The 142207-nt window shown below is 44.6% G+C and overlaps 5 protein-coding genes across 19 annotated transcripts in view; 3 read left to right on the top strand and 2 right to left on the bottom strand.

Moving 5' to 3' along the window:
• The window catches only part of AARS2 (alanyl-tRNA synthetase 2, mitochondrial), a 33749-nt gene extending 17761 nt beyond the window's left edge, over positions 1-15988 (top strand). For both annotated transcript variants that reach the window (XM_083604481.1, XM_083604482.1), the window contains 11 exons: positions 1907-2076; positions 2812-2925; positions 4304-4444; positions 5308-5445; positions 6672-6781; positions 7540-7648; positions 11281-11403; positions 12777-12887; positions 13720-13803; positions 14283-14393; positions 15040-15988. In XM_083604481.1, the coding sequence (XP_083460607.1) occupies positions 1907-2076; positions 2812-2925; positions 4304-4444; positions 5308-5445; positions 6672-6781; positions 7540-7648; positions 11281-11403; positions 12777-12887; positions 13720-13803; positions 14283-14393; positions 15040-15204 (1376 nt within the window). In that variant the 3' untranslated portion in view covers positions 15205-15988. The remainder of the gene's footprint in view (positions 1-1906; positions 2077-2811; positions 2926-4303; positions 4445-5307; positions 5446-6671; positions 6782-7539; positions 7649-11280; positions 11404-12776; positions 12888-13719; positions 13804-14282; positions 14394-15039) is intronic.
• On the bottom strand, positions 7666-38597 carry LOC310758337 (uncharacterized protein). 4 transcript variants are annotated; one of them, XM_083604461.1, is made up of 20 exons: positions 38459-38597; positions 34404-34480; positions 33059-33225; positions 31576-31802; positions 29017-29169; positions 28751-28868; positions 27953-28103; positions 26817-26980; positions 26061-26106; positions 24976-25115; positions 23266-23398; positions 22513-22664; positions 22133-22290; positions 21469-21637; positions 21173-21253; positions 19093-20032; positions 18179-18374; positions 17443-17615; positions 16254-16382; positions 7666-9639 (listed from the first exon to the last, which is right to left on the bottom strand). In XM_083604461.1, exons 1-19 carry the CDS (start codon positions 38499-38501, stop codon positions 16266-16268), a joined length of 3405 nt encoding a protein of 1134 aa, XP_083460587.1. In that variant the 5' UTR covers positions 38502-38597; the 3' UTR covers positions 7666-9639; positions 16254-16265. The 4 variants fall into 4 exon arrangements, with proteins under 4 accessions (XP_083460587.1, XP_083460586.1, XP_083460589.1 ...); XM_083604460.1 differs by lacking the exon at positions 7666-9639 and having other exon boundaries at positions 15980-16382; XM_083604463.1 differs by lacking the exon at positions 7666-9639 and having other exon boundaries at positions 15980-16382; positions 23266-23392.
• A 23199-nt stretch (positions 38598-61796) lies between these two features.
• On the top strand, positions 61797-76354 carry DRC5 (dynein regulatory complex subunit 5). Of its 8 annotated transcripts, none has more exons than XM_083605735.1 (6): positions 61801-61811; positions 68279-68564; positions 69404-69972; positions 71878-72327; positions 74007-74072; positions 76083-76354. In XM_083605735.1, exons 2-5 carry the CDS (start codon positions 68387-68389, stop codon positions 74055-74057), a joined length of 1248 nt encoding a protein of 415 aa, XP_083461861.1. In that variant the 5' UTR covers positions 61801-61811; positions 68279-68386; the 3' UTR covers positions 74058-74072; positions 76083-76354. The 8 variants fall into 8 exon arrangements, with proteins under 8 accessions (XP_083461857.1, XP_083461854.1, XP_083461861.1 ...); XM_083605734.1 differs by lacking the exon at positions 61801-61811 and adding an exon at positions 61818-61960 and having other exon boundaries at positions 76083-76204; XM_083605731.1 differs by lacking the exon at positions 74007-74072 and having other exon boundaries at positions 61797-61896.
• Positions 76355-78771: 2417 nt separating this feature from the next.
• On the bottom strand, positions 78772-106452 carry TMEM151B (transmembrane protein 151B). Of its 4 annotated transcripts, XR_014546312.1 has the most exons (3): positions 101926-102030; positions 88527-90657; positions 78772-84370 (listed from the first exon to the last, which is right to left on the bottom strand). XR_014546312.1 is itself a non-coding variant. In XM_083606326.1 (2 exons), exons 1-2 carry the CDS (start codon positions 106426-106428, stop codon positions 89221-89223), a joined length of 1440 nt encoding a protein of 479 aa, XP_083462452.1. In that variant the 5' UTR covers positions 106429-106452; the 3' UTR covers positions 82322-89220. The 4 variants fall into 4 exon arrangements, 3 of the variants coding, with proteins under 3 accessions (XP_083462452.1, XP_083462451.1, XP_083462453.1); XM_083606326.1 differs by lacking the exon at positions 101926-102030 and adding an exon at positions 106426-106452 and having other exon boundaries at positions 82322-90657; XM_083606325.1 differs by having other exon boundaries at positions 82322-90657.
• An 8183-nt stretch (positions 106453-114635) lies between these two features.
• NFKBIE (NFKB inhibitor epsilon) lies at positions 114636-140355 on the top strand. Its single transcript, XM_083604581.1, has 6 exons — positions 114636-115268; positions 134417-134519; positions 135737-135965; positions 136076-136164; positions 137122-137370; positions 138503-140355. Exons 1-6 carry the CDS (start codon positions 114871-114873, stop codon positions 138566-138568), a joined length of 1134 nt encoding a protein of 377 aa, XP_083460707.1. The 5' UTR covers positions 114636-114870; the 3' UTR covers positions 138569-140355.
• The last annotated feature ends 1852 nt before the right edge of the window (positions 140356-142207 follow it).

Genomic DNA, 142207 nt, shown 5'->3' with positions numbered 1-142207 from the left:
GTATCATACATATATGTGTTCTGTGCCATTTCCTGTCTGTTAGGGAAGCAGTTTACATGCTAGTAAGAAAATATGCAAAAATTACATTATCAAGGTAAGGATGGTGAAGATGCTGAAGTCTGTTCTTCCTGAGTATCAAAAAGTATGAACACAACATACTAAATCTATGACGGTTGGGTAAATGTTAGCCATTGTTTAAAGTGTTATAGTCCTCCAGTATCCCTTATTAGAAAGCAGAGCAAAGTGGCAACCAGTCTCTGAAAAAGCCGGTTTTCACATATTTTCCAGCAGGGAGATTTGTGGGCACTTTATTGAGTACATTTGCATCCCGCTGCCAAGGTTTCCCAGTGAGCTTCATGGCTGAATGGGGATTTGAACACCGGTGTCCCAGTTCGTGGTTCAACACTTTTGTCCAGGGGTAGCCAGCATAGTACCCTCCAGATGTTGTTGGACCCCAACTCCCATCAGCCCCAGACAGCAAGGCCTGTGAAAAGGAATGTTGGGAGTTGTAGTCTAACATCTGGAGAGCACCACATTGGTTGGCCACTCCTAGCTCACTTTAGGGGGAAAGTGCATAGTGTAATGTGGCGATAGGTGTGTATTAGGTTTAGTATATGCATGGAGTAGCAAACAGTGGCCATGACCATTAGGGTTAAAATATACACTCACGCTGCCATCCTGCTGCTTGGTTTGTGTCCATAGCAGCAAAAGCGGCACGTCAGGGAGTGCTATTAGATAATAGGTTGCTGTATCTGAGTGTTAAACTCCTGCCAAACTGAGCTAGATACAAATCTGTCGGACAATATAAAGCAGAGTGTTTCCATTGACGGACAGCAATTTAAGCAGGTTTCTTTCTGGCAGGGGGAAAAAACGGCTTTGGTTGATGCTAGCTGGGTGTTTGCCATTACTGCAGCAGACCTCAAGGTGTCACTGTTTCATACATAACGCAAAGTGGGTTTAGAAATCACTGTCACAGAAGAGTAAAGCCTGAATGGGTTTGCATAATCCATTTACGTTTGTCTCATCGCTGTTGCCTCTCATTGTTAAATAATTGCTTGGCTTAAGACAGAATGATCCTTAACAACTGATCTGTGGCAGTGGTTTCAAAACTCAGCTGAGGGCTGTTTGTGGAGAAAGACACTGAGAGTATTGCCTGTCAGGTTGACCACAGCTGCCGTTCTCAGTGCAGTTGTACAGTCCAATATATTTATTTAGGGGCTTTCTTGTTACAGATGATTGTAATAACGTTTTTGACTGTCCTATATAAGGGAAGTACCCGTTTTGAGGTTGCCAGGACTCTGTCCTCCCGCAATAGGAGACGGGTGAGGTTCTGGTTCTGGTGGGCACATTGAGTTTCAAAGTTGCTCAAATCTCATAGTGTGTCTCCCAAGCAGAACATGATGTAAATGAGCCTAAAGCTTTGGGGTGGAGGGCAAGGAAATAAGGTATAGTCTCTGCCATCATGCTGCACTTTGAAGGTGTCCCAGGTACAAAAGGACTGAGTAACAGGAGGTGTGAAAGGCCTTTGCCTCAGACCCTCGAGGGCCACTGCCAGTCATAGGAAGTCCTGAGGCAGATGAGCAAATATAACAAGTCGTACTAAGGCTGTGTTCTGAATTCCTGTGTAGCACAACATGGATGAGCTTCAATCACCCTGAATTCGGATTGGTGGAATAGCAGTTTGGGTTTCCAAGGAATATCTCCTGGGGGCTCTGTGTTCTTTTATCCTCCTACAGTGAAGTACCTGACTCTAAAATAACTGGGAGCTTTCCTGCATTTTCTGCAGTTGAATATATAAATACCTTAAGGGCAGTGCATTGGCTGGCTGTTTTGGGTTCCAGATGGCCCAAACGCATTGGCTACCTAGGAGAAGGATGGGGTGTGATTTTCTTTTACCTCTTTGCAGTTTTCCGTCCATGTCAAGCCACTGTCCTGATGCTGTACAGAGATGGGTCTTTCCAAAAGGAAGTTGGCAGAGGGCAACAGTGTGGGGTCCTTCTAGACAGAACCTGCTTCTATGCTGAGCAGGGCGGCCAGGCACCTGACCAAGGCTACATGCTGCATGCAGCACAGCAGGTAAGGCTCTTCACTGACCAGGACTGAAACAGGTGCCTCCTGCCTGTTCTGTTAGGTTGGGCATGACCTCCCTGAAGAGGACTCTGTGCCCTGGCTCCAGTCACTGAGCAGCATCTTGTCTTTGCCTAGGCTTTCTTCTCTGTGTCTCAGCCACTGTGTGAGCTATAGGAAAGGAAGAGGGTTAAGCTGTTGTTTGATAGCAGTGCTCTAAGGGAATTCCGATGCTCTTACTTTGTAGCTAGGTTAATGCACCGTCACCACTTCAATAGCAGAGTGAATTATTTCCTCTGTTCCCTAAGCCAGCTCTTTGTTGTAGATGATCCTGCTCTCGTGGAGGGTTGACTGGAATTCCCCTACACATTCATTGATATCATCCCTGAGTGAGCAGAGCAGATCACTCTTGAGCATGGGCCATTTGAGGTTGCTGCAAATCCTCACTGCTGGGAAAAATGCTAGAGAATTCATTGGTCATGTGAGCTCCTTGGGAGGTGGGGCGGGGCGAGGAACTTGAGACACACAGACTTTTGTTGTAGCATTAATGCTGAGCACAGGCAAGCCTGTCTCTTCTGCAGCCCTTTTTGTGTTTGTCCCGGAGGTTACTCTAAGAGACTGCTATATTTTTTACAAGCTTGCCAGAGTGACCTGAATTCCCTTTATTCCCCTTGAAAACCCATACTGGGAAGAGAATCGAGAATTTGTGCTAACTCTCCCATTTGTCTTGTTTCTCCTTTTGAGGACATGCTTTTCCCTGTGATATCTGTACAAGTATCTGGTGGCTATGTGGTACATGAAGTGATTGTCTCTGAAACCCTGAAGGTCGGGGACCAAGTGCAGCTCTTTGTGGATGAGGTAATTGTCGTTGCCAGGAGATGGCAGAGAGTTTCTGGTTCTGTGCTGCGCATCGTGACTGGCACATATGCCATGAAAGCAGATCATATTGGGTAGGAAAGTAGTAAAGAAAATACTGTTTTGTAATCACAAGAGAGGATTCTGAGGACCAAGATACAGAAGATACAGAATTTTACCTCTGACCACACTTTTTCTCTCTCTTATAATTCTTAGCAAACAGATGTTGCAGCTTAATTTGTATCTAAGAAATCCAGGAATCGAGATCCCCAAGAATTCTCCTTTGCACACCCCACTAAAATGGGTGATATGCAAAAATGGATTTCTCAGTGGAAGTGTTCCTTGTTCCCAGCACAATAGACACCAGAGTTCCAGCTGCAATCCTAGTCACATTTACTAGGGAGAATTGGATGGGCTTTACTTTGAAGCAAACATGCATGGGAACTGGACTATTAATTAATCCAGCAGTTCTGTTAAATGCTTCAAAGTGGGCTTGTATGCTGGATTGCTAGCTGGGGGGTGGGGGGGGAGTTTAATGTACTTTTAACTCAGTTCTTCCAAAACAATGAAATCCGTCTCATGAATCATTTACTTCTAATAGGTAAAGTGGTTTTGATCCTTGTTTCCTTTGAGGGAGGTTACTATTTATAGTCCCTTTTGAGGAATAAGCTCTGTAGCAGGAGTGAAATGTCATATCAGGGATTTCCCATATGTTAATGCAGAATCTTTTAGGCTGTTTTAAGCCAAGCTTGCTTTTATTATTTAGCTCAGGTGGTGGGGTGTTAAACCAGCGATGGCTGGTGTTTGGGCTATCAGAGGGTTTAATTAATTGCTGCTTATCTAGTGAATTTATTGGGAAACAAGTGTTGCGGATATAACAAGGACTCGGTTTTCTTTGGCTGTACTCTAGAAGACTGACTCTCTCCCTCCCCTACCTTTCCATAGCCAGCAAGGTAGTTCGTTCTCAGGTGCGACTTCACTGTAGGTGCAGGCACTGTCCCCTTGCATACAGTTGTGTCAAATCTTGGTGGTGGTGGAGATGGGCACACAGCTCATGGACAGACAAAAGGCTGTGCATTCAGGAGGTCTTGGGTTCAGTCTCTGCAGTCTCCAATTACAACCGATCTCAACTACTGGGACTGGGGAAAACCCCCGCCTAAGAGCCAGCCAGAATAGCCAAGGTCTGACTTAATATAAGGCACCATGATTTATGAATTCGTAAGTTCAGTCTGCTAGTGCTATGCATTCATTGTGTCCTCCTTTTCTCCCCTGTCCCCCAACCCTGGATCTTCATATTCTTCTTCCCCTGTCCAGGAAAACAAGGCAATGTCCACTAGTACTGCTTTCTCACCCCAAACATTGTGTTTTTGTTTGCTTTCAGGCCCAGAGGCTGGCCTGCATGACAAACCACACAGCCACCCACCTGCTAAATTTTGCGCTTCGCCAGGTCTTGGGAGATGGTACGGAGCAGCAGGGGTCCCATGTGACTGCTGAGTATCTGCGATTCTCCATCAGCACCAAGGTGACTACTGGGGTCTCCAAATTGCTCACATTAGAGCAGTGAGGGCAATGGGGTGTGTGGCTCATCTGGGAAGTTGGGCTGCAGGCATCAGCCCAGCACTTCCTCTCTTCTTCTGGCAACTCTGGAGTCCGGCCACTACTGCTTTAGGACTGGACTGATTGTTGCTCTGTGTTCTATGAGCCCCAGGCTAACTCGAGCCTGGCTATGGTAAAATTATCAGAATAGCTCCATGGTGAATAGGGTCCTTTAAAACTACTGACATCCTAGAATGTGCTTCCCTTGGTGGAGGAACATATAACTGCTGGTAATCCTGACCCATGTGTCCCTTTGTGGTAAATTAACAAACGGAGAAAGGGGCTTGCTACTGCATTAGCTTGCTTGACTGTTTCCATGTGAGTCCAAGTGGAAGAGACTGTTGTGTGAGCCACAGAGCTGGAGAGAGTGAGGAAGAGTGGTTCACAGGATCTAATTTTAGAGTCTGGAACTGCAGAATAGAGTCTCGGCCTGCAATGAACGCAATAATCCAATATCTGATAATCCACAGAGAAGTAGACTTCGCCCAACCTTAACTGCTCAGATGGAAGCTCTATGCTTTTACTAAAGCAAATAAAGGAACTGATTTAAGTTCCAGTATTTTTCTTAGACTAAGATGATTATGAATATTCAAAAAACTGTGGTTCAGGACACCAGCGTTGAGAACTCTATTTTGTAGATGGGAAAATTGAAACATAAAAGTATGACCCAAAATAGAACCCTGGAGACCAGACACCTATTCCTCTGGACTCTAGTCATCTTGCAGTACTTAATTCCTCATGTCGCATAATATTGCATCATTCTGATTAAAATAACACCTGCTTCACCAGGCTCCCATAACGATACAGCAGCTGCTAGACGTAGAAAGTGTGATCCAGGAGGTGATCAAAAGGAATGAGGTGGTCTATACCGGAGAAGCCCCCATCAAGCTGGCGAGTGCTGTGCAAGGACTCCGGAAACTAAATGAAGTAAGTCGGGGAGGACAGTGACCAGTGGCAACCACGCAGCTGGTGGGGTGACAATTGATGTCACTCAGGGAAACTGCCCAGCAGCAGGGGCCAGTTGTTAGCACTTCTTCACATAAGAGCACAATCTGGCATCAGTTTACAACCTTTATGCAGCTTTTGCGGTTCTGTATCCTAGCCTTGTAAATAACCCCACAAACTAGCCTGCAAAAATGATTTATTAGACTTCTGGAGGCTGGTGGAAGGGGCTGCTCCCACAATCCACTTGGTTTCTCTGCTTGACTCAGTGTGCTTCAGCTGTGAAAAGGGCAAATTCCACGCTAGGGGTCATTAGGAAAAGAACTGAAAATAAAACTGCCAATATCATAATGCTGTTACACAAATCTACGGGGCAGCCACGCTTAGGATACTGTGTACAATTCTGGTCACTTCTCCTCAAAAAGAATACTGCAGGGTTGGAAGAAGGTTCAGAAAAGCACAACCCCAAGTGATCAAGGGGGTGGAGAAATTCCCCTATGAAGGAAAGGTTGCAGCACTGCAACCATTTGAGTTTAGAGAAAAGGCGAGTAAGAGGCAACATGATAGAAGTTCGTGAAATGATGCATGCCATGGAGAAAGTGGGCAGAGAGGAGTTTTTCTCCCTCTGTCCTAACACTAGAACTTGTGGACAGCCAACGAAGTTAATGGTTGGAAGATTCAAGACGGGTGAAAGGAAGTCGTCATTCACTGTGGAACTTGCTCCCATAGGAGACAGTGATGGCCGTCAACTTGGATGGCTGTAAAAGAGGATTCGACAGCTGTCCTCTGCCGACCTGCAATTCCAAGCAAGTGGAGATAGAACATAGCCACTGTGACTACTAGCCGTACCTCCACATTAGTAGTCACAGTGGCTATGTTCTATCTCCACTTGCTTTGAATTGCAGGTTGGCAGAATATTCCAGTGCTTCTGGTTGTGAGCTTCCAACAGGCATCTGGTTGGCCTCTGTGAGAGCAAGATGCTGTGCTAGATGGGCCATTGGCCTGATTCTAGCAGACTTTTTTATGTTAGGAGAGGCAGCACACTCCATCCTTCCTCTTCCAGCCTGCGTGCTATACTCTGGCCACCTCTGTCTACCATACCAGGCTGCAGTATGTAGCTGCTTCTTTTGGTTTAGTTTGCCACAGCCTTATAACTCTGCAGATAATCCAGCCTTCCTTCCTTCCTTCTTGCCTGCACTCCCCTCTTTCAGGTGTACCCAGATCTGGTGCGAGTAGTATCCATAGGGGTTCCAGTGGAAAGAGTGCTGGCTGCGAAGTCTAAAGATGCCACGTCCACCTCCGTGGAGCTCTGCTGCGGAACGTAAGTGTCATCCTTCCTCTTCATTTCTCTCAGATAAGAGAAACATTTTCCAGCAACCCTTTACTGGGTGCCTCTGAACTGGCTCTCTTTCCCCTTCCTTAATCATAGCTGTCCTCAGGCCCAAGGGGAAGGCCAGCGTCTGCATCATTGCTTTGATACAGTTTTACATACGATTTTTGACCACCTTACAAGCAGCTAGTATTGTTTGTTGATTAAAAGAACCATACCTAGTAGTTACTAAATGCTTTCTTGTGGATCAACTACTTCCTATTTCTTTGTAGCTTCAGTAGTAACATGAAGGTGATTCATTCTTGCTATATTGGCAAAGGGGCTGATTTTTAAAAATGCTGTTGAAGTGCAGAATTATATTTTTTCTTGTTTTCACCTTGGCTGTTTATCATCTCCAGCAATTGAATTACTTGAGTATCAGAGAGCATAAAGTATGTACGTTTCTTGCAAGCACTTGAAATCCAAAGAGCATAATTGTGACATTGCATGTAGTAAACAGCTGGTGTGATATGCCAGGATATTCTCTCTCTTCAGCACACTATGGACTTCCTTGACTGACAGTGTCTCCTGAAGGTCTTTCCCACCTGTTACCAGGAATTATTTTTAACGGGAGAGATGGTAGGGGTTCACTCTGAAACCTTTATGTACACAACACTTGTACTCTTCCATTGAGTTATAACCCCTTTCCAAAATCAAAAAAGGGAATTTGATGGCAATGCTGACACCTGCCATTTGTTTCTCCTGTCTAGGCACCTTCTGCAGACAGGAGACGTACAAGACTTCACTATCGTTTCTGAGCGGCAGCTGGTTAAAGGAATCAGCCATATTGTTGCAGTGACCAGAGAGCAAGCCAAGCAAGTAAGGCTGGATTGCTTTTGTCTGATGTTGCAGATGTGCACAGGTTGTCTGCTGCTGTTTTGCTTTGCTTCACTGCATGATCTTTAGAGGGCTCCTAGAGTGCCTCACCCGCCTGCCTGCCGCAATCACAAACACTTGCAATTATTTTTCACCAGTTGCCTCTATTCTGCTGCTCACAAGCAGATGCACTGGTTGGCCTTCACCCCTGATCTCACGGCAGGAATGCCAGAACCTTGTGCCCTTGCTTCACCCTCGCCATCTCCAAATTCAGCAACTCAGAATCAATCAATCGAGCAAGTTCACCTCATTTGTGTTATCATTCATTGTGGCGGAGGCTGTGATTGTGAAAGGAAGTGGGGTCAATCTGTATGGGTGGCGAGTAGGGTAGGCCACAGAGAGAGTGTATAAGCAAACAAGGAGCTCTGCAGGCCATAGAAGCTTCTCTGCCTGATTAGTGGAAGCTTCATACAGGTCTCTCTCTGGCTCTGACCATTAAGGAGATGTCTTCCAGGACTGAGCAAGCACATTGTGAGTCACAAATGGAGCTCTTTCAACATCTTTTTCTACTGCTGCTTTTTGTACTACTCCACTTCCTTTTTGAAACAGGGTCATAGCATTCCACGTTAGCTAGCTTTTGAGTAATAGCTCCTTCTCCTTCTCTTACTTTGATTCCCTTGACCCCTCTTCTCTCTCTTTCCCCACCCCCTCAAACTTTGGTGGTCATTTCTTTTTTGCTCTGGCTCTTGCTGACCACTAACCGCATCTGGCGGCTTCAGAGCAAAAAGGCCCCGTGAACTTAGGTGCCTGCTAGGTGGGCAAGCTGCATTGTCTTCTGCCTTCCCCTTGGCTGTTGGTGGCAAAAGATTACATTATTCCCGAGAGTCGCATTTTGCTCTGGCACTTGTGCTGCTTGTCTAGTCATCTCCTCCACTGTTACATTTTTGACAAGGTTCAGCCTGCTATGGAGGAGAGAAAGCTCCAGGGCAGGCTGGCCCAGATTACTGAAAGCGCTGACCCGAGGCAGCTTTGTGTCAGTGGTTCATGTTCACCTGCAGCTCCCTTTTATGTTTATCTCTGAAGGGAGCTGTTCTCATTCAGGCTTGTGTTTGGTAAGCAGATGGAAGCAGCTACGGTGATAACTCAAAGCACATCTTACAGCGAGAAGCCAGAGTAGGCAATTCTGTGCTTGCTCTGCTCTTACAGCTACTGATTTCCTGCAACTGGAGCTTAATTCTTCTGTTGGTCCAAGCAGATTCGGACAACCGTTTTGATGTAGAATGCTAGTTGCATACTGTTCCTAGGTCAGGGGAGTGGAACTTCTTCTCCCCTTGCCCCCAAGTATTGCTGGATTACAACGACAATCTTCCCTGACATGAGCTGAGGCTCATGAGAAATGGAGTCTCTCCCCCCCGCCCTCGGCATCTTGAGGGCCACAAGTTCCCCATCCTTGTCCCAGATGTAGCACACAAATCATGCAGAAAACAGTACTGCATAACTGAGTGGTAAAGACCAAGCTGTTAGGGTGCTTCCTAAGTAAGGACATAAGAGTGCTGGATCAGGCCAATGGCCCATCTAATCCAGAATCCTGTCCTCACTGTGGCCAGCCGGATGCAAGCAGAACATGAGCACAAATGCACCCTCCCCTCCCGTGGTTTCCAGCAAGAAGCTGCTCCAGCAGCTACTAGGCCTGTTCACACAGTTGGTTATTCTGGACTCTTTTGATCTTCTGCTTTGAGTATACATAAAAAGTGTGGCAGAAATTTGTGACAGCCCAAGCTTTTTCTTTTCATTTTTTAAAAAGGATCTGGCTTTTTGCTGAGGAGCGTCAATGGGCATACTGTATAACCAGAAACCTCGTCTAGAAGTGGTTGACTTTCTCTTGTCCTCTGATTTTCTAATTTGGTGGCACCATCAAGGTCTTTGAAATACTAGCTTACTTCAGAGCTGGAGAAAGTGGATTGGCTCCCTTCCATCTTTCGGTCGCATGGAGCCTAGCAGGCGAGAAGGAATGAGATCAGCTTCTCATATTGATAGGAACCGATCAGATGAAGAGCAGATCAGTAAAACAAATAGACTCATCAGGGCTCCTCTCTCTTTTTTTAAACCATCCCGTGTGCCTTTTATCTTTGTGCAAAACCACAGTTTGTGGAATGAATGCCACAAATATTTATCTACTTGTTTAAAACAGTTGAGGAAACTCAGGCCTAGGGGCTTAATGCATCTCTCTGGCCCTTGGGACTCTTCCCAGACCAGACTCCTCACTGCCCTTGCTCTCTACCCCTTCCTTCAGTGCTTTTGCCTAGCTGGAATGTGTCCTTGAACTGAAGTCATCCCTCTTGCTTGCCTGGATAGGGAGGGATGTGTGTGTGTCTGTGTGTGTTATGGCTCCCTATAGCCGTGTCTTCCCTAAAACCATATCTTTCCTATAACCATTGTTCTCAGGGTGGCTCTCAGCAATGAAGGACCATAGCTCAGCAGCAGAGTATACACTTGCATGTAGAAGGTCCCAAGTTCAATCCCTGGTCCTTCCAGGTAGGGCTGGAGGAGATCCCTGTCTGAAACCCTGAAGAGCTGCTGCCAGTCAGGGTCAGTCAGTACTGAGCTAGATGGACCAGTAGACTGACTTCACAGAAGGCGCTTCTCTTTCTCTTGCCATAGGCTACAATTTCTGAGGGGATTGTGTGCTCCCTGTGTGATATATCAAATAATCCCAAAGGCAAATTGCTGTGGGGGGGAAATACCGTATTTTTCATCCCATAGGATGCTCCGTCCCATAGGACGCACCTAGCTTTTTGGGGGGGAAATAAAGGAAAAATTTTTTCCTTTATTTCCCCCCCAAAACCAGGTTGGGGAAACCAAACCAGGTCGGGGAACAGTGGTATGGCGGCGCTCCACCTCCCCGCTGTCCCCCAAGCTTGTGGGGCTGGCGCTGGGGAGAAGCGCGCTTCTCCCCAGTGCCAGCCTCCAAACCAGGTCGGGGAACAGCGGGATGGCGGCACTCCGCCTCCCCGCTGTGCCCCGAGCTTGTGGGGCTGCCCGATGTCTGCCCGAAGCGCAGGGCGCTCTGCTTCAGCGCGCCCTGCGCTCTGCGCAGCAGGCTGCTATCCGCAAGCCTAGGGAGCCTGACGGGAACTCCCGCGGGCTCCCCAGGCTTGCTGATAGCTTCCTGAAGCCTGGAGAGCGAGAGGGGTCGGTGTGCACCGACCCCTCTCGCTCTCCAAGCTTCAGCGAAAGCCTGTATTCGCCCCATAGGACGCACACAGATTTCCCCTTCATTTTTGGAGGGGGAAAAGTGCGTCGTATAGGGCGAAAAATACGGTAACTCTAATTTCACTCTTGTCACTGAGCACTTTCTGAAAAGGATCTGCCTCCCTATTTCTCGCTTGGTTTCTGAGCCAGCATGCATGTGACAAATATCCAGCATAATTTAAGATACTATCTCTATCTCAACAATTAGCAGTCACATAAACCTAATCTAGTAATTGCACAATGCCCAGGGCTCTAGCCCCTGAAATAAACTCCCAACAGGCTTGTGACTGAAAATGGTTATGCCCTTTGAATTGCAAACACAACCTCTTGCCCTTTGTATGGTTTCTGCCGAAAGGGGTCAGACATTTTTATCACTCTCTTAGGCTCGGGAAGCTGGCCAGGCTTTGGCTAAGGAAGTGGACTCCCTCACGGTGCGAGTGAAACTGGGAGGAACCGTGATCGATGAGGCCCAGAGACTCTCCAAAGAAGTTGGCCAGCTGACTATTGTGAGTACTTTCTCTCTCCCCCCAACAAGGGCCCAAGAAAGGTTTTCGAATGCTTCTTGAGGACGTGTTTCCCTGCTTGTTCCTTGTTCTAGGATTCCTGCTGAAGTTGAAATAATGGCTAACTTTCCCTGAAGAGACTTTTATTTCACCTTCTAGTGACCGTATCAGCCTGGTTGAAGTGCCCTGTGTTTCATGGCATAGAGGGTGAGGTCTCTGGGTGCTTTGATAATTTAACCTGTAATGAAGAATCTGCTGAGGTCTTATCAACCCCCCCAAGCCCATCTGCGTGGCCCTGCGCAATAGAAATAAAACACTGCCTATCCTCCACTTTGGGTTTTGGGTTGTTGTTTTAATTGGTATTTCTTTTTATTTAATCAAGAGCATATAATGCAGTGACATAATAAAAAATAAAGAAAAAACACACAATTGAATGAAAACTAAATACAGCACCACCATCACCCAAAAAATACACATTTGGATCATTTCATTCACAATCCCTGTGGGGAAAAACAATAGTTATTTATGCTAGAGGGTAGTAACATTCTTTTTCTTAAAAAAGATTTGCTTAAAAAAGTATATTAAAATACTGTCCTCAAGGTCTCACGAAATTCTCACTGAAGCTGAACACTTAGTAAGGATTCCAAATAGAATCGTATTTCACAGGAGTCATTATAACATTGTTATCATCATTTATATACAAAATAATTTTTGCCAAGTAGTTGCATATGAATCTTTGTTTATCCTCTAGTGCACTTTTATTTTTAGTCAATTTTTCAACAATTCTATGAGAATGATGGTATACAAATGTAGTTAAAAATAATAATCTTGTTTTGTTATATTTAATTTAATTTCTAGGAACACCATAGCTGTCACTGAATAATACTCCCACCACCAATGTGCCCTTATGTTTTTTATAGCACCAGCATTTTGGGGAGATATTGGGGTTAATATTTGATAAAATCAGAAGTATATAGTGCTACCTAAAATTCACATGCAACTTTCATGGTCTTTTCTTCTTCCTCCTCCTCGTCTCCTCTTCTTCCATCTAAATGACTTCTGCCATTGTCCTATCCTCCCTTCCCTTAATTTTTAAATAAAATAATGACCAGTAACAGGAGCACAGCTCCAGTATTGGAGAGCTCTCAGTTGACACCACTGCAATGCACTACATGGTTCATACTTTGCATACATGTCCATCACATCCAAAGGGCTAGTCATAATTGAGGCTCTTTTGCTAGGAGACAGGCTTCATTCTTCTGGTCATAGGAGTCAAAATTCCTCTCTTCAGCTGCATCCCTGGAGCATCTTTTCATCTCCCCCCCCCCCCGGCAATCACAAGCAAGTACAGGTAACAGAGCCAATTTGTTTTGCAGATTGTGGACAGCACCACAATACCTCAGTGGCAGAAAAGAGAGCTGCAGGCCACTCTTAAAACTCTGCAGCGAACAGCCAACACAGCAGTTAGAAAACTGGAAATCAGACTGGTAAGAATCCAGCAGCAGATCAGCCTTGTAATCTGCAGGCATGACAGAAGTATGGGAAGCTTGTCCTTTTCAAAGGAGTGAATTTATTACCAAACTTTTCTGTAAAGAAAAAGAACTCTAAGCAGCTCTGTTATCTAGTGTTCTAAATCAATTGCTTTTAAAGCATCCACTCTCTGATGAATGGCTCCCAAGCACAGTTCCCCTCGAGCTCTGAAGACCCAGGGCTCTGAAGAACCGAGTGTTCTTTCTGGCATACATGAAGGAAGGAAGCTCCCTAGAGCTGGTTGGCCTTCCCTTTGCCACAGTTGAGAGGCAGGGTGTGCGTGTCACTCTTTTGTATCAAAAAAGCCTAGCATTTGCCATGAGCCTGAAGCAGAAAGAGTAGAGTTGGTTCCTCTAACCCCTGGACACTGAAATTTCTTACATATACTGCCTGCATGTTTCAAATCTAACTTCCCAGCCAGAACAGTTAGATAGTACTCATTAAAAGGAGCAACATTAAATTTTAGGAAGATTCCTAAATAAGCTCCGTATTGAAAGAGAAGAGCAGTCCTTACCAAACTTGGCAATGGTTTTGGTCAAATAAGTGCAGCTTCATTAAAGAAGCCAAGGTGTAAATGGGTGCTAAATTTTCCTGCCCCATCCCCCTTAAGATACCTAGGAAAATTGTTGCTCCTGTGGGCAAAACAAACATGTCCCCTGGGCATCATTTTTTAAAATGGTGCTTGGCAGAGATGTGGATGTGCATTTGGAAGCATTTTCTCCCCTATGGCACAGATTTTATGTCTGCTACATAGTGCACTGCTGACTGCATTTTCCCCTCTTTTTCCAGGCTGCAGAGAAAGCAGATGACCTGTTAGCAAAGTATTCCAACCAGCCAGTCATCATAGATACCATCCCTGTTGAGTCGCCCTCAGTAAGTTTCTACCAGTTGTGCATTTCTTTTGGAAATCAAAGGTAACAGGCAACAAGGGCCAAGCTGGATTTGTCCTGTTGTGGCAGATCATTTCTTGAGCTCAGCACTCACAGTTGATGATTTTGGAAAGCCGGAGAGAACGTAAACCTTGAGCTGCTCAACAGATTGGGCATCTGTTGAGGGTGGGCTCGCTGGCTTGCTCTGAAGATTTTTATTGAAGAGAATTTCCCTCTCTCTTTCTTTCCCCATAACCAGCACAAGTTCCCTTTTTTTGCATCTATTATGATCCAGTTCCCCATGCGCTGCCCAAAGTGTACCAGAAACACTTCAGAACATCAAAATACACTTTAAAATCCCAGCGGTTTTTCAGATGCTTAACCTTCTTAATCAAAATTGTATCTATAACATTGCAGGTCTTTGAGGGAGCATTTAAGTGTAGCAAACAGAAGGAATTTTATTTTAACTTATGCTCTTTCTAGGTCCTGATGAAAGTGGTCAACCAGTTATGTGACAAGGTACCAGGGTCCTCAGTGATGTTGCTAAGTCCACAAGCTTCTGGCCAGGTGTTCTGCGCCTGCCAGGTATCCAAGGTAAGCAGGATCCTGCCCCTTGGCTAATAGCTGCCACTGTTCTCTGGAACATAGAATGCAGGAGCCTCATGCTGTAACTGTTTCCTATTGCAGAACATAAGTTTTGAATTTTGGCACTTGTGCTTTCGTTAAGTGGTGGGAAAACAATTGCAAATGGTCATTGCTGTAACAGTTTGAATAAATAGAAAACACAAAGCCCACTGCTTGATGGTATTTCCTTGACTGGTTCTAGATAAGGTTTCACAACCAAGGAAAGACAAATTCTGTACTCGGCCTAAATGGGAGAAATTGCAATAAGAAGGATAGAGGTTGGACTTAGACAACCATAGAGGTGCAAGAAATCATAGCCACGGAAGAGGACATTTAAACCCCATCTTCTGAACTTTAAGGAAATCTAAAGTTTCTGCATGCAAATTTCTGTATCAGATACAGGTTCTGCATGTGTGCAGTGAATCTATTAAGAGTGCATAATATGCACATTCTGTGAATGTAAGGTTTTGCACCTGTAATGTTGCCAGTCTATCAGCTTTGAGTAACAAAAGTCCAGAATTGGAATGACTAACACCAAGTTGCCTACATATTTGCTCTACTGGGCCATTCCTGGCAGTTCAGCTAATTTTTCCATTCTTTCGTCTTCCTTCCCCAGAGTTCCTTGCCGGTGTTTTCTGCTGCTGACTGGGCCCTGGCTGTCTGCACTCAGATGGGAGGCAAGGCAGGTGGTTCTGGAGTTGTAGCCAGAGGCAGCGGGACAACCAGTGACTTGCAAGGAGTTCTGACAGCAGCTCTGGAATATGCAAAGAGCAAACTCTGATTCCTGCTTGCAAGGTCAGCGTGTCTGTGCAAGAACACAGAGATGGGACAGTTGCTTGGCTGCGATTGCTAACAAGATCTGTCTACAGTGGCTAAGCAGCACCTGTTGTAGTCAGAACAGTAGATCTGTCTTGGACTGCAGCTTCTTTTGCAATATTGAGGTGGCAGAAGAGTCTGGACTTGCCCATCTGGTCCTTCATGAAACATTATTATTGCATTTGCAGATAATGGTGTGAGAGGAGCAAGGCTGTCCCATAAATGCAGAGGAAGGTAGCAGACAGTGACATAATGAATCTGACCACCAATGGGGCTGAGGGCACCCTGGTGAGAGGATAGTAACTACAGTATTGCCATTATGATAATGAATAGCAGAGAGGCACACTCGTGATTTACTTTGGGATGAGGAAAGATGGGAGCTCTTTTTCCCAGGAGACCAAGGCCTATAAATTCAATGGAGCTGATTCCAACATAGTGTAAGGCTACCATACTGTGCATATATATGTTTGTTCAGCAGTCTAGCAACAGAGGTTTCAGCCCTGTACTGTTTTATTTATGCAGATCTTTTGATCAGGAAATTCTCTCAATATACGAAGGAAATCTACTTTGCACAAATCATTGTTTCTATATTGCCTAGATAACTTTCACCATCAAAAGTCATATTTGAGACTCTGAATCTTATTATAATTCCCCCAAAATGCATAGTAACCTTTTGACCTAATAGGGAAAAAAGTTTTGTGACCAACAAACTGTTAATTGCATAATTAAAATGAAGCCTATTGCTGCTACTTAATCTTTATTTTGTCCCATTTTCAACTGTCTCCCAAATGTTACATTTTCTGTGATATCATCCTGGCCAACAGCAAGGAGTACATGTGTGCATGCAACACATGTTCTCATCTGCAACCTCTTGGCTGTGAACTTGCTCTTGGGTGCCCCTCTGTTACATCAAGCTAGCTTTTTTGGGGGAAATCATTCTAAAATGCTCCATAGTGGCTTCTGGCTGCCACGCAGCATTCATGCAAAGTCTTGGGATCTGAATAATGGTGGTACCTTCTTTCATGGTCAAGTGAGCACTGGCACATTGGGAAGTGAGGGAAACTGAAATCCAGTTGACCTCTTCCTGTTTTGAAACCCAGAAGAGCTAGTCTTGCTGTGACTCATGAGTTCTTTGCTCATGCCCTAAGGAGAAAAGGAGTTACTGTATTAGCATATTATCATTTTCTAGCCTAAAGTGACACTGGAGTGCATCAGTGTTTCTGCAACAACTGAAGGGCAATACCTAGTTGACACACACAAGCTTTTAGCTCAGCAAAATTCAACTCCCTGCAACCGGGATGGGGAACCCTGCAGATGTTGCTATAATCCCTGCTCTACAACAAGGAATCCCACATTTTTCAGACACTTGCTGAGGGTTGGGTCATTTACAGATCATGGTATTCTCTACAGAACTACTACAACCCATTAAAGATTACTACTATTGCATATGTAAAAATGTTGTAAAAAAGACCAGGTTACGAGGCCATATAAAACAACAACAGAGGGTAGGCATTCTGAGAGATGATCAATTCATCTGCTCCTGCTCTCTAGTGTAGGCTCATGGGACTAAAAATCTTCCCTGAATAGTGACATATTCACAGATAAGCTTTCCAGCAAGTGGTCCTATATATTGCTTCCAAGACTGCTTGTTGTAATTCATTGCTTTTGATGCCATTCTGCCAAACACATATAAAGCCTGCAAAGAACTGTTTACATTTTCGGCTATTCTGTTACATTCTATTTAATTCCAAAGGCAACAAATACTACCATTACTATATCTACTGTTGGCATGCGTATGCACCCTTTGAGCGTGGAAGTGAACCAGAGACTGCATTTGCAACAGGCTCCCAGGCATAGTCATCTGGGTGTAAAAGGGGGGGGGGCGGACTTAAGTAGGCAGTATAACTCTCAGCTACAGCAACAGAACATGCTGGTTAGGGTTGTTTGTGCAACACCCAGGAGCTGTTATCACAATTCTTGGCTGTACCAAATTTGGTGATAGCTTTGTCTTGCGATGCTCTGAGTAGCTGCAGAGGAGGAACTACTTTTTTAGATGAGAAGCAGCTTGCAGGAATATCAGCCTGTATCACTTAGCAGGGAAAAGCCAACACTTGCCAGATTGGTTTGTACTTTCACTCCTCTCCCAGTATTCTAAGCCACTGAATCCTAGGAAACGGTAAAGAGTTCAACGCCGCATACTGACCTGTAGCGTGAGGCCTTTGCTGATGGAGAAAGTGTAAGTAAAGCCCTCCTGACCCCTGCTTTGCTGGACTTCCCTGGGCCCCTGGAGCGGTGGCAGTTGAAGCTGTGTTGGTGGCCCTTGCTCCTTTTCAAGCATGGCCCGCCTCTTCTGGAGGAGGAGCTGATTTCTCAACACTGCAGAGAGGGAAGACCTATCAAAGCTGTTTCTTCTCTCAGTGTGATGTACTGGTAAAACACATGGGTGTTACTCTGGAGAGCTTTTACTGTACAACCTTACTCCCTGTTCCATGAAACACGTTATGCCCTCAGATAAAATCAGTCAGAAATTGACCAGAGCTGATTTTCACATTTACTGTCTTGAAAGTGGGAGCCTTGTGGACTTTCTGCCAGGAGGCCGAAGCATTTTTCTAAGATTGAATTAGACTAACGGGCTACCAAGACCAGGCCCGTTTACCCTGGCAGTAGCCAGCCATCTGCTGCCTCTGTTGGAGGTCTTTTCCAGCATTCTCACTTGTGAGATCCTTCCAGCGGAGAGACTGAACCTAGGACTTTATGTATATTTTGCATTAGTACTACACAATTGCACTTAACTTTCCCCACACATCAACCAGGAGCGCAAAACATGTTTTGCCACAGGGATTGCCTATGTTAATGCGCGCACACACACCAATGGCAGGATCTCTGCATTGACATTTGCCATTTTCTTTCTTCTGTTTTCCAAGTGAAAATAAACCCACCTGGGGCTTTTTGTGCACTCGCAGGAGACTGCTTGAGCCAGTGTTTTTGGAAAGCGGCCCAGTACGGCAGCAGAATATTAAAGACTGAATCCTTCAACTCATCAAACAAGCTTGGAGGCGGTACTGGAATCTCTTCCTGGATGGCCTGTTCAGCTGCCCGAATAGCTCTCCCCAGCCTCCGAGTATCCACTGCAACCTGGAGGGCAGGAAGCACACATTCAGCATCCTGGACTTGGGAGCATGCCAAGATAACCCACAGGAAACATCCTCCCTGCCCACGGCTCTTCCAACAGCAGAATAAAGCAGAAGCACTAATTTGAGGTCAAGCATGTGTGCTCTCTCTCACACCATTTTCGTACTACTCTGGCCTCTGTTTGGGTATAATCTGGTTTCTCTGCCCGAATGCTGAGAGGCAGCAGCTGCTCTCAGCCAAGGCATTCCCCAGATGCAATGAGTCAGGGACTGTGAGAAGCTGAAATTAATTCTGCTGGCAGGAGACTGATAGTAGCATTTAATTATTTTGGAATTACTGATCTGCAGGCAACACCAACAACTAGTTTGCCAAAGCTACTAGCTTTTATTTATTTATTTAAATTTGTATACCATCCTTCATCGGTAGATCTCAGGGCAGTTCACGGCATAAAAAATGCAAGATAAAAACACAAGATAATGCAAAAATGCAAGATAAAAACCACTGCTGCCTAGGAAATCTGGTCCACTGTCAAACAGCTCTTTGAATGCACCTCCCTTCCCAAATTTACTCCTTTAGGAGCAGGCTCAAGGAAGAAAAAAATACAGCAGGTGTTGCTCCCTTGCCACGCCTGTTGTTTGGAGGTATAAAATAGGGAGCCTTTGCCCCTTGCGCAGGATGTATCCCTGTCACATTTACTGTCTGCCCAGGAAAGGTGTCGTACCTGTAGCCGGGGCTCAATCTGAGAGTTGAGAAAACAGTCACGTATCACATGGACTTTCTTCTTCAGAAGAGCCATGTCAGGCCAGGCGTGGTGGGCATTCTTGAACTTCTGCACCTCCAGTAGAAAATGGAGGCCGCTCTCCAGCACAGGGGGGCCATGCCCCTGGAGGTGTTTGAGGAAATGGAGCATCTCGATGGTGGGCCAGCCCTCTGCGGCTTTCCTTAGGGACTGCCAGAAAGAGGTCCTGTCCCCCTTAACAGGTTGAGCTGTGGCCGCTGATCCATCGCGAGCTTTCTGGCTCTTTAAACGCCTGAGAGCCACTTTGGCGGCAATGGAGTGCAGGAACGGTTCCAGCTTCCCCCAGCGCTCCTCTGGGATCTCGGAGGGCTGCACCCCATGCTTCCTCAGCCCCTCACTCACTTCATCCCAGAACTGCTCAAAAGCAGGGGCCAGAAAGGAATGCAAAGAGCTTCGGATTTCCTTCCAGCTGGAGTCACTTATCCCTCCCCCGGCTACCTCCTTCTTTAACCTCATCTTCAGCTCTTCTGGGAAGCAGGCACTTGATCCCACAGGCCCTGGCTTGTCCCAGATCTCTAGAAGCCTCGCCACACAACCCAGGCGCTTTTCACTCTGGGCAGCATCCTGGCAAGCCTCCACTTCCTGGAGCAGCCCCAGAATCCTTTGCAGCGCCACATCCTGAATTTTATGAACCACCTTCCTATAAACATTTAAAACAACGGCGTTGCTGAGCAGGTCAGGTGCATTTTGAGGGGTGGGCACATCTTGAGGGCTTGTTGACTTCTCTCCTGTTGTCTCTTGCTCAGCAGCACTTCCTGTGCAGTGAGACGTCATGGCTGCCTTCTTCCTGCTTCTTTTCCTGTGTCTCCCTCTGCCTTTTTGGTCATGGTGTGGCCAGGCATTCTGCCTCTGTTTCTTTATCCTGCAGGAAGGGCCACACAAATGAGGATCATTGCAGGGCTCGGGAATCACAGCTTCACGTTATCGTTCGATATGAAGTCTCCCTGCTCGCAAAGTATTAGCCCATAAATATTTATCACTCAGAGGACTTGTTGGGGAAGAACTATATTCCAGAGGTGTATCAATGAAATGCAAATTCCATTTTAAGACTAAATCACCCAGATCACCAAGGAATGATGCATTTTATTTTATTTTTGCAAAATGTAAAGGGACTGCAGTAGTTTGGGTTTCATCTGGGCACTGAGTGAGGTGGGAAAGGTCAAAAGATGGGTGGGGATGACCTGAGAAAGCAATCTGGACAGGGAGATAAGAGCTTGGCAGAGAAAGCAAACCCTGCTCTTTCATTTCATTAGCCTTGACCAAGCTCCATTTGCAGATTTTGCACATGTATTTTCAAACTTTCCTTCACACCTATGAGGGCTAGAATCTCTCTCGCTCTCAAATATATAAACTGAAAATGAATTCACAATAAGCGAAATACTTTTAGATTGTGTTGAAAACCGCCCCGTTAATAGCTTCTGCTACACTTTAAGTTCCACATAATGGAAAGGTTATCAGCAGACCCAGGGGTAAGCCAGGCATTTGCTGGTACCCAAAAAACTTTAGGTACCTGTTATGTACTGAGTTGAATAGGATCCAAACTGCAGCAGTCTGATTGGTCCTAGAACAATAGGATTCAGAATGCAGCAGTCTGATTGGTCCTAGAACAATGCAGCAGTATGATTGGTCGGCAGGAGCCACCCAGTCCAGCTCCAGATAGAAGTGAATCCACAACCTGATTGGCCTACAGGCTAATTCCAGAATTAGCCAATCACGTGCAGCCCATTGTGTAAATAATGTATATAAAGCAGATACTTGGAGGGGATTTTCATTCCCTCCTCACCACTATGAGCTGAATAAAGAGCATGAAATCCACTCTCGACTCTGAGTATATTTCAGTACCTTTTTCTTCCCAGATATTATTTTTCATTCATTAGATTATGAATTAGGATATTGTAAGGGCACAGAGGCTAACAGAACAGCATCTTCGTAAATCCAGGCCTCTACTAAATAGAATTCAGCATCTAAGTTGCTCCTTTGTTTCCACAGCATTCTGTATTACCTCTCATTTCCCTCCTGTTTTACTCTATCGCCTTCACTCATGATACTTTGGTCATCGTCATGAGATTCCGGTACACAGTATCTGCAAAAAAGAAAATTAGATGGCAATTTCCCCCCTTTTACAATCAAAGAGCTTAAAAATTATTTGCAAAGAGCACTGGCTGACTGGGAAAAAGATATTTAAAGTTTTCTTTATTGACTCTCAAAACCCATTTTGTTAATAAAGCAACAACTGGGTTTAAACTCAGACTACACCATCTTACATGGTGGGATAGTGTAGGACAGCTTGGGACTCACTCAAGGAAAGTTGTGACTTCATGGCGAAGATAATGGAGCCACATCTCATCCAGAACAGCCAGAACATAGGGAACCACTGGTTCAAAAGTGGAAGGCTTCAGGTCTTCACTGCCAAAGGAAAGCATCCTCTCAAGATGCTGGATGTATTCCAGTATAAGGGAGCTAAGCCCTGCAAGGAAAGGAGAAGCAGAACAGAAGGTTGGCTTAAGACCCCCATCTTCAAAGTGCAGGCTTGCTATGATAGTTCTTTGGACGAGCTATTTCTTAGACACCAAGTTTCCCCATGCAGTACTACAATTCCCAGCACCCTTAACAAACTACAATTCCCAGGATTTGGGGAAAAGGTGTTTTGCTTTAAGGTTTTGGTGTGTATGCTGCAGACCTGCTACTTTTCTCTCTGGAACACCCCTCTCAAATTCCTGTGTGTGTGTGTGTGTGTGTGTGTGAGAGAGAGAGAGAGAGAGAGAGAGAAGAGAGAGGTGCAATTTTGACTGTGGTCTTTCCCATCCCTGGCATGTGTTCCCCAAGAGATAAACCCTGAAGGAATGTGGCCCTCAACAGATCAAAGGGTTCTCACTCCTAACAGACCTAGGTTCCTGCCATCTCAGAGGCATATGACAGAGCAGAGGTAACAAATGCTGCTCCACATTCATGGATAGCTCACCTGTGTTGCATCCTGCATAAGACGCCATAAATGTCTGAAAAATCTGCCAAGCAATATGGTGAATTTCTGACTGGCTTGCCTCCTGCGCCCATGCAGCCTCATAGAGCTTCAGCTTCCTCCACAGCAACAGGTTATGGGTCTTCTGAGGATCCTCAAACCTGAAGGGTAAACCAGGAAAGCTGCCTCCCTTAGCTTAACAGAGAGCTGGAAAAATGCCGCCAATAAAACCAGGAATATAAGGAGGCAGCTGGTCTGCACAAGGCTGCAAAAACATTCCCCACAAGTGAATATCCTCCCTTGGGTCACAAATAGGAAGCAACACACACACACCCCGACAAAGAACAGTAAATGTTCAGGCTGCTAAGAAAAGCATAACTCACCGAGTCAAGTAGTGAAGAAAGCCATCACCATCCCCCAGGTCACACATCAGTACCTGGAGAAATCGGGTGGTGGTCAGTGTTTCAGAGGGGTCTTCTGCAAGGTCCAACTGCTTGCTTGGACCAATTCCACTTTTTCTGTTCCCCCTAAATTGCTGAAGCAAAGAGGGACAGATATCACAGCTGTAGCAAAGAGTCGAATGTTCCTTCAGGGTCTCACTGCTAGATGCAGTGGAACAAGGGCTAGAACTGTGTCCAGATTCTCCAAGGCCATTCTGAAACTCAGCTTATTTGATAAAGCTGAGTTACCCTAAATACATACCTTGTCACCACAACTACCAGTGAAAGCCTTGAAGCATGTACTGGGAATCTGCAGCTATCCAGATGTGATTGAATCCTAGCTCCCAACAATCCCAGCTGGCATGGCCAATGGTCAGGAATGATGGGAGTTGTAGTCCAACAACATCTGGGGACACAGCTTCCCCACCCCCTACTTTAAAGTGACCTGGCTGCCAGCCCTCCCCCACCTCACCCCAAATTCTCATGCGAGTTTCCCACAAGTCCCTAATACCAAGTCACCTTAACTTAGTCAATTACAGACCATGGGATGATCAAACTGCTGGGGGAGGGAGGAGGGTTGCAGCAGGGAGAAATCCACTACATCAAGAGAGTTATTTATGATCACAGGATAACAGTATAGGTCAGAAATAAAACAGAACCAAGCATTCTGTGATTTTAAAGGGTTGGTACGCACACCATTCTTGAGTCTTCATTTCTCATTGTGTCCCTTTGGTCATCCACAACAGGAAGCGATGCCACCATGTTAAGAGAGGACAGGAAGTCAGTACTTGGGAAGAGCTCCTTGTCGATTGGGAGGCCTGAACTGAGCCTAAGCATTCAGAAGTGTTAACATAAATAGGCTGGTATTATTTTGAGCCAACAAACAGCCTTCCACTTTCCCCATTTGAGAGAGAGAGGGAGACGATAGGACATCAGCAAACTCCTCAGCTTGAGGAAGACAACAGAGAATGCAAGCGCCCTGAGGAGCCAATTTGCACATTATAGTCACCACATGAAGATCACTTTTAAATGTTCAATGTAGCAGCTGTTAATGTGTAACAATGAATGTGAATTTTACCTTCTGTACAGAAGGCCAGTTTCTTCACACATCCCTCTCTGGCCTCCAACTAGGCAAGCAAGAGGCATTGCCAAATTCAAGGGCACATTGCAGCCTGGCAAGAGCACCCAAGGAAGGTGCAAAGCAAGGCTGGTGAGAGGTGTGGCATTGGGAGAGTCCCAAGCGCCAGGCAGAGAAGCATGGAGGGTTGCATTTGGCCCTGAGGCCTGAGGTTCCCCATCCCTGCTCTAGAGTTTCATGCATTGGTAGGAGACTGGATTAGATCACCCTTTTGCCTCCCTTCCAACTCAGTGATTCTGTGCAATAATCCAAGCTCCCGTTTACCTGCCCTAGATCTCTCATAAGAACATAAGAAGAACTTGCTGGATCAGGCTAATGGCCCATCTATTTCAGCATCCTGTTCTCACAGCGGCCAACCAGGTGCCTGTGGGAAGCCTGCAAACAGGACCTGAGCACAACATCACTATCTCCTCCTCTGAATTCTGGCATTCAGAAGCATTTCTGCCTCTGACTATTTAGGCAGAGCATAACCATCATGGCTAGTAGCCATTGGTAGCCATTATCCTCCATGAATTTGTCTAATCCTAAAGCCATCCAAGTTGGTGGCCATCATTGCCCACTGTGGGAGTGGTTCCATGGTTTAACTGCATGCAGAGGTACTTTCTTTTGTCTGCCCTGAATCTTCCAACGTTCAGCTTCATTTTATGCCCACAAGTTCTAGTGTTTAGAAGGGAAGGAGAAAAACCTTTCTCTATCCACTTGCTCCATGCCGTTCGTAATTTTATAAACTTCTGTCATGTGACCCCTTACTCGCCTTTTCTCTAAACGAAAAAGACGTTGCCTCATCTTCCTGTCAAAGGCCTCTCTGGTTATTGAATTTTGCTGCCAGAGTGAAATATACTCAGAGTCGAGAGTGGATTTCATGTTCTTTATTCAGCTCATAGTGGTGAGGAGGAATGGAAGTTCCTTCAGAATGTCTGCTTTAAATACATTATTTACACAATGGGCCCCACGTGATTGGCTAATTCCGGGATTCACCTGTAGGCCAATTAGGTTGCGGATTCACTTTCACCTGGAGCTGGATTGGGTGGCTCCTTTGGACCAATCAGACTGCTGCATTCTGGATCCTATTGTTCTAGGGCCAATCAGACTGCTGCATTCTGAATCCTATTGTTCTAGGACCAATCAGACTGCTGTATTTTGGATCCTATTCAACTCAGTAAATAACACAGAGAAATATCATTTTACTGCCCGGTGCAGCTGAAAGAAATAACCCATTCCGCACACTCCAAATTCCCGTTCATTTCATGATCCCTCAACACACAAACCTGCGCTGCCTGGTCCTCTGGTGGTGAATGAGAAACCGGGGGACCCAGTAGGAGCGCAGGCGCCTCAAAGCATCGTATTGGTTTCTGCTCAAGGCAGCAAAAGCAGTCTCCTCAGGGCTTGAAGTTTCATCACGTTGCTGCTGCCAGCAGAGGGTCAGGAAAGCAGTAATGTTATTATGCAATTTGTAGAAAATGGAAATTAAACAACCACTTGTCGTGTTTCTTCTAGACATTTGCAGTTGCTACCACCTCCTTTATTGCTCTCACACTCGCTGAGTCCAGGCAAAGTTCTCTAATACAAGGATGTGTCTAGGGGCCTGATTTAGGTTTGATGAGGCCCTAAGCTGTTCTCATTATTCACACATTCTTATAGATTTCCTGAGTTCTATACATAGAACTATCCATGTGGGTGCTCTAAGGCGATGCCTTTTTAAGACTTTGCAAAAGACTGTTGATAACTCTCATGTTCTGCTGACTTGTCTTAAGATGGTCCAAAAAGGTTTAAGTGATGGGCAGAGGTTATCATAGCCAGGTAGGAGGAAAAAATCAGATGTCTTTGTCAAATAACACAAAAGGACAAGACTGTCATTTGAACGAGACACAAAGAGCTGGTGATTGCAGTTTTGGTATAGGTCCACCCACAATGGGAAGGTGTGGAGACAGTGGGGTGATGCAGAATCAATCTGCAATGAGCTTTTATTTTTAAAGCAGAACAGCCGTTACTGAATGCTGCAAAAATAGTCCATGTCTGGAAGCACCCACAATGCAAAGTTGGAAACAATGGTAAATAGGCCAACAGAGAGAGGATTGAAAGAGGCAACAGAAGCTTGCTCTGATACAAAACACACACACACACCCCACCCATCACTAGATTCAGGGCCTTAGCTTCAGGAAACAAAGAATTTTCCTGACAGAGGAGGTGGTAGGAGGTAGACTTTTGTCCCTCGGCTTCCACCCCCGTGCAGGCTAGCAGCTGAGCTACGCAGTTGGCAGATTTGTCAGTTTCCCCGGGGAGAGCAAAGGTTCTCTAAAGCTGTGACCTGGAAAAACGCAGGGGCACCTGCACCCCGAGCAGCATTACTCACCCGACAGGCAGGAGGAAGCATCAGCTTGTACTTGGCTTGAATGCTCCTGCCAACAAAAGAAGACGGAAAAGCTAGAGCAGGAAAAGTCTGAGCTGAGTGCAAGCTAGCCGAGCCAGAAACTTAGATTTGGTGGGGCAAGTGGGTGGGCCACGTACCTCATAAAGCCAGTTTGTTACTAACACCTCATGGTGTCAGCCTGCATGGGGCTCTCTTGTAGTGTGATACCACCCAGATGTTTAAGAAACACTGAAGTGGTGACCATGTGGTGCAACACAGCACCAGCATCGCTATTAGCCCCACAGTCATCTCACAGGTGCCCGCATTTTTATCCATGCTGTGGAGCTAATAGCAGCTTTGAAGGTGATACAGTTTTGGTAAACAGCATGAAGGAAAGGGTTAAGCATCTTCTGCCAGCTAACAAGCAGGGGCAAAACTAGGCTTTATTTCACCCAGGTCAAAGACCCAATTTGGCTCTCTCACACACACACCCCATGTGCATTTGTGTACACACACAGGCTGGAAGCCTCAGTGGCACCCCTCTGGAGGCTTCACCCAGGGCAATAATAATAATAATAATAATAATAATAATAATAATAATAATGATGATGATGATGATGATGGCTAGGCCCTTGCTCCCTGTAGCTACAGCACTGCAACAAGTGCTTTATAAAAAGACCCAGTCAGGGATCTCCCATGTCACATCTGTATAGCCATTCTCCTCCATATCTGGTTTGAAAAATTCATTTGCATGCATACCGCAGAGCGCTGAAAAAGAACAGCTGGATATCCTGGGATGCAGTTCTGGCCTTCTCCAGGCGCGTGGTGTGCTCCATAATATCCTCACAGTCAATCCAGAATTCAAGGAGGTGGATTCCCAGTGTGCCCTGGAGGAACTCCCTGAAGCTGTCCATGCCAGGCCTCTGCAATACAAGAGGGAGGGAGGGAGGGAGGGAGGGGAAAGATAGCTGATAGAGCTGTAAGCACCTGAGAGGAGAAGGGAATGCCACTTACCCAGAGCTATACTTCTGAGGGCCCATTCTATGGCTACGTTGCACAAGAGGGGGAAAATGGGGAAAGTTACATGCAGGGAGAAGTGGGGAGGGGGTGCCCTTTCCAACATGCCATTTTTACCCAGTTTACTCTTGGAGACCCCTCGTGCCAAGTACATCCCTGAATGGGTCTTTTCTGTAGTAGCCCCCCTGTCTATGGACTGCTCTCCTCAGGCAGGTCCACCTGGCACCAACTTCGCCATTGTTTCAGCATCGGGCAAAGACAATTGTGTTTTCCTTTCAACTGACTGTTTGTCATGTTCTGGGTGGTTACCTTGAGAAGTAATTCTTTCATGACACTGTATTCTTTACTATGTCTTTAACATGTTTGTGCAATTTATTATTATTATTATTATTATTATTATTATTATTATTATTATTACATTTCTATTTTGGTTGTAAACTGTGTTGGGACTTTTTGTAGTGGGAAACAATCTATAACTTTAATCAATCTAAACCTAGTGGAGGGTTCTATATGCATGGAAACCAAATGCCCTAATAGGGCTACTGTTAACACTGCAGTTCACATCATTGTTGAACAGCATGAGACAACCACCTTTTCTCCTGTGACTTTGGTAGTCATCATCGAAATACAAGATCATAGAATCAGAGACTTGGGAAGGACCCTGAGGATCATATAGTTGACATCCCTGCAATGAAGGAATATGCAGCTGTCCCTTATGGGGATTGAACCTGCAACCTTGGCATTTAACAGCATCACGCTCTAACCGACTGAGCTATGCTATATAGATGGATCCATATAAGTCAGGAAGTGGGGGAAATGAGCTGGATAGAGAGAATGCCTCCAAGCCAAGTTTCTCAGCAGGATGCCACATTACTCACAGTCCCTAGGATCTCTTCTTTTAGCTGCTGCAGAGCGGCACTTCCAAAGCAAGGTGAAAGAAATGTGTCCACCTCCCCTTCCTGGGAGTTCCTTGTCTCATTCAAGTCAAACTGCAAAACCTTCCCAGGACCTGAAAATGGCTTCCGACAACTTCAAAAGGAACAGATGGAACAGTGTGTCAAAACCAGACAATTGATGGGGACAGCTTTTTGCAGGCAAATTTTAGGGCATTAACAGAATTAGGTAGTTCAAAGGGATATCAAAGTTCATTTAGTCTGATGCAGGAAACATACTATTACAACATGCCTGTAGAATATACAGGATGGGTGCCACCACTGATAAAGCACAACACCGTGTTGCTGTGCTTCAGGCAGCCAAGAAATCTGGATCATATTCTCATAAGACAAACAAGGCATGCAGGGAGGAACATATAGAAGAAAGCAGTCTGTAAGGTACTCAGGTCCCAAGCTGTTTTAGGTTTTTAAAGCTTAAAACAATTGCCTTAAATTGGGCACAGTAATGGACTGGCCACCATTGTAGATCAACCAATATGGATGTAATTCTGTTCTGATAACCTTTATCCAGTAAATATTCTGGCAACAGCATTTTGCATTAGATAACTCACAAGCATGGAAAACTTGAATTCATAGTCACCATGAAAAGTGAGCTGTGCCGTACACATTGCACAACAGATTTCAGATTTCACAAGACCATTTCATCTGGCAGGAAAACATTACATTAACTTGGTTAGAATAATTTGGTATCCTCGTCATGGCACTTTTAGCAGCCAGACTTACCCATCCATGTGAAGTTCAGTGAATTCTTGATCAGGCGAGGAGGCGAGAGCAGCTCTGCTTAGATGAATTGGAGTTACCACTGGCTCACCTGCATTGGTCCAGCCACTTCTGAGCCTTCCTGTAAGGGGACACATATCAGAAGCAAAATCACAAATAGCTGACCTTTGAAAGCACTTCCTTCCAGGGGCCAGGGCAATGAATGCACCCTTTTCCATCTAGCTCTTAACCAACCTCCATCTCCCCCAACCTAGCTGCAGGGTTCCTACCAGTTGCTCTTCGTACGCTGGAGTCAGACAGGAGTCTCTGCAGCTGGAGCCTGCTCAGATGTTCTGCGGCTGGAGATAGAGCTAAACTCAAGATACCTGGGAACTCCAAAGATATCTCAGTGGAGGTTTGGCCAGATGATCTTACAAAATGTCCTGCAGGAAAGCATGGAGACAGAAGGTTAGAGGGTTCAGAAAGAAAATGTTTACAGATGAGCTGATGGATGGCGAGACTTGCTCCCCACCTGGGTGTAGAATGGAAGCAAGTGCAATGGGTTCATGTGACAGTAGGAAGGCTTGGATCCTGCCCCATCTAAGTCATTTTCCAAACTCCTTTTTGACATGGTCAAGGCAACATAAATAATTTTACTTTTGCATGGCAGGTTCCTCTTAAGAATCTTAGCTTGGATTACTTTAAAAAGAACTAGCCTTCCAGTCGGAATTCTCAACAAGTGTTTTCCATAGTGTTTTCCTCTATTTTCCCTAAAATAATGTCACAATGTATGGTTGCATGTTTTGTTTAAACTAAAGCAAAAGCTCTGGAGAACTGTGATTTAAACAAAACTTGATACATTCCCCAGTTCATCTTGCTTTCTTCTTACTCTTGCAAAAAACTCAACCCTGCCCTGCAATCTTTCCCTTTAACTGACTAAACTTTGTTCTTTATGACAAAGTTCTTTGTCTGTTGCTGTACACCTGTATTGAAGCTACTGCATGGAACTGTACTAAAAGCTGGTAGTCTTTTTAAATTAATAAAAATGGTGCTCTAATGAATTGTTAAAAAAGAAAAAGAAAAGAACTAGCCACAAATTCATTTTTTTAAAAGAGATATTTATTAAAGTTTTACAAAAAGAAGAAAGTTACAGAATAAAAAAGAAAAAAAAGAAAAAGTACAAAAAGTACAAAAATACATAGAAAAAAAGAAAATGCAAAATACAGAAAAAAATAAATAGAAAATAATTAAAAACAAATCAATCTTTTCATATCTTAAATTTTGTTTACTTATTTCCCCGACCTCCTCACACCTCCCTTTTTTGTATTCCCGTTCACATGGTTAATTCAGCAAATCCTTACCCTCTTTCTTTTTATCTTAATTCTATATCTCAACATATTATAACTTTATATTTTCATCCGTTATCAATCCATTTTTACCTATTCTTATTAATCTTGTTGCTAAGGCCGCTTCATTTCAATCCGACATCATTTTAACATTCATTAATTTTACAATGTTTCTGCAAATAGTCTTTGAATTTCTTCCAATCTTCTTCCACCGACTCTTCTCCCTGGTCTCGGATTCTGCCAGTCATTTCCGCCAGTTCCATATAGTCTATCACTTTCATCTGCCATGCTTCCAGGGTGGGTAAATCTTGTGTCTTCCAATACTTTGCAATAAGTATTCTTGCTGCTGTTGTAGCATACATAAAAAAAGTTCTATCCCTCTTTAACACCAATTGGCCGACCATGCCCAGGAGAAAGGCCTCTGGTTTCTTCAAGAAGGTATATTTAAATACCTTTTTCATTTCGTTATATATCATCTCCCAGAAAGCCTTAATCCTTGGGCACGTCCACCAAAGGTGAAAGAATGTACCTTCATTATCTTTACATTTCCAACATTTATTATTGGGCAAATGATAGATTTTTGCAAGCTTGACTGGTGTCATGTACCACCTATATATCATTTTCATAATATTCTCTCTTAAGGCATTACATGCCGTGAATTTCATACCTGTGGTCCACAACTGTTCCCAGTCAGCAAACATAATGTTATGTCCAACATCTTGTGCCCATTTAATCATAGCAGATTTAACCGTTTCATCCTGAGTATTCCATTTCAACAGCAAGTTGCACATTCTTGATAGTATCTTAGTTTTGGGATCTAACAGTTCTGTTTCCAATTTTGATTTTTCCACCTGGAAGCCAATTTTTTTTGTCCAAATTGTAAGCCTCCCTTATTTGATAATAATGAAGCCAGTCTCGCACTTTATCTTTTAGTTTCTCAAAACTCTGCAATTTCAATTTGTCTCCTTCTTGTTCCAAAATCTCCCAATATTTCGGCCATCTGGCCTCCATATTGAGCTTTTTCTGAGCCTTTGCTTCCATCGGTGATAACCACCTTGGGGTTTTGTTTTCAAGTAAATCTTTATATCTTATCCAGACATTAAACAATGCTTTCCTGACAATATGATTAAAAAAAAAAAAGAACTAGCCACAAATTCACTGACAACAAATCTATCAATGGCTATTAGGAGATGGCAGCTTCATGTACTAAGTAAAAAGGTTGCTATTGCTGGACAAAGGAGGTGATCCTTAGTCATTACCATTTTCTGCACCTTTTCCATCTCTAAAATACCTTTCGAGTGAGGCAACCAGAACTATACACAGTATTCCAAGTGCAGTCACACACCATAGTTTTGTCTTCTTTCCAGCCAATGAAATAGCAGTCTGAGAGCTAAACATGCGAAGAGACTGACAGGCATCTCTCCAGCAGTGGAAAGGGACCAAGATATGGCTGAGGAGATCCACTCCCGAGAGTGCAGAAGACAGCAGCTGAGGGAGACTCACCTAGGCAGGCCGGAGTACTGCGTGTTTGGCTAGGAAGTCTTAGCAGCACGTGGCTTGGGACTCCAGTGGGCTGCCGCTCTGTTGATGAATGGCTGGGGATGCTGGAGATGGCAGTGCTGTCAGACTGGCGACTGAACCCACGAATTGCATAGCGACTCCCTGGGTACTTCTCATCCAGAGGACACAGCAACAGCTTTGCCAGTTTATACTCCAGGTAAAAAAGAGTCCTAGCAGGAAACAGGCAGCAAATGAACAGAGACCAGGCCACAGGAAGGGCTGCAAAGCATTATTCTAAGCCCACTTTATCCTTTAGAAAATTATTTTAGGTGATACATTCATCATATTCACAGTTAAACTGTTAACTTTTACATATTAGAAAAGGGGGGCATGATTCACAAATCCCCCCCCCCCTTCAGAAAGTCTACTTGCACACACTTCTGTGACAGAAAATTTGTTTACAGGTAGGTAGCCATGTTGGTCTGCCGTAGTCGAAACAAAATAAAAAAAACTCCTTCCAGTAGCACCTTAGAGACCAACTAAGTTTGTTATTGGTATGAGCTTTCATGTGCATCCACACTTCTTCAGAAAATTTGTTCTTATATTGCACCATGGGGTCTAGGCTGGTTAGTTTTATCTTTAGCACTGGAGGGGATCTCTAGATGCTGCTGGACTACAGCTCCCATCATTCTTGACCCTGCTGGCTGGGACTGATGGGAGTTGGAGTTCAACAATCAGAAGGGCCACAGGTTCCCTAATCCTGCACCAAAAGGTATTGGCGGGTTTTATAACACTGGAAATGCCTTCAGTTGCATTTGTGGATGCTCAAGTAGTTTATTTCTTGATTTGCATCTCAATCATATGCACCCTTATTCTGAAGTCTATGGTAGGCAATGGGTCTTCATCCCACATGACTGCAACCTGGGACAGATTTGCTTGGACACAGCATGAGAATATCTGTTCAAGCCCCTTAGTCTCAGGGGCTTGAAGTTTAGCTGTTGTTACTTATGAGGGAAGGAAAAGTACATGCTCAAATTATCCTCTTTGGTTGCCTGTGATTAATGCAATACTGCATGGAAGGAGTCACGTCCCAGAGCTCAGTGCCGCTTCTGAAAGTAATTAAGGGGCCCAATATAATATGGGATGAAATTAAGAACAGGAACTGGTTCTGTTGTTCTAGCTGTGAACATGACTGGGCCAAACAAATAAAACTGCTGGATGTCAGAGACTTACTGATCTGTAGAATGGGCATATTATACACTACATGACATTCAATGGCTTCCGTGTTTCCTGTCCATTTCCCTCTTTGCAAGATTAAAATGACTGCAACCACCTTATAGACACATAGGAATTCACATCAGCAGGAACAAAACCCTGAACCCATATCTGAAGCATGGAAAACACCTGCAATGTGACAGGTCAATGGAAATGTAAGAAATAGTGCAGAGCATTGTATAGGAAAATGCAAACAGATCCAGTGCTCAACCTTTGAAATGGGAGGAAGCGCTCCTGTGCTAACCAGCTCAGGGCCCTTTCCCTCTCTGTATCGGTTGCTCCATAGCAAAGGGAATTTGACCCAATTGGCAAGAGGAAGCCATCCAGCTCCTGCAGTCGTCCTGTCAGCCGTTCGTAATGCAGTCTAAGAGGGAAAGCCTACTTGAAAGAGAAAAAGCATCCCTTTAGGCAGGAAGTGACACATCACCTGAAAAGCCAGTAGAACAGTCTCTGCAGAGGTCACTTTTAGTTCTAAGAAGAATATGAGCACAGAGTATTTCTGAGCTGTCACTCACCACAGGTCCTTCAGCAGCTATTAAAACCTAGCTTTGCAACTGGTGCTACAAATATATATGCCAGAAAGTGGAATGCTGGAAGGGCAACTGAGCAAGCATTTAGTCTTGTCCTTACTCCATTGCATCAAACAAGTAACTTTGTTTGTTTTTAAAAAATGCAAATATGCTTATGCATATCTTCAGTCATGCCTCACATTTATGAAATGTTTTTAAAAGTGTGTCATGGGAGGTGAGAGGCCAGGAATGGAAGATGGGGACACAAATGGAAATACGGTACTTGGTTCTGTCTTCCATGGGCTCTGGCTCCCCCTGCTGTTGGTCTCCCAGCTTTCTGACCTATCAGTCCCAATGGATCCTGGCCACCTCTGCTATATGCCCTTCTCCCCGCATCCACTGTGATCCCAATGAAAATTCCTTCCTGGAGCCATTATTTACCCTGGAAATGAAATCTCCATTTACATATATATTCATCAGAGTTGTAGTGTGAGGTGGGGCAAGGATTAATTCTCCTTGCCCAGTCCTGATCTTATAGAAACCGTCTTTATACCAAGTCAAACCACTGGTCCATCTAGCTCAGTATTATCCACACCTACTAAGCAGTGGCTTTCTAGAATTTCAGGAAGAAATACTTCACATCCCCACTTGGAAGACACCAGGGATTGAACCTGGGACCCAGTGGCGTAGCGTCGGTTGTCAGCACCCGGGGCAAGGCAAGTAATTTGCGCCCCCTAACCCGTGGATTTGCGCCCCCTAACCCGTGGATTTGCGCCCCCTAACCCATGAATTTGCCCTAACCCCAGATGTTGCGCCCGGTGCGGCCCGCCCCCCCTGCACCCCCCACGCTACGCCACTGCTGGGACCTTTTGCATGCAGCCCTTTCCCACAAATATCCCCCACCCACCAGCTGTTTACATTTAAAAACAAAACAAAACCCAATGCACTGTTCTGTGAAGAACAGCATGTCACAACTGTGAAAGTATCCTTCTAACCCAGCCAAAACCCAGAGTTCAGATAACAGGGAAAGATGTGACCTCTACTCACAGGCATAGCCAGAAAAGCATTGAATGTTTCCAGAAAGAGGTCATCATAAGTCAGCAGCTCCTCTAGAAGCTCATGCTCTGAAACAAAATCAAAAACCAAGGCAGCAATGTAAGACACTGAGGTCTACAAGCCTCACACAGACCTCTGCAACACCCAGGAGCAAGACATCATTGGTTTGCATAAGGGAAACCTCATCTGGAATCATTCGTGGATACTTTAACAGGAGCTGATGGCAGCCAGAGTTCAGAACATCTCAGTTAAGACAGGATGGCTCCACAAAAAATATGCTGAAGTACTACATTTTGGAGGTATCATATCATAGTCACAAGTAAATCATGTAATAACAGAGTCTTGTGGCACCTTAACAAATTATGGCACAAATGTTTCTAGACTACAATTCACTTCATCAGATGCACCTGAAGTCATATCTTAATAGTTTGGTTAGTCTTTAAGATGCAATAAAATGAGGGTTGTTTTTTTTCTGTAAGAGACTAAAATGGCTACTCTGAAAAGCGTATAATGACACTTTCCACACCGTGAGGAAGATATTCTGCTGAGATTGAGAAATGGCTTGTCTCTCTCAGTATTTTCTTCAGGTTTCAGATTTGAAAGATTTGGATACCTGCAATTGTTGTGAGGTAATTTGTTAATGCTCATTTAAGTTTTGGTGTGTTTTGAGGATGACTTTTTCTTTCTTTCCATATATTACAATCCCATCCATGTGTGTAATAAGAAGGCTGGGCAGGGTGTGTGTGAGTGTGTGTTTAATCTTGTGCTTCAGATGCAATGTGAACACTATCTTGGGGGATGCATACAAAACTGGTCTGAATAATTTAATATCGCACACACACAATATTACACACAAGATATGGCTTTGCGGATTTAAAAGCAACAGAATAAAACTGCTAGCACATTTGCAAAGCTAAGCAGGGTCTGGCCTGGTTTCAAATTGAATGCGGGGACCACGTGTTGAGATTCCTGCATTGGAGGGGGTTGGAATAGATGACCCTGGGGGCCCGTTCCAACTCTACAATTCTATGATTCTATTATTCCAAAAAGAAGAGGAAACATTTGAAAGGACACCATTATAACAGTATGTATAAACCTTTAATCAGAAAGTGAAGATAGATCAACACTCTACTTTAAAATACAGTGTTCCAGATAGTGAGAAAACACCACAACATTTGTTGCCATGGCTGGCATCCATCTGTTTCAGGAGACAATGGAGGAGTGTGCCTTTGGGGGTGAAGTCAAATTGCTGGATGGTTACAGCGCCTGCTGTGGCTGTAGAGACCGATGCAGGAGAGACATGTTTTGTTGCAGCTGGGGCAGATGTAGGTGTCTGGTTGTGCTGCTGCAGATGCACCAGGGTGTTTGCTCTTTCTGTGCTCCTCCCAGCAGTCATTCTTTCTCTGGTCATTGCTATGGATACATGACATGACTGTCTCCAGGCACTGCAGTCATCTGGAAGGGATTCCCACACGGCAGGGTTGATGTTGCCAGCCACCATGTCACATTTGCAGATGTTTTCGTAATGCAGAGTTGGTCGGCCAATTGGCCTGTTGCCTGAAGCCAGCTCCCCATAGAGCATGTCACAGCAAGGCATGAGATAAGCAGAACTAATATCTACATTCCATAGCAGTGAAAATATCTAAGGGTGGAGTAACAGCAAACAGAATAGCAGCACCAGACTTAGCGTGGTGCAGGCAGTTCCACCCTGGACAGGGCGCAGAACGGCGGGGGACACAAAATTGAGAAGATCCACAATTCAGAAGATCTATTTGGGGGCACCAAATTTTGGCCTCGCGCAGGGCGCCATATTATGAAGGATTACCAAAGTCCGTCCCTGAGAATATTTGAAAACCAGCAGGAGTCTTCTAGTCAACCTTGACAGGGACACTTGGAGGAGATGTGGGGGGGGCACTGTTACAGCTGAATGGGGATGCCCGAGGATACCTGGAAAGGTACTGGAAGGCACATGATAGCAACCCCCTAATGTAATGGTTAGAGTGTCAAACTGGGAAGACCCAGGTTCAAACTTCCAGTCATGAAGCTCATTGGGTGACCTTTGGCCAATCACTACTTATGCTAACCTACCTCACATAATAGGGACGTGGGTGGCGCTGTGGGTAAAACCTCAGCGCCTAGGACTTGCCGATCGCATGGTCAGCGGTTCGAACCCCCGTGGTGGGGTGCGCTCCCGTCGTTCGGTTCCAGCGCCTGCCAACCTAGCAGTTCGAAAGCACCCCCGGGTGCAAGTAGATAAATAGGGACCGCTTACCAGCGGGAAGGTAAACGACGTTCCGTGTGCTGCGCTGGCTCGCCAGATGCAGCTTGTCACGCTGGCCACGTGACCCGTAAGTGTCTGCGGACAGCGCTGGCTCCCGGCCTATAGAGTGAGATGAGCGCACAACCCTAGAGTCGGACACGACTGGCCCGTACGGGCAGGGGTACCTTTACCTTTACCTTTTACCTCACATAATAATTGCGAGGATTAAATGGAAGGAGGGAACCATGCATGCCAGCCTGAGCTTCAGGGAGGGTTGGGCTATAAATGAAAGTTTAAAATACATGAAGGTCAATCCAGGGGCTATTTAGTACATAGTAAGGTATGCTCTCTGTTCCCATTTTTGAAAATGCGAATAATTTTTTTAAAAAAAATACACAGTAAGGTAAATATTCCTACTTAAATTTCAAAGCATCTTTAACCATATGGTAAAACAGAAATGAAAATAAATTCTTTTGACTGATAATTGCATTTAACTGCATGTTTTCCTTGAATTTGGCCTCACTTTTTCTGTGGCACCTTTCCCTGTTTTCTCTCTGCATTTCAACAGGCAATAGGTGGGAGAGGAAAGTTTTTGTTTTGTTGGAAGGAGCCAGATGTAAAGAAGGAGCACAACAGAAAAGGAAGACAAAAACCTAAGTAACTGAATGAGTCTAAAAGTCAATCTTCAGTAACTTGGAGCCGTTCCACTCTTACACTCTTTGATTTAGAGTTAGACACTCATCAAGTTACCTTTGGACAAACAAGCCTTATCTCCGAATGACCATATGAAAAGCTTAACTGTCTCTGAACATGGAAGTTTCATACTGATAGACCTTTCCTTGTGAATGTATCATCTCCTTTTGAAGCCATCAAAACCACTGGTCTATCACCACATCTTGTGGCTATGAGTTCCATATGTTAATGATAGGTTGTGTAAAGAAGTACTTCCCTTGGTCCGTCTCACACCTGTAGTTAATTGGTTTCATTGGGTGACCTCAAAGTCCACATCCTGCATCTTTTTGGAACTTCTTAATCTCTTTGTACACTGCATATCCCCAAACACAGGCTCCTCTCAGGCAGCTGAAAAACTCAGATCTCTTTTTCCACTTCTTGGCTACATTGCCCATCCCTAAACTGTTCTCTAGAATGTGGTTGCCTAGCAACCACTCACTACTGCTGTCTAGAATGTCTCTCTATGGTTTTCAAGTGGGACATCCCTTTTGGGAAAAGCAAAAGCCAGAGCAGAAGCACATATATGAGATGGCCACAAAAAGGGGAAGCTTGCCATTCTGTGACACTATTACATGGCTATAGCTTCATTCAAGCTCCATCCCCCCAGGATGAAGTTCATTTTAAAAGGCTCATCCTCCAACTCATGCACTTATCCCTGAATCAGACCATTATTCAGCAGTAAGGAATGTAAGGAGGCAGCAATTTCCACCCTGTCCTGTGCTTATCACAATCAGCACTCTTTCTGTTCTGCTACAGTTCAGTTTCTGCTAAAACCTACATTATTCATCTAGGCCGAAACCAAAGTAATCAATTGTGCAATTAATTTCAATGCATTTCAATGGAAGGGAAACATGAAAAACAATGCAGAAAAAAACATAATGGTTTACATAAATTTCTGGACAAAAAACCCCATCAATACCGAATACTACATGTATTTTGCTTACAAGATTTCCATTCCTGACCTCAAATGAATGTGCCAATAGTGGTGATTTGTGCTCCCATTTCCATTTGATTGACTTCTCCAGCATCCCTATCCAGAATAAATTATACTCACCTGTTCCTGGAGTCTTGGTTCTGGGCCCTTCTGTTACGTGCATTTTTAGGGCGATTGTGGAGAAGACTTCTCTTCCTCTCCTCTCCTGTTTGCTTTCACTCAACTGAAGCTCTGTTTACAGGGGAAGTATTTACAGTTGGTGGCAACTGAGTCACTGGGTGGAGCAAGGTAGGCTTCTCAATCTTCCAGAGTACCTGTTTGTCCCCAGCAGAGGCAGCTCTGCAGATGGTTTACAGGTGAAGTGCGGAGCAGTCCTCAACCCATTAAGCTGAGGCTTGAGGCACCTCCCTCTGTCAAACAGCAGTTGCTAAGCTGAGCGATTTCCCTACACTTACTGGGTGGCAGAGCAAGTCACAGCTTCTCAAATCCTTCACTTGCTTTTGTACTCTGATCTGCTTAATTCCAGTGTCAGCCAAGGGCTTGTCAACCCAGATAATAACTTTATTGAGTTTCTGGCCATAATATAACTACACTGAAGGGTAGTTTCCATCTCGTTTAAACACTGCTTGAGATGGCAGCAATAAAGTGACAGCCAGTTGGCTGCTCTGAGGTTTCTGCATTATTGCTGCATCCACATATACTGTACTGAGTTATTTGGGAATGAAGGGCTGATGCCAAGGATCCATGTAAACTGGTTTCTGTCCTCCTATTACATGACAGCCTTGGATTCTGCCAAAGATTGCTTCCATGCAGCTGTTGTTGTTTAGTCATTTAGCCGTCTCCGACTCTTCGTGACCCCATGGACCAGAGCACGCCAGGCACTTCTGTCTTCCACTGCCTCCCACAGTTTGGTCAAACTCATGCTGGTAGCTTCGAGAACACTGGCCAACCATCTCGTCCTCTGTCGTCCCCTTTTCCTTGTGCCCTCCATCTTTCCCAACATCAGGGTCTTTTCCAGGGAGACTTCTCTTCTCATGAGGTGGCCAAAGTATTGGAGCCTCAGCTTCATGACCTGTCCTTCCAGTGAGCACTCAGGGCTGATTTCCTTAAGAATGGATAGGTTTGATCTTCTTGCAGTTCATGGGACTCTCAAGAGTCTCCTCCAGCACCATAATTCAAAAGCATCAATTCTTCGGCGATCAGCCTTCTTTATGGTCCAGCTCTCACTTCCATACATCACTACTGGGAAAACCATGGCTTTAACTATACAGACCTTTGTTGGCAAGGTGATGTCTCTGGTTTTTAAGATGCTGTCTAGGTTTGTTAAAATGCTTAAAAGCTGCTAACGGGCAGTGTTATCTGATCAGTATGGGAAGCTTCCTTTCCAGCTCTGGGGTTGTACTTTCTCAAGGCCAGCCTTGCTGTGGTTGGGTGGCGGTGGTTGGTTGGGGCTGGAACCAGAGGCAAAACTGGAAGGAGCACTCCAGCCACGCAAAAGCCACATATGAACTTGGACACAAGCTAGGGGCATTGTCACAGTTTACTGGCACTTCTAGCCAGGCAGAAGCGCTCAATAGCGCAGAGCAGGGATATTGAGAGGCGTGTCCTGGGGACAGAGGATGTGGCTTTGGGAGAGTCCTGAGGCCAACATTCAGTTCCTGGGCCTGAGATTCCCCACCCCTCCTTAAAATAATCCCGCTACCAAAAATCATGCAGGTGTACATGGTTACTATGTGTTACCATGGCACTTGTTTTTAAATGGGCACCTTTAAGATTTTCTATGCTGTTCCCCATTGTGGAGACAATTCAAGTATATCTAACAAGCTTGTACAAAGCATCAACTGGAAAATAAATTTAGAAACTCCTGCTCGCCCCACCCCCCTAAAGTTGTGAGAGCAGAGGAGGAAGAAGACAGGAAAGGGGAAGAAAAAGCACGCCAAATACTTTGCCCACAGAAGGCAATATTTTTTCCATGCATTTTGCATGGACAGAACTTTTCCTAGCCAAGTGGGTCTGAAAAGGGAAAAGGGTGAAACAATAAAATTTACACCAGCTATAGGTCAACTCATTAGCAAGAAAAGCCTCCCTATTTATCATAATCAATACTTAGGTGTAATCAGTTCTGAAACTTACCAGTAGGTGACAGCCTTGAATCTTCAGTCATTGGTTTTCTCTTACAGTACCCATCAGTGAATACGTAATGTACCATTGACAGCTCACTACTTGTATTAAACTATCGATCTGAGCATGTTTTTCCCTGACTCGGTAATACAACTTTTCCAAATACTCAACCAGAATACCAGTGTCTCATAGATTATAATGATAACTTAAAAGATTTATATCCAGCTTTCCACTTCTATCATGAGATAACCAAAGTGGCTTACAGAGACAATTTTAAAATCTACCTTTATTATTATTATTATTATTATTATTATTATTATTATTATTATTATCATCATTAACTTTATATCCTCCCAAGGGAGCTCAAATCAATAATGTTAAACACACACAGAGACACACACACACACAAACCCTACAAAAAGTGTAACAAGGAAAGCAACAGTGCAGTTATACAAATCCAAGACCAACAGAAAATGGAGGATCATGCCACATTTAAATGCCGGGCTGCCAGATCACAGATCACCTGTTAAAAGTGAAATGGTCTGGTCAGCCTGAAAGCACTGCCAAAGAGGTAGGTGATTCCACATACTGGGCACTAGCACAGAGAAGACCGTTTCCTGTGTCAACATCAGATGAACCTCTGGGGAAAGTGGGAAAGGGCTTCCCCACCCCCGATCTAAGTGGACAGGAAGGTGGGTGTGGGAGGACTTAAAGGGTCCAACTCCTAATTAGTGTTGGGTTTTAATGGATGTTTTTTCTCTCACCTTCCCCAGTCCCCCGAACATAGCATTCTACAGCAATTCAAACAACACCTGAATGTTAATCGTTCTTTTAAAACTTTGGATTTAGTAAGACTAGGATGCAATGAAGGCAGTATCAAACCCACACACAAGGGTTCAGTAAGCCGAGTAAGCAAATGAAATGCATCCCCCCAGCTGCTTTCTGACCTAGAGAACTCTTCCTGAGGAGGGACATAAGTAATCACATTGTCCCACTGATTCCACCCCCCCCTTTTAAATGTCACTTTTTTATTTAGAGAACAAAAGAACACATTTTTATCCCTGTTAAGAACAAGGAGATATTCAATAATAACTAGTAGAGATGTTTAAAGGAAGCCATCCAAAGAAATTACTTACCCTCTGGTAGATAATTTTCCGGGCTTTTGCTATAGAAGATGGCAGCTCGGGAGTGCCAATCATACTGTGCTGCCCCATAACTTGAAGCCAGCCCATTAGTTAAATGGTTAAATGGAGAAAGTATAAGTCTCCCTTTGATGAGACTGGGGAAACCTCTCTTTCCTCTTATATTAAAACAGATCTGAATGAAGTCCTAATCCTAAGGATATTTAGTTTTAAGCCAAACAGGGAGACACAAGCTGAAGCTGCAAGCAAGCATGGTTACTCTGATATGTTTCTATCTGTCGTCCTTGAGCCCTGAGAGCATCCTTGAGAACGCTCATAAAATTTATAAAGACCAGCAGTATTTCAAAGCTTAGAAGAGACACAGAGCACATTTACAACCACAGGCAAACTAAGAGGGGGACTTAAAGCAAGCAATGAATATTTATACAAGGACACGGAAATTAGAATTAGACATAGAAAACTGAAGAATGCAAATCAGCATTGATGATTGGCATTCAGCCAAGGCAGATAACATGGAAGAGTTCTAGTTTAATAGGTAAAACAGGATCCAGCAGTTTCACACAGAAGACAGGCTTCTTTCTGCCTTTGTTCCCAAAACCAGCCCAGATGCATTTGATCAATGAGCTTTCTGCCAAGCCCTATTACAGACAAAACTTGTTCAAAAGAGTCCTGGTATTAAATACAACAAAGTGAAAGGAAGGAACTGGCATCAGTTCTAACCTATCCTGGATCTTCTTCTGGGAGTTTCCAGAGTAAAATATTCACACTCAAAATTCCTAGGACGTCAATTAATTTCCTGTACAATCCCACACAGGTGGTATCTAACAAAGTTACGGCAGAAGGAAATACCAGTACGTATTTCCTTCGGCTGTAGAAAGTACAGTTGCAGTTTGGTTGAGAAACGCCACATGCAAAACAAGTGCCGTTCCCTGCTCTCCACAAAAGTAGATACAAACACAACTCAGAATGGTATTACAATAGTTATCAGTACTGAGGTTTGTAGGAGAATGTTGTGTCTCCAATGGAAGTAAGTAATATAATGTACATGAGACGCGGGTGGTGCTGTGGGTTAAACCACAGAGCCTAGGACTTGCTGATCAGAAGGTTGGCGGTTCGAATCCCCGCGATGGGGTGAGCTCCCTTGCTCGGTCCCTGCTCCTACCAACCTAGCAGTTTGAAAGCATGTCAAAGTGCAAGTAGATAAATAGGTATCACTCCGGCGGGAAGATAAACGGTGTTTCCGTGCGCTGCTCTGGTTCGCCAGAAGCGCCTTAGTCATGCTGGCCACATGACACGGAAGCTGTACGCCGGCTCCCTTGGCCAATAAAGCGAGATGAGCGCCACAACCCCAGAGTCAGCCACGATTGGACCTAATGGTCAGGGGTCCCTTTACCTTTACCTGAATATCATGTACGTCTAATACCGCTTGTGTTGTTATACCATGTCTGCTATTATCTGTTAATAATAATTTCAGTAATCAGTGCTTCAGTGCTTTTGTTTGTTTGTTTGTTTGGTACCATTATGGCCTACCTTTCCTCCAAGGATCTCAAGGTGGCATACATAGTTCTTCCCATTTTATCCTCATAACAACTGTGAGATAGGTTAGGCTGACATTCAAAGCTGCATTCCAACTGGCCAAAGACAATGCGATTGCAAAGCAGGGCCAGTGAAGGGTGTGGCCTGGGGAGAATTATGAGGGCCAGGTAAGGAGTTCTGGAGGGCCACATTCAGTCCCTGGGCCCGTAGCTCCCCATTTCACCCCTGTTCTACACAGCTACTTCCCCAATTATTTCACTGGTGGCAACACATATAAAAAAAATATTTTAAAAAAATATTTATGCTTTTCAGTTTTATACATTTCACTAATTTAACAATCATTTTAACATTTCAAAAACTTGACTTCCTTCCCCCACTTTCCGCGGTTCCTTAAATTTATTTTTAATATCTTCTGCATATCCAAATTAACTTAATTTGCTCATTTATTCATCTACTTTAAATATATACTCTTATCAAGCAGCAAGTTATTACAATAATCCTGCCAGTGTTCTTATCTGTTTACAATTTATCTGTAAATGTTCAATAAACCATTTCCATTCTTTTATAAAAAGTTTGTTATCCTGATTTCTTATTCTTACCGGAAGCATATACAATTTTTTATATGTAACATAGGGTGAGAATATTCTGTGTGCAAATAGTCAGTCAATGTCCACAGAGTTTTTTCCTCTGTGCATTTGCCATGACTTTTAGAACAGCCCACATGCATATAAAACTCTGTTCAGGTAGGACCTAGCTTTGTGATCCAAAGCGGGGTGCTCAGTCACATTCATCAACTGCACAAGTACAGTTTGTGTACACATAGGCTCCTTCACAAATGATGCCAAACATTAATAGATGGGGCAGGTTCCTGCATACAGGTTCTCAAATTGTCAATCCTGCCCCTGTATTAGAGCCTTCAATTCTTAAAATACTTCTTTGGGCAGTTATGAAGGGATATACACATAATCAATGTGCAAAGACAGTGGAGCAAGCCCAAGAATATAGTCCTGGCCTGGAAGAAGTCAGGTTGTTGTGCATCCTCTAGCAACTATTCATATCTCCTGACAGAGCCGGCCCTACTATTAGGCGGAGTGAGGTAGCATCCTCAGGCAGTTGCTTTTGGTAGCAGAGTAGCAAATTGTTGTTATTATAGTGGGATGTTCTGCCTCAGGTGTCAAAATAACTTGGCCAGGTTTGCATACTACATACTACCTTGACTTGCTGAAGGAACCAGAGGGAACATGCTACAAGGTATATTGGGCTGGTCTTAATTTTTGGCTCTAGAATGCAGGAAGCTCCACCTTCAACCCGAAGCTCTATGCCCCCTGCTGTAGCTCCAAACTCCAAACTTGCTGTGCTGTCAAGAGGAGAAAATGTGTCCTCTCAATTCCTATTACATCTGGAAAAGCCTCTCTCTGTTCTTGCCTATTCCCAAGATGCAGGTTTCTCTCAGCATCTGAATTTCCAGTGGCCTTCTCTGGTCATGTTGCCATGTGAAACAGATGGGCTGCTCTCCCACTCACCTACCCAGTGCAGAGTCCTGGCTCCTCTTCTAACAAGCTGGCGGGCTGGCACTGCGGGCTCAGCAACAGCCGAGAAAAGAAGTGTGGTGTAGGTATAGGATGTTGGCCATTAATTCTAAGGGCACACCAGGTTGTTGTCCCCCCCCCCAAGTTAAAAAGACAGAGAAGACCAATGTTCAAAGCAAGACACTGAAATTAGTCTGGAATTTACCCATCCTCAAATAGTGGGGTTGCTGCTAAAAATCTGCCATACTGATTCAAACCACTGGTCCATCTAGCTCAGGATTGTTTGCAATGACTGGCAGAAGCTCTCAAGGGCAAAAGTCTATTCCAGCCACTCATGGAGATGCTGGGGACTGAATCGTCTATATACAGAGCAGATGCTCTGCTACTGAGCTATGGCCTTCTCTTCTGAAAAAATAATGACAAAAGGCCTGTTTTCCCACCCCTCCATTTTTCTTGAGTGGTGCCTGCATGTAAGCTCACCAGCTCCTGAATGCTCAAGTCCAGGCAAAGCTTTTATCTAGTAGGAAGTTGGAGAAATCACAGTGGCAATTTATACCAGCAATAGCCATCTTCTCTTGGGGTGGGGGGTCAGCCATCTTCACATCTCCAAAAGCTGCCTATCCCATTTACCTACCTATGCTCTGATGGACCAGAAGACAGCGACTGCCTTTCACCTCTGGTGGACTTGCCCAAGAGTTAAGGCTTACTGGGAAATGATATATAATGAACTTAAGAAAGTACTTAAAAGTACCTTCCCCAAGAAACCAGAGGCCTTTCTCTTGGGCATAGTTGGCCAATGGGTGCCAAAGAAAGATAGAACATTCTTTATGTATGCAACAACAGCAGCAAGAATACTTTTAGCTAAATATTGGAAGATACAGGATCTACCCACCGTGGAGGAATGGCAGACGCAAGTGATAGACTACATGGAGATGGCTGAAATGACTGGCAGAATCCGTGACCAGGGAGAAGAATCGATGGAACAGGACTGGAAAAAGTTTAAGGACTATCTACAAAAATACTGTAAAATCTTTGAGTGTCAATAGGATGTGGGAAGTAAAATTAACAGGGTTTGTGTGACCTTGGCCAAAGGTGTGTGAAAAGAAGAATCTAAGAAAAAAAAGGATAAGGGGTTATGAATAGAACAATATTATGTCATATTTTATAAGATGAGGCATGGATTAAAAAAAATGGAAAATGGGGACATAATAATTAGAATATAACATTAAGTATGGTTGAAACAAGGTTTTGAATTTGCTGAATCTGATTGGAGTAAAATGGAACACAAAAAAGGGGGATGTGAGGAGGTCAAGACAGAGGGGCATGGAACTTTATAAATTTAAGAAAGAGTGTTTTTCCTTTTTCTGTTTTTTTTATTTTTCTTCTTTTATTTTTTTTTCCTTTTTCTGTCATATATTGTTGTTTTTCTTGAGCTTTATGTATGGAAATGATACTTTTTGAAATGATGAATTCTTTGTATTAATAAATATGTATTTAAAAAAAAAAAAAAACAGAAGACAGCGACTGCCACTCAATCCAACTGTGTGTGTGTGAGAGAGAGGGGGGGACTCTTAGAAATGGGCTGTGGTGTGCAGAATTTTGTCCCTCACATTCCATCATCCATCATCAAGCAACAGAGCACCTGCGTTGTGTTACTCATGCAATCAGCAACATTCGAACATTGTGGCTTTTCCATCTCATTGCCCCATTTAAAGAATATGGCTCTCCCCCAAACAATCCAGGGTTCTGTGGTTTGTTAAAGGTGCTTGGAACTGTAGCTCCACAAGGGGTAAACTATAATTCCCAGGATTCTTCGGGGCTGCTTTAAATGTATGGATGTGGATGCAATCATAAACGACCAAGTGAAGTTCTTTGGACTCCGCCAGCCTGCCTGTAGTGTTTAAGCATCCCACTTTGCTCAATTTCCAGTGCTGGGAGGATGGGACCAAGCTAAAGGCACATCTATCTTATTTTCACATGCAGGGGAATTATTTCCACTTGGCTTGGAATTTGCTGCTCCACTAATTTTGTTGTCTCCTCAATTGTCCATTGTCCCACATTTCCAAAGGCATTCCCCACCCCCAATTCACTTCTCTCTGCCCAATCCCCCGGGATTCTGGCAGGTACACAAGGAAGCCTATCCATCAACTCAAATATCACTGAGTTTTACAGAGATGAGGGGAGGGGAGAGGCAGAACCGCCTGACCTTTAGAACAACTAAGCGCTCGGGTTCCCTTCCTTGGCTGGGAGATGCTCTGCCTCCCTCCCTGCATTGTAACCTTCTCCTCTCTGCCCCTGCATTTATTTATAAGCACTATCAATAATTGAGAGGCTGACTGCATGTGCACCTCTCCTCTTGGCCCCTGACATTTCCCTATTTCAAACTGCCTCTTCTGGTTAGTTATGCGCTTAATTTCCTCCCTCTGCCTTGTTAGGAATGTCAGAATCACCAGCCCGGAACAAACCAAGGAGTCACATTTCACCTTATTGGAAAGCAAAAGCAGCCTCCTTAGCTCATCTTCTCCTGAGTTAGGGATGACTAGGTAAAAAGTTCAACCTGTCTCAAGATCCCTACAGTAACAGAATATATTGAGGATTCCCTTTGGCTTAGTTCAGCAGGGCCAGCTTGATCATGAAGCAAGGTGAGGTAACGGTCTTAGGTGGGGGTTCAGCAAACTGGTCCATACCCCGGCCCACCACTCACTTGCCTATCACCTCCTCTCCTGCTGTTGCCGCTGCCCACCCACCCAGTTAAAAATTGCAATTAGAAATTGTTATGTATTGAAGTGCTCACCCTGGCCACCAGGGGTATTGTGTATATAGTTTTCACTCAGGTCCACATCAGTTAATTTAGGCGGGAAACCCTGGGGTGTTGTTATAACGTTGACAGCCGGCTGCCTATAAAAGCAGGCCAGCTGAGCTGTTCAGTTCAGTTCAGTTCCAGCTTACTATAAAGAACCACTTGGAGAAATCTCTGTGTCGTCTGCTTTGTCAACCTACTACTTAATAGAAATAGTGCTGGAATAAACCCTGTGAAGGCCCCAGACAGTCAAAATAACTCCTCCCTCTCTCTTGTGCGTACATTGAACTAAGAAAGCTTGGCTGTAATTTTCTTTTAAGATCAAATAAATATTATTTTGACCCATTGTCACTGGACCCCTAATAGACATGGGGTCCATAGGCCAAATGCCTACTCTGCCTATTTGGTAATCTGGCACTGGTTAGAAACCATACAGCATCTAGCAGAGTGCAGTGGGATTGCTACAATAGGCAGAAAAATAAGTAAGTGGCCCACTAAGACCCTCAGCCATTTTCAAGTGCTCCATGGAGGGGCAGATTTTGGGAACCACTGGCATAAGCCATCATATTTCTCTCCTGAATCAGGAACTGTACTTTAAGAAGTCCATCTAGTTACGCTCAGAGGCTGGATTGTTAATCCTGAAAATTACAGTACCTGGTTGGCATTGTCTCCTTGCGGTTCCGAAAGTGGCAAAGTAGGCCTGAGATGCAGATGCAACTGAGTTTTCTACCCAGCTGCTGTCAAGAAGCAGACACTCTGCCGCACTCCTATTTCTGTCTTTGGGCTTTCTCGCCCATTCTTCCCATCCTCAAGAAGGAAGATGGGTTCCTACCAGATCTTAGTCCCTTGCAGCTGTGCTGTGCACTGCCTGTTAGCTCTGTGGGGGACCCGGAGAGAATAATAAGAGAGCTGGTTAAAGCAACGGCAGGAGACGGATCTGTCACAGGGAATCACTTCGCCAGGACAGTGATGTGTAGCTTGCGGGCTTCAAGGGCCCTCCATCGTTCGTGGCTACCATTGGAAGGGGCTGAGGATACAAGGGAGAGAGCATCAAAGGACAGTGTCAACTCAGCAGCCCTGGTAGCTCCCAGGCTGTCGTATCCCATCAGCCCTCATCACTCCAACCTAACTGGCACCGTCCTTGCCAGGATGCGGTGAGACGCTTTATCTGACCACTCAGGGCTGCAAGAGCTTCCTGCTGAACGAGGGTTCCTCACCTGAAGCAAATAGAAGCAGCTGTGGAGCCTCTGGTGACGCTGGTCCCCTTATTAACAGCAGCAAGGAGGAAGCAGGCAGAGCTTAACTTGATATCTAGTTCTCAAGTGGAATCGTCACTGATGGGGAAGCCCCTCACTCTGGCCATTGGAGCAAGTTAGAGGTATAAGAAGCAATGCTGCAGCAAAGCCACCTACTTACCTGTTGCTTCAGCAGAAGGTGTCTACTTCCTTTCCCAATTCAAGCTATAACTTCTTGCCTTGGGTGCTCTGAGGCGTAGGGAGCAGTGGGAGTGGCGCTCCAGGAGACTAAGGCAGGCAAGGGCCCACAGCTCAGCTCCCTAGCTGGCCAGGTGGGTCTTGCTAGCTCTGGGAGGAGGGCTGTGATTGCTCAGCTGAAGTAGGCTTGGAGCAGCTGAGGGTCACATGTCTCATCAAGCCCAGATGCTGCAATCAGCATGCAAAATATAAAAGGGCAATAGAGTGAGGTGCTTTGTCTGCTCAACTGCCCATGTTGAGGGACCTTGATGTTCCAGGATTTCTGTGGGACTCTATGCCCCACATTGTTGAAACAAACACCTGCCATGATGGGCCCTTGTGCCTCTGTTGAGAGCTAAGACAGGAAGAGAAACTTTGGCACCAGTTGGTTCATCCCGAGCCTCATACCAAAGCCTTACATTTCTCTCTGTCCTTCACGTTCTTGGAGAAAAGGCCTGAAGCAGGATAGAGTGGGGGTGGGGATAAAAATGGAAGGCAGCCATTTAGTGCAACGATTAATTAAATTGCAATCCATTTCCATGTTGCCTCTTCTTCCTGACAACACTATTGATATTAGCCCTACTCGTTACCTCTAATGATCCTATTATGTTTCTTTTAAGTGTTCCCTAACCCCACCCGCTTCCATACTCTAGACTTGAAATTTGCTCCAGACGTTAATCACCAAGCCAGCTTGAAGCCATTTCCCCACCATCTCTTTGGGGTTTTCAGTGCAATTGGATAAATGTGCGTCTAAATGTTCCCTTCATTTTTTAATTGCTGTTTCGATAAAACAGAACATGCTCCTTCCTTCAGGCAAGCTGCTAATAAGGGTCTGACCTCTAAAGCGATAGGAAATTATTACTAACTGGATTCTTAAACCAATGGACAGATATGCTCTTATCACCTTACACTTGCAATTCTATATGCGCTTATTCGAGAGGAAGTCCCACTGAACTCAAGTGGGCCTTGCCTCCGAGTCAGCACATGCAGGATCACTCTGCAAAAAAATTGCAGCATGGATTCCCCGCCCCCCCCCAGTAATACACCCTTTTAACCATAGTTGTTCGTATGCAATTTCCACAGATTTCAGTGGGATTTACTTTAAAATGTGGGCTCAGCATTGCAAAGTCTACACTTTTGGTCATATGAGCCTCTCCAGCATCAAACTGCCACCACCAACACCCCACAATTTTCAATATTCAGGCTGTGGTGCCTCTTGCACATGTAGCCAAAACTACACACAAGAGGGAAATACTGGGAACGTGAGATTTGCAGAAGTACAAACACATCTTTGGGGTGAGGGAACTGCCCAATGTGGAATGAGCATGTTCAGCAGCAGCAGCAGGAGGCAGAAAATGGGGGTGGAAATAGAATGGAGCACCTAAGCAAGGGCTTTCCAACTGCACTGCAACATTTTGTTGCAGGCTCCACTTGCCCAGTAGCGATTGAGAAGTCTCCTGGGGCAACTGTTTAAGATGTTGACGGGTGCATGAATTGACCTTGAAGCCTCTGCTTCCAAAGCATATTCTTGTTTGCTGGTGTGCATCGCATCTCCTGTTGCTGCTGTACTTTTTAAAAGGCCACTTTGCCTGCTGGTAAACCCCACCTCCCCTGGTGCGATGAGAAGCCACAGGCAAGTGCCAGCAAGAGAGCCCCCATGAGATAAACCTCTTCCTGGGCTGCTAAGCACCATTCTGTGCAGAACAATTAGGAGGAGCAGATGGGATGGTTCCTGCGCTAGCATCTCTTCCTTTGCTAAAAAGCAGGGAGGAGGAACCAAATCCAATCTAATTAAAGGGTAATTACCATTCATCCCAGAGATGACTGTAGGAGACAGAACCCTACTTTCCCTCCCATCTATTAATAGTCATCAGCAGCCACACAGAACCTGCTGGGAACCAGGCAAAGTGGAAAGCACTAGCTATGCCTGCATCTGATGGAACTTGCAGCTGGTACCGGCACAAGCCCAGCACTTGTGCAGGTGATTTTGCTTTCTTCTTTCAAGGTGCAAAGAAAAAAAGAAAGGATTTTATGGCCTTTTAAGAGATGCTCACTCCCAGATTGTTTGATGCAAACAGGTATTGCCTCATAGGATCATGTGGGGTAGTAGCAGAATACAAATTCCTATAAGGATTTAACAGTTTCAGGGAATCAAAGCATTGCAGCCTGCAGGAACCCCACCTTTCTTTCGGAGAAGAATAGGCTGAGAGGTATATTGTGTGTTATTTGCTCCTGGGTGGAGTCACCATCGCTTCCCCTTCCAAAAGAGGGGATCATAAGCCTCAACTTTTTGCTGGATTTCACATCCTCTCATTTACAGGGTCTGTGAAATGTGAGGGTTTCAGAAATAAGATTCAAGTTGGCTGGCAGCAGGTCAGTCCAGCCTTGTGCCCAAGCAAAGATGGCCTCAGGTTGCCTGAGTGGCATAGGCACACACACACAGAGAGAGACAAGATGGTATCATTTCCCATCAGTGTTATGTTCAAAAAGTTATTTTGCAACCCAAAGGGACAATATTTTAAAAAAAGCAGAGCTCAACGGCTGCTCAGTAAATCAGCAAATTCAATGAGAAAGGCCATTCTGTGACAATTTATGTGGCTGCATGATCTCATTATACATGCTGCCCTGCCTGCAGTCTTTCCCAGGACTATGTCCTGTCTAGTTTCCAGTATGCCAAGTGATGGGGCTCTCCCCATTCTCTAGAGACAAACTGTTTTGCATTCATCAGAGTTGTGTGTAAAGAACATTTTCTGGATGTTAAGCTCATTTTTTTTTAATTGAATAATTTCATGCCACTTTAAAAATGGGAATAAGATCAAACAAACACATCTTTATATATTTTAAACATACTTTTTATGGCACCCCAAGTACAGTTCATAATTAGTTCATAATGAACTGTAAAGTTAATTACATGAAATTCAGGCTGCGATCCCATATTTGGAGAGCTATCGCTCTGTAGGCATGATACGGATTTTTCAGGGACTGCAGTCCCCTCTGGTCACTTCTATCCCTCCTCGATCAGTCCCCTCAACACAGGGAGATGGAAAGAGATGAAGCCTACGTGTACATACTTTGCTTTTCCAGGAGATTTTGGATCCAGTAGAACTCACGAGTCTTGAAAAGCACACGCAGCTGAAAGAGGAAGTAGGAAAGAGTGTCATTCCTCTCACTTCCTCTTTCAGCTCTACGTGCTTTTCAAGGGTGAAAAACATAACTTTACCATCTCATAACCAAGAAAGCTGTGAGTCGGAAGCCTCAAAGGCTTCTTGGGCACCCAGGGAAAACCTCAAGGATTTAATTGCACCCATGAGCACCATGATGGCAACATGGATGATGGAGTGCATTTGTTTTCTGTAGCTCCAGGGGGCGGGACTTGAAGCCATGCGGGCTCAAAATATAAGAAACAGGATTTACACTAAACATTAGGAAGCGCTTGATGACAGTACAAGCTGTTTGTGTTGGGATACTGCCAGGGAGATAAAGCCCATCATGGCCCCCACGTCGCCTCCGGACGATCCATCGATCTCCCGTAGATATAGTATCAGCAATTAGTGACACGAGCTCTAGAAAATAGCTTGCCACATTCCAGAGCTGATGCACGCTCTATCAGCAGAATTTGCACAGCGAAAGATGCACGCAGGAGAGCATTATTTAGAAGTTTATTCAGCGTTGGTCAGAACAAAGGAAAAAACATGACTGCCTGCTTGCGTGTTCAGGCACAGAGAGAGAAACGAAAGCATAGACACAACAGAAACATCCTGTGAACAGGAAATACGCAGACTCTGTGACTCACAAAGCCTGCTCCCTTTTAAGGTGGAACGGAAATATCCTAACATCCTCCCCCTTTCCGTGTAACTTGTAGTACCTGTGGTTCAACCCAATTGCAACCTCTGTACATAAACCTTAAGTTGTTCTCTGTTAACAACCTTAGACAACAGATCAGCAGGAATTTCATTTCCTGGCATGTAGGACACCTGAATGAGTCCTTTCTGAATACACTCTCTTGCACGATGTAGCTTAATCTGCAAGTACTTGGTTCTTTGCTTGCAACTCTCTGAGTTCAGCAAAGCCAAACAGGATCTATTGTCTTGATACACTTGTATAGGACATTTCACAGAAACTCTGATGTCCTTAAACAGTTGCATCAACCATTCACAATCCATGAGTGAAAATGACAGAGCATTGAGTTCTGCTTCACAGGAACTTAAGCTTACTGTCGTCTGCTTTTTGCACAACCAGTCAAACAGACAGTGGTTGTACATGTAGCATACTCCAGAAGTGCTTGTACCATCCGTGGTGTCACTTCCAAAACTAGCACCTGCAAAGATTTCAAGACCTCCAGTCTTCTGACTGGTGAACCTCAGCCTGTAGTGCATAGTCCCTTTCAAATAGCGGGCTATGCGCTTCAGAGCTTTCCAATCCTGAACAGTAGGATTGTTAGCATGTCTGCTAAGCAGGTTAGTGCTTACATGTCAGGTCTTGAACATCTAGCAATGAAATTCAACTTGCCTAGAACGCATCTGTATAGCGTAGTGTCAGAAAACGCTTCAGCAGTACCATCTACCTGGTAACCTGTCACCATCGGTGTGTCTGCTGGGTTTGCATCAACCAAATGCAACCTGGTTAATACATCAGCAATTTTCTGTGTTTGGTGTACCAGAAAATTACCTGCTTGGTCCCTCTCCACCTGCAGAGAAAGATAGTTGGATACCTCACCAAGATCCTTCATGTCAATTGGAAAATAAAACTCCAAGGTGGCTGTCACCAATGGAAGCAAAAGCCCAGAAAAAGCTCAATATGGAGGCCAAATGGCTGAAATATTGGGAAATTTTGGAACAAGAGGGAGATAGACTAAAACTGCAGAGCTTTGAGAAACTAAAAAACAAAGTGCGAGATTGGCTTCATTACTATCAGATAATGGAGGCATATAATTTGGACAAGAAAATTGGCTTCCAGGTGGAAAAATCAAAATTAGAAACAGAACTGTTAGAACCCAAAACTAAGATTTTGTCAAGGATGTATAACTTGCTGTTGAAATGGAATACACAGGATGAAACGGTGAAATCTGCTATGATTAAATGGGCACAAGATGTTGGACATAACATTATGTTTGCTGACTGGGAACAGTTGTGGACCACAGGTATGAAATTTACGGCATGTAATGCCTTAAGAGAGAATATTATGAAAATGATGTACAGGTGGTACATGACACCAGTCAAGCTTGCAAAATTTTATCATTTGCCCGATAATAAATGTTGGAAATGTAAAGAAACTGAAGGTACATTCTTTCACCTTTGGTGGACGTGCCCAAAGATTAAGGCTTTCTGGGAAATGATCTATAATGAAATGAAAAAGGTATTTAAATATACCTTCCTGAAGAAACCAGAGGCCTTCCTTCTGGGCATTGTCGGCCAATTGGTGCCAAAGAAGGACAGAACTTTTTTTATGTATGCTACAACAGCAGCAAGAATACTTATTGCAAAGTATTGGAAGACACAAGATTTACCCACTTTGGAAGAATGGCAGATGAAGGTGATGGACTATATGGGATTGGCAGAAATGACTGGCAGAATCCGAGACCAGGGAGAAGAGACGGTGGAAGAAGATTGGAAGAAATTTAAAAACTATCTACAGAAATATTGTAAAATTAATGAATGTTAGAATGATGTTGGATAGAAATTAAGTGGTTTCCAGCTGTAATGCTTTAAGAATATGGAAGAAGGGTATAAATAGGTAAAAAAAACCTAAAATGGTGTTGGATTGGAAATAAGTGGTATTAGCAACAAAGTTAATAAGAATATGCAAAAATGAATTGATAATGGATGAAAATATTGAGTTATAAAATGTTAAGTTATAGAGATAAGATAAATGAAAGAGGGTAAGGATTTGCTGATTTGATTATTTAAATGGGAATACAAGAAGGGGAGGTGAGAGGAAGTCAAAGAAACAAGCAAATGTTTTAAGTTATGAAAAATAATTGTTTTTAATTTTTCTTATGTTTACTTATCTTTTTATTTTTATTTTTTATTATTATGTGTTTTTGTATATTTGTCTTTGTAAAATCTTAATAAATATTTCTTAAAAAAAAAAGATCCTTCATGTCAAAGAGCTCCTTCAGCTTTGGTACAAAGCCTGATTCTTCCAAAACATCAGAAGATCATCAACAAAACATAAACAATACAGTTTGTTTTGCCCCTCCTCCTTGACAAACACACATGGATCAGCTTTGCCCTGGTGAAAACCTAGAGAAAGCAACGTCTCAGTGAGTTTTGTGTTCCAACACCTGGCACTCTGCTTGAGACCATATAAGGATTTCCACAGTTTACAGACCATTCCCTTCTGTATCTGCATTCCATCAGGTGGAAGCATAAACAGCTCCTCCCCCAAAACCCCGTACAAAAAAGCTGTATTAATGTTGTGATGGGAAACATGCAGTTTCTCCTCTGCAGCGATTTTGAGCATCAGCCGAATGCTCTCATACTTGACGGTGGGTGAGTAGGTCTCGTGGTAATCCTGTCCTGGTACCTGTGAAAAACCTCTGGCAACCAATCTGGCTTTGTGTCTGACAACCTTGCCATTCTGATCTGTCTTGGCCTTGAAGACCCATTTCCTGCCAACCAGTCTCATTCCTGGGACTACCGGTACCAGCTCCCAAGTTTGGTTCCTGTTCAAGGAATCAACTTCAGCCTTCATGGCATTAAGCCAAGGCTCAGCATCTTTAGAGGTTAACTCCTGAACCTCTTTGAAGCTTGAAGGTTCCCACACCTGCTCTGAGCTACCAAGAACAGCAGTTGCCGTCTTAGCAAACTCATCAGCAAATCTCTTTGGAGGTCTGCCTTTGGTCGCCCTTTCAGATCTGTGTACTAGACGCAAGTCTACTGGACTAATCTCCTCCTTCTTCTCTGTGACTCACAAAGCCTGCTCCCTTTTAAGGTGGAACGGAAATATCCTAACAGTTTGATGGTGGAACAGACTGCCTTGGAAGATGGTGGACTCTCCTTCATGTTAGGTGACCATCCACTCTCTTGTCTAAAACATAGCTGTCAACTTACAGATTTGAAAATAAGGGACCAGCAGCCTCGAAAATAAGGGATCAGCAGCCAAAATAAGGGATCAACAATTACTTTGATAAAATACATATTTTGTTGCATGCAGATGGCTTTAACCTATTAGGTCCATAAATTACCATATAGCATATATTCAACACAAAAAAACAGCAACAATTTGTTGTTGACAAAGGACAGCTGGACATAGAAAGGGCCCCATTACCTTCAGTAGCTTATTTAAGGGACATCATCAATAAGGGACAGCAGCGGGACATGGCGCTGGGATAAGGGACTGTCCTGCCAAATAAGGGACGCTTGACAGCTATGGTCTAAAAACCTATCAGGGATGCTGTAGTGGTGAGTTTCCTACATTGGCAGGGTGCTGAACTAGATGAGCTTTAAAGTCCCTTCCAACTCTCTGAGTCTAGGTTTACATGGAAGAAAGTAAAGGACTGTCTCCTCCCATATGTGGGCCTGTCCTCTTGTTAAGATCTTACAAGAGGCTCTTCTTGTCCTACCAACCAGTGGGCAGAGGTAAGACCAACTGGGATGCAGAAGAGGATCTTCTTAGTGGCCCCATTGATGTTATGGAGTTCCGTCTCTCAGATTATTTGACCAGGTCTCCTGGAGTTTTCCACTGTTTGCTTTGCTTTTTCAGCAGGCATTTGGCCTGCCGGGTTGAGAAGAGTTATTGAGGATCCCCTTGTCCAGGAGTCAGCTACCTAAGGCCCATGGGTCGGAAATGGCTCATGGAGTTCATTTGACCAGCCCATGAGCCACCCCCGAACTGAGCCACCTGCTCGAGCACTGCGCTAAACTGGCGCAACGCGGCGCAGGGACTCGCTTCCACGGCGCCAGAAATCATGCACAGATGCCGAAAATCACGGGTGTGCACGCACAGACGATGAAAATCGCTGGCGGGCACACTCACGCCCACAGAGTTATCTCCGCGGGACCGATCCGGCCCAGGCAAAATAAACCTTGCCGACCCCTGCCTTTGTCTGTCTGTTTTTACAGCACAATCCTGTGCATGTCAATTTAAAAGCAAGTCCCATTGAGTTTGACAAGGCTTACTTCTAGGTAAATGGTTGCAGCCTTCAAGTTGCATTAATATGATGTACTTGATGTTTTTTTTCCTAATATGCAATGAGCCATCCTGAGCCATGTTGTTGAAACAGGAGGGTAGGATATAAATAGCCTCATTAAGCTAGCAAGCAAGTTCATTGGAGTCACGGAGGCTATGTTACTTCCAAGTAAACATGGCTACAACAGGAGTGTTAATGGCAAAATATTTCACACCTGCTCTGCTATTAAAAAAAAAGGTATTTCAGAAGTAAACACAAATGGCATGATCCAGGAAGCATGAATAGCTGTACCCTTCCCATCCTTCTCCTACAAGAGTGTGAGGAGAATCAGAACTTACAGGGTTAAACAGTTCTGTGTGACGTCTCACATTCTGAGGCGTGGTTATGTTCACATACGGGAATCTTTCTTTGTGTGTGAGTTTCCTTTCGTTTTTGGCTGAGAGACGAAAGGATGCCTGCTCTCTCGCCGGGCTGATTTATGATGTTTTCCTTCTCATTAAAGACTGTTGGAGATTAGCAAGAAGCCTGCATTCAGTCTGATTTATTATCCACACACAAGGCAACAGTTTCTGCCGCTGCAAAACTCTGCTAAGGACTTTACTAAGAGAGCTAAGGGAGCTCAGGTTTTTTCTATCGGCACAGACATCCATCGGCACAGCAGAAGCGTGCCGGGCGCCATCTTATTTCACAAAGAGCTGCTCCATGTATGAGAGCTTCCTGGCACCAAATCTCACCTTCCCATCAGTCCCACTCTTGTCAATAGAGAACTGAGCTAGTGGAAAGGGACCGTTTCAAAAATATGTCTACAAGATCACTGGTCCTTATGTTTCTGACCAAGAGGAGCCCAACAACAAGGGTTTAGATTTGATTCAGACTCACTTATTATAATACAGTGGTATCTCAGGTTACGGACTTAATTCGTTCCAGAGATCCATTCTTAATCCGAAACTGTTCTTAACCTGAGGCGCACTTTTGCTAATGGGGCCTCCCGCTGCCGCCACGTGATTTCCATTCTCATCCTGGGGCAAAGTTCTCAACCCGAGGTACTACTTCCGGGTTAGCAGAGTTTGTAACCCAAAGTGTTTGTAATCTGAGGCGTTTGTAACCCGAGGTACCACTGTGATTTTGTTCTATTGTTCTATCTGCAGCATAAAGTTGCCTTTATTATTTATGCAGAAATAAATCTATTGCGTTCAGTGGGGCTTGCTTCCTAGGAAGTGTTTTAACACTGCACCCCTAGTCTTCCTTCCCTGCAATATTTATTTATTTATTGCTCCAAAGCAAGACTCCGAAAGGAAGTAAAGTCAGGGGTGGCTTGGCCCAGTGCTCCTCTCCACCCACCAAGGGCTGCATCAGCTGCCCAGGCTCCCCGCATACGCTGGCAGGGAAGAAACCCTGGGAAGAAAAGTGACATCAATTTTTGCTTTTAACACCATGCTGGAGCACACATAGCAGCTTTAAGTTATGTAGGAAGCTGCCTTGTACTGTGTCAGAGCATTGGCCTATATGTAGTCCTGCACTGCCTACATTGTGGTGCAGCCTCCATAGCCCTAGGCCATTGCACCACCCCTATGAGATATTAACTATTTAATGTCCCTTTCTTGTTGTCTTTAGCACAGAAGCAGCAGCAATAGATAAGAACTTAGGGAGAACCCTGCTGGATCAGGCCAAAGGCCCATCTAAGTCCAGCATCCTGTTTGCATAGTCGCCCAACTACAGTAAATGCCTGTGGGAAGGCCACATGGAGGACACGAATGCAAGCAAAATGATGCAGATGTTTCCCCAATATGACATTACATCAGGTTGTTCTGTCTCCTTATTCGAGCTGCATTTCTGACTGTTACTTATGCTGCCTTTTTGCTTAAAGGAGAGCTTGTCAAAGGGATTAGGCCAGAAATATGACCCTCCGTACCTTCCAATTGCTCTCTTTTGCTCAGGAATGTCTTGTGGCATTTGTGTCTCTCTTGCTTAGAAGTTCTTTTTCACTATACAGCCAAGTAATTAAAAGTGCCTAGCTGCTCGTTTTGGCAAAATTGCCTTTAGGTAGCATGATTTTTGTAGATGGTCAGGCTCGGTCACTACAGTCCACTGCTATGTTGCTGGGTATCTTGATGTTCTCAGCATCCTGGTTATTTGACTGGTATAAATTAAGATTATTTGAGAGAGAAAATATTATTATTAATAATTTGTTAATTTATTAATATATCTATTTCTTTGAGTCTGTTCGTCTGACTGGGTTGCCCCAGCCACTCTGGGCAGCTTTCAACAGAACAAAACATCAGACATTGAAAGCTTCCAAATAAGTCATATAATTGTTTCTCTTTGACATCTGACAGGAGGGTGTTCCATAAGGTGGGTACCACTACCAAAAAGGCTTTCTTCTTGTTTCCCGGTAATTTCACTTGCCATGCGACAAGTGCCGTTTTTGGATATGCTAAATGGCTTTCTATTCAGGAATGAGTAATTTGCTTAACAGGCAAAATTTTACTTAACAAGCATGATAATAGCTGGGCTACTGGGTTATATATGCCACCTTTGGGGGGGGGGAGGGACTTTGGCAATTCTGGATGTAGCCAGTGTCAGAAGAGAAACAAGTTTGTGAACCGCCTTGAGATCTTCGGATGAAGGGTGGCATACAAACTTAAAAAAACAGCCTTTCATTGGCTGCTAATGAATGGGCTTTCCGGGGAGAAGGGGAAGCTTCTCACTGCTACTTTCCAGATCAGCGCTGCCCAACTGCGTTCTCGCTGCTCCCCGCGCATATTTGCATCACAGGCGATGCAGAACCCTCCGGTATATTCTCTTCATAACCGGCCCGGTAGAGGATTGCCTGGCCATGAGACTTCCCAGCGCTCCAGGGGAATGGGGCTCACAATTCTGCATGATGTCTTCCCTCTCGTTTGCAATGGGCTTCCTACAACGATCACCACAGCAATGTCCGTTGTAAAGGAGCCTCTCGATTCATCACCAGGACGGTTTCCTACAACATAGGGCTGTATTCTCCAGACTGGGTTCACAGCAAAGCTCCTCGTGGTACTGTTGCACCCCTGTTCGGAAGGGGGCACCCATCCCATGCTTACTGTGGCAAAGGCATGCCAAAGCCCGCCGCCGGGATGACGAGAGCACCTTTTACGGCGGCGCACCCTCCTCCAGGCCAACCCTAAGCGAGTTTACTGCAAAGCCTGCCCCACTGGGGACTTGCCACCCAGTAAGTGCATTAGCGTTTGCTCCCACGAAAACCCTGGAGTGCTCCTATTTGTTGTTGTTTAGTCATTTAGCCGTCTCCGACTCTTCGTGACCCCATGGACCAGAGCACGCCAGGCACTCCTGTCTTCCACTGCCTCCCGCAGTTTGGTCAAACTCATGCTGGTAGCTTCGAGAACACTATCCAACCATCTTGTCCTCTGTCGTCCCCTTCTCCTTGTGCCCTCCATCTTTCCCAACATCAGGGTCTTTTCCAGGGAGTCTTCTCTTCTCATGAGGTGGCCAAAGTATTGAAGCCTCAGCTTCACAATCTGTCCTTCCAGTGAGGACTCAGGGCTGATTTCCTTAAGAATGGATAGGTTTGATCTTCTTGGAGTCCATGGGACTCTCAAGAAAATGACGAAGAGTTTGGATTTGATATCCCGCTTTATCACTACCCTAAGGAGTCTCAAAGCGGCTAACATTCTCCTTTCCCTTCCTCCCCTACAACAAACACTCTGTGAGGTGAGTGGGGCTGAAAGACTTCAAAGAAGTGTGACTGGCCCAAGGTCACCCAGCAGCTGCATGTGGAGGAGCGGAGACGTGAACCCGGTTCCCCAGATTACGAGACTACCGCTCTTAACCACTACACCACACTGGTTCTCCTCCAGCACCATAATTCAAAAGCATCAATTCTTCTGCGAACACCCTTCTTTATGGTCCAGCTCTCACTTCCATATGTCACTACTGGGAAAACCATAGCTTTAACTATACGGACCTTTGTCGGCAAGGTGATGTCTCTGCTTTTTAAGATGCTGTCCAGGTTTGTCATAGCGGTCCGCAATGAATGGATGCCTGTCAGGCACATGGTTATGTTTTAATCTAAAACCGACAATCACCTGGCATGGGCGTAGCCAGGATTTATTTTTTAGTGGGGCAGGCTTCATGCTGGGGTGGGGAGAGGAGAGCAGAACCGAGTTATCTGTGATGCAATTAGTCAGTTAGTTAAGTATTTTTATTTATTTACTTGTTGGGGGGGGAGCTGCTCCTCCTGCATCCCCCTGGCTAAGCCCACGCCACCTGGGCGAAGAATGGGTGGTTCTCAAAGGGTGGCCAGGTAGACGCGAGACCAGGGGCTCCTGCACCTTGCAAGTGGCACAGCTATTAAAGGTGCAGGAGCCCCGTCTTCTTCTTCATCACACGAAAACCGCGCGCGCTGTTCTTACCAGCGCCTCTCACCCCCCTTAGCGCAGCCTCCAGTTCTGAAGGCGGGAGGAGCCCATTATTTGGGCGGGGAGGGACGACAACGCTTTACGGTACGTCGCCCTGACGATTTTTGTTTCAAACGCAAAGGGGATAAATCAGTCGTAAGCCCCGCCCCTGGGCGTTTCTTCGCGCCCACCCCTCTGAAGCGGGAATGGGCGGCTCCCGCATGCTGATTGGAGGCTGCGCTAAAAGCCCCTGGCGGGGCGGGGCCGCGCTTGCATCTCTGGCGCCGGCCCTTGGTAACGCTTCGTTTCCCTAGCAACCGCCCGCCCCTCACCCCGAGGACTAAGCAGGCAAATGGGATAGCGCGGCCCCAGGGACGGGCGTGTGCTGGGACCAGTCGGGAAAGGGGAGAAGAGGGAACCTCGAGACTTTCGGGTTAGCAAAATGTGAAGGTAGCACTCGGGGTGCAGAGGGGCCATCCGTGAAAGGGAAACAACAGGTCGAAGGTTTATTGGTTTGTTTATTGATTTATTGCATCTGTGCCCCACCTTTTCCCTCCAAGGAGCTCAAGGTGGTGTGCATGTTTCTCCCTGCATGGCTAAATGACCCTTGGGGTCCCCCTTCCAGCTCTTCAATTCTAAGCTTCTATGACTCCCCCTCCTCACTGAATCCCCACAACAGCTCTGTGAGGTGACTTATAGGCTGAGAGGCACTGACTGGCCCAAGGTCACTCAGTGAGCTTCTTGCCTAAGTGGGGATTTGAACTCTGGTCTCGTGGGTCCTAGTCAGGCTACGCCACACTAGCTCAGCAGGTACGGGACCACACAAAGCAATTGGAAGAACGATGATGAAGGCAACCCCTAAGCCCTTTCCCCAGATCTCCTTCTGCCGCCGCCTCTTTTGATATATATTCCAACTCTATAATTCTATGATTCTCTCTTTCTCTGTGTGTGTGTGTATTTTCACAGGCTATAATATTGAGGAAAGAACGGGGTTCCTTTAAAGTAAGAGGCAGGCAGTTCTGCTGTCATAAATGTGAGATCTTGGCCTTCTAATTACTCTGGACTAGGTGCCAAAGGCTGATGGTTCCCTTTTTGTGCAGTTTCGGTGAATTTGGAACAGTCACTTTATCCATTCCACAGGCACACACTGAGAGGCCAGGAGAAAGCTCACCCTTTTGCCATCCTTGAAGTTTGGGGTGGTTTAGGGGTAACTAAAAGTATTTCCAGGACTGCAAACTAGAATTCATATTGGGAATGCAAAAGGGGTGGGGGGAGCCTTTTCAGTAAACATTTAAAATATGGCTAAAGTGGCCGTGTGCATGTGAAGAAATACTGAGAGCTTTTGGAGAATAGCAAATGGTGCAAAGCTGTTGATTAGTGGATTTTAATTCCTTTCTCTTTCACAATATTTGTATTTAGTGCTTGAATTATGGGGAAAGAGAGATAGGGGAACTTTTAATGACAAGACACCTCCCATGGACTGCCCCCCAATTTAGACAAGACAAGCCCCTCCCAGGCTTCTAAAAACATCATGAAAAATAGATCACCTTCTCCTGTAATTGGAGCATTGCTTGCATAGAACCGTAGAATTGTAGAGTTGGAAGCGACCACGAGGGTCATCTAGCCCTACCCCCTGCAATTGTTGAGTGGGTGTTGCAGCTACTCAGTACTGCACTATTAGAAGGTAGGGTTTATATAATGTTCATTTCAGTGGACTTTGTGTTGCAACTAAAAGCAGAAAATCTTTCCCAGTAAGCAGGTTTTATTTCTTAAATTAAAAGAAAGTTGAATTGAAAGGGCTTGACTATTAAAAAGCAGCTTAAAATAAAAAAATTGAATGAAGTACTTAAGGACATGGAAGAAAGTCAGTGATGTTTTTTCTTCTATGATTAAATCTATGGCTTATACATCCTTGCGCAAATTGTATAGATTGGAAATTGACTACATTTTGGCATTTTGTTGCATCTCTTTTAGCAGTACTTTTGCAATGCACTTGATATAGGCACAATGTGGGTGGAAAGTTACATATACACTTATATGCTATCTTCTAATTAACTGCATCTTAACATGCTGTTTAATGTAAAATGTCAAGAAAGGAGACTACATATATTATATGCCAGTGTGCCATTTATGGGAGCAGTTATGTTTTCAGCCAATGTTCATTGAATCTGAGATGATGAGTGAATAAGAAAGGCTATTTATCAAATAATAGCATATCACTCTGAGTGTATAACCACTTGGTATGCTAGTAATCTACATTGTCCTGTGAAAAAATGAGAACTTTACATTTCCATACTGGAAGTGGAAAGCTGAAAAAACTGGAGGAGGGGGCATAAACTACCTGTTTGTACTTTGGCAGGGCAATATAATCTGTTTACTAAGTGGTCACATACATGTGGTAACTTGGTAGAAAGTTATCCAATCATCCATGAATATATGAATGTGAACCCAAAGCAGTACAGGGGAATATATGTATGTACTGACAAAATAAGAAAATGAAGTATAGAACAGCCATGGTGATATGTGATTGTTGCATCAGGAGATCCTGTAAATTGATTCAGTGTGATAAATGACTCACTGCAAGACCTTGCACCTTACAACTCCCCAGGCATTTGATCACAGAGTTAATTCAGACACCTTGTGGAATCTTCATCACACCATAGCAACCTTGCTCTGCTATATTTGTAATGACACTGAATGTGGAGTGAGTGAAACACACATGCTTTGTAAAAGCAAAAAGTAAGTTTGAACACTGTGTTGAGGTTTCTGCCTCATTTTCCTAGAACATTGCAATCCCTTCATAATACAGCGTACACAGCTCATGAGTACAATAGAAAACAGCTTTTAGCGGAGAAATTATTGGCAATAGGTAGAGTCAGAAAAGTTTTATTTATTTATTAGAACTATAAGCAGTTTATTTTATTTATGTGTCTATAAAACCAGATATACTACTTAATAAAGTAAACATCTCTAAGTGGTTTACATAAAAACAATGAAATTGCAAACAGAATTATTCAATTAAAATTTCCAAAAAAAAAAAGCCTAGATAAAAACAAGCACCCAAGGTATAAAACATTATTAATCTTGACTACCAAATGAGCTTGCACTACTGTACGTAGGATGGAAAGAGCCCTGCTTTCTGCCAAAGCTATGGACACTTGTCTTTTTCAGTTTGCAGTGTATTCAGTCCACATGTGATTAATGGTAATTTGGTGGTTTCACATTTCAGTCTCCCAGGCAGGCTGCAGTTGAAACTGCAGAATCACAACTCACTGTAGTCCACAAAAGCTCATGCAGTAATAAATCTGTGGGTCTTTAAGGTGCCACAAGACATGTTAACATGGCTTCCCTACTGGAAATGGTTGCAACCAAATCAGTTTTCTAGCACAGGTTGATGCTAAACAGTTGGATGCTAAATTGATGCCATTTTATTTGTATGCAGAGGAAATTGAACGGCCCCCTTTCCCCATAAGGAGATGTGGTGCCACTGTCGGTAGCAGCCTTTAGGTGGATTAGTTTAGGACAAGTGTATGTGCCATGCCATGCCTGTCACGTGGATTGTAAGAACATGGTGTGGTGTCATACTTCTAATTGAGATTTGAATTGTAAATAATCTTACACCCAGGCTTTATTTTGGCTATACTAAGGGTACTAGTGATTTTTGGATAGCCCTAGAATAGTGGATTTGTGTACAAAAGGGAAGAAGTCTAGGCTCCATCACATCTGACGATGACTGCTGGATCCTAAAGCTTGCTATTTTTGTTGTTGTTGTTGTTTAGTTGTTTAGTCGTGTCCAATTCTTCGTGACCCCATGGACCAGAGCACGCCAGGCACTCCTGTCTTCCACTGCCTCCCGCAGTTTTTTGGTCAAACTCAGGCTGGTAGCTTCGAGAACACTGTCCAACCATCTCGTCCTCAAAGCTTGCCATTTGGTCACCAGCAATAAGACTCCGTGGGAATTTTGCAACAAAGCATCACACTTTGCAGCAGATAATCACAAAATTGCAGCATTTAGAAGAGTTTCAGGACATGTAAACTAAAGGGATGTGTGGTAAACTGCCTACAGAGCAGAACTTCTTTTGAATGGAGCCTCTCTTTTTAAAAGCAGCCCTCCATGCTGCCTTTAAGCTGTTCCTAAAACTCGGGGGAATTTCAGAAGTACTCCTCAGAACAGTCGGAAATAGAAATGATACTTCCCTGACCATGTGTGGAAATGCTTTTCCTGCATAAAGTGGCTTTTTGGATTCAAGCCATAGGCTTTATGAGCTACAACTGGCATTAGAGGTTTTAATGAACTGTTCTCCACTTGCAGGCTCCTTTTTTAAAAGTCAGTAGAGATTTAGTTGAAATTCACCTACAGCTGCTGTCTTGCTTTATGGAATATTTAATCATGAGATGTTTTATTTTTTTAATACAATTTTGAATATGCACATTTTGACAATTAAATTCACAGTTGTTCCCAATAAAAAAATTAGAATCCTGCTCATTATTAATCGTTTATGCAGTTATCCTGCTCATGGTGCTTTATAGAAATAAACTCATTTCCATGCCTGCCTCTTGGAAGAAGCTACAGTTGCACAGTGGTTCTTTTACTATTGTCCAGTAATATTTGGACTATTTGGGAAGTGCAGAAAGCTTTTGAGTTTTCGTGCTTCGTGACCCCAGGGGGTTGTTCTTGCATTTGCCAACTGTTTTCTCCCTTCCATATTCTGGGATTGATGAAGATTGGAGTGACAAGATGGTTCTGGTCACAGCAGTCAGATCTGTAGAAGCCCTACAGATCTCTGACTGAGGAGCAGCGCTGGGCTGGCTTCACGCAGGAAGGAGGAATCACAGAGAGCAGAAACCACAGTTATGAGAGCTGTTGCATTCTCCTGGTTTTCTGTGTGGCTTTTGGGGTTAAGAATCTTAGTTGCCTGCAAGTGTACAGTGATTGCTCCACAATAGCTGATTTTCCACCCCCACTATGATTAGCTGGTCTCCAGTGGATATTATTCCATGTCATTTGGCCCTCGGGCAGCATTGTCTCACAATTTCTGTAGACACCTAAGTATCCATTTGACCTGGCCTCTCCCTGCCCTTCATTTCAGTGTTCTTTGCTTTGCTCTGGCACCTGCTGCTTGCTGCTACCATCTGAGAAGCCTTTGCAGACACATTATCAGTAACACAACATGAATAACTTGCATTCTTCAAAGGGTTTGTAGAGGTCTGCTCTTGTGATTTAGCAGGTTGTTTTTATCAGCACTACCCCAGACAGTTTGGGGGCTGAAAAATGGCCCATTGCAAATGTTTCAAAGGCACCAGGGTTTTCACACACCAAAGGCTGCTTCTTATGTGTGCTTGAAAGCAAAATGGAGCAGCTTCATGAACAGGAAGGAAATAATGAGCTTGATCTCTGCTGTGGCACTGGCTTCTCTCTTTGTAACGGGAAGGTAGTATATAAGATCAAAGCACTTCTCAGCAGAAGTGTGCCGGATTGGGGCACTAGTTTCCGCGCAACTGCAGGTGTCTTTGTAGAAGGTTACGAGGATGTCTTGTGCACGTGAACGTTTTCCACTCTCAATTCACACACCGTATCCAACTGCTGTGCCATCTAAAGCAAGCCTCATTGAGCTTACTGGGATTTACTCCTGGGTAGAGATGCACTGGTATTGCTTATTGTATGGGGTTTTTTTTAGCTCCAGCTTTTTTTTTTTAACATGTTTTCTTTAAAAGCCTAGATGAGCACTTTGGTAAAATGAGAGAACGCTCAACTTTTAAACCTTGAAGAGATTAAGAGGCTGAGCATTCCCCTATTATGCCACAGTATTCACCTAGCATTTTAATGAAAAATCTCAGTAAGGACCTGCAGGATTGCCCACTTCTATAATGGTTTCCATGTTAAAATATAATTGTAACCTTATTTAGCTCAGCAGGGGGGAACTTTTGGACTTCCAGATGTTTCAGGACTAAAATTCCCACCTGCCTCAGCTAGCACAGCTAATGATTGGGGGGTGAGTTGTAATCCAACAACATCTGGATGGCCACAGGTTCCCCACTGATGATCTGGTTCTTTGGGGGCCCTGAGCTCTGTTCTGTGATGGCATGCATTTCTAGTTTATTTTTTAAAAGAGAGTTGGGGGGGCAAGTTACAGTTATCCCCTTGCTTCAGAGCTATCCCCTCCAGTCAAAATGTGCAGACTATACTTTGCTATTGTGTTGTGCCTCTGTTTTGGCACTTCAACTCCTAGGATGTGGAATGGATGAACGGCAACTTGGATACTATGTTGTCTGCATGATCCTTAAGAAATACGGGTACTGCAGGTGAGATTGGTGTGTGAAATTGGACTAGTTCAGAGAAAGGAGAATGAGACTGCCAGATTCTCTTCTGTGCTTGCTTGGTGTTTTTTTTTTAAATGTATAAATATATTTTTACATCATGTGAGCCCCCTGCACTGACACCCTGCTGCATTTTGATGTGAAACCACCACTTCAGTGTGCTTATAAATCCAATTTGCGTATGACTCACTTCATATAATTGCTTCATCTTAGGAGACATTTAATAGCTCAGGAAAAGGTGACACAAACTTCTGATGTAAACAACTTCCAGTTATTAAATGTTCTTATATTCTCAGAACTTGGTCCAGTGAAACAGTCTGTCTACCTTCCTTGTTTTGTTATGTGCATTGGTGGAGCTAATAATTGATTGGACTACATCAAAGATTTAAATAATGCAGTTGTAAGGGACTTCCTCCTCCCTACACTTGTAGTATAATGCACCACATCAAATATTTTATTAGTATCAGTGAGTGGTACTGACTTCTGGATTTTTCTAGGAAGAATGGCTGCTGAACTTTAGTGTTCCAGTTTGCGCAGAACTTTCAAACCATTCTAAGAGAGAGAGAGAGAGGAGAGAGAGAGGGATTTTACCCCAGCACTTCAAGATGCAGGAGCCAGTTGCTGCAGACCCCAATGCAGTCCCTCCCCCAAGCCGTACCAGAAACCCAGCAGCTAACCCTCGGCGAATGCGGCGGATTATAGCTGAGGATCCTGAGTGGAGTCTAGCTATAGTGCCACAGCTCACAGAGCTCTGCATACAGCACATAATCAACAACTTTGAAAGTAAGTAATTTATCCTCCTCTGGTTTCTCTTGCTGAGAATGTACCTTTAGATCACAGGTTGCAATTATACATGCAATTGAGGACTGAGTTTTTAAAAATAAAACTAAGTGGAATGGCTCTTTAAAAATGTCAGGGAATTATTCCATAGACCAAGGGTAGCTAATGTGGTGCCCTCCACTCCCTTTCTTCCTGACCATGTAGTTGATGGGAACTGTAGTCCTAAGAACTTTTGGAGGGTACCACTTTGGCTGCTGCCGCTCTAGACCAAGTCATTCCCGCTGCTGCTGCTGCTGCTTGATAACCAGTCAATACCTTTATTTTTGCCTTGTTTTGAAGCATTGTAGTCTACAGTATAACACAAAACTTTCATTTGTTCCTAGGGAATCCTGGAAACTGTTGTTCTGGGAGTAGGGCTTGGTCTTCCTAATGGAATTCTTAGCATCCTCAGCAAATTACTCCTCTCAAGTTTATTTAGTGGAAGCACTGCTAAACTTGTACAAACTCAAATGTGTGTTGCTTTCAACATATGATGCTATGTCTGAATAATTGTTTAATCTGCTGGTGCTATTCTAATGCTAAAATGTTATCTGCTTGTTTTATTTACTGCTGTTATTTGAGTTTTTTAGTGTTGCTGTTTTTTCTTATTCTCTTGTAATAATTGAGATGCGTATTCTGTTGTTTTATTGGTTAGTGTAACTTGCTTTGGGTAGGATAATTTAAAAATCAAACAAACAAACAAATTATCTATCTATACCTAGTAAATAGATCTTCATGGTGCTATAAAAAGCAGCAAACAGACACCACATTCCGAAAGGTTCACTTCTCTTCTTTCCAACCAGGTAATCCTATTTTGAATAGCCTCCTTCCTGATCACCAAAGGAAGGTGCTGGACAAGGTCTCCACAAGTCTGCCCCTTACTGTGACTGCCAACCTGATTAGTGATGAAGGTTATTGGAAACGATGTTGCATTGCGAGATGGGCAGTTTGTGATGTGTCCCGCTATGGAAACAGCTGGAAACGGATGTTTTTTGAACGTCACTTGGAGAACATCTTGAAGTTCTACATTCCAGACACCACTAACCCCAACCAGGTCCTGGATGTCATCCCACTCTGCAAGGAATATGTGAAGAAGCTAGATATCGACCAGTTCCTTCCACCTGTGAAAATAGATCAGAAGAAGGAAGACGAAGAAGCCTCTGATACAGAAAGTGATTCTGGAATGGATGAACCTTCCATGGACCATTTTGATATGAGTATGCTCACTCCAGCGCTCTGTCACCTAGAGGAGCTGCACTTATCTTATGGCGTTAAAGATTGTGGCATGAATTTTGAGTGGAATCTTTTTGAGTTCACCTACCGGGACTGCTGCTCCCTGGCCAATGCTGTCAAGAAGTGTCCAACTTTAAAAGTAACTTGCCATATACATTCTATAATTTTTAGAAACCCTGAACCTAGAATGATGGTTCCCAAGGGTCAGAGGACAATTTTAAACCTTTAGTGAATAATTTTGTCCAAATCATTACCTGACATCTGTACAGTAGGCCCACAACTTAGGTTACATTCCGGGGATCGTGCCTAAAGCCAAAATTGCATTTAGTCAAAGCACATTAGGTTCAATGGTGGGTGGGACTGCCAAAGTCTTTCCCCCCCCCCCCCCGATGCCTGCCCCCTTTCCACTCATTTTTTATTTTTTTTAACCTTTTTTATGCTAAGCATGGAAAGCTGAATGCACACAAATGGGCATAAGGTGTAGGCTTACTGTACTTCCATGGCCACAGAGAGCCCCCTTTGCACCATACTTGTATACTAATCTCAAACACTCTTATATTGAAGTAGATGCCATTACAACTAAGTGATGGGAGCCACCCTTCCTTAGCTTTAGCTGGTGTAGATGGGGTCAACTACATGGATTCTTCCCACCTGATCCCAGCTGTGCAAGGTTGATGTGCAAATGACCTATGTGATTGACCCTGCTTATGTGGCACACCTGTCAAGTGGCCTGGAAAAAGGGACATGCCTTTTTTTGTATGAGATTGTGGTGGCCATTTGGGGGCAAGGCTCTTGCACTGAAAAAAAGCACTTTTGGGGGTTGGAATTGTGGTGTGGGTCATATGACTTGCCCCGGAGCGTGGCCCAGAAGACGTGTGAACTGTTTTTTGTAATTAAAAAGTTGGACAGTATGACATGATACTAGAGCTTTAAACATTAAAGCAGTGAGATGAAGCCTTGGTAAATAAGCTCCTAAATCTCAACTTCAAGTCCCATGGATTTAAATTGAACACCCCCCCCCCAAAAAAAAAACAACAACGCCAAATAAGGCAAGGTTTGGGAGATCCACTATTTAATCTCTTGACATTTCCATTTTACTTAAAAGCAGCCACAGAGCCACCAGACTGGAGCTACAGTGCCAGGAGAGGAGGCATTTAACCACATATTTCAGCATATTGCTCTGATCAAAATCCCTCCCTCAAGTGGCAGTCTAGATCAGGAAAATCACTTGGGGGAAAGAGTTAGGTCTTCCTCCTCCTGCGGTACAGGCCTAATCCAACACGGGTGGCCCTCTTTAGCAACTCTTTAAGAGAAAAAAAAACAAATGAAGAGAGATTGAATTGTGGGTCTCCCACATCTTGTTGAGTTTGGTCCTAATGTTGCTTGCATTAAAACAACAGCCTTAAGGTTCCTTTTCAAACTGCTCCTCACCAATATATTTATAATCTAGACATCTGCATAAGAGGGTTAAATGAGGAAGCAAGGTAAGCAATAGCCGCTACTGGTTGCTAGAGACCTACAGTTCCTCTAAAAAAATAAGAGGATGGGTGGAATGACCTTTCAACTCTGCACCCTCAAACCACCCTCAGTAGTGTACAAAAGCTATCCATTGGCTTATAACACTTGAAAGACTTGTGTTGTATCTCACTCTTGATGACTGAACCACCCCTCTACCTGCCAGCTTAGATCACATAAAGGCTTGAGCCTGCTTAGGGGCAATGGAGAAATCTTTGATTCTAAATTCCAATATTTCTGAGAAAATTAGGCAAAATTAACCACAGACTTGCTGTCTGAACTACGGAGCCTTTCAGACAATTCCTTGTGGTTCCAGATTGTTAGAGCAGTTTAAAAGCCTTTTACCGGAAATACAGGTTACGCTTATTGCTTCTGATATGTGAACTTTTTCAAAAAACAGCTAAGGCAATGAACTGTCCAAACCCCTTGCCTTTCAGTGAAAACTGAGTGGTTCAAGGCACAAATAAAATAAAAATTGTCTGAAATATTTTTCTTTATCAAAACGTGTAACCTTATTCTTCTGCTGCAGGTCTTCAAACTGTCCCGAAGCAAAGTGGATGACGAAAAATCTCGTGTGCTGATCCATGAACTATTAGACCACCCCTCGCTAATAGAACTAAACTTATCTCACAATCTGATAGCAGACCGGGGAGCACGAGCTGTTGGCAAACTGATCAACCGCAGCAAGATAGTAACCCTTAACCTTTGTGATAACAGGATCCGTGCTCAAGGAGCCCAGGCGATTGCTCACGCCTTGTCCAAGAATTCCATTCTGACGTCCCTCAATCTGCGTCTCAACTGCATTGAGGATGAGGGAGGCCAAGCCATTTGCCACGCCCTCTTGGCTAACGACACTCTGACAAATCTTCACTTGGGTGGCAATGAGTTGTCAGAGCCAACGGCCACCCTTTTCTCTCAGGTCCTTGCTCAGAACACAGCTCTGACTCACATCAACCTCTCCTGCAACCACATTGGGCTAGTACGCAATCTCTTTTCCTACAAGGGGGATGGGCACATAGCACTTGTATAGAATGTTCAAAGCACTTTACGTGCATTATCTTAAGTAATCCTTACAACCTTGTAAAGTAGGTCAGATGATGTTTCTTTTGAAGCTGGGAGATAGTGGCTTGTCATCTCACAGTGAATTTTTGGTTGGGATAGACTTGGACTGGCCTACATGTGTAGGAGAATGAGGTGGGGGTTGGAAATATTAAACTCCCTGCTAGCAGAAGAGGGTCACATCACAGGGAGCTTCTAGCTTAATCCACTCCTCCTTGTGCTAGTTTTTAATTTGCAGACTTTTGTGTTTAACTCAAAACCGAAGTAGCACAGTCCATTTTGTACTGCAAATTGAAAGAGAGAGAGAGAGAGAGAGTAGGAACATTTGTAGTATACAAAATTATGGGATTTTAGCAGGAAAGCTATAGGATGCACACTTAGACTTTTGCAAGTGCAAATGGTATTGAAAGTGTGATTGCATATATAACCACCCTGATAGTATGATGAGCACAAATCGTGATGAATGTACAATAATGCCTTGTAGGGCCCCTAAAATACTTTCTGTGGTTTGCTAGCAATAGGCCCAGAATATATATCTGGCTTACACTGAAGGATGAACATTCTTATTTCTCTGCCTAGCAGCAGAGGAAGCTGCTGCGGAATGGGCTGTTTCAAATTGTGTTCAGGAACTCTACATTGCAGCATTATGTGTGAATACATTTTACACATCTTTTCTTAATTTGATAATGTGGCAACAGGTGATTGATGCAACCTGTTAGGAATGTATTTCTGTTCATTTCTATATAATGTTGCCGCAGAAAATAGCATACCAGCTGCTTTGCCATCTTTTCCTAGTTTGTGCTTGCAACAAAGGCAGAGAGTGGGTAACTTGCCCCAGGACTGTCTGAAATCCTGTATTTTACCAAAGGGCAGAGGTTTGAATCCTACCCTCAGTGGCTGTCTTTTGAGAAGTTGGCAACTCTCTACATGGTAGAGCTACATATATTAGTCTTTGTTGCTTGCTTTATGTTTACCCAAGCATGCTTTAGATTTTCTTGTCCCATCTTTCACGAAGCAAAATATTCTACTGGATCAGTTCATGTGGATAAAAGTGTGCAAACTCTTAATATTCAGAGTTGTGATCCAATCTCTGAAAACTCCAGCAGCTTTTGTATGTTCATTGGCAGGTTTTGCTTGGTCTGCTGTATCTTTTCCAATCTTCTGCAGTAACATGGCCGCCAGATTCCAGGTAGCTAATGGGCTTAAACAAAATGACAATATTCCGATTTCTGAAGATGGTGTGATTGATTTCCCCAGAAATTATACTAAATTCTGGGTGTCTGCAAGTGTAGGATCCTTCATCTAATTGAGTGATGACTTTTTCTTAAATCCAGACTGGGACGGGGCGGGCAGAAGGGGTTGAGAAGCAAGACGATACAGAACAGAACGCCACTCCAGAGACATGTCAGCCCATGTCACAGCTCAGGAATCTCTACTTTTCATCACATGCTTTTAAGATCTGTCTGGTGCATGTATCACGATGCTATCACCTGCTTTTAGTTCTTGCCATGCCAATACTGTTCCCTTTGGATCTGTCACATGCTTTTTAGATGCCTCAGAGGTTGAGGGAGTTAATGACTTCTTGTCTCTTTCCCCCAGGATGCCAAAATCTTACCGAATTGCCTAAGCAAACACTTTATCATCTCTTGACATGGTAATGAGGAGGTAGGAAGATGTCACTGTCATAATGACACTTTCATAACGGGGAGCGTGACACACCATCCATTCTGTGAGCATTTGGCAATAAGCAGCAGTAGCTTGATGAATAGGTGACAGGAGAGGGTGACAAATCTGCTTGCTTTGGTGAGCATCCCTCTCTACTCCAAGAGGCACAGTTTCGGGCTAAAGGGACAAGTGCCTGGAACTGGGAAGGAGGGCGCAACGCATTCTAAGCACCTCAGAATCTCAGCACAGCGGGGTTTCAGAGGCAACCTCCACACAAGGAACTCATCCCTGTCCTCATGCTTGGACTCTTCTAACACACACACACACACTGTGATCTGTTCCCATGCATAAGCTCCTGCTATCCCCAGGGTCATTGTCCCTGTTTGTCCTCCTGTCAGCCATCCCTTTCTTTTGCCTATGCATAATGAACTCAGACTGTTAGTTATTGAAGGAGCATGTTGGAAACACCCATCTCTCTCTCTCTCTCTCTCTCTCTCTCTCTCTCTCTCTCTCTGTGTGTGTGTGTGTGTGTGTGTGTCAAACAGTAATTTCTAGCTTAACTGCACAAGCACTCTCTATCTTCAGAAGTGTGCATGCACACGAAAGCTCATACCAAGAACAAACTTAGTTGGTCTCTAAGGTGCTACTGGACAATTTTTTTATTTTTTAAAAATATATTTCTACAAGCACTCCCTATTTTAGAGTAGGGGATGCTCCAGTAACTCAGTGCTCAAAAGGTGGACTCTTTCCATGGACCCCCTCCATGGAAATTTTATTAAAATTTTAAACAATAAAACAACAACCCCAAGGAAGCAATTCCATCAAAAACAAGAACTCTGGTATGAACATTTACACCCAGTTTATAGGTCATACAGCTTATAGGTCACAATAGTTATCAAGGTACATATCATCTCCATGGGCATTCTTGAGAGGGGGAAGAAAAATATTTCCCCTGCTTATTAACATAAGCAAAAAAGGGAAGTCATATGTCACCAAAATCGGTTGTTCCTTTCACAGGTCTACATCTTGTGAGATCTGAGTTAACCACTTCCCACACGTTATTAATCCAGTTATAGAATGGAATTGCAAGCTTTGTTTTCCAATGTTGTGCTATTATGAGTCTTGCAGTGGTTAATAAAAGGCTGGCCAATTCTCTGTGCTGGAGAGAGCGTTAGAGGACTCTTGATATGTGCACAGCATATGAAATGTTTTCACACTGGCAGAGGCAGTTTTGTTGCTCTAAATCTTTGGATGAAGGGTGGTATATACATTTAATAAATGTTATGTACAGGATGATTTATTATAATTTTGAAAGTTCTTCAGTTTTATAGGACCTCCTAGTGGCATGCTGTTTATTGAGCGTTCTTCATGATTTGTACTTAGGATGTTATGGAAGCAGTTAGACCTGATCACACTTTCAATACCACTTGCATTTGCAAAGGTTTTGGGCTGGTCATACTTACTCATTTGCAAAATGATGATGATGATGATGATGATGATGATAATAATAATAATCTAAAAATGCTAAAATCTGATAACTTTTCCTACCACAAATGTTCAGGTGGGTTTTTTGCCGCTCTAGATGGTGATAAGGTGATAATATTGGGCAAGCATTGCAAAAGAACTACTGAAGTTGAATAATGTGTGGATGCCCAGTGTAAATCCACCACTACTTCATTATAATCACAGTAGTGACATCCTCTGAATTTACCTTTCTTTATATACCTGTCAACTAAGAGTTCACTTAACATGTTTGATGAAGTAGGCTTCGGCCCATGAAAACTTATGCTATAATAACTTTGTCTAAGGGCGCCACGAGATCTCATTGTCTTTTCTTTTTGTAAATAAAAAATAGCATGTAAGGAAGCATGTTTGCCCCTTCCTCGAGGCATTTTTAGGTCTTAGTTGCAAACCAGCCAAGGTGCTTTGGGGCAATGTGGTTTAAACCCGAGGGTTGCTTGTGTGCATGTGTGTTTTTGACCTTCAGCCTAGTCTTTTTATTGATTCCAGGATGGAGGGAAGCAGCTGCTGGAAGGCATGACTGATAACAAGACAGTGGTAGAATTTGACCTGAGGCTGGCAGAGGTGGGCCAAGAGAGTGAATACCTCATTAACCAGGCCATAAAGACCAACCAGGAACTAGCCCGATTCAAAAGCCTGCAGCACCCGCCCTCTGCACCTGTCCCACATATGGTTGAAGAAAAACACCCCGAACAAGGCTAACATTTCCTGTGTTTTTGTCTTCACCATGTTAGATTAAATGCCTATTTTATTTCTGCTAAGCATTGTGCTCAGAAGTTCCTTCTTAGCTGTGTTTGATCTTGGCTGGCCATAGCTTCCTTTCCTCCTGCCTTTCTCTTCACCTTCCCATGAAGCCTGTGGCACAAGTCCCTTGATCCCATGTCATATTGCACCTGAGCCTGGACCTAACCCTAGCAGGGGCGACGGACAGCACGTGGCTTCCCTGTTTACTCCTTCCTCCTCTTGCTCTGTTGTTCCTCTTTGTCAGATTTTAGATCGGAAGCTGCTAAAGGCAGGGACTTCTTCTACTCTGTAAAGTACACCCTGATGGAGCTAGATTATGGTGATTAATCATTGATTAAATCTTTTAAAATCATTTTTGACAGGCCATTCTGGGAACTGAACGATACTGTAAAAACAGGTTAAGCAAGGCAGAGTATGTTGAAAGTGAGCTAGATCTAACAAAATCCTTCAGGTACAAGATTCTTGTTTAATAATTCACTGATTTTTTTGTGTATCTTTGAATGAAACTTTTCCTCTCTCTTTGCCACCCCACCAACCCTCTTTCCCCCTTGTGATCCCAAAGCAAAAGTCCTCTCAATAGCAGAAACAGCAAGCAGACCAAAAATGACTAAGGTTCAGCCTTCTGTTGCCATCACTGTCTAGTGGTGCTCTCAGCCTGGCCAAGCGGTGGTATTAACATGGGAAAGCAGGGAGCTGTCCATTTGACCCTGCAACTGATGGTGCTGAATCCTGACAGAAGCCCCAAAACTTATTGCAGGATCACATCCTGCAATCCTCTGGTTTATACCCCAGGGCACACACCAGTCTACATTATCAGTGTCCCCCTCCCCCTTTGGTCAAGGAGTATATTAGGAACGCAAACCTATTAATTGTACTTCTAAACTTCAAAAGGGTGTGTGCGCATTGTGGATATATCACAAAACAGCCGTGCTCAAGGTGTACCGGCAATTGTTCCTCTGGAGTTTTGTTCTAGTTTAGATGCTGGGGAGGGGCAGAGTATTTTTTCCATCTGTTCAATTACGTAGTATAAATATTTGTGGCCTGTTAACACATCATCCTAAGCCAATGGGCAACTCATCTAAATCTTGTGACTGTAAATCTGCCTTACTGTTGCTAGCTGTTGCTAAAGTGTGGGTTGATGTGAGGCCAGTGACAGAATCTGCTGTGACTTAAATGGCTTCCTGGGTGCAATTTGCTTTTGGATTTAGCCATCCAAACTTTCTAAGACCCAGTTATGTCTCTTGCAGTTGTTATCTTATTTTCCTTCTCCTGAGGAGATTCTCAGTAATAGGGTCAAGTGATGATTGCTAGGGGGAGGGCAGGCAACACCCTCCAAAGTCACAGTCATGTGCAATGGGAAGGCTCTCATTTTTAGCATCCAAGGGTACATCCCTGATCTGACCTCCAAAGTCTCCTGCTTTTTCAAGCTTCTCTGAAGATAGGATCAGAAAGGCTTTCTCTAACTATTGCCCCAGGTTAGCACACAGCAGTGAAGTCACTTAAAATTCCACTAGGTGCTTTATTGCTTATATAATCTGAGGTTCTTGCTATGTCTCAGTATTTCCCTAGTAACAACAATTGCCATCAGAATGGTTTTCCTTGCTACACATCTTGTCTTTCCTCACTTCTTTAGGGTTGCTTTACATAACACAGTTGCTGTTCATAAACTCAGAAATGCTGTTTGGATAGCTAAAATTCAAGACGTTAGGCACAATCCTGTGTATGTTCCATCGGCCTATGTGACTTTCTAAACACACTTACTACGTAATGCTAAGCTTGCAAAAGTTGCCTTTGAAATCTCCTTGCCCTGTTAACTAACCCAGAAGCCCAGTCATAATGACAATGGTGTCACATTTTTAATTGTTCTATATATGAAGAACTGAACTATCACTTATTCACATTCAACACTAATCCAAAACATGGCTTAACATGAAGAAGTTTTAAGGTCATTATTTACATATAAAACCCTAAACTCTGGGTCAGGTTACCTGAAAGACCAACTTCCTCACCATTGCTGGTGAGCACATTAAGATCAACCAACAAATGCAGCCTAATTAATCTTGTCATGACCTAATTATTAGTGGGTTTTTGCTGGCACATAGGTGGGCCTTTTCACTGATGACACTGGAATGTGCTCGATGCCTGCCTTTTCTAAAATTCTCCCAAGTATTCAATCTTGCCTTGTTTAAAAAAACTGCTTACATTTAAAATTAAAATGTTCTGGGGAGGGAGAAGGTGGGTGTGATGTCACCAGTATTAGCTAATCCATGCTGTGCAATGCAGTCCACAATCGACTCCCCCAAGATCAACCCTGCAGAGGATTAAGTATATGTTAACCAGAATGTGGTGGGTGGGCTTTCAGAAGACAGTGGCTTCTCTTTTGATGGGTCTCTACAAACTCTATGAAGAAAGTCAGCCAGGCACACATCAGACATCGTGAATCATCTGGAACTTTTATTACACCGATTTGGTTTACAATCTTTGTACTTTTGATATTTCCAACAAAAAGGCAACATTGTGATATACCGTTTTACATAGAGAGAGACAAACAGAACTAGGTCGTACGGACATATTGAAAAGTAAAAACTGTTCTCAGTGCTCACAGAAAAGTTTTGTCAGAACGGGATTTATCTCCGCTGTTGCTCATTGTGGGCAATGGATACAAACGTCCACCATCCATGGCTCTGCTGCCTGCAGTGCCCCTCGGCCAAAGGGGCTTTAGCTGCTTGATGTTTTGGCCGTAATAGATCAGAAAGGATACTTGTGTGAGGTTATCTTGGGTGGCAGCAGCAGCAGCTGTTAGAGGTGTCAACAACACCACCCCATAGTCTTTACAAGCTTGTGTTTCCCCCCTTCCTAATCCATCAGTGGATTGCTCCAGTGGTTTAAACCATAGGGAGTTGCAGCAGCATGAGAAATATGCCCATGGCAGCAACTATAAAATATCCCCCTGAGACATACCTAGAACATCAGATATTCGCCACTGACCACCTAATTCTTGACCTGAGGCAGGCTGGCTTGTTGAAGTTACAAAATAATTTATTACTAAAACTGCACACTTGAATTAAGAGATCTTTTTAGTCACTCAGGAAAAGGCCCAAGATCCCACATCAGTCAATCATGGTAAGCACAGCTTCTTGCAATCTATTGGAGATCAGTTTCTTTGGGGTTGTTTTTAATCTGAGAATGAATGTGTATGATGTCTGCAAAGCAGCCTGCCTCCACAGAGTGCAGAGAAGATAAAGTAAAATTGACTCTTAATTGTGACTCTAAAACGGGCACCCCCAAACTCGGTCCTCCAGATGTTTTGGGACTACAACTCCCATCATCCCTAGCCAACAGGACCAGTGGTCAGGGATGATGGGAATTGTAGTCCCAAAACATCTGGAGGGCTGAGTTTGGGGATGCCTGCTCTAAAACGTGCAACAAATATCAAATAAAAGCAGCGCTTGTTGAATTGTCCTGGTGATGATCTGAGCTAGATAAGGTCACATGGCTGAATGGGTTAGTGCTCCATATGGGTGCTTAAACATAACTAACCAAAAGAATTCCCTAAATTCCCTCCAACAAACTTGTCCTCTGACTGGAGGGTGGTCTTGAGACTTCTCAGGCTATTCAGCTACGGAGTCATTAGCAGACATAAATGAAATAATTATCTGCCCGAGCTTCTCTATCTGAAAAATGGGAATAATAAAAAACTACTTTACAGTGCTGCTGTGAATACTTTAGATTTATAGCCTTGAAGGCTCAGGTTGAGTACCAATTTAAAAGCATACAGAATTTTAAAAGAGAATTTAAAAAACCCACAATATAATTCAATACGACATTCAGTAAATACTGCTAAAGGCTCTCATGTTTGTGCTAACTCCTGAGAGCCAACTGAAACAGATAAACCTTAAAACGCCTCCAAAACATTCTTAAGCTTTATGCTCTGGTGAATCTCTAGCTCAACACTGATGGGGTGTCACAGGCCAGTATTGTAACATCTGTAAGCTGCTGCCCTACGAGTTGTTCCCAGCTTATTCAGCATTATCTATAAATGGCTGCTCTATAACAAACAGAGAAAAACAAAATGGCTAACACATGCATATTCCCGCCCCCCCCCCAGGCTTGGGGAAGCTTTTCTGATCCCAAGAGATGTTGCGAGTCTCAAGAAATGCTGAAAACATAGGCCAACTAGCCAGGTGATCGTTACAAATCAGAGTTAATTGTCAGCTGCTAACTAGAATGGGTATTCTTCCTTTTCTTCCCAATACTTAGCTTTTCTCTATGTATGGTTCATGGCAGACTTTGCCAACCAGGTGCTCTCCTGATATTTTGGACTACAACTCCCACTAGTCACAGCTAGCACGCAGTGCTGGCTGGAGTTGGTGGGAGTTGTAGTTCAAAACATCTGGAGGGCACCAGTTGGCCAAGACTAATTTTATGGTGTACAACAGGGATGGGTCATCTTCTTGTTATTGTTGGAGACGGCATCTCCTTGGAGGTAATCTGTTGGAGTGACATGCTAGTACTGGGTGGAGCCAGAGACAAAAAAGTTCTGAATTAACCAATCCAGAATAAAGACTCTTCTGCTTCAATTTTCATCACAGCTACATCAGACTAAATTCTCTGTGTTCCTTTGGGGCTGACGGGGTTATTCTCAAATAAGTATGTGGAGGATTTATATATTTTTAACCCAGAACACCCAACAGCTACTGTTCTGGAGGACAAGAGTAATTCCTTTCTGATTTTAGTGTACTGCACACACATGGCAGAAATCGATTTCTCAGACAGCCAGGGTGGATTCTTTTCCTCAAGCCATGAAAAAGTGAAACAAAAACTGCCCAACTTCAATTTTTATCAGGTATGTCTCCTTCCAATTGTTCTGCAACTACCCAAAAAGAGGGAGAAAGATACTCCAAATCAGAATAGGGCAACTTCAAGAAGTACTGGAAGCAACAGAAAATAAGGTTTAGGGGCTTCAGGTGATTGCCCACCTGTGCTGTATAGCAAAGCAACAAAGGTAGGGTGAGCTATCAACTTGCCATCCTTCCTCTCCAAGGTGTGGCTTAACAAAGTTGTTTGTTAGACTTTTCAGACTTTTGAACTCTGAAGATAGGGCAGAAAATGCAAGTCTTCGTATGACTCAGGTGGTCTGAAATGCACGTAGTTTCCATATAAAATTGCAAACTCGGCACCCGCTTTTCTGAACTGAATGCATATGACAGAGGAGCCATTTCCCACGCAATGGCTCTGTCTCTTAGCTTTTCCTCTAAGTGCAGTGACATTGATTTGGGAGGTGCAAAGTTAGTGATGCTAAATGGGTTTCTGGATGCATTACGTTTTTATGGCCATTTCCCAATTGTATACTAGTTCTACATTAGGCTCATTTTCTTGTCCCCATATTATTTAACAGCTGGTATATTCCAAGTGACAACAGGTAGTTTAAGATACAGTGACTAAGGGATAAAATATTGTATGAGCACCAGTCCAGGCGCATTAAGCTAGCTTTAATCCAACCCTACCTGCTAGTTTGCCTGAGAGGTTTCATTAAGAAGTTCTGCACATAATTATTATTCCTCTCAGCTGCTCTACCCTGTTTATTATAAAGGGAGGCCTCCAATTCTGTCCTGGTGCTTCTTGCAACCTCTCTCTCTCTCTCTCTCTCTCTCTCTCTCTCTGTCTCTCTGTGTGTGTGTGTGTGTGTGCTTGTGCTTGTGTGTGACACATTTTTGCTGCTGAAATATGTGTGCAATGACCCACCTTTCTGTACGCCTTGCCTGCTAGGGAGGGAGGTAACACAGGATAGCAGTCATAGGGAGGCGAGGAAGACAAGTGTCCTGTTATGTTTGTCTGTTCACCTACAGACAGCAAAGACCTGCCAGTCATTTCCATGGCAACAAGTTTAAGTGAGGAGAAGCTGCTTCGGCATTTAAATGAATTAGAAAATGAATGAAATGCCATTAAGGTGAAGTGGAAGAAAATGAGTTATTTCTTGGAGAGAGAAAGATTTTTGCATTTGGCTGTGGGAACCCCCTCTCCTCACAGGGTTGTTGTGAGAACAAAATTGGGTATGCTGATTTTTGCTACCTTGGGCTCTTTGAAGAAAGACCAGGATATAAATGTCACACACACACACACACACACACACACACACACACACAATTAATGGAGATGTAAAACACAAAATCAATAGAGATGGCAAGTTAAATCAGAAAGAGTAGTTATGATCAGAACTGTGCGCAGCCTGCATCAAATCCACAAACAAACCCAAGTTCTATTATCAGAACAAATAAACAGAGTAGCAGCTAGTTCTTTAGTTTGGACCTCTACTACTAGGTTGATGATTTGTGTTGCTGTTCTAGAATGATGACCCAGAAACTGAATTTCTATAAGTGAGCATGTTATTTTATCCGGCAAGGAAGCTTTGGTATTGGATTCTGGCGAAGGTTAAACACTATTCTACCATTTTAGACTCCAGAGCATTACAGATCTCTAACGTATAAAACATATTTTATCTTCACGGTTATGGCACTGCCCCAGTTTGTGGCGAATGTAAAACAGCAGAACGTCCTCTGTTTGTGCAAACCGTAATGATCTCACAGCACCTTTAGCAAAAACAACAGGCAGCATTTCCCTTCACAGGAACGAATAGATGAAGTAAAAGAAATAGGTGGCTCAGAACTCGCACCAAGGCAGAAGATGTTTTGTTTTGTTTTTTTAATCCAGTGTGTCTGAGGACATTCTATCCTCTGCAAATTCCTAAAATAAATGTCAGCCATGCATGTCTACTTTGCATTGCAACATCCATATGAAATGCCTCCAAGACAACAAATTTAAATTGCTATGCTTTGTTGACACCTTGCAAATTCAGTGGAGCTGGACAAAACATTCCAAATGCCGTTTTCCATTAAACTTAAAATATTTTATGAGGGTTTTGTTGCAGCTTTTTCAATCTGCCTAATTCTTTTGGTTGTGGAACCATGAAAGGCTGATGTGGAAAAGCTTTTATATAATTCACATGCACCTCATTGTGCATCCCCCCCCCCCACAGCACCAGGGAAATATTGTTGCTTAGCAAGAGAGAAAAGCAAAACACTAAATCATCTCATATTATTTTGAAAGGGGACAGAATGCACCTTTTATCACCTGGTCCTATGAATATGCTTCTCTTGCCTCTGGAGACTCATTTGTGCGTCTAGGCCAGCTTTTTAAAATAAATAAATAAGCATTTTTTACCTTGATTGATTAATGGAATGCCATCCAACATCAGGCCTCATTAGCCATCAGCTGACAGTGCCACTAGGGATTCTTTGAATCGTGTAAGTGATATGGATACTAAATCATCTGGACACATTCTACCTATATTCTTCACCCCCCCTTAAGTGAACAGCTATGACTGTGGTAGAAACATCTTGCACTGATGAAAAATGACTTTCCAAGTGTACGTGTAGGTTCCCTCCCCCTCCCTTTCATTTTACAAACCAGTATACAAAAATAAAATCACAGTGGGTGATCCACAAAATTACCAGAGTCCCAAGAATGTGTGATTTGATTCAGAAAGATTTGATTCAGAAAGAGCATTTCTACTTGTACGCTTAGGGTGGACATTTAAAAAAAAACTTTTTCAGGCAAAGCAAAAATGTGAAAGTTGTGCTTACAACAGAAATGTGCTTGATAAAAGTGGCACCCACCGAAAAGCAACATGGGATCACAGATCCTCAGCAGTTCCTGGAAGTGTTATATAGGTGGCTAAATGTTATTTAGTCAGAAGAAACTGTTACTGATTGCAGATTCCCCCCCCCCCCCCTTGCGGGACTCCTTAATGATGCAACTCCACAGGCAATGTGAGCAGAGGAACAGAAGAGAAAGCTATGAGAAACAGTGACTTCTTTCAGATCTTGGATTGTGGCAAAGCCACATCTTGGCTAGGAAGACCTATCTTTCAGAGATGCCTCAAACCTTCAGAACTGTATTCTTTCTGATGGCACTGGGAAGATTAAATTCATGGGCACAGCACACCTCCTTTCTTCATATAGTGTGGTCACAGACTCCATTGTGGGAGAAGGAAAAACAGAACAGAATGATGAATTAGATTATTGCATCTACAACGTATATTATTGCTTTTTGCAACTATTCTTTTCTGTAAACCACTTGGGAAGTTTCCCCGCCCCCCTACAATCAAGCAGTATATAAATTTTATGAAATAAACAAATAAATAATGGTGCAACCCTAAGTCCACTTACTTGTGAGTAGGCGCCACTGAACACAGTGGTACTTACTTCTGAGTAAGCATGCATAGGATCAGGCTACAGGAGAGGATACAGACCATCAGGAAACACATGGTAACCAATTGAAAGCTTGCTGCATGGCACTTCTAATTGCAAGGAGAGACTATTCTGCACTTTTTATACTATAGTGTGTGCCTTTGTAATAAATTATTACAAAACTGGCCTGGTTTCACAGGGGCTTTTTTGTGTGTCACAAAACCATGTTAGCAGCACATTTCTTTCTTGCAATGAAAGATCACTTTCAACATGTGAAAAATGAGCAAATATGCATTCTGCATCAGCCTTTAGGACTAGGCATGGTAACATGAACTCAGGGCAGTCCTGCAAGCTTTTCCTAGATCTACAACATGAAGCAGCGCAGTAGCAAGTGCTGCGAAGATATCAGGTGAAGAACACTGAAAAAGTTGCATCATTGTGAAAAAGCCACATTTTTGTGGCAATAGTGGAGGTTATTATCTCACAAGTTGTACAATTTCAATAGATAATTCAGTGCCCTAACATCAAATTATTCAAGGCAGTCAGCACAGGAAAAACAAATAATTAAAAGAATATACTTCTCTCTTACACGTGCGTGCACGCACACCTCTTTAAACAACAAAACTAAGACTACATTCAAACTTCTGAATGTCCCTTTTCCCCCAGATTGGTGGGTGATGCTCATGACAACTACACTGAGGGGCAGTCAACAAAATGTCCACTAGATGTTGCCGGACTACAACTTCCATCATCCCTCACTGCTGGTCATGCAGAATTGGGCTGATGGGAGTTGTAGTCCAACCACATCTGGAGAGCACCACCCGACAGTAAGGGAAGATCTGTGTGATGGGTTCTCCCAATACTTTGTTGTCTAGTTGCACCATAGGTTACTTTGAGCCATGTTGCAACTGTATGCAAGAAAAGCCGCTCGCAGCTGATTGTCCTGTGCTCCCGGTTTGGCACTGAAGTGCCAAATAAATAAATAACAGGAAGTAATGCCCGTATAATGTTAAGCAAGATCTTATGCATCCTTTCCTGGGGCAGATTACTTCAGGATTCCTCTGTATGGGCTATTAGGCGAACATAAGCTGGGTATGGGTACCATATGGCTTAACAAGCACTGAATCGGTGCACCAGAGTTCCAAAAAAAGAGACATCCCTCAGGCCAATCCTCACACCTCTGAGCCTGTAACTCATGGGTAGGCAAACTAAGGCCCAGGGGCCGGATCCAACCCAATCGCCTTCTAAATCCAGCCCGCGGACGGTCCGCGAATCAGTCTGTTTTTACATGAGTAGAATGTGTCCTTTTATTTAAAATGCATCTCTGGGTTATTTGTGGGGCCTGCCTGGTGTTTTTACATGAGTAGAATGTGTGCTTTTATTTAAAATGCACTTCTGGGTTATTTGTGGGGCATAGAAATTCGTTCATTTCCCCCCCCCCCCAAATATAGTCCGGCCCAGCAAAAGGTCTGAGGGACAGTGAACCGGGCTCCTGCTGAAAAAGTTTGCTGACCCCTAAATAGCTTCCCAATGCTGGTAACCCTCTAGATCAGGATGGTCCAACACAGTATGGTGGGGGGGAAAGTCTAGAAAGACAAGGAAAAGTTGTGCACTGCCAGACCCAGAAACCGAACAGGGGAGCAGGGTCAATTGTGCTATTTGGTCAATGAATGAGAAATAATGAGATTAAGATGCAGCTGAGAGAACTCAGGTTACATATGAGGGAACAGGCTGTCACTATAAGAGCAGATCAGGCCATCAAACCTGTTGCCAAATAAATTGTCATCTCAGGCGTAAATAACCTGGAGATCAGACAATACTCTAAAGTGGAATGAATGCGAGGCCGGCAATTCCAGATGCTACACTCTTCAAAAATAATGTTTACGGTCACACAAGAGACATAACAACTGCTGCTTTATGCAAACAGCAGAGTTCGATACAGGTTATCTTCATGCTGAGCCTCAGATCCCACATTCATGTATTTTAGCATCCTGATCCTAAACGCCATCACAGTGTCAAGGACTGGCTGGACAATGAGGCGTAGAGTGGGAGGCACCCGCCAAGGAACCCCCAAGGGAAGTTCCAAAGGAGGATGGCTCAGAGCCTGGGGATTGGTGCTGGAGAGGTCAGACGATTGGAAGGAGGGGCTGGATGCCGAAGGGGCAACAGGGTTTAGTGAGCAGGAAGAGCCAGTGACAGAGCAGTTCAGACTCCGAGGCTGAAACAGAGGAGAGGGGGCAAGAGGCTGCTGAAGAATCCCAGGAATCTCCCTCGCCTGCTGTGACTAGCTCCCCTCCCCGCTGGTCTCCAAGAACAGAGACCAGAGGTAGGTAGGCACAGTTTGAGACTGCTTGGGAAACATACGGGAGAGGAGGAGTCTTAGAAAGGGTAGAATGCAGGGACCTTCAGTCCTGGCATCTGCCCTATGGGGGCAAGACCTACAGGGAAGTGTTGCTGAATTGTACGCCATTTCCTTGAATAAACAGTTAACTTCACTGACAACTGTCTCTGCTTCTTCGTGCTGACCTGCATCTGACGCCAGCCTTGATACACAGGTATATTTCCCTGCAAGCAACTGTGTTCAAAACAGCCAGTTTTCTCTCACACTTCCCCTTTCCTATTTTACAGAATATCCAGCTTGAATAACAGTTCCGGAAAACTCAAGTTTTGTGCAAATTAATCCTATATTATAAGGGCACTACAGTCCCCGCTGCGCCTCCTTGTCCAAAAGGAAACACAGACCCTGGTAAGCATGCCTGGTACCCCTGGAATCTTGCACCACTTGTGGAAATTGGGGTGACGTGTTTCAATATTATACCAAAATTACTCAAAAGTGCAGAGGCATTATTTGCTAGATGAAGTACTCTAACACAAAATGCAAATAAGCCAGAATGTGAGCAAAACTCTATTTTTAAAAGCAACTTCAGCATGATAGAGTTCTGAGATCAGTGCCTATCTTTCTTATGCTAAATAATGTTAGAGTAGAAAATGAAAGGAACAGTTGTTCTCCTCCAGTGAAGAAGGAATTGATCTGCCTGCTAATGCCCTACTATAGACAGGACTTAATCTCACTGGAATGCAAAAGGATCCATTTGCATGTTTCTGTTCCTTGACTAACACTGCAATCCTGTATGTGTCTACGCAGAAGGAAGTCCCATTGAATGTAATGAGGCTTAGTCCCAGGTACTGTGCATAGGATTGTGCTGTTTGTATTGTCAAGGGTTTGGATAGTTCCAGGAACCTCAGAAAACTATTTAGTGGTTCCTTATACTGTCCATTAATTAGGGGGGTGGGACACTCAGTAATGAAAGTGTCTTCCCATTACAAAGGAGCTCAAAACACCTTGGAGCCACCTGTCTTAAGAGATATGAATTATAACAAGTTACTTCTCTTGCTATTGCCTCATTCTTCCACCAGAAAGAAAGCAGGTTTCAGGAATCTCTCTCACTCTCACATATACATGCTTTCTCTAACACAGTTTATCTTTTATGCTCTGTATAACTGCCTCCTTTCACATTCCAGAGAACACCATCAAGCAGACAAGCTTGACTTTAAGTAAAATTCAGCCTTGCACAAGCACACCACCCCTCAGCCTTGCAAACCAACCTTTCCCTGTATGAATAGATAAACTGCAGCTGAACCTCTCAGAACCTCCCTTGATACCAGACTTCCTCCCTGCCTGCGTTCATTATAACACATTTTCATTCACTTCAGAGCTCCCAGCTTCCCAGTTCATCCTCACCTCCCCACGACATCTCTCCCAACACCAGCAGATGCCTAGCAAATGCAACTGCTTTCCTTTGTGTACTGGCCCTTCTTCTGGGTTCGGAAAGAAGACTGCATTCTATTAAAAGTGTGGGGTTTCCTTTGCAAATTCCCTGCTCATTTCTGCTTTCTGCTACCACAATGAAGTAAGTACTTTGAATGCTTTGAGCTTTACCTATGGGATGCTGATTCTCAGACGTGAAACATCAAGGCTTTCCAAGGAGACATCCTAAGATCTCACGTCCCCAGCAGCTGAGAACAGCGTAACAGTCGGAGCATGGTTTAGAAAAAGGAAGGCGGCCTGGCTTGTAGTTGCTTCTCAGTTATTTCTCAGCTCCTTTTGCCTGGGAAACCAGTGCAGTTAATTGCCTTGCTTCTGAAGGAAACATGCTACACTGCCATGAATTCAACTGCCAAAGTGTGTGACTCTACAAAGATTGGATGATGTCCCCTCCCCACAATAATAATAATCATAATTATGGGGCAGGGACTGCTCCTGCTAGATAGATATTGTCAAGGTGGCCTGGTTAGCTGGAGGCTAGGAAGAAAGACACACACACCCAATACTTGGGCTGTTACTGCCCTTCCCCCTTCAGATTTTTTTGTTTTTTGCATGTGGCTGTCAGTGTTTAGTTCTGTGCAGTAGTTTTGATGGTGGTGTTAGCTGCCCACCTCACATCAAAGCCATTACAGAGCCAGAACGGAGCTCAGGAGCTGTTGAGTCCTTTGTGGGATGATAAGAGGGAGCCATTCTCTCTGTTTCACATGGGATGTGTTGGGACCTCTCTTTTTATTGGCTTCCCCCCCCAAAAAAACACCTCCCCACATCTGGGCACATGGCACTTCTCCTGTAGGTACTTTTCATGCCCTCACAGCGAGGTCTCCACGCAGGACCCATTCCGATGGAGATGGCGGTGGTCATGGTTGAGGCAGCCCTCGTTTCGGTGCACGATGAGGATGGGGAAGTAGAGGGCGTCCTGGTAAGGAGGAGGGTCTTCCTCCTCCACAGTGACTTGGCTGGACAGGCGGGTCTGTTCAGTTGGGCAGCTCTGCTCGTTCAGGCTCCCACTCCGGCTCTGCCAAAGGCAGCTGCGCCGTGAGCCATAGAGACGGCTCAGTGAGAAGCGGCTGCTGCTGAAGGGGATTCTGGGGCTGCCGTTGCAGATGCTGAGGGCGCTGCGGGAGAAGATGGAAGAACTGCTTATAGTCCTGTGGCACTGCTCACAGTTCTGTCTGTAGCTCCCATAGCGGCAGGAGGAGTAGGTAGTGCAGCTAGACAGTCCCACCAAGTCCATGAGGACAGCCTCAGAGTAGCTGGGCACCAGCTGCTGGTTGGACCGGATATGCCACTCCAGCTCAGTGCTGTCCACCGTGTTGACCCGGGGCATCCTCCGGCAGAAAGGGCGCTCTTCAGCCGGTGTTACTGCCACATAATCAAACCCAAAGAGTTTCTCTACGTGGTAGTGGACGTAGGAAGTGCGGAACTCATTCAAGACCCGCAAGGGCCAAGACAAAGTCAAGAGAGCAGCAACCCAGAAGACATAGTGGGAGACGTACCAAGGTAGGTTGTCTGGGTCTGAGAAGGCCACCATGTACTCTTTGAAGTCCACATTCTTAAGATGCATGCCTTCCCTTGCCTCCATATAGTCATCCAGTCCCTCGTTCTCTGTGAAGAAGCGGGCCCTCTGGGTCAGATAGGAGTTCTCAGATTCCACGTTGGCAAAGCTGAAGCACTTGGTGAAGCGGAGCCGGGTGGCCGGGAAGTTCTCCAGATCAATTAGGTCCTTCGAGATGTCCTTCACCCCGCAATTGGAGTAGTCAAACTCTGCTTCTGCCACGTGGGTGTTGACCCTTTCGTGGTACACTTGGGTGGTGGTATACGCGTCTCCGTTGCGGTAGCGGGTGACTTGGCGAGTCCTCCTGACGTAGTGGTAGCTGATGGCTTTCCACCAGATGCAGGGGGTGGCCTGTTGCATCCTCTGGACGCGCTCGTGAACGCTCTCCACATCCACCTTGTACTGGAGCTCATTGCGGGTGTAGCAGTGCCAGCATTCCACCAGGTAGACCACGTAGAGCATCACCAGGAAGGCCAAGGGGATGTAGACGTAGCCATTGGAGCAGGGGCTGTCATGGTACATCATGGACTTTCCCTTGTAGGCGCTGTCAAAGGTCAGCCGGGTCACCTTCGTCACATGGCACCAGGTCATGGCTCCCATGCAGCCATACATGAGGAGGGAGAGCACCAGGCACTTCCAGTGTGACTCCCTACAGAGCGACTTGCTGAGCGACTGCTTCACAGGCCGTTGCTTCTCCGGGGTGGGGAAAAGAGAGAACAGAAAGAGAAATTACTATACAGTGAAGGGAAAGAAGAATTGCCACAGAGCTGCACCGGCGCCTTGATTAGCATTGGCAACTAACCAGCTAGAGAAGAAGTCACAGATGGGCATCCCCAGAGGCATGAAATCTCACTTAAAGGCTACTCAGGATAAACGCCTCTCATTTGGCAGGCGAGAGAAGGAGGCCTGCCTCATGTGTCATCCTTTCCTAGGACCCATATAGTATGTCCTCCAGTTGTTGTAATAAGAAACCTGTACCCACTTCTTGCCATTCTTGGGCTGCCACTACACATTCCCCTCAAAAGTGCTCATGAAATGTGGCCTTGGGGCATGTCAACCTGGTCTGGAAGTTACGATTCTCTTTGAATCTGAATGGAGTAGCTGGATGACTGTTCCATTATTTAACGCTTACTACAACACAGGATGGGAAAGATTGCCCCATTCTTCTCCCTCTCTCCCTTCATACATTTCCCATCATTTGAAGTCTTTCTTGAAATATGGGAATGCTGCTTGCAATCCACTGCCACTTGCTGCGACTGCAGGCCAGCCAGCTACCTCCTGGTCCAGTGAAATCTACTCAAGAGTCAGTAACAACAATTAATGGTGATGGGATCCATTATGTTCACCTGACAGACCTAGTTATGGCTCCTTGCCCTTCTATGAGAGGAAGCCAGTCAGGTGAGTATTAAGCACACATATTTCTGTATCACCTACAACAGAGGCAAAATCAACATAGCCAACCGGGAAATAACCAAGCTCTTTGGGTTCACACATACCTCCAGTCTAGGATTCATTTTGAAAGTATTTATGCATTCATCCATTTGATCATGCACACAATAAAGGCTTTGGAATCTCACACTAAGAGAAGATAATAGCTTGCAAAGTTCCACTATTCTCCAGTGCCTGATGTTCCTGTACAGAGACAGGAAGGGAAGCTCCCCTTTGCCCTACTCAGGGTACTGGGAACCCCTGCTAAGTATAGAGGGATGTTCTGTATGCACAAATGCAGGAGTTGCATGCCCTATGCACTAGGAGATGAGAGACCTGTAATCAAATGCTTCTGGGACTCTGTTTACACTGTTCCTGGAAAGTGAAAGAAGGATGAGAATGTTTATATCCGTGCCCTTTTTTCTGCCCAGTACAACCCTGTGTTATTTTCTAGTACTGGGGATATCTGAAGAGATGAACTGAAGACTCTCTCCAGAGACAGCTGATGCGTTACCCTCCAGAAAATTTGGACTATAGTTCCCATGAGCCCCAGCCAGCATGGCCAATGGTCAGGGAAGATGGGAGTTGCAATCCAAAGCATTTGGATTACATCTCCAGGACTTTTTTTTGAAGAAAAATGAGATCCTGGTACTCCTATCTTGATAAAAGTGCTTTGGGCAACAGCACAAAATGGCCACCATGGGCATCAAAAAGAAGTGATGGTACTTTATACTGGTGAGTACTGTCCCCTCAAAAGAGCTCCCAACCTTTGTACCTTAGATGGGTGCAAATCATGCCCTTTAAACTCACAATGTTCCAGTGGTATAAATAATTCCTGATGCTACAGGTCAAATTTCTGCACTTGAATTTCTACCACATCTTCAATCCTGGATGGGTGAAACAGTAAAGATGTGGTCACAAATAAAATAAAACTGATTTGTTTTCAGCACCATCCATGCCCTGCTTATAGAATTGCAGGTGACTGAAATGGAAATGCATTTACAAACCGCAGCTTCTCTCCTGCTTCAAAGCTGCTTGTTCTATTTTTGTATATCTCACATTTTCTGAGAGTGACTCTAGACTAGCCAGCCCTGATGTATAAATCTTCCATGTTAATAGGATGCAAGAAGCAGCCTTCTCATTGGCATGGATGTCATCTTCAGGGTTATTAGCCAGATTTCTCTAGAAGGAGCTGTTCGTATTTATATTAAAGGATGAAACATTCCAAAACACAAAATATAAATCTGCTTTTATACCCTTGATTTCCTGTGGGAGGGGAGAGACAGACATCAAAAAGCATGTCTCCATATATTTTTCACTGTAGTATTTTAAACTGAGTCATTCAAATGAACACCCCTGACTCTGACCACCCTTTTTTCTGCGGACGTCTGCATTCCTCTGGGGCTAATCTATGTGGAAGGGGGAGCAGGTAAGTGGCACAGAAGTGGGTGGGACCACCCTGTTTCTCTCATACACTTTCTCACACGCCATCTCCCCCCCCCCCACCTAGCTGGCTGCTGAGAAAGGGACAAATAGCTCAGAGGTCTGGAGGGCTTGCCTGAAAGGGGCTTTTGAAATTAGGTCCACACCATGGTATTTGACATTTTTGTTCATTAAAGCATTTTTAGACTGACCTTCATCTAATGGTCTCAGGGCAGAGTACATCCCTAAAAGCATAATGTCATGAAAATACACAAACAATCCCAATAAAATAGTTAAGACACCAATTTCTACACCCACAGAACGAGGTCGGGAAATTCATGCACAGGGCTGGCTAGAGTTACCTAAACAGAAACCAACAAAAGCCACAGCAAACAAATAAATGAGTTTTAAGCTGGCACTGAAAAGAATGGAATGTTGGCATCAACTGTACCTCTAAAGAGTGAAAGTCCAAGAGATGGGGCTTCACCACAGAGAAAAGTGTGGGAAGTCTGATAGGCGAGATTGAAGGATGGGGACATCTTATGAGAAACTACAGTTGCTGGACCTCCCTGAAGCACTATAAATCTGCCCAGAAGTATAACAAAAACCTGAGAAAATCACAACACACAACATGATGGTATGTTTCATCTCTTGGACTCAGAAATGCCTAGCATTTTCTTTTAATTTTTCCATATGTACTGTGAATCCAAAAATGATTGTGAAACCAGAGGGCGGGGAGGTATCTCTTTTACTGCAATGTATTTGTACTTTGGTTATATAATTTTTTTTAAGCAAGAAGGGCCTCTGTAAAGTGGCTGGAGGAATGCGATCAATGCTGAGAACATCTGTTCTACTGTTGAAAGGCTGGGGACTCAACCTGAGAGGGTTAGTGGGGCAAGATTTGAGTGTAAATGTTTCATATTAGTTCCTTTTATTAAGCAGTTTGCGCTTGACAGCTGGACCTTCTTTAAGTCTTTTTGAATGGAGCAAATGCAGGTCTTCTTCCCCAGTACCTTAGAGTGATGTAATCTAGATAACAATGGAAGGACACATAACAGCTTTCAAGTGAGACACAGAGAAATGAGTTTCCAGGCTCTGCAAGTTCAAGGAAAGAGCCTCTCTCTGGAGATCTGATGTTTGGCTATCTGTTGGGAATATTATTTTAAGCAATGCTTCTATCCAACAGAAAGATAGGAGACCTAATAATAATAATAATAATAATAATAATAACAACAACAACAACAACAATAATAATATATAAACACTCTGTTTCCCCAGGTCTCCAAATTTCTAGTTTTGTTCAGTTGTGTTTTTTATTTTTTGTTTGTTAAGAATGGAAAGTATCTAGTGCTTCTTAGCAAGCCGGATTGCCAGGTGTCGGGACCATCATTAACCCTCCATATCAACACAAAATAAGATCAGCCTCTTGGGTTGAGTTAATTATGTCTCCAGGCAACATCCCACTCCCAGAAAGCAAGTGGTTGGCTCTGTGTCAGATGGGGACTTTCTTCACACCAGAAAGAGCACCGAGAGAATGAAGCAGATGGAAAAGGCGAAAGAGCACTTCGTTCGAGTGGCTGAGCAGATCTGTGCTGTGCATTCCTGGCTGGCTCAGGCCATCTACAGTACCAAATCTCGCCTACCGATTTAGAACAGTAAACACAGCTAGGTTTGGCTACTCCTCTCAATCACAACTGGATGCCAAGCAAAACTGCTACTGTCTTCCTTGGGCTTTCCTGATTCTACTGCCCTGCTCCTGTGTTTATGAGGGCAGTGACCGCTCTCCAGTTTGGGGTTTCCCATCTGTATTTCAGGAGAAGCACAACTGGGAGAGTGCAGCTGCTGGTACATTCTCACTGGAAGCTTCACATTTTTTCAGACCCTTGTTGCAAGAGTCAGTGTGGCGTAGTGGTTAGAATGTTGGACTAGAACCTGAGAGAGAGCAGGGTTTGAATCCCCACTTAGCCATTGGGTGACCTTGGGCCAGTCACCATCTCTTAGCTAAACCTGCCTCACAGGGTTGTTGTGAGGATAAACTGGGAAGGAGAACCATGCACCCCCACCTTGAGATCCTTGGAAGATAAAGGTGGTATATAAATAAACGTAATAAATAAGTAATAATAAAAAAGAATGGTCTGATCCACAATAAAAATTCCCTGATACCCTTGTCTGCCTGGCTCAGAATTGCACTTGATTTTCTTAGCACAGAAACAGATCAATGCAACAACCAACCCCTGACATAATAAGCACAGGCATGGTAAAGTTAAAACCTGCAGCAGAGAGATTAACAAATCATGAAATAGGTAAGTAGGAGGGACCATAGCTCAGCGGTACAGTATATATCTGCATGCAGAAGACCCCAGTTTCAATCCCTAGTATCGCTAGGCAGGGCTGGGAAAGACTCTTAAACACTGGAGAGCTGTGGGTAGTTAGTATAATATTGCTACACGCCACCTCAATCTGCATGAGCAGTGCAAGATTCTTGGGGTATCAGGAGTGCTTACTAGGGTCTGTGTTCCCTTTTGAGGTACATCAGTGACTGATGTCTTTATGATATACCGTATTTTTCGCCCTATAGGACGCACTTTTCCCCCTCCAAAAATGAAGGGGAAATGTGGGTGCGTCCTATGGGGCGAATACAGGCCAAGCCGCGCCGGGCTCCGGAGGGTTGCGCAGAGCTGCCTGCATCCCGAAGCCTCGGGCGCACTGAAGAGTGTGCCCGGGCTTCGCACAGCTGTCCGCAAGCCTGGGGAGACCAGCGCGGCTCCCTAGGCTTGCGGATAGCAGGCTGTTCTGGGGGCTGGGGTCGGGGGAAGCTCGGGCTTCCCCTGCGCCAACCCCGTGCCTGGGGGGGGGGAAATAATTTTTTTTCTTTATTCCCCCCCCCAAAAAAACTAGGTGCGTCCTATAGGGCGAAAAATACGGTATGCCTTAAAAAGGTAAAGGTAAAGGGACCCCTGACCAGTAGGTCCATTCGTGGCCGACTCTGGGGTTGCAGTGCTCATCTCGCTTTATTGGCCGAGAGAGCCGGCGTACAGCTTCCGGGTCATGTGACCAGCATGACTAAGCTGTTTCTGATGAACCAGAGCAGCGCACAGAAACACTGTTTACCTTCCCACCGGAGCAGTACCTATTTATCTACTTACACTTTGACAGGCTTTCGAACTGCTAGGTTGGCAGGAGCAGGGACCAAGCAATGGTAGCTCACCCCGTCGCGGGGATTTGAACCGCTGACCTTCTGATTGGCAAGTCCTAGGCTCTATGGTTTAACCCACAGCGCCACCCGCATCCCATGATATATGCCTTATTTACATATATACACAACCTGCACCTAGATGGAGACATTGCAGAGCATTCACATCTTAAGAGGGGCTTGTCCTTCCCAACAAAGCACTGGATTCAGAGGCACCAACTGGTGCTTTCTAGGGTTCTGATTTACACAGAGGGCTGCCTTATACCAAGTCAGATCACTGGTCCCTCTGAGATGAGAACTGTCTACACCAGTGGTTCCCAATTAGCAGACCCTCTGTTTTTCAAAAGCCAAGCCATGGATCCCCTGGGGTCCACAGACCACCAGTTGGGAGGCACTGGTTCACACTAATTGGTTTTAGCCAAGAATCTTTCTGAGCCCGGAGTTGTTAGGAATTGAACCTTGGGACCTTCCACTAAACTACAGTCCTTCTATTTTCAAATTCATTTGGTGAAGGGGAAGACATAATCTGGCATGTTCTTCCCCTTCAGTAATGAAATGTCAGACTAGGCACACAACAGCTTCACCTTTTCCTTAAATCACCTCTAGAAAATTTCTGCACTTTCAGCAGGCTTGTAAACACTGGAACTGTTGTGAGAGCCAGGCTCTGTCTAAGAAAATCGCATTACATCAATGGTCCCCAAAGGTAACGCCTACTTCATTGCAAAGTGGTGCTTCTAAGTGCAGGAGGAAAATAAAGCATGACCTGCTGTGCTTCTGCTGGGGATGAGGTATGTCTCTAATTCAGATACTGTTTGTTCCATCCATGGCTCACCTTGCACAGAAGAAAATAAAAGTACAACCAAGGGGCAGCATGCAAAGCTCAATGACTGTTGTGTTGGACGTAGCAATTGGAACTGGATTTAAATTAGAAGTAAATTTCCTTGTGGCCTTTGGCATTGACCTCAGTTCCCCAGCTGTAAAATGGGAATAATGATAGTCTACTTCACATGGTTATTGTGAGGACAAGCAAAGCACATTTTGCATTAACAGTGCAAAAAGGATTTTATGTTAATGTGATTTTTAAGGGAAAGGCTGTTGCTGGAGCACGAACTTTGCAGGCAAAAAGCTCCAGGTTCTGTCCACACATAAGGATGGAGAAGGTCTCCTGGCTGAGACTACAGAGAGTTGCTACCAATCAATTAGAAAAGGCAGGGATAGATGGACCAATGGTCTAACTCTGTAAAAGGCAGTTCCTATGTTTCTGTTTTGAAAACCCACAGCTCATTCCCAGTATCTGGTCCTGGTTGTTATCAGGAACAGCAGAAAGAGTTTCGGGGTGTGGGGGAGAGAAGTAATCTAAGCTTCTCCTCAATAGCCTAAGTAAAGGAGCTCTGAAGTGCAGAATCAGCACTTATGTATCTGTGTCACGTTGTTAGCCAGTGAAAAGGAAAAGTGAACTATGCATTGGAATCACATCTTGCTTGGCAATGCAATGGCTTAGACATCCCACTGAAGATTGTTTAAAAAGTCATGAAAACCAGTGTCTTGCTAGGTGATGTTGAAAATGCAAGGTGCCTCCTAGGACATCACAGCAGCTCCCTCTCGGCTTCATTTTCCTATTTTCCAACTTCCTAATGTTATTTTTCAGTGCCTCCCTGTAGGCTTTGACCATGAGGGACTCCAGCCCTAGTTACTAAAGCACCGAGTCAAGCAGCTTTCCCTGCAAAGCCCAAAGGAAATGAGAGTGCTGAGGAACATTCGATCTCAGAACTGTCTTGTACAAAGGCAACACTGGAAGGACTTCTCAACTTGGGGGAGTTTTCTTCACTATTCATAACATTTAGGTAGCAATACTGCGCATCTTGCATTGAAGTTAATGGGATTTATGCCCTGCAAAGCAGATTTTAATATCTGCATGCTTATTTAATGCCAGCAAAGGACTGTTCTGTACCTCCATGTTTCTCAAATGGAATGGCAGAACTCCCGAACAGTTTTCAGTAGTAAAGCCCCAATCTCCTCCTAACCACTGCAGGCCAGTATTTTAAGCACCTTCCTCAAGTTCACGTCTCAAGGACCATGGAACTCCAGCCAGCACCTAAGCCAACTTTCCTTGTTTTGTGTTACATCTGAGCAGGTTCATGCTCTTTCCTTTTTTCTTAAGAAAACTGACAGTGATGCCTTTGAGAAGCTCTCCTCTCTCTCCTTCGCATGACCTGAATTCAACTCCATCCCAGCACAGCAAAATAAAATAAAATGCTGGACTATGTTAAGAAAGTCCATCAAAGACTGCAATCCTATTAAACATACCTGGGAGTAAGTCTCACTGAACTCAATGGGACTTACTTCCGAGTAGTCATGTGTGTGACTGCACTGTAAAACACATTAACAAAGAACTGCAAAGTTGGCGCACCATGTCCCTATTCAATAACCACAGGCTGGCTTTCAATCCAAAGCCTTTTCACCAGCCACTGCATTTATCTGAAAATAGAAAACTGAATAGTAAATACAATTCAGCCAGAAATCTTTTTTCCTTTCTTTCTCCTAAGGCAGTCACACTGAGTGACTTTGTCTTTTGCAGACCTACAGTGTCATATACTGCTCAGGTCAAAGGAGGTCAAGTTCTTGCCTCAGTCCCAGAGTAAGCATTAGCCTACATTACAAAATGATGTCATAATTTAGCTGGGGGGAAAGCAGTTCCTTTTCAGGAGAGGCGAAAGACTTACAACTCAGACTAGGCAAAACAAAATAGATTTCAATGGGCTAAGGAATGCCTAACTCTGACCACACTGTTAAGAGTAGAACGGCTCAAGGCTGAGTAGTAGTGTTTAACTATCAAGTGATCATCTCTGACCTTAACCACCCTCATTTTCCATTATATTTTTACCAGCCACCTTCACTCCTCTAATTCTACCCTACTCAAACCTTGCGTCCTCTTATCTTTGTCCAAAATGCCAAAATCATTAATCTTTCCCACTGTTCAATCTGTGTGACATTCCTTCTAATTCAGGGGTCAACAAACTTTTTCAGCAGGGAGGGCCGGTCCACTGTCCCTCAGACCTTGTGGGGGGCCGGACTATATTTTGAAAAAGAAAAAAGAAAAGAACGAATTCCTATGCCCCACAAATAACCCAGAGATGCATTCTAAATAAAAGGACACATTCTACTCATGTAAAAACATGCTGATTCCTGGACCGTCCGCGGGTCAGATTTAGAAGGTGATTGAGCCGGATCCGGCCCCCGGGCCTTAGTTTGCCTGCCCATGCTCTAATCCTTACTCTGTTTCCTGCCCCCTTGGGCATCCAGCACATTTGCCTAACCTTACATAGAAAGCTCACAATGACTCTGTCCCACCTGATCTTTATGCCCTTATCTGCCATTACATCTTTGCCAGTCACCTTCACTTCTCCAGTTCTACCACAGTTGGCTGTGCAAAAGTCTCCTGCTTTCTTTAACAAACCGCCAACTCTCCCATATGTCTTGCTATGCCAGAGTTGGGGGGGGGGGAGATTGGGCCTTCCAGGTGTGGGACTCCCATCACCACTGACCCTGGTCAGAATTGGGAGATGTGTCGAAAGCCTTACTAGAAAATCTCTAGTGGAACAGCACTGGAGGGAAGATGCTGGTCTATTCTGGATGCAAATGGCAGAGCTAGATGAGAAGGGGGCTGACAGTGCTAGGCATGAAATAGCAAACAGGTGTATGTGTGCACTGAAAGAGAACTGCTTGTGTGAAGTCCAACACCAATTGATAATACACATTTAAAGAGTGATGGGGAATGATGAAGGACAGGTCTACATTAACACAGGAAGTTTGTATAGAGATGTATTAATGGAGCTACTAGATAGAAAAAGTAACTCAGTAACAGACATTTCCTCAAATACATCAAACCTTCACTATAAATATTAGGTAGCTTCAATTCACTAGTAACATCAGCTACTAGCTCTGTCCATAGAACTGATATGGCCTTACACATACTTCCTACTACAGTAGGAAAGCAATATTCACTGCACTGCTTCAGACACACACATCTTTCCTAGGGACTTCATTCCCAGGTGAAAATCCTGGCATTCTTATATCAAACCTTTTCATCATCATCCTTATTATAGATTAATCACCCTGGGGTGTTCCAATGATCCTTAAAGCAGATGAGAACTACCATCCCTCAGTAAAGATACCTTTCCTATTTTAAAAAAGTGGAGGAAAGAATCCATTTAACTGCCTTGAAGGGCAAAGCAATTAGAGCAGCATAACTAAGACTGCTAAGTGATAATGCGACTGATTCAGAAATCCTGAACTTCGGTGAGCTGTTGATACTTGAGTTTTTTTTCTCTCCCCCTCCACCAAAGATACATAAAATGTGGGGATAGAAACCATAGCACTAATTAGCTACATCTACACATACAAGCGCTGCCGCCAACTATCTGTGATGCATGCAAAGATGTAAGAAAAGGAGGTCAAAGGAGACGTGTGGTTTTCCTCCTCATTCCAGTGAAAGCAGGAATGCTGACAAGATACACCATTGACAGCTGTTCCCACGCATAGACTCCATAGTACAAGGGATGATAGAAAACACCCACTGCCTCTGACACTGTGGTGTACCTGCTACCTATCTTAACACGAAGTTCACAGAAACAGTTAGGGAGAGAAACGTCTGTTCAGTGGTAGAACCAATGCCTTGTATGCAGAATGTCCGAAGTCCAATCCCTGCCATCTCCAATTAAATAAAAAAAAAGATCCAGTAACAGATGATGTGATGACAAAGTCAGTGTAATATTTGCCTGAAACACTTATGTGGAAAGCCACACCCCTTACTTCCTAGCTCTCCATTTCTACAGCATCCACTTGGCTTCACCTGAACTGGCTCTGTTCCCAGTTTCTGTTATGCATTTCCATTAACCTGTTGCATATTTATATACATATATTAAAAGCACACCAGCATGCTTACAGATGTGTGAGGATTGGATCACTGCAAGAGGCAATCACTGGGGGTGGGAGATCACTAAGATTTCTACATGAACAGTGCAAGGAAGTGACCAAATGCCACATGCAACATCCCACACTCTGAGCAACCATGCCTCCTTCTATACCCCTTTGCAGCCAGAGTCCTAGATAACTCAGTCCTGCAATTCTCACCAAGAAGAAGCACAATCACCACCTCACAGCGAGTTCGGGCTGCCTATTCCAGATAGGTTTAGTCCCCTCTTCACACACTTCAGCTATCCTTTTGCAGATAAATTCAGCTGTGCAGACTCACACACAAATAATCCCAGGTTAATTTAACCCTATCTAGACAATCAGTTACCATCCTCTGATTGGTTCAAGACTCAACTAGGGGATGAAAACCCCCAAATCCATCACTGGCATGAAAAGGTGCCACAAATGCACCCTTTCAGCGTGTCAAGTGTGATAAGAGGCAATATATAAATCTGCGCCCAGAGATTCCTAAAGGTTGGAGGGAACATACAAAGTGTTTATTCTGAACTGTTAGCAACTGGCAGCCCAGGACCGAAAGGGCACAGTGTTCCAAATGAGTTCATCCTAAACAGTCAAATGAGCCAAGGCGAAAAGAACGACCCAGACACCCGCCCGCCCCCATCCCCCCCACCCCACCCGCTCCCAGGCGTTAGGGTTTTGCAAGGAAGGCGACGGGGGCCACCCTACTCTGCTCCCAGGGACCCCCGAGCGCGGCGGCGGACAGGGAGGGCGACGGTGCGAGCGAAAGATTGCGTACCTGTGTATGCAAAGCGCCCTGGCCCGCTTAGAGCCGGGGTGCAAGCCAAGCCCCGTGCCGGAGCGGAGGGAGCCTCATCGCGATGCAATGAGCGTGCCATGCAAAGCCGGTCACATGCAGACGGTTACAACGTGTTTTGCAAAGGGCCGCCCGGCGAGGGCAGGTAGCTCGGCTCTGTCCTCACCTCCTCTCGGGCCCCCTCCGCCTCCTCCGGAGGCACCGAGGCGCTGCTGCCTCTCTCGCTGCTGCTGGCCGCGGCCGCCGAGGCTGGGGGGGACATGGCGGCGACTCGGGGCCTCTCGGGTGGGCGACCAGCAGGCGCGGCGGCGAAGACGGTACATTATCCCGCCACCGAGAGCCGACGAGCGCCCCCCGCGCAGTCGCGCCGGGGCTGGCGGTGGCCGGGCGGCGGCGGGGACCCGGGAGCCGTCGGCGCCCCCGGCATGGTGTCCCCCAAAAGCCCGGAGCACCCCGGCTGAGGAAAGGGGGTTGGCGGGCGAGGAAAGAGCCGAGCAGCGCCGCAAGGGGACCCTCCACGGCGGGCTGCCGCTGCCGCCCGAGTGCCGGCGACGGCGGGCTGAGGAGCTGGTGGTGGCTTCGCGCCTGAAGGGCTCCCGGCAAACCTCACGCAGCCCGCCGGGCGCGCACGCAGCGAGCGGGAACGGGCAGGGTGGGGAAAGGGGCGGGAAGCCGAGAAGGCTGGCAAGGCGAGGGGAGCGGGGTGTGGGGAGGAGGAGGAGAGGGCAGCACTGGGAATGGGGGGCTCGGCGGCGGCGTAGGAGGAGGAGGGCAGCTTCGTTCCCGCGCGCGCCTCTTTTCCCTCTGCTGTGCCAGGGAGGGGAGCGAGTGACCTTGAGGCTGCGGAGCTCCCTCGCTCTCCCTCTCGCGCCCCCCTTTGTCTGCCCGGCTCTGTGCGCGGTAGGCGAGGAGGAGGAGGAGAAGCGGCAGCAGCCAGTCCCTCGCGCTCTCTTCCTCTCTGCGCCCTCCTCCTCCTCCTGCCGCCACCTCCCCCTCTCCGCATTCAGATCCACCGGGAAAGTGGAGCCCCCTTCCAGGCGCGCGAGAAAGAAAGAGACGTGCGCTTCACTCCCGCAGCAGCAGCGCGGGAAAGATCCAGCTTCTCATCCGAAACCACAAAGCCTCCTGGGAAGGGAGAAGGCGAGGGAAGAGAGGCCTTGTTTCTGCGACAATAAAGGGAGAGCTCCAAACGTGGCGGTCTTTTTTTTCTGGGTGCAACTCGGCCGGCCCCCCTCTGCTGCACCTGTCAAATATTCAGGTTAGACTTTCCGAAGAAGAAGAAGTCCTAAGCGCGAGGCATCCGAGCCACGCAAGCCAGAAGCATGTCTCGTCCCGCAGAATTAGCTCGCATGCTAAATCAATGTCTCCGGCTCGCGGCAGACAATTAACGTGCCTGTCAACGGAATGAGAGGATGAGTCTCGAAGGCTCCATTAGTGGCCAAGATGAATAGCCATCATCGTGCCCAGATGTAAATACGTACAAGATGGAAGTAGTGCGGAGTGATCGCGGTGCGGGGGGGTGGGGGAAAATAACTGCCCACACAGGAGGAGGTCGAAGAAGTTCTGGAGAAAGTGTATCTTAGAAGGAAAACTTGGAACGAATTGTTCCGTGTTACTAGGCTTCTGTACACTTGGAAATGTTTTTCACAAATATCAGAAGCTCGTGGCTGAGCATCCTTCTCCAAAGCATTCCCTCTCAGATATGTGGCTATGAATGAAAGTGGTCCGGGGCCGGGCAGGCATCTCGCTGTGAAGACTTTCCTTTGGTCTAGAATGCTCAATTTGTATGCTGGAAGCGATCAGTTTAACTTGTCCTGTACATTGCCCTGTGTGGGTCATGTATAACCACTATTGTTGTAGCTTATTAGAAAACCTCATATTCTATTCAAAATAAAGAGAAAGTTTGTAGTTGTCATATTTGCAGAGATATGTTCAAAAACGTGATGGTGGAAAATGCTGAAAGAAAAGGAAGTGTGCTAAGACTTCAGGAATGGGGAACCTGCGGCTCTCCAGACAGCATGGCCAGTGGTCAGGAATTATGGGAGTTGTACTCCGATAACATGGAGGACCATAGGTTCCTGTTCCTTTTCTGAGTCAGGACTCCAAGGACTCATGTTCCAGTTTCTACAGCCATGAAGCTTGCTGGTGACCTTCTGCAAACTGCTATCTCTCAGTCTAACCTAAATTACAGGGTTGCTTTAGGAGGGGAAAGAAAAACATATGGCATTTTTTATGAACTTGTTTGGAACAGTTTGAGATTCGGCTTGTTAGGAGGTAGGAAGGAGAAAGTAAATCCAATTAAAATCAGCAGTAGGAGTTCCAGTTTTCCCAAGCTGAAGTTAGGACCTGGCTTATGCTCATTTGCCTTATTGTCCCAGCAAATGTACAACCTAAGGCACCTTTCTAGACTTCATGACAGCAGCTGAACTGCCAGCTTTCTTTTTACTGGTTCTGTTCCTATGAGTTTAGCAGCAGCCTGATATGCAAAAAACAAACAAACAAACAAAACCAAGGGTTTGTTTGTTTTTGCAATCCTATGCACTAAGAACTAAATCCCCTTGATCGCATTGGGACTTGATCACGTTGGGCCAACACAGTCCAACAAGTAGTAGATCTACCTAGAAAGTGTTGAGGACAATTAGGGACAACTTGCCCCAGGTTGCACTTATGTAGAAGTCCTATGGGGCTTAGCACAGTCCATAAGTAAGATACTGAAAGAGCAGGAACTTGCAGTAACAGACTGAAGGAGCAAGAATTCGGGAGGCTGTACCTAAAAACTCAGCACTTGCCTTTTCAACCAGAACCTTTTATAACCCTGTGTGAGATCAATAAATTCTCCCCATCATATCATTTTCATTTCCTTTGAAGGAACCTAGGTAACTACGCTGCCACATGAGCCCTTAGCGCAAAATAGTCCCCTTTCCATCTGTCAAACCTGGCAGGTTTCTAAGTAACCTAATAGCCAATCAGTCCAATGGTCCAGCTAAGCATAATGTCAGCAGACTGTGTACCCCCAGCAGAAAAGTTGAGTGTAAAATGACAGCACTACTAATTACAGAGAATGTAACAATTCTGACAGCCACTCTCCAGCATCCACAGGGCAATATTCCCAGCATACACCATCTAAGGAATGGCATGCTGGTGATGCCTCTACATCACACAGGGTTACTAGACATATGGAAGCTCTATATGCATACAGCTGTACATACAGAGGCACCTTTCATGTCTGGCAGAAAGCAGGGATGTTGTCTTCTTTGGGTGGAGCCAAAAGGCAGGGCATGAGGAACCCCCAGTCCATGAGCCAAACCACCAGAATTCCTCAAATGGCTCATGAGACCATCTTTCCTAGCCGTGCCCACCTGTCCCACACCTGATGTCATATGGTGTAAGAGGTAAATCTGCAGCTGCAAAGGAGCAATTTGGGACTCGAGTGCATTCCTGATTGTCCCTTTTCAACCAGCAGTTACCAAGTAAGTCCCTGTGAGCACGATTGCACCTATTTGCACTATGCATTTGGCACCTTTTAAATCTGGCACCCAATACAAGCTCTGTTGGGACTGGTTCCACTTGGGAGTTCACAGGGTAGAGCCCATCTCTGTCAAATGCATTTGGCGCTGAATTTAAATCCAAGCCCCACTTGGATCAGCTCCACTTGGGTTCTCCTGAGTGGAGCTGATCCCTGCTGAAAGCCAAATTTCAACAGCACCATATCCAAGCCCTGCTGCAAAGGAACAATGGTGAATACATAGCTAAGTGTGTGTTCCTGGTTGCTTGTTTGAATGGAACTTGCACTTGGCAGCATGGGTGTAGCCAGGATTTTTGTTGGGGGGAGACAGACCTTTCATTGGGGTTGGAGCAGAATCTCAGTTTGCTGTGTGTTTTTATTGATTGGGGAGCAGCTGCCCCTCCCTGCCCCCCTTGGCTACACCCATGTTTGGCAGTGTTCAAAATCCCTCCTTCAGTTCTATGCAGTTTTCATGATGAAGTCAAGAAGGAAGCAGGGGGCAGGAGTGGAGCTCAGGCACTTTGCAGTTACCAAGTTAGTAATTGTGGGCACGGTTGCTCCCATTTGCACTATGCTGGAAACCCCAGGCATAGACATCATATCAGCTTTACTTTTGCTTGAGTTCATTGTATTTTTCTGCCCAGGGCTAGTTCAAGTTTGTTTTCTGCTGCCAAATTTTAGATTTGCAGCCTATCTCCACAATGCTGTGTTTTATTGTATACTGAACAGCATAGTAATAGCATATTGAATTATTAAGACTGTAATATTACTTTCATTTTTTATGTCTGACACATCTTTCCTTCCCCTTCTTCTTCCTCAATATATATATATATATATATATTGGTGTGTGTGTGTCCTGAGCAGCTGGTAGACATCAAAAGGTTCTCCCCTGGAATGTAAGGAATCCCATCTCCCTCCATGAGCTTTTAAAATGCTTCTGCGCATTTTCTCCAAAACTACGGGCAGCAGTTTTCTCTCAAAGGCAGAGTACAAGCAGTTGCTTAGTTTCCTCTATGGGCTGAGTATGCCCTGGGATCCTATTTATTTGGATATTACTCATTAATGTGTGGTAGAGCTGTAGCAAGTACTCTGCAGCGGGGGCTAGTCCACCCACCACCACCTGCCTTCAGCCAGCTCCCACCAGCCTGCCTTCTTACCTACCATCTGTCCAGGGTGGCGCCAGCTGTCAGCTTCAACATTGCCCTTGTAGCCCTCAGCAGGGAAGAGGATGGGGAGAAAACTAGAATTAGTTGGCTCTGCCTGTCCATGGCTCTGGCTCCACCTACTGTTGGGCTCCCTGTCTTCTGCCCTGCCAGCCCCAATGGCCACCACTCAACCAGTGCTACTTTGACATAAGCACACCAGCGTGAAATTTGATTACGGTGGCTTAGAATGCAAGCTCGGCATTGAGGAAGCGGATAAGCAGATTCCCTGCACTTCCTGTCCAGCTTGCACATCTCCCAAGTTGGCAGGATGCAAAGGCTGTGTTTTCTGGTGATAAGTCGTCACAAAGCAATAGGAAGAGTGGGTTCCTTGCATATTATGTTCCCATGTATCAAGCAGTTAGGCAATTTTAGGTTTGGAATGGTCTTTAGGGTCTCCCCATTTTAAAGGTGAATGAGTCTTACTCCAAAATGGGTTAAGCCAGATTCCACTTCTGTATTTGGGGACCTCCAACTTATTCCCTCTAGTGCAGCCCTGGACTTGTGCCCCCACGTTCTGCCATGATGGCACCACTGGTCTCATGTAATGTCTGAAGTTACTCTAGTGTTACTTAAGATGTACTGTGCCATAACTGGAGTAGTGGTGGTTTCTGTTTCATGAACTGTTTCAATGAAACCAGTCTCACCCAATTTTGCAATTCCCCATGTATGCATCTGGTTGGTTGTTGTTGCAGCAGCGGCAGGGCTCTTCTTCCTGTCTCATTACATATGCTAATCCTCTGCATACTATCCCTTCCTTTTTCCTGTAGGACTAATTGCAGTCATTAACAATCGTCAACAGGTTTACCATACCCACTGAATCAATCACCCATCTCCTACTATCCTCCTGAGAAAAACCCCACCCTCCCACTATATATAAGGGTCTGGTGACTTCTGTTTCAGTGTATCTGAAGACGTGTGCATGCACATGAAAGCTTAAACCCAGAACAAACTTAGTTGGTCTCTAAGGTGCCACTAAGGGACATGGGTGGCGCTGTGGATTAAACCACAGAGCCTAGGGCTTGCCAATCAGAAGGTCTGCAGTTCGAATCCCCGTGATGGGGTGAGCTCCCGTTGCTCGGTCCCTGCTCCTGCCAACCTAGCAGTTCGAAAGCACGTCAAAGTACACATAGATAAATAGGTACCACTCCGGCGGGAAGGTAAATGGCATTTCTGTGCCCTGCTCTGGTTCTCCAGAAGCGGCTTAGTCATGCTGGCCACATGACCCGGAAGCTGTACGCCGGCTCCCTCGGCCAATAAAGCGAGATGAGCGCCGCAACCCCAGAGTCGGCCACGACTGGACCTAACTTTCAGGGGTCTCTTTTGGTTAAAAGGGAAGCTCATTGCAAGGGGACTGGGAAGGAGACGGTGGGGGGGGGGGGAGACCAGGGCACATCTGGATGTAAATACTGTTCCTCTGCACAGCATTCTTTTTAAAAGGGGTGTGAATCCCAATGTGAGGGAGTGTCAATCCAGTTACCCAGCAACAGGCAGGAGTTTTTTCCTTCTCTCCTTCCTCCACAGCAACCTGAGATCTTTTCCACTGATTGTAAGCTAACAAAATGCAGCAAAGAGCTTCCAGAAGTATCATTTCAGGATTATTGCAGATGGTAGGCAGGGTTTCTGCCATGCCCTACACCAGCAATATCTTTTTCTCTCCCTCCCTCTTGTGTTACTTTTTTTTTAACAGGAAGCCTGAGGAATAGACTCCTGTGAAACTCAGAAGCTAGCTCACTGGGATCTTTTTTTTAAAAAAAAAGATTCTTACTAAAAGTGTAATGACAATGTCCCTGTAAGTATTTCTTCTTCAAATCAACCAATATAACCTCCTGCATTTTTGTTCCCTTTACAGGCAATCTCACCATTATAAGGAAGGAGGGGCTTGACTTCATCTCTGCCTTCCCAGCGTTTCCATGGGAACAGTAGCAAGCTGGAGGAGCATATTCTGAATTTCACAGCCTGCCACAAAGCTGCTCTGCTTCACCTAGGCAGACGCAGCCTGGATCCTCTGCAAGAAAGAGGAACAGGCTTTGTCCTTAAGCACCCTGAGATGAAATCACTTGCGCACAAACTGAGACTGAGAAATGAGGACAGCTGGGCAGGGTTCATTTGCTAAGCTGTCTGCATGAGAAGCTTCCCTAGAATCTCCATATTTTAAATAATTCACATTTGTTTGTGTGCATTTTAAAAAAATGGATTTGTTGTTATTGAAATATTGTACTGTTTCAGTTTCGGTGGCTTGGGGAAACATGCTTTGTGTCTGAAAACACAGCGAAAGTGGAAATCCCATTGCAATTACCCATCGCACTAACATTTCTGAAGTGCTTTGATGGCATTGTCCCTCCTTATATCGAATTTCCAGCTCCTTGCCACTGTCCCTTCCTGTCATTCACAGGTGCCCTCCACATGTGGGGAAACCTGTGATCCTCCAGATGCTGTTGAACTCCAACTCCCATCAGCCCCAGACAGCATGGACATTGATCAGGGATGATTGGAACTGTAGTCCAACAGCAGCTCTGTGAGGGTTAAACTACAATTCTTTGGGAGAAGCCATGAGCTTTAAATATATGGTGTGTAGAACTCAGGAGGAGGAGGGTGGGGAGAAAACTAGAATTAATTGACTCTGCCTGCCATTGGCTCTGGCCCCACCTACTGTTGCCTACCTTGCGTTCTGCCTCATCAGCCCCAGTGGGCACCAGCTGCCATACTGGTGTCTCCCTGACAAACATCCTGTGTAAAGTTAGCCTGGGGACCATAATCTGGTCACTTGAATGCACTTTGAATGGTTAGGTAAAGGTAAAGGGAACCCTGACCATTAGGTCCAGTCATGGCCGACTCTGGGGTTGCGGTGCTCATCTCGCTTTTTGGCTGAGGGAGCTGGCGCACAGCTTCCGGGTCATGTGGCCAGCATGACTAAGCCGCTTCTGGCGAACCAGAGCAGCACACGGAAACGCTGTTTACCTTCCTGCCGGAACGGTACCTATTTATCTACTTGCACTTTGATATGCTTTCAAACTGCTAGGTTGGCAGGAGCAGGGACCAAGCAACGGGAGCTCACCCCATTGCGGGGATTCGAACCGCCGACCTTCTGATCAGCAAGTCCTGGGCTCTGTGGTTTAACCCACAGCGCCACCTGCGTCCCTCTTTGAATGGTTAGCACAATCCTAAATATGAGCCCATGCTGAAGGAACAGGACTTTATGATGAATCCCTTCCCCCATACCAACAGACCCCTTACTGAGATCTCTTATAGAAAGAAAAAGCAGTTAACTGCCCTGAATATCTGTGTCTTATGTGCTGTAATATGAAACAGGTTTTATACTGTTTCATATGTTCCATCGTCTCCCTAGTAACACTCTCACACATGTTCTTGCCGAATTGCATGACGATATGCTCTGGCACTTGCTTTAATAGATGCATCTCACTCCTTGTCAAGCTATACTTGCCAGCTTTGAGGCCATTTGTTATGCAAACAGAAATGCAAAACCTAATTGGACCCTGAGCTTTGTAGATGGGGCTCTTTGTTGGTAGCAATAATCTTATAATAGCTTATCAGATCCTTGTGTTACAGATTAAGGGCACACCTACTGTATAGGAATTTCTACCAGTTCCTAAGCAGCGTATACAATCAAATCTCTATACATCATCATCTCTATACAATCAAAACTATGGGGAAATAACACCATTAGCAGATGCTACTGGTTGAAACTAGCTTTTGAGCCTAGCAGGAAAACAACAGAAGGATAGGTGGTTGTGGTGGTAACAAAGAATTACCCACAAACAAACACCGACATCTGAGGGACTGCTACTTTCCAGATGTGCCTCTCCCCACCCTGCTACATCACCACAGCTATGAACATAAGAGCCTAGAGTGAATCATGCAATGACCCATCTAGTTCACCTAAGTTTAGGCTCTGTATCTTAGAGTCCTCACTGTCACCCTGAAGATCTGATGTGAGAGCAGGGGACCTTGGCTGTTGTTGGGTAGCTACTTTCACACTGGAACTTCTGCCTGATCAGAGAAGTGTGGCGAGCATCATGAAATTAAATTTGATGCCTGGTCTAATCCTTCCTAGAGAGAGATTTCCAAAGCTGAGGTGCCACAACCAAAAAAGGCCCTATATCAGTCCACCACTTGCTTCACCTCTGACAGGAATTGGGACCTGGAAAAGGATCCTTCGTGATTCTTAAATTTATGGGGCAAGCTCATATGGGAGTGGGAAGTCCTTAAGGGACCTGGGTCCCAACTTGTTAACACTACCTCTATGGATCTTAAATGAGTGATCAACGAACATACTAGCTAGGCCAGCTAGAATATAATGTTCTTGAATCCCCATTGCTGAGCTGCAAAGCATATTAAATCAATATCCGGTGTTCTCTAAAGGCAGATCTGGCCTATGGGATCTACCCATAGCCTCTTTCCACCCTCCTATGGGACCACTGCAGTAAATGTGGTTAGCAGAAAATAAACATGTTGGAGAAAAAACACCAATGCTGAAAGGCCTCTAAATGGCATTAGCACCAGAAACAGCTGGTTACCTGGGTAACCCAGCACAGCACATCATTTATTCATGGAGCCGTGGTGCGATTTGGCCTAGCCAAGTCCTTTACCTCCAGGGATAGCTGCCTGCTATATCCACGGCTTCTCATTCCTTTTCATCTGGTTTATTCTTTCAAGAAACAGATGTGTCTACCTTTCTTTACTAAAGCAGCCTCTGCATTCCAGAGCTCGGTACCCCTGCTTCCCTTATATTTCTTGACCCTTTGTTGTTGCTTAGTCGTTTAGTCGTGTCCGACTCTTCTTGACCCTTTACGAAGACCTAAATGTTAAGAACTTCCCATGGGTTTTAGAGAAGAACCAACCATATGAGATATCTGGGCTTGGTAGGTAAAGAGGGGACAGAGCTACTAAATATAAACCCACCCATGGGTAGACATGGGACATGCCCAATTCTTCACTACAGTGGCTGGTTCGTCCATGGGATTTTTGCTTTGCAGAACATTTTGCTGATAAGAGGCTGAGCATGTCACACAGGCCATAAGACGCACCCCAGGATCCCTTGTCACAGCAGAGATCCAAGGCCCTTGCTGGCTGGTGCCAAGGAAACAGTGTAGAATCCAATGTCAGTATCTCCTGACATCCTTCTGACATCACAGGCAAGGTGTACTTGCAGCCCAGGTAGTACTGCTACAGATGTTGCAAGACTTGTGCACCAGTGTTCTGTGATGTCCAAAGGATGCCTGTGTTTCATATTGTGTGGCATGCAAGCTGAGAGTTGCACCCCAACAGCCCCCATAGCAGAACCGAGGGTTTGGGGACACAACAGTTGGGTGACACATTGTTCTCACTTCTGTCAGCTATATCATCCTGAAGAGTGATGATCACACAACAGTGTGGCATGAAGTAGTTCAAAGACATTGGGTGTAAGCAAAAGGTAAAATGCTGGTTCCAGGTTGCTTAAGGCACATCCTGGAGATAACTTCCTTCCCACTTGAATAACTCACATCAGTTCCCAGAAGGAACAGTAAAAGGGGAAAAACCTAGACATGGATTAGTGGAACATTAATCTACCTCAGAGAGTTTGTTTCCCCCCTCTCTCCCAGAAAGATTACCTACTCTCAGTAAGATTACTACTCTCAGCATACAACAGGTGCAGCTAAACAGAAGTTGATACCCTGGCAGTATAATGTTGGTGGTATTTTGTGGTTATATTATTTGCATTTCATCCATACAGAACTAATGCGAACCTCCATCAGCACAAGGATTTTTCCTTGCACAATGGAATGTTACTCCTCTCTTTTCCCTCCCTGAAGCCCCCCTAAATTTGTTCTAGGGTTCCCCCAACCCTTTAGAGCAGATTTGAGCATGGCACAGAGTGTGCATGGAAGGAGGAGAGTGGGGAGATGAAGTCCTGTTGCACAAGTAGAAGTCATTCTCCTTGCACAAAAAATAACGCCCATTATATCTTTCCTTACAATGGTATATGATGAGCACATTTGGTGATTTGGTCATACTGCCCTGCATTGCAATATCTTAACAGCTGTGTTGTTTGAAACATTCACAATAAGCGTTTACTATGGTATTAATACCCTGCGTTCTAGTTACTGCCAAACAAGCAGCCACTTACACAGACCAAGCAGTTTTCGACACGTGTGGCTATGGGTGAATTTGTCTCTTGCTCTAGGATGAGGCGCCATCTGCTGGTCCACAGCAGTCTTCTCTAGTCTAAAGCTCATTGCAACATTTTCATTCTTAAAAATAGAAAGGGAAACGTGTGGTAGGCAGGCCCTTATTATTTGCATTCTTACAGATCAGGAAGGGGAACTGAGTTTGCTAGGCCAGCTCTGTCCTCCAGGATCCTCATAGAATCATAGAATTGTAGAGTTGGAAGGGATCTCAAGAGTCATTTAGTCCAAACCTCTGCAATGCAGGAATCTGAAACCAGTCAGACTTTTTTTGTGAATGCTTGTCAGTCCACAACATAAGGGAAAATATAATACAAAGTGGATCATTCTTTCCACAAAAAGTCGAGTCCTTGAGGGTCTTGACCAAAACGGTAAATAACTTATTTTATAATTTTCTCCTTGGGGTAGGTCTTTAGGAGCTTCCAACTAAATATTAGGAAGAACTCTCTGACGGTAAGAACTGTTCAGCAGTGGAACAGACTACCTCAGAAGATGGTTCATTAGAGGTTTCTGAAGAGGGATTCAGTCTGCCTGGGATTCTTTAGCTGTGATTCCTGCATTGCAGCGAGTTGGACTAAATGACCCTTGCATTCTCTTCCAACTCTACAGTGGAACTCTTAAGATTATTTGCTTTCTCTTCCTAGCAACCTCATTAAGAAAATCCTTCTGCCTTTATGCCCACCTTTAACCGATCGAAACAGTAGCACAAAGGGTGGTATTCAACTAAGTTTTACTCAGAGCCAACCTGTGGAAATTAATGGGACTACCTTAGCCATGTTAATCCATTTCAGTGTGTCTATTCTCAGCAAAACTTAGTTAAATACCACTCTCTTCCTCTGATTTCCAAGAACTGGGTTTTCATTTCCCGAGAACCTTGCCAGCACTTTTGGTTTCTATTCTTGGCCACCCTCACTACCTGCCCGTCAAAAAAGCACAGCTGGATATAGCAGCACCCCCAGGCTCCTCACCTAAACACAAAAAGGCAACACAACTCCTTTGTTTATATTATCATTGCATTTCCAGGGTTTCCTAATCTTGCAACTTGTACAGAAGCAGCAGCATTTGATCAGAACCAGCAGAGTCCAGCTGAGCTGCCTGCTGGCCCAGGAAGGCTCTCCTTGAGAAAAAGGCAAAGTTGGAGTCTGGAAGTCCGCCTCAATTTGAGACTAGCTGGCTGTGAGTGTGCCTGTGTGCTTCAAAATAAATAGGATTTATTTAGGATTCCAAGGAAGGGGGCAAGCAACCCCCACCCCACCAATGGCTGTCTCCCTCCACTGAAGGTGGGAACCCCAATTAGTCCTCTCCTTTCTAAGGTGATCAGGTACAAAGGGGACGGGGCTACTGCAGCTCTGATAGGTGTGCAGAAAAGGAGATTTCAGCATAGCACGCTGCACCTGCTGTAGCAACGGAAGGCCTAAGCTCAGCGCTAGACTAGAGCATCTCCTTTGCATGCAGAACGTCCTGAGTTCAATCCCCAGCATCACCAAGTAGGGCTGGGGAGCCCTTGCCTGAGACCTTAGACAGCCGCTGCCAGTCAAATGTAGAAACAATACTCAGCTAGATAGACCGTTGGTCTGACTCAATCCAAGCTACTAAAGGTGCAAGAAGTTAGTCCTCTTTCGCATCTAGATACCCTGACTCTTCCCGCATAATATGGTCCTATTCATTTGCATAGCCCCCTCCTTCAAACTGATAAAGAAAATCTGGCACCCAGAGGTGGGGCCATGTGCGACCCTAGCTTGCGCGATCTCTTATTCCTTCCACGTTTCCAGTGTCCGTGGGTTCAAAATCCTGAATAGGGGCTTCGGCGTTGCTTTCGTATGCGAGCGGTGCAAAGTCTACCCAGGGCTCCTTTCACACGTACATGCGCGGACACGTGTGCGTCGCGCCGGGCATACGGCTTGGCTGTGTGCGCGTCGGGGCGTGCGACGGGTGTATTCATGTTCACCGTCTTGCCGCTAGGCGGCGCCTGTTCCCTCGGAGGCGGGCTTGGCTCCGGCGGAGGTGGGCGGAGTCAGGCTGGTTAAGCGTCGGAGCTGCTGGCCCCGCGGCTCTTTGACGCGCGCCGCATCGCCCTCTCCTGCTCGGCTATGCGCCCTCCGCGCTTCCTCCCGCCGGGGTTTCCTGGGACGCGGCTCTGCTCCAGCCTTTAGGCACCGCCAGGGCTCCGCTTTGCCTCGCGCCTCGACGCCCCTCCTGCTGCCTGCGCCGCCGCCACCATGTCGGGAACCCGGAGCTGCTGCGACGGCAAGAAGGACGTGCAGGTGGAAGGCGGCATCTACCTGGAAGAAGGGCAGTGCGACTCCGGCCTCGGCTCTATCCGCTCCCTGCAGGGCCAGCTGCCCGAAGGCGAGCCCCGGTCGCCGGCACCCCGAGGGGTCCGCTCGGACAAGGCTGCCGATTTCCCGGACGCGGCCGCAGGCAAGGAGGGCTCGGCGTCGGAGCCGGACGAGCGGCTAGATTCCAGCTACGGCTCTTCCTCGCTCGTCGAGTCTTTGGCGGGGCTGGGAGAGACCCCTCGGCACCCTGGCGAAGAGGAAGAGGAGGAAGAGGCCGAAAGGGTCCGGCAGCAGCTGCTGCTGGAAACGTTCGCTTTCGTCTCGGAGGACGGAGACACGTGAGTGACCCCAGCACGTTCTCACGTGCTTGTTTCAGTCCGTGGGAGACAGGAGACTTGAAAGTCGGCGCGCGGGTGGGGCAGGTTGGGCGAGTGGGGGCGTCTGCTGAACATCAAACAAAGTGCGAACGAGCGCGTGCACACGGAGGCAAGACACCTGCGCGCGTGCTTTCTGCACTCTGGGGAATACGGGGAAACTACTAGAGGGAGTCGCGTGTGGGTGGAGGGAGGGGTGACGTTACTAGCTCAGTCAACATTTCCAAACTCAAGGAACACCTTAAGGGTGCTTCCCGACACAAGGGTGTTGTGGTATCGCTGATCTTCATGCATACAAGTTTGGTTTGGGGTTTTTTTGCAGCTTACATGTAACGATGCTGCAATCAAAATAATGTACCGTATTTCTCTCCTCATCCTACTCACCTGCAATACATTCTACTCACCATACATCCTACTCACCTGCAATACATTCCGTTTCTGGACAAAATCGTGGTGTAAACGTCCAGTTTGCAGTATTCGGCCTCTGTCTAGACACAGCCTAAAAAGTGCCATCTGAAATAAAAGCAGCCCAGCCCATTGTTTATATGGGATCTTCTTGTCCCCAGATATGGGGTAGCCCTTCAGATCCAGCTGTATTGCTTCAAAAAGTGTGTTTTGTCAATAAGTATATGATGCAGGCAGTTGGCAAAGGTTTCTCTGAAATTCCTTAAATGTGGGACGTAGTTGGGGTTGAATGGATGTTGGGAGGGGGGTTGTTATTTTGGCACCTCTTTCTGTTCCTTCCCTCACAACCTTCTGCAAACCTGTTTGGCAGCAGTTTTAGTATCAGTTTTATTTTTCCATGGGAGTTGCTCAGTTCCTTATTTGTTCATTGGAAAATAGATTGAACATATAAACTCTGCTGTGATCATTGGTGCAATGATCCCCGATCTTTTATGGCTTCATCTGCACAACAAACCTGTGGAGTAGGCATGTGGAAAGAGCAGGAGGCTCAGAATGAGTTGCCAAGGCACTCTAAAAGGTTGGGGGTGTTGACTCCAAATCCAGCCCCCTCATATCACCTTGGATCTCTGGCTGAAAGATCCATGGAGTTTTGGGAAGCAATAGTTGACATTTCCAATTGCACAACCAACCTAGCATGGGGATGCTTGCTGGGAGTCTGCTTCTACGCAAGTTGTTCTTGCCTTAAAAAAAAGAAGAAGTGGTGAAATTGGGGCATCCATTAAGTTTTCCATGACCTCTAAGCCATTTATGCTTTTTATAGCCGCCTTTGTAGAGTAGAGGCAAGTTTGATGACTTAGTAGTGTGAAAGGCAAACATCTCAAGCCCACATGACTTCTGTGATGTAGTAGTGCTAGTTTCTCTTGGGGCTCTGATCTGACACATGTTTTTCCGGAGCTTTTAGGTTCGCTCTTGGGGGCTTTGTGCTTGTAAAATGTAATCCTGTACATTTGGAGAGTGGGGGTTTCATATCAAGCAGGAAGTAATAAGATTGACTCTCCGCTGTTGGTTTACCATAACTAATACACCGTCTGTGGCCTCCTAACTTCCTCCTGATCCTGCATCTCTGATGCGATGAGCCGTTTCTGCTTTTTCCAGCCTGCCGGATGTTTCCAGTTTCCACTCTGGCATGGCTGGGCTAACTATAGACACTATGGCAGTGTGACCTGTGTGCTGAACAGATTAAAATGGCAGCATGGGGGACAGCTTGGTGTAGAATGAGTGGCTGCTGGTGGTGCAGTAGCTGCTGAACCCTCATCCATTCATCCTTTTTCTCTCAAGTCACCTTTCTACCCCCCTGTGTTGCTTTTGCCTTTGGACGCGACATGAAAAGTATGCCCTACCAGGGAGAAGGTCTGGGCATGGGGGAAGAGTTCAACATTTCCTTTCGGCTCTCTCCTCCACACCATTAAATCACTTCTGCCTCCAGCTCTGTGTTTGTCAGGAACCTGCAGTTTTCAAACATAGGCTGGTTATTGTTGATTGGTTCTCCTACCTCCTAGATAAGTCTATAGCTATGGAGGGGGGAAATGCTAAGTTTGAAATTAGATGGTGGGGAAAGTCTCCAACCTAATCAATTGTTTGTAGAGAGGGTGGGGAAACAAGAAGATGCATCTTATTTTGCAAGTGCTTCCATGCCTCTCCTAGTTTGGAGGCTTGGGTAGAAGCAGTGAGAGGTGTCCCCTCCAGGAGTCAAGGCGGTGACAACACCTGATTCCATATAGAATGATCTATTTGAACTTGTTGCCTTGTTTTACTCAAAAGAAGAACAACAGTAGTAATTTTATTATTTATTCCCCTCCCATCTGACTGGGTTGCCCAGCCACTCTGGGCAATAGCTGGCCAACAATGTTCCCTTTGGCTGAGAGCATCCTAAGTGGCAGAGTGGGAATTACGGGTACTTTATTCATGGTTTCTCAGCAGTCTCCACTGAACAATATCACTTCCTTGTAACAGTTCTAGTGATGAAAGAACAGAAGTTTGTGGCTTCAAATTTCTGCTTCCTGTTTTTTTTTAACAGCTGCCATAGTGAGAATGGAGATGGTTCTGAATTGGATTGGTGTTTTTTAATCATTCCAAATTGCATGTGTGTTTGCTGGAGCTATGTTGGTCTGTTGTACAAAAAACAACATGCTCAGTGTTGGTTTACACATGGACATCAAGTGATGTCTTCCATATGTGAATTGTCCATCATGGAATAGAATTTTCCTATTCCTCCTGTACATCACTTTTCAGTGGAGTACTGTATGTGCATTTGTTCAGCTTCAAATTCAACACATAGCTACTTTCTTGCGTTTTTTGTTTTATGGGGTACATATCCCACCCTTCAAAAGGGTGGCTATAAACTGCAGAAATGTGTGTTAATTCCTCCCCGCTTCCCTCCTATGATACTTTATTTTAACCAGGTCTTCATGCTGTTCTCCAAGTTTTTCTACACGTTTGCTCTCCAGTCACACACCCATTCTTTCTTCTTCTCTCCTCAATCCCTCTTTGTCCAGGTGTTCTGAATTCTGCAATTGTAGTACATTCCACAGTAGACCTGCAAAGGGGACTTAAATGGATCTTTGTATAGGGTTGCCGTATTTCAACAAGTGAAAATCCGGACACAAAAGTTGTTGACAGTGCTGATATGGGTTGCCATATGTCTGGATTTTCCAAGGCATTTTGACGATTTCCACCCAAACACTGCTTCTGACTGTAGTATTCCAGGTATGTCTGGGAAATTCTGGACATATGGCAACTCTGTTCTTTTTCCTGAATCCAGAATTCTTGGAGGGTTTTCTGGTCCCACTTCATCCACATTTCCTAGAAATGAAACTATTGAATCAGTCTTGAAGCGGTTTACATATATTCCAGCTGTAGTCCAGGCCACCCCGGTAGATGTTGATGATTTACTAAAGCTAGTTAAAACTACTTTTAAGTGGCTAAAACTTGAGACCTTCAAAATCTGACTCCAGGCATTCTTGACGCAAGATAATGGTTCCGTTTTTTTTTTAATCAGCACAGAACCCTCTTTGTGTTGGATAGGACTCTTAATACATGGAGAGTTCTGTTTGCAAGTGCAAGGCAGTGAAGATCATCATGACTCAAGGTGAGATGTCCACAAGACCGGGATGGGAAACCTGCGGCCCTCCCACAAGTTGTTGGGTTACAACTCCTGTCAGCCAAAGCCAGCATGACCCATGGTCAAAGATGATGAGAATTGTATTCTTAACAGAGTCTGGAGTGCCTAAGGTTCCCCACTCCCTATTGCTAGAGGATGCTTAGTTACACAGTGTGAGGAGAAAGACTGCTGTGAAAAAGATAATGGTGACCTCTAGTCCCCACTGATAGGGAATGAAATTCCACTGTGAGGAAGTCTTCTAATCTGGCAGTGGAATACTGACCAATTTCATTTGTGTGTGGCTGCCATTTTGTTTTGCCTTGTAGCTGCTTGGTCTAGTGAGGCACAGGATTCCCCAACCTGAGTGGCAATGAGATGACAACTACCTTTTTTTTACTGTATGGAAACAGTTGTATCTATTTTGGTAGGACCGAATATGCATGTGGTCTCTAGTGGGAGTAGGCGACGGCAGGGAAGCCTAACTGTGGCATGTGGTTAAGTACCATACTCTCTACTGACTGTTGGGAAATCACGTGTCGGTGACTTCTAGACTGAGGTTTGTAGAGCAGAGACTTGGAAGGTCATTGAGTATATTTAAAGCTTGTCCTGATAGGGGTTGGGTTGGGGATGTTTGCTCTTCATGTGGTGGTGCCTGTAGGTAAGCGATAGTTTAAAAAACTGCTTAGGCTTTCCTGCCTGGCCTGGAACATGTGGCTCTTGTGGGATGTTCAAATTTAGCCTTGAACAAAGGAGGACAATAGCTTTGCGCAGTAGGGCTGTAGCCTTTTACTGATCTAGATTGGCTTAATCAAAGCTGCTGTGTTAATCAACCAAAGAGGCATCTCAGAATAATTTGTGCAATGCACTTTATTTTTAAAATTACGTTGTTTTTAGTATGAGTACTTACAAAAATCTTGCAGATAGCATGCATGCCCTCCACTTTCACACAGGAGGAAATGCCTCTTCTAAGAGGTGCCTGCTGCAACAGAATCATAGAGTTGGAAGGGACCCCAAGGGTCATCTAGTTCAACCCTCTGCAATGCAGCAATCTTTTGCCCAAGGTGGGGCTTAAACCAACAACCCTGAGATTAAGAGTCTCATGCAGTACCAGCTGAGCTATCCCGTATATGTGCATCCTCAAAAAGAAGGATCTTATGATAATTGGTCTTAACTGTTTCGGCACCTGCAAAAAAACATTCTGGTTTAGACAAGCGTGGAAAGATGTGGTGATTTTAGTTTGTTTTAGTATTTTAACTTTTGTATGTTTTAAAGTATGGTTGAGATTTATTCTGGGATTTATTTATTTTTTACTGTTTTATCTTTTGTAAACTGCTCTGAGGTTTTCCTCAAGCAGCATATAAACTTTATGAAGTATGTATAAATAAATAAATAAATAAATAAATAAATAAGAACCAAGGCAGGCCTAATCAACTGATAACAAGCTACCGGTAGCACTGCTGAAGCATCAGTTAAGAGACTTGCTCCCCAAAACTCTGGCAAGAAGATATTTGATTTACCGCCTCAGACACAAAGAAAATTTTGTTAAGATTTTCCACAGGTGGTATCCAATACCAGCTAAGTTGGCAAAGATATATAAAGTTGGATTTCATCAGTTAAGAGACTTAACTCTCCAACCTTTGTTGGAGATGTGGTAAAGAAATAGGAACAACAGTACATATGTGGTGGAGGTGTGAGGAAATTAAGAAATTCTGGACAGTAATACATGAAGAATTAAAGAAGATGCTGAAAATATCAATAATTAAAAAACCAGAGATACATCTCCTTGGATTGATAGGGGAAGAGGTACGGGGGGGGGGTAGAATCTTATATGCAAGCACAGCAGCTAGAGTAGTGATTGCTGCTAAATGGAAATCACAAACTCTACCTTCAAGGGAGGAATGGATTTGTAAATTAAATGAATACTTAGCTTTGGCAAAACCTAACAGCTATTACAAGAATTCAATTGAATCAAAAATTAAAAAAGGAGTGGAAATGTTTTGATGAATATATGGAAAAATATTGCTCAAAAAAAGATATGCTAATATGCCTAGATTAGAAATGTAAAGTATTTGAGTGAATGTAAGTTAGTAAGGAAGGACAATAAGAATACATAGATAAATTGAGAAGTCTGTAGAATGCAAAGATAAATGTAATCTCAGAATGTAGAGGAAATCGAGTGGGGGTGGAGGGAAGCGGGGGGAGGGACAAAAGAATATTATGTTTGATTGAGGATTTAAATGATAAATATATGTGGGGATGGGGATGATGTGGTAAAGGCTTTGGTATATTTGCATTGTGATGTAATATGGAATAAAATTAACAAAATTTTATAATAAAACATAGAAAAGAGATTTGCTCCCCGGTGACGTGTTTAGATTTGAGAGAATAGTTATTATCTTCAAAGAATTCTCGATGCTTCTCCAGCATAATCCTAAATTAGTCTTACGTGGTGCAACTGGAAATGATTACCATGCAGATGTTGGGTTGTTTTAGAATTTGTAATCTTTCAGTGGGGAAAAAAAGATGCTGAGTTTTGTAATAGGTGCAGTTAGAAGGCACTTGGCATAGACCAGGTGACAGCTGGAGGCTTAGCATATATGAGAGACATAAAGGAAGTTTGCATTATCCCTCTTCCAAATGGAAAGCATGCATGAAGGAGTTGTGCTGGCTAGCCCAGCTCTTCTGCCACCTGCCATGCCCCCTGGGCTGCCTTTGTGTGATGAGACCCTTGGGCCAACCTGGATATGCTCTTGTGCGGAGGAGCCTTATGCAGATCTCGGAAGAGGCCGTGTGCAAGTACAGGCGAAACTGCCAAGCGTTTGTATTGATTAGGGTGGGCAGCACAAACCCCTTGCACATGCTTTTAATGCATGAAGGGATGGAGAGATCATAAGAATTCCCCCACCCCCGTAAGTTCTTGCACAGTTGAATTAGCTCATTGCCTATGCAGGAGGCTGAGCAAGTATTCTTAATGCAAGTGTCTAGCTCTTCTGTGATTGGAGGAGGGAGTGGAATGGGGAAACTTGTAATGAATATCAAATTTATGCAAGGAGATGTTAAAGCAGAGGGACTCTCTTAAGATGAAAACTTCCAGAAATCTTCTTGGATGCTTTAGAAGAAGAGGATCCAAACTCCCATTGCGTAAGAATCACTGTAATACAGGCTGAATAGTCTAATAAGACTTTGCAAGGGCGAATGTTTCATTCCGATATCTTGAGTCTCATCTTCTTGTCCACAGTGAGTGTGCATGTCCTATGAATGGGAGATTCTGAATCTCTGCTTTCATTCCAAAGATGCTTCTAGCGCCATGGCTGATATCGCTTACACAAATGTCTCAAAAACCACAAGGTGAAGAATTTCACGATGACTGTTCTTTTTTAGATTTTTAAATGTGTTGACTCAATTTTTGGCTTCAGGATGTGTACACATTGGAACTGACTGTGCTAAATTAAATGGAAATTACATTGGGCGTTCATGCTTCATTTCTGTCACCCATGGATTTTAGAAGTTGAGCTGGAAGGAGCATGCACCGAGTTCTCAATACACAGAAGCTGACATCTGTGGATATCAGATGTTACTTCCCATCCAAGTCTTATTTTTTTAGCACCACTGGCAACTCATATTCAGTTTGCTTTACAAAACATAACTTACTACAGTAATTCCAACAGTGCCATAAAATATTAAAGCACACATTTTAGAAGGGAAGATACTGACTGGAAACTAATCATGACATCTCTAAAATGCACTTAAATGAAGCCTGATCTATACAGGCAGTAGAAACCTGTAATGGTACAGTCAATACAGGTGCGGGACACTTTGCAATTTGCACAGGGAGGAAGGTACTTTCCCTGATTTGTTAATTTGCTATTTTGCATGGGATTTTCCCATACAGAAGGGTTCAAATTTATGGTTCCCATTTGCAGCCTGAAGTGAAACATTCCATTCTGCCTCCTTACTTCCACCTTATTCTGTTAATGTGTAGACCAGGCCTAGAAAATATTTTCTAGCAGTTTGTAATGGTGAGAAGGGAGTAATGGAGGGTTGGGAAGAGCAAGCTTCCATGGTAGAATCTGCTACAGCAAATGAATGATCACTCGCTTAATCCAGGTAGATGGGAATTCCAGATTACATGAGGTATTTTGAGTGCTGGCATCTCATAGGTGGAGTTCTAGGTGTGGGTCTCAAATATATCCAGGGCTTAAACTGTTTGGGATTTTAAAAATAAGCCGAGACCAAGGGCAATCGGTTCTGTTATCTAGAAATTTTTTTATTACAAAGACAGCACTTGCTAGAACATGCGATCTCCCCCTTCCCCCAGTCACTTCTATGACAAAGTTTTATTAGTGCCCCCTGCCCTCCTGCCAGTGGAATAAACTATCATGACTTTTCATTATTTCCACTAGACCAGCAGGTTGTGGTGGAGCAATTTTGCATTCTTCTGTTGCAAGTACCTCCTTGGCTTGCTCTAGAAGAAAGCAAACATTAACAACTGTTACCATTCAGCAACTGGGCATTCCCAGGCATCTGGGAAATGAATTAATGCCAGTGAGGCACTAGTTCATGGGAACATTGCCCAGCCAAAATGTGCCAGTCTAATTGGCATGTATGCAAGGTAAGATGCTGGGGCAAGTAATAACATGTAGGGATGCATAATGTTAAGGATTCTGTGAATTCTCCAGCTATCTAGCTACACAGCAGTTTTGAGTTACCTGGATAGACCTTGGGAAGCCTAGATTTATGTACTACCTCTGGCACTGATCCAGTTTGTCAGTCTTGGGGAAAGTCACCATCTTTCACTCTTGTTTCCTGTGTAGAAAAAGGTACCTGAGTGAATGAGGAATCTTGGCAGGACTTGTATCCAAATACTTTAGCTCTTCCTCATATGCAGATGTGCACATTTGTCATTCCCTTTCCAGTGATTGGACTTGCCATTGATTGGAAGAAACCCAATTGGCCATAGTCATCTGCAAAGGAAAGATGATTAAATCATGATGATTATTTTTAAAATCAGTTGCATTTTTATCCTATCATTTTAAACATAAAAGCTTCTTATATCTTGTACTTTGTTCAGGAACTTAAAGCTTTCTTTATTTCCTAAAGAGAGAGCAGGATCTCGTTTGCAAAGGAAAGATTGGGAGTGCACTATTAGGCTCTGTTGTGCAGGGCAACAGATAAAGGCACCAAATTTGACAAGCACTGAGCTCTACCTGAGGGTGGAAAAGAAGAATGATTTCTGTTCAGTTTCACCCTTCAGGTTTATCTGTCACATGCATCATAAGACCACAGGTGATAGACAAATGAGTATGGCTTAGGAAAAACTACATCTTCTGCCTGTGTGCTGAAGACTCCCTATTGCTTATATGGTGCCAATCCCAATTTTCCTTAAATGAGGAAAATTGTACTGTCTAATACTTTGTTTACCTTGGATTAGTAGCTAGTGCCCCTGGAAGCTTTTAGGATGCATTCCACTGAGTGAGACCCAACACTATCACAAAATTCCTCAATTTTGAATTTGCTGCCTTTGTAGATTTGGTGTGCGCACTTTTAGTTCAATTAACCTCTGTGCATCTTAAATTACACAGCAATGTGAGCTTATTGCACAAGAAGGCTTTCACCTATGATCCCAGATGGGTCTTCCTTTAAAAAAAGAGCAGCAAACAAGATGTGGCTTCAGTCTTAATACTGAAAAGCCTCTGAAGTCTGTGACATTATATTTTCACTGGTGTTGCCTTTGGCTTTCTCTTTGAAAGGAAGGGCTTCTGTTCCTTTCTTCACAAATGTCCCTTTATGTATTTATCCTTTATAGTCCTTCGTGCAGGAGTCTCTCATGTGATCTTTGTTTCCTGAAACTGATGGGAAAATTCCACAATATGAAAAGGGTTGGCGAAAGCAGTTATGGAAATCCAAAGAGGTTTGAAATAGAGAGGATTGAAATAGCTCAGTTTGGTGTTTGTACATTTTTAGGAAAAGTGCATATTTCCAAAACAGGTCTTTGTCCCTGTGGGCAAGAGCAACTCCCGTTCCTCACCTTTAGGATACCCATGCTCTAAAATCTACAGCTGCCACCTTGGTAACATCAGGCCACCAGGCACAGTTAATTAGTCAGGTATATAATACTGCAAGGAGGCTGAGAAACTGGAATAGCAGGGAGGAAAGTGTTGATTAGGGGAGAGAGAGAGAGAGAGAGAGATGTGTATTGATACCACAGTATTGTAAAAAGGTTACTGTCGGACAGTTTTTCTTGGTAAAAGAGGTCAGTTAAGACAGTTAAAAAAATATGCACTGGACAAGTGTGGAATTCCCCTCTTTTATTTTTCTGGAGAGTCTATTGGCTTCTTGGTATCAACAGTGTTCATATTTGTTTCGGTTTCTTAGCCCCCTTTTTTCCTTCCCTTTCATAGCTATTATTGGATAAATGGTTCAGTTGCATGCATTTCCCATCTTACTTCCTAAGGGGGGGGGCACCAGAGCGAAGTGGTAATGGATGAATAGTGTCATTCCTTGTATTCAGTTTCTGTTGCTTATTATAAAAGTTTGTAACATATGCTCTTTAGTCAACAAAGCAGAACTTAATTTGAGGAGGGACTGTTGCTTAGCAGTGGAGCATTGGGTTGGATGCAGAAGGTCCCTGGCATTTCCTCATAGAAAATTCAGAAGATGAGAAAAGGCTACTCCTCTGCCCGAGAACCTGGGGGGTGTTTTGGGGTAAGTAGAAGGCAAATCTCTGGGTGATTTGCAGTAGATCAGCGAGGATTTCTGATTCTCAACTGCAGCAACAAAGTGACTCTGCACCCTAAAATTATAGTGCTGGAATAAAAAAACACTTGGGGTGAGCAGGAATGGTTTTTTGTGTGAGCAGACTGAGTTCTGTTCACTTCTGCTCCCCAAAGCAAATTCCTGGGCTCAGAATTCCCTGAGTGCATGCCTTTTGTACAAAGCTGGTGGCTCTTGGAGGTTTTTATTTTAACACTAAAGTGAGCAAAAGAAGTAGATCCCACAAACCTGAAGCTTCCTCCAGGGGAAGACATGCAATATTGTGCTAATCTGATTTGGTAAGTGGCAGCTTCTTGGGTTATAAACAGAGTGAGGACATAGGTCCTGAATCAGTTCTTTTAATTCCCAGACCTTCTATTGATCTCCCATCAGCTCCTGACTGGCTTGGAGAAGGAATGACCAGTTTTGCCCCCAGAGTCCTCTGCTGTACCATACACAGTTCAATGGGAAGCACTGGGAAGCTGTTTTAAAGGCATCTTCTTTGTCTCTCTGAGCTGTGAATAGTGACATAGAATCATAGAATTGTAGAGTTGGAAGGGACCCTGAGGATCATCTAGTCCAACCCCCTGCAATGCAGGGATATGCAGCTGTTCCATATGGGAATCAAACTTGCAACCTTGGCATTGTCAGCAGCAGCTCTAGCCAACTGAGCTATCCAGGCTGAGTGTTGTGTGTTAGAGGTTTGCTAAAAGGTACAGGTAGGGACCCAAAGGAATGCATGGACCTTGTTATGCAGGAAGGCCTGGTCCCAGTCTAATAATATATATTCAGCTCATGGTACTCTGGGCCACAGTTTCCCATCCGTAATATTACAGTGGTAGTATTGCACCTGGTTTACAGAAAGGATGCAGGAGAGCTACTGAGGTGATAATGCCAAAGTGCTTCGTGTGTTTTGTTTAGACGGGTTTGTATTTGCTTTTTTACCCTGTCAGAGCTGGGTTGTGTACTGCTAGGCTGAGCTGAGGGGATGGGAAGAAGGGAGGAAACGGCGCAAATAGCTCTTGCACAATAAATAAACAGGCTCCAATATTAGACCTCGGCTCCTCCTCTGTGTGCTTTTCTCTAGAAACTGCAGCACATTTGGGAGAGGATAATTAAAGCTTTAAAGCCTGGGCCTGAAAATAGGGCTATTCCCTAGCATAGTTCTGTGAGGTGGGGAGGGAACTGTATAAAATCCAGGCCAAGTAAACAGCAGCTGAAGCTTCCCCTCCCCCACCCCTTCTTGCCTCATGATCAGGGACTTCCCACATTGACACTGAAATATCCCCACTCCTCCTCTATTGTAAGTGCACATTAGTCTCACTGTGACTAGGTAGACACCGTCCTTCCATGAATCACGCTCAGGGCTGTGTATGCTCTCATTCTCAAGCCACATTCCTGACCATGGGGGATCCTGCTTACTCCCTATTTCCTCCTCCCTGCTCCCAAACAAGCTTTGATATTCTGCCAGTTGTTGCAGACAGTAAGGACTAGAAACACCATTCCTCCCAGTCACAAAGTTCAGAGATGAGTATGGATCCTTCTGCAGCCTTAATAGTACCAACCAAGCTCATAAGGGTTGGGGGAAGGCTTGGGGGAACCCCCACTAGGTTTGCATAAGGACAAAAAAAATGAAGGAGGGAAGCCCCTCTCTAAGGCTGGGTTGGCAACAGTGTCCTTGAGGACCCACAAAGCCTTTGAGCCCCCCTGCTTACGACTCCCTTTGTCACAAGGTGGAGTGAGGGGTTATGTCTCCCCCACACACATTGAAAAGTACATAGAGCTGAAGGAGGAAATTGGAAAAAGTGACGCTTCCCATGGTGTATCTCTCTTCCATTTTCTGTGTTGACTTGCTTGTGTTTTGCAAGTTGATATTGGTGGTCCATTCACTTCTAAGGCTATACAGAGGTACCTCTGTTTAAGACCAGCCCTGTTTACGAACAATTCGGGTTACGAACTTCCGCAAAACCAGAAGTTTACCTCGGTCTACGAACTTTACCTCGGTCTAAGAACGGAAACCGAATGGTGGAATGGCACCGGTGGCGGGAGGCCTCATTAGGGAAAGCACACGTCGGTTTAAGAGTGGTTTCGGTTTAAGAACGGACTTCTGGAACGGATTAAGTTTGTAAACCGAGGTACCACTGTATTTGAAGTAGCTTGTAGCTGACAGGTTGTTATTTAATGTGTGTGTGTGTGTGAGAGAGAGAGAGAGAGTGCGTGCACGCTTTCAGGTTTGTTCTACCCATATAGAAAAATGAGGTAGTAGACAGGGCCATGCTTTTTTTAGCCGAAGGGTACCCTATTTCAGTGATTATGTACTCCAAAACAAACCTGCTTGTAAATAAAGTTTAGCACACTGGGGTGAGAGATTCTTGCTTAGCTCACTCCCTGTTGTATTGATTTTTCTATGTGCAAGGTTTTTAACTGAACAATATTATTGTTAGTCTGTAGTCTGAAGTGAAATATGCCATTCTACCCCTTCATTCTATAGCACAGACTCCATGTCCTCTGTTGCAGTTAAGCAGCTGCTGCTGCTGCTTTGTCCCACCAATGGGCATCTTGTAGAATTACAGAGGCAAAGCTGGACAGGTTTCTGCCCTAAAGGAATTGATAATATACCCATGTGCTTGGGTCCCACCCCCACTTCTGCTATAAAGTATGAAGGAATGGGGACCTATTGATACAGGTGCAATGGCAAGGGTTTTTGTTTTCATACATTGCTTGAATAACTTGGGGCCAGATGGTGTGGAAGTGCCCTTCTGTTCTGGACAGATTACATTTGGATCCAGACAGTAAAGCAAACGTTTGGATAAATCTTTCAGTTTAGTGTTATTGAAGCAGATAATGATGCTTGGTATCTTGTGATGGTGGCCCAGCCTCCCCCTAGAATGGGAATTTGGCTGCCCTTGCTGGCTGTTGTGAGGAATTCTTGGGGAAAGTGGCTTGGTTAAAATAGCCCCAGAGAATTCTGTGCAGTCTGTCAGATAAAAGCAGCAATGGTTAAAGTTCAGCCCGGATTGCCTTGTTGGAAAGTCCCTGTTCCTGAGAGTTCTTATCTGCTACATACTTGTTAGGAAGCAAGAAAGATAAACTTCAAGCCACACAAAGTCAAAATGTAAAAGATCTGCAAGGATAAACTGACCGTTTGTGTGTGTGTGTGTGTGTGTGTGCGCGCACACACACACACACACACACACACGCATGTAACGATAGATCCTTGGAAACAAGAGCGAATTAAACATTCGTAATCTGGCACCAAACAGGACATAGTTTGTGGAAGCAAATTTCAATGGAGTCTTTTGCTGGTTTCCAGTTTGAGATCGCTCAGGCACAGGTACCATCTAGCAGAGTGTTTCGGCTGATGTTTGATTGAGAAGATTCTAGTGCAGTTGACTTTAGGTCCTGTCTGATTCCAAACCATCACTATAACTTCTCTTGCTAATTTTTGCTGTCTCTTTATTGATAATACTCTCAAAGCTTCTGAGCAGCATTTTCTGTACAAGTAATACTGAAATGAAATGCTGCATTTGTAGAATATTTAACCTTTCTTTAGTTCTTTCTGCTTCAAATTAGGATCTTATCTCTTCCAGTTCTCTCTGTACCATGTGATGGTGAGCAGAGGTTACTATCATTATTAGGTGTGGGGTGTTTTTTGGAGGGGGTGGGTAGGCTGTGTGCCTGGGTCCCCTTCTAGAGACCAACTCAGCTAGCCCTTTGGAATTTGTTCTAAAAATAATCGTAGAACCAAAACCAGAAGCTAGCTGAGGTGGTCTGTCCCAGCAAAAACAAACAGTCTTGTGGAACCTTAAAGACTAGCTAGTATGGCATAAACTTTCACAGACTACAGACCACTTCATCAGATGCATCTGAAGTGCACTGTTACCCATGCAAGGTTATGCTACAGTTCATAGTGCTACAATACTTTTAGGGTTTTAAGACTCAAAAAATGACTTTTAAAATGATACTCTCTTATTCAGTGCATCTCACTTTTGTCTTTGGTAAGCCAGGTTTTGAAAGGTTTTTGTACTTTTGAGAGCCAGTATGGTGTAGTGGTTAAGAGCGGTAGTCTCGTAATCTGGGGGACCGGGTTCGTGTCTCCGCTCCTCCACATGCAGCTGCTGGGTGACCTTGGGCCAGTCACACTTCTTTGAAGTCTCTCAGCCCCACTCACCTCACAGAGTGTTTGTTGTGGGGGAGGAAGGGAAAGGAGAATGTTAGCCGCTTTGAGACTCCTTAAAGGGAGTGAAAGGCGGGATATCAAATCCAAACTCTTCTTCTTCTTCTTCTTCTTCTTCTTCTTCTTCTTCTTCTTCTTCTTCTTCTTCTTCTTCTTCTTCTTCTTCTTCTTCTTCTTCTACTGTTCCAAAACCCTGTCAGACCTGTTTGGCCAGAGGTAGGGGTGGGGCATGTATGGCATGGAAAGAGAGGCCTCTCTTCAATCCAGATTCCCCTATCAAAAACTATTGCCTGGCTTCAGCCTTTGTCACTACCTCTTCCTCTTCCTCTTACCCACCCCCCAAACCCCCAGACACTTCCTCTCCTTTTTACATTGATTTTAGCCATAAGAAAAATAAATGCAGGAACACTCAGATATTTTACACTGTGTTCCTAATTGTATTTAAGGTGTTTCATATCATCCTGCTTTAAGAATAAACAGTTTGGGGACTTCAGTTATTGCAGTGTTAATCTAGGTGCCTGTTTAAGGTGGTTAAGGTTGTAATTTGGAGTTTACCAAGTCTGAGGGACTAGATAACTCAGATCCAACTGTCTTGCAAAGTCTGAATATGGAGGCCAGTTGCAAATCGTGTGGGGAATGCTGAGCTGTGGGGTTTTTTTTGTTTTTTGTTTAAAATGCTTTGCTTTTGGGCAATTTGTTTTAGCCAGGCTGGTCGGGAAAGTTTATGTAAAGCTTAAGAAACTCCTTCTCCCCCCCCCCCTTTGTTTCACACTATCAAATGACACTATGCGCATGTATGGGCAGATGGGCCATTTAAAAGGCTTTTGTGGTCTTATAATTACGAAGCTGATTTAAGTAAGGTCTTGGGCAATTTCGCCTTGCTTAGGAAGCCACTTGTCAGTGGATCAGCCCAGAGAGTGGGATGTTTGGGGTCTATGCATACTCTGGTCAGCCACTTTAGCTAACATTAATGAAAAACAGTGTTATAAGACGTGGAAGAGCCTAGAATAGAGGATGTACATCCATGGAAATTTGGAGTGATATCCAGCTAAGTCATACGTACTTGAAATGAACCCATGGAAATAAATGGAAATTGCATGCCCACAGATCACTGCATCTATTCCAGGTATGACTAATATTAGGTATCTGCCTTTGTCCCATAGCGTGCTACCCCTTTTCTACACAACTTCCCTGTTCTGTTGCTGTATTTCCAGAGAACCTCCCAGTGCCTAGGTCACCTGCAATTTTACTGGTGTGCTCTAAATAGAAATAAATGGCACCGATGTAAACTTAACTTTGCATATGAAATAAAGAATCGTGAGGTGGCTTGTAGAACAGTCCTAACATACTTTACTTAGAAGCTGCAACCTTTTTTACTCCCCTGGCTGTGTCTGAATTGCAGCCTTATAAAACCAAAGTAACTGAATGCGAAGAGAAACCTTCAGAAGGACCCAGCCTCTCTCTTCCCACAGTGTCTTCAGCCCTCTATGGGCAACAGCAGCTGTGCACAGCCTCCTTCAACTCTCCCCTCCCCTTGTTGCTGAGGCAACTGTGGGTGGCCACATCTCCGGCAGGGCAGGGAAATTCCCCATGCCCATGTGACCTTGGGCTTCCCCTGGGGCCTTGCCTGTGCCTCAGCCACATACGTTGCTTGGCTTGGGGAGCAAAGACCGTCCGTTCTCTCTGCTTAAGAGTCCATTTGTCAGATGGAAGCCTCGTAAAATGGTGCTTGGGCAGCTTCCTCTAGGCAGCCCCAGCCAGGGCTGCTGTGATGGCTTTTGGGTACCTTGGACGGGCGCCTGATTCCTTTCCTTTCCCCCCTCCTTATTTCCTGATTTCTCTATGACCTTGTCACTACCACCTCCCATATCCCTTCTCTCTGCCTCTATGGAAATCCCCTTTGTTAAACGCTCTGGAAACGAGAAGGGCTGCGCGACAATACAGTAAAAACGATTCTCTAATTGCAGACTTGTTTTAAAGCACATGGTAACTTTGAATCGGTCGGCTAGCTTACTGGAAATACATTGTAAGCTGATCAGTTCCATGCTTATGCAAAAGCAGTGTCTTGTGATCCCTTTTAAAGATGAACAAACTTTATTACGGCATAAGCTAGGCCGGGGAACCTGTGGCCCTCCAAATGTTGGACTGCAGCTTCCATCATCCCTGACCACTGGCAATGCTTGTTTCATAGAATCATAGAATTGTAGAGTTGGAAGGGACCCTGAGGATCATCTAGTCCAACCCCCTGCAATGCAGGAATGTGCAGTTGTCCCATACAGGGATCAAACTTAAATCTTCGGCATTATCAGCACCACACTCTAACCGACTGAGCTATCCACCTCCATCATCTGAGCATCTGGACTTCAGCCCCAGCATCTGGAGGGGTTGCAGTTTCTCACCCCAGCATAAGCTTTTCTGGACTACAGTCCATCAGATGTTGTCCTGAGTTTCCACACACTAGGTTGAGGAGGCGGCATTCTGAAGAAGTAAAGTCCATGAAAGCTTGTGCCATAATAAAGTGTCATTTGATGCTTTGCTGTGTTTGCTACTGCAGACTATCCCTCTGGAACACATTTCTAAAAGTGTATCCCTTTTTTTAAAAAAACTGGTTGACTCTGATGCATTGTATTTGTTCTGGAATTATTTCTGAATGTGGGCAGGGCGATGCATGAGTACCCACTTTTAAAAAAGAGAAATCACTTGATTTTTCAAAAACTGTTTCATTTGGTGTTTAAATCGTTTTTAGAAAAGCATCCATTGCAAGTTTAATATACAGTCGTACCTTGGATCTCAAACACCTTGGCTCCCGAACAAATCAGCTCCTGAACATCGAAACCCAGAAGTGAGTGTTCCTATTTTTGAACAGTTTTCAGAAGCTGAACGTCTGGTGCGGCTTCCAAAGTTTCCGGTTGGCTACAGGATGCTCCTGCAGCCAATCAGAAGACACACCTTGGTTTTTGAACTGTTCGGGAGTTGAACGCATTCTGTTCGAGAACCACGGTACAACTGTATCAGGTTTAACAATTACCTATACTTAACAGCAGTGAAAACTAGAAAGCTGCTTTTCTGTCCTTGATCTATATAACTAAGTTTATCTCTTGCATCCTAGCTTCTATATGCAAGAGGGAAAAAAGAAAAGAAAAAAAGGAGGGATGTATAAATGATGTCAAGTTGTGACTATGATGTGGATTTAGTAGCCTTGTTAATTGAAATAGCTGCTTCTTCATTTTGTTGGAATAAGGTTTTGTGCATGCATCCCGTATTTATTTTCAAACACATTCAAAACCCTACTTTCAGTTTCAGGGTAGTGGGAGTGCCTGCTTTGTACCTTTGAACAGCTAGGAGTAGTTGGATAGTGCAGGGTGGCAGCAACCCTCTAAGGCCTGCTCAATCTGTGAGGTGATTCATGAATTTATGTTCTGGTAGAAACATTCAACAGGTAGAGTTGCATAAGAGCTGCTGGTGTGGAGAATTTTTTTTTGAGAATTTCCATCAGACTCCTCTTCAGACTTGAAAGGAGTTGATGAGGCCTAGTGTGAAACTTCTGCCATGAGTGCAGCCTGTCTGTGAAATAGCCATCTGAGCTGTGATCTCTGCACTGTAGGCAGAACTAGCTATATGGAAGCTTCGGGGGGGGGGGGGGGGAATTGCTTTTGATGGAGTGAGTCTCTGCATGAGTCTGTTCTCAGTCCTTGGATTGCTGACTTCAGTCATGGCCTGCCTCTCATTGGGCCATTTGTGTTAATGCTGGTGCTACATACTATTGTTGCCACAGATTATATTTTTCCACTCAATCAAAGTTGCCACTTTTTGAGAAGTTAATCAGCATTCTAAAAACCACAGCTGTCATGTGCTTAGAGGGTTGTTAGAATTGACCCTTAGTTCAAGAACAGGGGTGCAGCTTGAGTCTTCACTGATGCTCATCTGTTTCATATAACTAGAAGAAGAATTCAGTTGAGCCATCTCCATTTCTTTCCAGTCCTTGTTGCGCTGGGATTAGATGCCATGCAAAGACTACTGGGAGAGTTTGGCATGTATCCCTGGTACCTCTCATTGTATGTGATCTCGTTGTTGCTTGTTTTCTTCCAGAGATGGAGGTTCCCTCTTTTCCTGGTTCAAGAGCAAAGTTTATTGTCTTCCTGGGTTCAACGGTCTTGGATTCTAGGGTTGGTTCTTGGTAGGCTTGTATTTGCCTTGTCAACGACTGACAATCTGAATTAAACTGGTGGGACCTTTGCTGGGAATCCACAATGAGTTCTGCAGCCACCATGCATCAATAGGCACATGTTTCGTCTTCAAATGACGGTGTTCACCAGGAAAATACGTGGTTGACAAATTGCAAGAAATTGCTGTGGAAAAACTGCACATTGCCCTATGAAAAGTTGTAAGCATGTAAAGTGGTTCAGGAAGAGTCATCACTACTGTATATAAATGGAGGTCTAACTGAATCAGTTGTCCAGTAAACCCATGTGCGTGTTTTCTGTTCTAAGTGTGAAGAGCAAGCAAGTAACTTGCCAAATGTTTTGCATGCTTAAAGGGGAGTGTGTTGTTCATGATTCTAGGTTGGTATGACTTGGGCCCTGCACCACAAACTCATATCTCTCTTCTCTCTTTCAGGTTGCTACACCTGGCAGTCATTCACTGTGTACCTGCAATAGCACTCTGCTTCATTGCCCAATTGCCAGTGGAGGTTTTAGAGATCCAGAATGACTTATTCCAGGTATGTGATAGACTGTGGGGAAAGGTCAGTATTTTTCCCAGTCTAGCTAGAAGAAAGAAAACAACTGGGAATCTGGGTCATTCTGTCTTGCTTGTGGCAATTGTCTCTGGCTATAATATTTCCCCCCCCCCTGTACTTACTCCTTGCCTCATTTTTCTAGATCTGGTGGACAGGCATATGCAGATTTGTTATGCTTCTTTTTCATAGATTCATAGAATTGTAGAGTTGGAAGGGACTCTGAGGATCATCTAGTCCAACCCCCTGCAATGCAGGAATGTGCAGCTCTCCCATACGGGGATTAAACCTGTAACCTTGGCATTATCAGCAAAATGCTCTAACCAGCTAAGCTATTGTGACAGTCTTGGAAGTTTTCCTTGAGAATTTGTGACAGTTGCTTCTCAGTGATAGATTTTTGTTATAACCTACCTTGGAAGGATATACACATTAAAAGATGTTACAGAAATCCATTAAATGAGTAATACCAATTCTAGTTACTCTTCTTGTCAATGGCCTCAGTCCAATTTGAGTTGCATGCGGCAACTTGTGCCCTGAATAGGAATATATCCCTTCATCTGGATGAGTCATTTGACCCCATTAGTTATTGGGGGCTAAATGATCTTTGGGGTGTGGACTTAGATGTATATCTGCATCGGCAGAGTGCACAGAATCTGCTTCCCCAGTTGAATAAGAGCACTTTTTCTGAGGAAAAGAACATGCGAGCTTTAAAGTTAATTTAGCATCTACCTCTCATTTTTGCCAAAGGTGGTGTATTCAATGTGAGATTTTTATAAAGAAATCTAAAGAACCAGGGTAATCCAAATTCTGGCCTAGAGAAGACTGCATTCTGCAAGCTATATAAATGATGTAAACTCACACAGCTGTTTGCTTTTAGTTGATTTATTTCTGGCTCTGCCAATCCTGTTGAGGAGGTACACAGGGTACTGATGTCCCATGAATTTTAACAATTATATGAAGCTTACCCTTGAAGGATCACTAGGTGTTGCATATGTGTGTGTCCCCCCCCCCCATGAAAGCTGAGATTTCAGCTGAGATATTAAATTACGCATCCATTCCTGAATCCTGTGTGTGTGTTTTGTGATGCAATTGCAGCATACAGCCAGTCTCGGTTTTGCCCCTGCCTCTTGCACCTTTCTACTCTAGCCCCATTAAGCCTGTGTCACTCTCTTGTAATAACCTTCTCCGTTTCCCATTCACAGACCCCGCTTCACCTCTCCGTGTACCTGGAACAGTCCAGAGTGGTGCAAGCGCTAGTCCTGAGAGGAGTGAACACAGCGCTGCAAGACCGCAATGGGAACACACCACTGCATTTGGCCTGTGAGCAGCAGAGTCTGGAGTGTGTGCAGCTGCTGCTGCAGGGGATCATCTCCAACAAGACCTTGGAGGCTAGAAAAAGCCACCAAGATTTGCACCTCCAGAACTGGCAAGGTGAGATAGTAAAGATTGATCAGGGTGGTGTGTGTGTGTCTGGTGACACACTGGGGCCAGCGTTCGGCTACTTGCCTCGTAGCAACTTCCTGGGATGTCTTCTTCTCCAGGCTTGACTTGCCTACATATCAGCACCTTGAAAGGGAACCTGCATCTGATGGCATTGTTGGTGAAGAGTGGAGCCGACATCGATGTTCAGGTATGGCAAGGGCAGCTGCACCAGAGCCACACGTGCTCTGTACTTTTGCGATCAGGCCGAGCAAGAAGATCCGGCAATTAGATACAGAAAGCGAAAAAGTTTGTCCATTGTGGCAGGGGAGATTAATACTGAAAACGTGTAGGAAGTGCTTATCGAAGTATCAAAAGGTGGGCAGAGGTGACTGAACAAGCTGCAGCTTTGCAAAAACATAGGCTTGCAGAACTGCTTGATCTGCACCACTTGTTACAAGTTGCAAAGTAAATCTGTTATCAGGACATAATTTGGATTTATTAAGAGCAGATTTTTAACAGTGAATAACCATTGGACAGTGTTGCAGCTGCAGGAACAGGACACAGATTAGGGGAAGTGATAGGTTCCATACCTTTGTGATTCCCCACCCAAGATCATCTGAATCTGTGCAGGTTCCTGGAATCCCCCCAAATGTTTAAAATCCCAGGAAGATTTTAAACTCCATGTTCTGTTTTGAGCCTGTTCCTATGTTCATTTGTGAGGAGGCTTAGGAACAGTGTGTCTCTATTCTGCGGGGCCCAGTTTCCAATCCTGGCCACAGGATAGCTCATTTGGTTAGGGCGTAGTGCTGATAATCCCAAGGTTGCAGGTTCGATCCACGTATGGGACAGCTGCATATTTCTGCATGGCAGGGAGTTAGACTAGATGATCCTCAGCATCCCTTTCAACTCTACACTTCTATGAGTCTTTGAAATGTGCTAGTGTAGGACAGGGTTGGCTGACCTGTGACCTTACAGATGTCCCTCTAGTTCCCATTATCCCAGACTATTGACCATGTTGGCTGAGGCTGATGGGAGTTGAGTCCAACAATATCTGGAGGACCACAGGTTTGCTGTCCCTGGTTTAGAGGGTGTTCCATCCCTTTAAGATTCTGTTTCAGAGGCTCACTGAAGTGGCTGATCTGACACCCTGCTTTCATGGTCCCAGGATGGCACAAGCGGAAAGACACCCCTGCACATGGCAGTGGAGAACCATGACGAGATGGCTGTGAAGCACCTCCTTGAAATGGGGGCCCAGGTGGATGCCCAGATGTACAACGGTTGCACCCCACTGCACCTGGCAGTAGGCAGGAAGGACGCTGCGATTGCTGCCATCCTCTGCCAATCGGGGGCAGACACCTTGCTGCGGAATATGGAGGATGAGACGGCCCAGGACCTGGCTGATGAAAACGATGATGTGAGAACCTTTCTGAGTCTGGCTGTTCTAGATTAGGGGCTTGTAGGAATAAGCTGAACAAGTCCCATCAAGCTCTTGAAGCAAGGCCAAGGAGTGCAGGCTGTATGGCGTAGTTCTCAAGCTTTGGCCCATCAGTAGAAGGTGCTTTATGAACAGGGTTTGGAGTTTCGCAACTGGCCATTGTCAGTTGCACCTCTCCTTCCATACCTGTGATTTGACTATTTCCAATTCAGATTAGTCTGGTGTCATCATCTTCTTAAGGCCATATAGCAGGGAGGAGCTGCTGAACTGGCAAGCCTACCTCCTATGTCTCCAGTGCCATTGCACTGTTGAAGCTTCTTCAGTGGAAGGAACTGCAGCAGCTGCATTGCAGTGGAGCAATTTTGGCAACTCCTTCCCTCAGGTAGGGAGGGATGTAAGCCAGCACAGAACTACATGTAGGTCAGGATGAGGCAACAACTCTTTTTCTCATGTATTGGTGCTGCATTATTATTATTATTATTATTAACATTTGTATACATTTGTATAACATTTGTATACCGCCCTATACATGTAGATCTCAGGGCGGTTCATAGCATAAAATCACAATATAAACAAAGAAAATACATAATAAAAACAAAAGCTTAAGAGAGAGGGATTCAGTTATTTATTACTATTTATTAAATTTCTATACCACCCTTCATCCAAGGATCACAGGGCAGTTTACAATATAAAACACAAAAATGCATAACAAAAATGCATAGTAACAAAAATAATACCTCCCACAGTTTCAAAGGCCATAGATTGTTTAATTGGCCGAAGGTCTGGAAGAAGAGGAATGTTTTTCCCTGGCGCCAAAGATACATGACGAAAGTTGGTTCATATGGGGAGAGGCGGTCCTTGAGGTATTGCGGTTACCATTCAACCATGAATCTCGTTGGGTGACGTAAGACATTCCTTATCTTAGCCTAACACGTGTCACAGGATGACACTGAGGATAAACTGGGATAACCCTTACGCTCCACTCCAAGCTTCTTCAAGGAAGGACATGATACAAATGCATTACATTGGGACTCCTCACAGCTAGGAATAAGATTCCTATTTTTCTTTTACAATGCTAATGTTACTGTTTCCTCTCCTTTTGCCTTGGCAGATTCTTACACTCTTGCCTTTTGATGACCTGAAGATCTCTGGCAAACCTGTTGTGTGCTCCAGTTGAACATTGCAAAATGTGAATGAATACATCATTGGGAGACGTATCCCGCTGCTGCAGGTTGATAGGAGCAGAGCTGGTCACCGGTATATCATTCCCCTTCTTGCAGAATTGGAGCCTTTTGTGCTTCTTCAGACACTTACAATAGTGCGCAGGACTTTGGGAGCTGGTGCAAGAGAAAAAAATCGTTCTTTGTGTATTTAATTTGATGGCGTCATGGAGTTGCCGCCTACCTGAGTGACAAGAGTCCAGATAGACAGATTCTATGTTTGCTTTGCCTGCTGTGTTGAAAATTGGAGACACCAGAAGTTCTAGGAGGACACTTATTTTTTCCAAGGCTGAACAGTCAACAGAGGTGGTGTGTCAGCCCTCATTTTTCCTTCTTCCTCCAGCCCCCGCCATTCACCTCAAGTCTGTGATGGAACTATAATAGGGGTTTTTCTCTTTCCAGTCCGGCAGAGTCACTTCTGTTTTTAAAATGCTTCCTTCCCGCACACCAGCTACTTTCTGATCTAGCTACTGCTGCTCAGGCCTTCTGCTTTTCCTTCAGTGGCCAGCTGAGGATTGACTCAGGCTTCTAATTCTGCAACATCCAGGAATGCAAATTGTTCCATTCTCTCCGTTTAGTCCACCTGTTGACTCCCATGGAGGATAACCCTTGCAAGCAGAGTGGACAGACAACTCTTTAGTTCCTCCCTACTGCTTCTGTGACGTGCCAGAAGGAACTTGAAGGCTGAGCTTATGGGGACAAAATGAGACTTTCTCTCACGCCTCAAGATAACTGGTGTTCTTGAGGCCAGAGTCTCAAAGCAAAGGAGCCTTATTCTGTTCCAGTTCTCTTTCAGATTTACTAGCTAATACTGCTGTACAAGCAAGTTCCTTATCTCTAAACTGCCATCCTAAAAACACCACACTTCCCTCGCTGTGCCGGCAACTTGAAGTTCTGCCTGTGGAGCAGGTGAGAACAAGGAAATTCCAAGGCCTACCCCCCTTCATAAAGCGTTGTGTATACTGCTTTTGTTCATCTTGAACATAACCTTTATAGCAGTTGCCAGGAACTGTGTTTTTGTTGTCCCTGCTGGAAGAAGCTGCACATGGCTACATTTCCTGCATGCTGATTCTTAGTATTTGAACAGTACTCCTGCTTAGGAACAGATCTGTCCGTTTTAGCCAGTGGGTAGGCAGATTGTCTTGTTTCTCTCTGCATTCAAAGTGGTGAGTTTGGTGATCCTAAGCAGCCCGTCATGAGGAGACTGCAAAGCTGGGTTTGGAAATCATGACCTGCGGAGTGATAGGACTCTGGATCGTGCGGTATGTGTAACATGTGTAACGTGGTGGTATTTGCTCCTTTGATTATTGTTGTGTTCCACCCAGAGGTTATACACTCTGCTTCTCACCAGCTGCAGCAAGTGTAGAGAAGCATTTGGGTCATCAAATGGCAGGAATAGGAGTTGCTTACATGCAAACTTTACTCTGAACTGGGGAAATTCCCAGTCCCCTCCCTCCCACTATTTGCTGCCTGGGAGCGGCTGTTTGTAACGTGGCAAGTCCTGGATGGCGCAATCAGCTGGGATGTTTTAAGGAGAGGTTTTCTTCTTCCCTGTTTTTTAGAAGACCAACCTAGAAGCAGCAGCAACTTTTATGCGATATTTTCCAGCAAAGTCCTCCTTGATTTTTATATCTGGCTTATTTGCTCGAACCATTAGCTCTTCTTCCCCCTGCACTCCCCCACTGTGTTTTTATTAACTTTTTTTTTTTTGTCTAAACAACACAATAAAGTTTTTAAAACTGGATTAATCTGCTGCTGTTGCAAGTTGCATGGTGTTCCTCTGCATCCATACAAATAATGCGTTGCTTCATAGTAATACATTTCTCCAGTTAAAATCACTGTTCATTACATCTGGGATGGGAGAGTTTTTTCAGCTGGACTAGCAAAGAGGGGTGCAGCAGCAGTTCATCCACAGTGCATGGAGAGTCACAACATGAGAACTGCAGCAGGCTGCTAGACTGTCGAAGGGGAAGTGTGCAAGAAGAGCGAATGCTTTAAAAAACCATGTTTCAAATGTGAAGACGCTCAAAATGTGCTATTACCTTGCGGCTGCTCTTAGCAGCTCCTCCTTGTGGCGCCTTTAAAGCCATGCTGCAAGCTGATATGTACCATGTGGAGAAGCAGAATTATGTCTCTGCTAATTTTCTACACTATCCTCATGGCCACCTTGGTTTTTCTTTTTTTGGGAAACCAGGCTGGTGTATCCACTCTTGCAACATCAGATCAATATTCCTTCTGACAAAGCCAGTTTTATTTGGATTCTTTAGAGGAAGTCTGAATTTGCAGACTGTACTAACAGCTGTGTAGGACAAGGGTAGTCTGTCTTTTTGCAACAGGATATTTCCATAGGGAATAGCCAGCACTAGTTTTTGAATAGCCAGCTCCAAGGAAGAGGAACTCCCTTGCTGATACTGGGAATTAGGCAACTCTCCTAGTTAAGGCTTATTGATCAAAAGCCAAGAGCACCACTATGTTTTTGTGTATGGAAACATGTCCATTATACTCCATTATTTGGTGTTTTAGAAAAATAGGCAGCATTTGTCAGAATCTGGAACAAATGGTAATCCACAGTTTACAATGGCATGACAGAGCAGCCCAATCGAAGCATAGCATTGTAAGCCTTAACCCCCAAATTCTCTGTCAAGTTCTACTGCTTGTTGTTATTGGGGTAGAGGGGGAAAGTAAAACTCCCCAAATAAGTGGAGGTTATGCAGTTCACTTCCAAAGTTGGTGCATGGCATTTTAAAAATGTCAGTTATTACCTCCGGTAGATCTTCAGTTTTACACCAGCTACTTTCAGATATAACAGAGGAAAATGCATCTGTAACTTATGTGGGAGAAACACCACATTTCACACAAGGGAGCACATTGTGAATTTTAAAATGGTCAAGGCATTGTGGCAGAAATGTCCACAACTGTGGGAGCAAATTTTCCCTTGATGCATGATGCAGCAGCAAAAAAATAAAAATATAAAATGCTATTCTAGACTGCATCAACAGAAGTCTAGTGTTCAGATACCACTCTAGACTGCCTGTGTCCAATTCTGGGTGCCACAGTTTAATGAGGACATTGACAAGCTGGAACGTGTGCAGAGGACAACGACCAATATTATCAAGGGTCTGGAAATTAAGCCTTAAGAGGAACGGTTGAAGGAGCTGGGTATGTTTAGCTTAGAAAAGAGGAGAGTGCCATCTACAACAACCACCTTCAAATATCTGAAGGGCTGTCATGTGGAAAATGGAGAAAGCCTGTTTTCTCCTGCTCCAGAGAGTAGGAGTAGGGCCCGAACCAATGGATTCAAGTTACAAGAAAGGAGATTCCAACTAAACCATCAGGAAGAACTTTCTGGCAGTAAGAGCTGTTCAACTCCCTTGGGAGGTTGTGGACTCTCCTTCATTGGAGGTTTTAAAGCAGAGGTTGGATGGCCATCTGTCTTGGATGCTTTAGTTGAGATTCCTGCATTGTAGGGGGTTGGACTTGATTACTCTTAGGGTCCCTTCCAACTCAGTAGGATTCTCTGATTCTCTGAATTGTTGTGCTAGTAAAAGATCATCCCAGATTTGCTTGTGACTCCCAAGCGTGCACCCATTTCTTTC

Source organism: Podarcis filfolensis (genome assembly GCF_964270895.1).
Source record: "Podarcis filfolensis genome assembly, chromosome: 3".
Lineage (NCBI taxonomy): Eukaryota > Metazoa > Chordata > Lepidosauria > Squamata > Lacertidae > Podarcis > Podarcis filfolensis.
Note: the sequence above shows the minus strand (reverse complement) of the source record. Positions and strands in the feature narration are given on the sequence as shown.

Bases quoted from the DNA above. Each gene is read 5' to 3' on its own strand.
- LOC310758337 (XM_083604461.1), bottom strand. From the start codon at position 38,501: ATGCACGTAACAGAAGGGCCCAGAACCAAGACTCCAGGAACAG. The intron at 25,116-26,060 runs GTGAGTAATGCT...CTCTGCTGGCAG, and splicing joins TGCTTCCTCCTGCCTGTCGG to CAGCAACGTGATGAAACTTC. The intron at 22,291-22,512 runs GTGAGTTATGCT...TTTACCCTTCAG, and splicing joins TTTCTTCACTACTTGACTCG to GTTTGAGGATCCTCAGAAGA.
- DRC5 (XM_083605731.1), top strand. From the start codon at position 68,387: ATGCAGGAGCCAGTTGCTGCAGACCCCAATGCAGTCCCTCCCCCAAGC. The intron at 69,973-71,877 runs GTAACTTGCCAT...CTTCTGCTGCAG, and splicing joins AGAAGTGTCCAACTTTAAAA to GTCTTCAAACTGTCCCGAAG. The intron at 72,328-76,082 runs GTACGCAATCTC...TATTGATTCCAG, and splicing joins CCTGCAACCACATTGGGCTA to GATGGAGGGAAGCAGCTGCT.
- TMEM151B (XM_083606325.1), bottom strand. From the start codon at position 102,021: ATGTCCCCCCCAGCCTCGGCGGCCGCGGCCAGCAGCAGCGAGAGAGGC. The intron at 90,658-101,925 runs GTGAGGACAGAG...ACCCCGGAGAAG, and splicing joins CGGAGGGGGCCCGAGAGGAG to CAACGGCCTGTGAAGCAGTC.
- NFKBIE (XM_083604581.1), top strand. From the start codon at position 114,871: ATGTCGGGAACCCGGAGCTGCTGCGACGGCAAGAAGGACGTGCAGGTG. The intron at 115,269-134,416 runs GTGAGTGACCCC...TCTCTCTTTCAG, and splicing joins GTCTCGGAGGACGGAGACAC to GTTGCTACACCTGGCAGTCA. The intron at 134,520-135,736 runs GTATGTGATAGA...TCCCATTCACAG, and splicing joins TCCAGAATGACTTATTCCAG to ACCCCGCTTCACCTCTCCGT.